The sequence below is a fragment of the Lampris incognitus genome, chromosome 3 (genome assembly GCF_029633865.1).
Source record: "Lampris incognitus isolate fLamInc1 chromosome 3, fLamInc1.hap2, whole genome shotgun sequence".
Classification (NCBI taxonomy): domain Eukaryota; kingdom Metazoa; phylum Chordata; class Actinopteri; order Lampriformes; family Lampridae; genus Lampris; species Lampris incognitus.
The window spans coordinates 22,997,904-23,119,799 of NC_079213.1; the positions used below are offsets into that span (position 1 = coordinate 22,997,904).

Consider the following 121,896-nt stretch of genomic DNA (forward strand, 5'->3'; position numbering starts at 1 on the left):
ACTAAATTGTCCCTAGGAGTGAACGTGTCGGCCCTGTGATGGACTGACAGCCTGTCCAGGATGTCTCCTCGCCTGCCGCCCAATGACTGCTGGGATAGGCTCCAGCATCCCGCGACCCTAGTTAGGATAAGTGGCTTGGATAATGGATGGATGGATGGCTGGATGTAAATTGGGTATGTTAACATGGAGCTACCATGCTGTGCCGTAAACAAATATCACCAACCTGGTTGTGTGGTAGTAAAGTTGCTAGAACCTTGAATTTTCTTGAATCTTGAGAAAATGTAAGATTTACAAGACAAAAAGTGTATATGTGTATGTTTGCATTGGTGTACATGTGTGTACGCGCGTATTTGTTTGTGTGTGCATATGCATGAGAAAAAAATTAACGGATAGCAGAATAAGAGAACATGGATGTCTGTGTGTGCACACTTGTGTGTGCGTGTGTGCATGTGTGTAAGTATACACCCCCATGTTTGCGTGTGTGGGAGGCTGCATGGTCATGCTCCTCCTCCAAATGTATGTGTAATTGATCATTCTAACGTTGTACTGCTGCATGAATACATGTGAGTCTGTATGTTCAGAGATCTTCCTTCACCTTATCCAGGTTGTTGTAGAAGTCCACATTCCCAGCACACAGGTAGCGTCCTAGCAACGTAGCATGGGTGGTAAACACAGTGGCCATGGGAATCTTCCGGGACCGGGACAGGATGAGTCCTGCCCCCGCCTGCCACTCGTGGAAGTGGCTGATGACGTTGGGTTTGTCTCCGAGCTGGTCTGTTAGCTGAGAATGACAAACCAGAGAGGCAGTTTGAGAAGCTACGGCTGCCCTGTGATCACATCAGCTCATGCCATGCTCTATTGATGAGGTGTCGAATGTTACCCTGTGTGTGTTTTATCCAAACAGAAGTCTGTTTTACACAAACGAGCATCACGTTTGAGTTCTACTTACTTTGATCTCATTTATTTTTCAAGGCCGAAAATCTTAAACATGTAATTCTTGATTACGTTTTGTAATGAGTAGCTGTACATTGAGATTAATAAATGAGTGATAGAGTGTTTATAAGCTCTTATAACACACTTATTAACATTAGCTGACAAATACTGACAACTGCCTTATAGCTACTAATAATTTCTAATGATAGCATTATAAGCCTGACGCTTAAGTTAAGGCACAAAGTCCTACATGGTTAAAGTTTGGCCAAATAGGGCATCCTGGTGGCGTGGCGGTCTATTCCATTGCCTACCGACACGGGGTTTGAATCCCCGCGTTACCTCTGGCTTGGTCGGGTGTCCCTACAGAAGCAACTAGCTGTGTCTGTGGGTGGGAAGCCAGATGTGGGTATGTGCCCTGGTCACTGCACTAGCACCTCCTCTGTTCGGTCGGGGCGCCTGTTCAGGCGGAAGGGGGAACTGGGGGGAATAGCGTGATCTTCCCACGCGCTAAGTCCTCCTTGTGAAACTCCTCACTGTCAAGTGAAAAGAAGTGGCTGGTGACTCCACATGTATTGGAGGAGGCATGTGGTAGTCTGCAGCCCTCCCCGGATCTGCAGGGGGAGTCGCACAGTGATCGGGACAGCTTGGAAGAGTGGGATAATTGGCCGGATACAACTCAGGAGGAAAAAAAAATCCAAAAAAAAATTTGGGCCAAATACTTAGGTCTCTAGTCTGGCAATTGCTATTAGGAAGAGGTTAAATTTAGACTAAAAAAAAAAAGCAAGAAGACTCTAGATTAGCGAAATTATTATTAATATTTTTAAGCTGTCAGATAATGTTAACAAGTGTGTTATTAGTTCCCTATTACCCATTTATTAGTCACTATTTACAACTACCCACTGTACCACATTACCTAATCGTTCAAAAAGGTGGCACGGAAAAATATCCAGCCTATCATCATACCCGTTACCATTACTGAATAACTGAGAGTGAATCCTTTTTATGAACTGAAATGGGAGTGAACTGAACGTTCTACACTGAATAGTAAACAACAAGAAGACCTCTTTGAAGAACCAGGCGACCAGGGAGCCCAGGAGGAGCGAGTCATTGGCCTCTCGGTCGTCGAATGGCAGCCCGATACTGGAGGTGTCCCACAGGTCTCCCTTCCAGCGGTCCAGGTTCCAGGCCGCCGAGCTGATGTCGAACAAGATCACGTAGGGGCTGCCTTCAATCAGCCAGCGGCCGAAATGGACCTAACGCACAAAACAAACACAGACCGACACAACCTGCTGAGTACAGAAAAATAATCCGTATCTGTATCTCTTATTTGTGGTCAGTAATCTGCCCGCTCTAATTTCACTATGGTGTAATATGTAGTGGCTCCGTGGTGAGCAGTGTTTCATCACAGTAAGAGGGTGATGGGTTCAATCCCAACCCTTCTGTGAGGAGGTGGCATGTTCTTCTCCTCTTTGCACAGTGAAAATACGTCCATGTCAAGTAAATCCAAGGTCCTAAATACAAGGGATTCACCAATACTGATTCTCCATTTTAGCCTGGTATTGGCATGATATCCGATATCCATTACTGAAGATTTTACCCAAGACTCAAATCCGACAGCAGAAGTCACGAGTGATACGTCATAAATAAAAGCAAAATGGCTTGATTTACTGCATTTGTAGCACATGGAGGACTGCATCTCTTTAATGTTGGGGGAATAAAATTAATTCTATCTTAGGTATTTTTCCCATTGACCCCAAATGACCATAGTGACCCCAAAAATAACAGATTGGATTGGTACTTGGTGTGGGCCAATATTTGAAGATTGGTAGTCAGAATCGGTATCAGCAGTGAAATAGTGATATTGGTGCAACCCTGCTAAATACTGTAGGTGAAAATGTGTTTGTGATGGCCGGGCATCCTATCTGTCTACCTTGCACCCCATGCTTGGTTGGAAAAGCACCAATTCCTCAGACTTTTCCAATCCCCCATCTTAAATTAGAATAACATGGTAAAGAGAATGAATGAATGAGTAGATGAATGAATGAGTAGATGAATGACATTCAAAAAATGCAGTTAGGGTCCGTGGTGGTGTAGCGGTCTAAGCATCAGCTTTGTGTCGATGCAGTTGCCCACTGGGGACTGGGGTTCGCACCCCGGTCTCGTCAGATCCGACTATGGCCGGACTCGATGAAGCAGCAATAATTGGCAACGCTGTCTTCGGGAGGGGGGCGGAGTCGGCTTGTGTTCGTCACGTGAATGCGTCTCTGTGTGTGTCAGAAAAAACAGTGGTTCGGCCTGGAGTCGCCTTTTCACGAAAGTGGGGAGGCGGTCTCCTTCGAGACTGCCGGCCGGAGAGATCCAGTTGGTGAACGCATGAAGTACGAGGGTGGGTGTTTGAATTAAAATAGGGATCGATTGGCCACTAAATTGGGAGAAAAAAGGGAAAAATCAGAAATAAATTTTATTAAAAAAATGCAGTTGAATCAGTGACCGTTGATGTCTTTGCAAACATTATAGGCATTTAATTGATGATCAAGGGAAATGTAAAGGAGGTGTTCAATCAATCAATATCAAACATTATTGATACAGCTCATTTCATATATATATTAGAATGCAATGCGTTGCACTTAACATTATGTGATTGTGCACAGATGGATAGAAGACAATGATAAAAGGGGAAACCAAACAGATAGAACAAAAACATAGGGTAAAGGGGTTGGGCTTAAGAGAAAATAAAAATGACAGATTCAAAAGTAAATAAATTAATTGAAATTTTAAAAAAAACGAGACCTCAATAAAATGGAATTCAGAGAATATGAAAGAATGAGGAAATACGATGACATGACAGAATCTGTAATGAGTCAACATAATGGAGGGGTAGTGTCTTGCTCAAAGGCACTTCGACAGAACACACACTGGCTGCTGCCGGACTCAAACTTGTGATCTTTCCATTACAGAGGGGTCACTAACCAAAGTACCCTACTACACACAACCCATCTGTGGTATATTTCTACTATCTTGTGGCTGTGCTGGACAGCTTTTCTGTCTTTCTGTTACTTTCACTGGATTCATCAGCATTTGCAGTGCATGAGCATCATCTAACGACCAACATGTGTGTCGTACACAAAAGACTCGACTGCCTCCCGTCTATCATGTACTTATTGTTTGTTATATTTGAATTAATTATTCAATTATTTTGTCATTTTACTATTTGAAATTTGATCTCAATTTTACTGTGTGAGAATTTGTGCTTGGTTGTCTGACATTGCTGATGGTATCCACAAACACAAACACACACACCTACAGATTTAACCGACTCTATCACACAGACAGAAAGAATCACACACACATAACGTTACACACACACGCACTCAGACTTAACCAAAACTATCACACAGATAGAAGGAATGACAGACACACAACAGTATACATACACACACACACACACACACACACACCTGACAGCCATTGTTAATCAGTGCGTCCATGGCCTTCCTGACAGCAGGGTTCGGGGGTTCGCATCCCTCCACCTGGGTCTTGAAGTTGTGTTCGAAGTATGGGCCCATCATGTAGTAGTTCTCCCCCCATTCATCCACCGTTATCTTCGCTTTGGTCTGGATCACGGTGTAGATACCTCCCACTGCAGGAAACAAACTGTAGCATCAGCATGATACATAATGTGTTAATACTGTAAAGTTGAGTCAAACTGTTTGGGCATATGAGGAAAAACTGTAAGAAGGTAAACTAAAAGGTATTGGGTTTGTTGTGTTGTTTAAATAATAATGATGCTGCTTAGTCATACAAGTAGCAAAACATCTTTTTCAATGCCTCTCTACCATTGAACTTGTGTGTCCTGTATTGTATGTCTCTTCTGTATGTATTTTATACACCCAGCGCTTGTATGTATTTGTATTACTATATTTTGTATTGACGACCAGTTTTTTGTTTTGCTCAAATGGAATATCAAATCAACTCATAACGGTGAGATGACGTCATTGACCAAAACACGTGTATACGTTGCTGATAGCTTCAAATTTGGCTCCAAGCAGTTAAATATTTATGTGGTGGGTGGACTGTATGACGTCTAAACCACCACACACACACACACACACACACACACACACACACACACACACACACACACACACACACACACACACACACACACACACACAGAGTGTGTTATATAATACCCGAATGCAAGCGAAAACACCCAAGAAGCTGTATAACCTCTGGACTGTTTTTAGAGGAACAACGTGACTACTGACAACACCAGACACCCATTTACCAATACACATTTACCAATATGCATTCACTATACTACAAGGATGATCATTTTTCTGTTAAAATACATTCGTGGTTAAACTCTATCCTGGCAGAATATGGAGTGTGGAGTGTGATTGTCTGTCATGCCTGTTTGTGCAACAAAGGATTGTTGAATTACGGATGTTTCAGCAAATTAAGCCTTCAGAGACCTTCTCCGGAGTATTATGGAGGAGATGCACTGACAGATAGGCAGTCTGTTGTTTCAAAAGGAGATATTCACCAATTTGAGCATTAGCAAACACATTGTATGACAAAATGGTGTTCAGAACAATAGATATATGTATTTGTGTGTTCTTCCATGTTTTTCAGATGTAAGATAAGAGAGTTACGACCTCAATTGACCGCATTTGTAATGACCGAATTCATCATTTTTTGGAGCCACAAGGCAGCGAACATGTCTTTGGAGGTATTCACATCCACATTACATACAGGAAGGCCTATCAGGACAACTATGTGGACTAGATGCAACACACATTTTTTAAGAAACAGGATAGGTTTGGCAACCAGTTAGTGCCGTATCCTTTGTTTATGTCCAATAAAGCGACGTTGAACGTTACCTTTTAATTGTTATTCGTGTTGAAAATTAAAATAAAAAATAAAACTTCGATTTGCAGAGTTGCCTATTTGTCGAATGTTGAGCATATCCGGCGCTTTTCCACGAAAGCCGTAAGTGCACAGGAAGTGACGTATTATACGTAGTCGTCGACTAGCGTTTATCTCATGTATGTTTGCGCAATTCAAATTGAAATCGATTACTTCGATTTTGCTGGTTATACACAAATGAAACAAATATAACAAGTCATAGCGTTAAAAGCCATGATCCACGACTGTTTTCTTACGTCATTCAAGCGACATTGAACTGAATTTTGGGAACTGCAGTCAGTTAAAATGGCGTGCCGCTTGGTGTAATCGAGGAACATTATAGTATTCTACCACTACATGTCATAAGTCATTTAACTAAATGCCTTTGAATTGCGTTGGGGAGAAAGGCCCACCGTCCAACCCTCAGCTGCATTTTGCTCAACTTATTAACACTTTCAAGGTTTATAAATTATAAAGTTTCATCCTGTTTTGCAGACAGATGCCATTTGAGAAGACAATGCAGTAAGAGATCTGCTGTCCAGATTCAGGACTTATCTGTTGCTTAATATTTAACTCTTCAGATGGCAACATACCATGTCTTCACTCACACTGCACTTCAATATTTGCACTTTTAGGGGCAAAGATTTACCGGTCTGTACAACAATGACTGATACAGTTTGAAAACCCATGTTTTACTCGTGAGTAAAGTATTTTTCAGCTTGCAGTATTTGGGTAAATCGTTAAATGTGACCGAGTCTTTTTCTATAACAGAGCAATATATGAAATGCACATACTGTTATTATGCATACAGGGTCACCTCTGCTTCAAAAGTTACTAGATCATGAAATTTGAGAAGTTAGCTGGTTGTTTCATGTCATTGTAACTATCATCTTTGGGTGTGCAATTTGTATGATTTCAAAGTATACTTTTTAAGTTAAAGGCCTCTTGCAGCTAAGCATCTCTGGCTGCACCAGTGCCCCTTTCAACACATGTCTTCCACCAGGGAACCAGACAGCTAGCCAATAGGTGACTCTCAAGCATGAATTGAGGTGACTGCATTTCTATAGCACTTTCCTTGTCCAAGGACACAAAGCGCTGTACATGAAATGGCTGTATCAAATTACAATACGAATGGGCCCCAGCGGGAATCAAACCCCTAACTTTTTTTGGCAGTATCATTGCCATGCTCAAGGTATATGCTGCCACGAGTATACTTGAGATTATTGGTAGGAGTAATAATAGAAATGTAAGCATTTGTTGAGTCCAACCTTTGTTGGTGACCTCCCAGGCCACCTCAAAAAGCAGCAGGTCCTCCACTGGCAGGTCTTCCTCATCCCACTGCGGCAGCACCCCACTCAGTGACGTCATGGACAAGGAACGGGACAGAGGCATCTTGAGATGTTTAACTGGTCCACCACCTGTAACCTGGATATCTGAAAAGGTCTAATAAACCTTCAAACATGCACCTGAGGGTGTATGTGTGTGGTGCTTTGAGGTCCTGGAGGCTGTGACTAGGAGCACAGTGGGGGGGAGAAACTGCCTTTTATCTTAACACAACTTTGACAGATCCTCCCGGAGTTCAATCGGCCCCAGTCAGATGAGATAAAAGGGTATAAGGGGAAGGACTGTGATCGTGTCCACCCAAAAGACCTTCCAACCCCGCCTACCAACTGTCAATAAACCTGTCACCAGGCCAGCAAAAGAGAAAGTTTCAAAATGGAAGGTTTGCATCATTTGTCAGAATCAGGCTGAAGTCCAAAGATGTCAAGGTGAAAGTTCTGGTAGAGCCACTCGTGTGCACGAGCAGACAACACATTGGTAAACACAACTATGAGGAAATTATTGCGAAATATTAATGAATGACCGAAGAGACCCTGTATATTGACTAGAACAAGAGGAAATCGGGGCTGGCCCAAGGTGGAGGCAAACTATGCCAAAACATTAAAACCACTGACAGTTGACGTGAATAACATTGATTATCTCATTACAACCTACAGAAGAGCTACTGTAGCTCAAATTGCTGAAAAAGTTAATGCTGGTTATGATAGACAGTTGTCAGAACACACAGTGCATCACAGCTTGCTGTGTACAGAGCTGTGTAGCTGCAAACCAATCAGAGTGCCCATGATGACCCCTGTCCACCACCGAAAGTGCATACAATGGGAATGTGAGCCTCAGAACTGGACCATGGAGCAGTGGAAGAAGGTGGCCTGGTCTGGTGAATCACGTTTTCTTTTACTTCATGTGGACAAACAGGTGTGTGTGCATTGTTTACCTGGGGAAGAGATGGCACCAGGATGCACTATGGGAAAAAGCAAGCTGGTGGAGACAGTGCGATGCTCTGGGCAATGTTCTGCTGGGAAACCTTGGGTCCTGGCATTCCTGTGGGTGTTACTTTGACATGTACCACCTACCTAAACATCATTGCAGACCAAGTACACCCCTCCATGGCAACAGTATTCCCTGATGGCAGTGGCCTCTTTCAGCAGGATAATGAGCCCTGCCACACTGCAAAAATGTTCAGGAATGGTTTGAGGAACATGACAAAGAGTTCAAGGTGTTGCCTTGGCCCCCAAATTCCCCAGATCTCAATCTGATCAAACATTTGTGGAATGTGCTGGAAAAACAAGTCTGATCCATGGAGGTACCACCTTGCAACTTACAGGGTTTAAAGGATCTGCTGCTAATATGTTGGTGCCAGATACCAGAGGACACCTTCTGAGGTCTTGTGGAGTCCATGCCTCGATGCTCAGAGCTGGTTTGGTGGCATGAGGAGGACCTATACAATATTAGGCAGGTGGTTTTAATGTTTTGGCTAATGGGTGTAGGTGGCCATGTCCAGTCATGTGCATAACAAAGAGGTGACGGGACTCCAATGGGTGGGGTTGGAAGGGAAAAATCAAATTCATTGGGCTCCTAAAAGGCTTTGGCTGGCCCATGATTGCTGTTGTCAAGAGAGTTGTGGTTATTTAAACTAGGAATATGAATATGAGATGTGGTTGAAACAATTTTTTCATTTTATTGCATTATAGACAAAAATGTCCTTTTTGCTTTCAGAGACAGAATATCACAATGAGCCTCCCTCCTTGTCAATATTCTATGTAACCACCATTCCTGAGAAAATGATTGCATGCTGTTGTCCATATTGTGGCCTATTTATAGTCAAAGAAAATTTATGAGCCCCCCTGATGCACTTCTGCCGAGTCCATTTACCAACAACTGACACGGAAATGTGCTGACGACAAAATAGCTCGTGGTCCGAGTCCTGGCCAAGTCACTTTCAACTCGAACATAACGTGGAGCAAAAGAATGGGTTTGTTGAATCTGCAGAATATCGATCTGCAGACAAAACCATTTTCTTTCAAATAATCTCCCTTTATTTCGAAAATTGTGTAATCCGGATGATTATTTCAAAACATTCCTTTCTTTCTGTCTTTCTGTCTTTCTTTTTGTCAGCCTCTATCTTTCTGTCAGTATCTCTAGAAAAACTTGCTTATTTTCTCATTGCCAGATCCAGATTGGCCCATCTGACCTCATTAAATTTTAAAATGCATATATAGAGCGGATCAATAGCTCGTTCAGGAAATGTGCTTTGATTGAATGAGGCACTTAAACAAGTTTGAACAAAGGATGTAGTCGATGGCAAGTCATTTACAGGCCACAGGTGGACAACCACTAAGCCTTTATCGGCTCCTTGGGGTCCATATAGGGCCTTCACTACATCTATAATGCATATTTATAACGGGCTGCATATTTTTGCATCACATCACACTGAACTCTATGTTATTTCTGTGCTTTTTATATGTGCACTGTTGTTGTGCACTGCTGTTGTCTGCACCTTGTTTTTATCTTTTAAATTGTCCTCGCTTGCACAGTGAATTGTGGTCTTCTTGTTTATATATTGAATTTTGTATATTGCATATTTTTACTGTCCCACATAAAACTGTCCAATGATTCACGGTTTTAACACCAAACCAATATTGATTCCTGGATGTTTTACTTACAATAAAGAGTTCTGAGTCAGGGTCTGATGATTGTGACATTTTTTTTGGCGGGGGGGGGGGGGCGGTCATGAAATTCCCCCTATACACTGAGGTGATTCAGTTGTTCAACACAGTTTTTTAAATGGATGGATGTTTTTCAGCACTAATAGTGAGTAAGAACCGTCAGCATTTCCGAGAACAGCAAATGAATAATGCATTTCAGGAGCCCAAGTCCTGCACGGCGCTGCAATTTGCCTCCTGAGAGGCAAACGGTGCTCATTGGCTGTCATCCCCTCTCAGAGGACCACACAGGTCACCCTGTGGGAATATAAAAAGCCGGGGTAAACACATTAAGGCCTACACTTCCAGATCTCTTTTGTGAGCAGATGTCCATAAATAGCTTAGTTTAGACACATAGTTGACTATTATTTGGATTAGAAGAAAAAAATTTCCAAAAAAAAAAGAAAAAAGAAAATGAGGATTTTGGCACTTGTCCTGGTCTGTGCGCTTTGTCGTCAGGATGGGACGTTTGGAGGATCTCTGCACGACTTCGGATCCTCACAGTGGACACATACGACAGGTACGTCCTCAAAAGTTAGTTATAGCTGGTCATTTGGAAATAGCTGACTGAATCCACAAATTAATTGATGTGAAATAGGCTATTCCTCAATTTAGGAAGCGCTCCATCTGGGGAAGATGCTGCAGGCTTTTACATTACAGCCTAGATGAGATACCATAAACATTTGATTTGAGTCTTTGCAGTTTAATTGAATTTGAGTGGGTGGCATGGTGATGCAGTGGTTAGCGTGGTCGCCTCACAGCAAGAAGATCCTGGGTTTGAGCCCCTGGGTAGTCCAGCCTTGGGGGTCATCCCGGGTGGTCCTCTGTGTGGAGTTTGCATGTTCTCCATGTGTCTGCATGGGTTTCCTCCGGGTGCTCCGGTTTCCTCCCACAGTCCAAAGACATGTAGGTCGGGTGAATTGGCCGTACTAAATTGTCCCTAGGTATGAATGGGTGTGTGTGTGTGTGTGTGTGTGTGTGTGTGTGTGTGTGTGTGTGTGTGTGTGTGTGTGTGTGTGTGTGTGTGTGTGTGTGTGTGTGTGTGTGTGTGTGTGTGTGTGTATGTCGGCCCTGTGTGATGGCCTGGCGGCCTGTCCAGGGTGCCTCCCTGCCTGCTGCCCAATAACTGCTGGGATAGGCTCCAGTGACCCTGAGAGCAGGATAAGCGGTTCGGATAATGGATGGAATAGATGAATTTGAGTGATTCAAATAAAACTTGTTAATTCAAAAATTTCAGTTTCCCAAAACAAACGTACTTAGCCTGAAAAGGTATATTTTGCATTTAACTGGTCTCTATCAAAGGGATCTGCAGGGTTTGGTTAAAGACTGGCTAATCTGCCTCTGCAAAAGCCTGATATTTAGCAAACATTGAACAAAGTAACACTACAGGAAAGTAGGCTCCATAGCTTTTAGGTTATCAATCAATCAATCAATCAATCAATCAATCAATCAATCAATCAATCAATCAATCAATCAATCAATCAACCAACCAACATAGGCCAATCATTTTTACTTCAGTGTTATCAAATAACAGAAGAATGAATGAATGAATGAATGAATGAATGAATGAATGAATGAATGAATGAATTATTTCGGTCATATATTTGTGTTCATATGTGACAGACAGGGCAAAAAAAGAAAAATATCATCATACTTATTTACATCAGTCAATTTCACACAACAAAACTCAATCAATCAATGACCAAAAAAGGACTAGGCTGAAGCCAACGGCTTATTGTTGCCTATCCTATACAGTCCCTAAGTTAACCTAGAATATCAGAATTACAAAAGGAAGAAAAAGAGAAAAATGTATACTAAGTTGTAATCCTTAATTATTGTACATTTTAAAGATTTTCTGAAACTCAACAGCGAGCTACACAATGTCAACTCATCATTAAGACCGTACCATAGCTTGACTCCCAAAACGGAAACACATCTGTATTTTACATTGGTTCCCACTTCACATGTTTAAAAAAATACACAACCCTCTTAAGTTACACTTTCCTTCTCTTAATTTAAACAGTTGTTGGATACAAGCAGGAAGGCTTTTACTTCTAGCTCAAATAAGTATTTTCAGTGTTTGTAAGTACACAGTATCTAAGAACTTTAAGGTGCAGGACCGTATAAATAATGGATCAGGCTACATGTAGGATTTATTGTCCTACAATAGACAACATGCTATAGCAGGTGATACATCTCCGACACATGAGGATGGTTTCCAGGTATGAGATGTAACCTCCCTCTCTCCTTCCAGGTCAAGGAGCTGCACGATTTCTCCAGCTCCTCGAAGCCAAGAGAGGCGACGTAACCCATCTTTTGACAGAGGACTCCAACTTGTGTCTGTCTTTGAGAGAAGACCAAGACCACCAGCAGCTCTTGTGCAACGACCAGCGGAGTAAATTCAACTTCAACACGTTTGGGCTGCGCTTTGGAAAGCGTTACAGTACTTATCCCCCCAAAGGGGCCAGAACAAGAAGGTTACGGCCCTTTTTTCTGTATCCACGAGAACTCGAGGTGTCCTAAACCAGAGGTCCAATCATTTCCATGTAGCTTCTGGTGAGGACATTTGACATTTCTCAGATATGTTGTTGTATAGACTCTGTCAGTGTTCAAGTCCATTTTGTAACAAGTCCCTTCCATGTGTCTCAAATCTCAATTTCATTTTAAGTTTTTGTCCTGAATAAAAATTTTATACTTATCTGATTACTGCTGTGGATGGTATTTATGAACTTGGCTAAAATTGATTATAGCCTGCCTTGATGAAACTATTTGAAAATGAAACTGCAATAACGGCATTGCATTTCATTTCATTATTGTCCGTCATAAGTTTCCATACTCTTAAAGTAAAGCTTGGTTCAGTCTTAATGATTAAATCAATGCATTTCAAACACATGTACAGGCGGATGGCAAATTGCGGGAAAAACCTGAATGCTTCACCCCCCCCCCCCTACAGTGAGGGGGTCCGGGGACTCTGTTATGCTGTGGGGGGCATCTTCCTGGCATGGTTTGGGTCCACTTGTCCCCTTAGAGGGAAGGGTCACTGCAAATCAATACAAAGTTATTCTGAGTGATCACCTTTATCCTGTGATGAGACATCTCTATCCTGATGGGGGCAGTCTCATCCAGGACGACAATGCCCCCATCCACAGGGCACGAGGGGTCACTGAATGGTTTGATGAGGATGAAAATGATGTAAATCATATGCTATGGCCTTCACAGTCTCTAGATCTCAACCTAGTTGAACACCTATGGGAGATTTTGGACCGATGTGTTTGACAGCGCTCTCCACCACCATCATCAAAATACCAAATGAGGGAATATCTGTTGGAAGAATGGCGCCCATCCCTCCAGTAGAGTTCAGAGACTTGTAGAATCTACGATAAGGAGCACTGAAGCTGTCCTGGAGGCCCAAAACCTTACTAAGACACTTTATGTTGGGTTCTCCCTTGAATTGAAGTCAGTGGCTGAACTAGGTTGCAGTAACTTGGTCTGGCCACAAGGTGACGGTGCAGAGTCATTCCCAACACAAAAGCATCGCTCATCAGGTTCATATTTATTAAGTTGCTCCAACACAATTTACATCACGTGTGACAATCACAGTCAATGTTTACAGATTTTCCTTTTATTTGAACAACAATCCAGTTTGAACATTTCAATTCTTCAGTCGTATCTCCATCTCCCACTGAGAGGAAATTCACACGGATCAGTCGAATCATGCAGAGTTAGCTCTCTCTACAGGTTAATTCCCTTCCACAAGCTTCCATCGCTAGACAAAGGAAAGAGGCACGTTTTTCCTCTCATTTTAGGATCTTTGCGTGATTTCTCACAGGGAGTGAAATGAATGACACATGTTTTTGTCAGGTATGATCTTTGCCTATTTTTTTCTTTCTGTTTTTTTTCTTTTTATCTTCAAGCACATTGAGTCTACGCCTGTCAAATGAAATGTGCTATATAAATAAACTTGACTTGACGAGTGCAAAACAAATAACTGGAGAACCCATCTACGGTATGACAACTTCTATTGGTTACTTTTGGTCATGGCCCAAAATGGCTGCAACACAGGACTCTGTGGGAGGTAACACAATTCACCCTGGGTCTTTTTACACCGCTTTTTCATAACACGAACAGTAAAACACCAACCACAGCCTGGTAGCTGCAAGGGCACAGGGGAGTGTTTTGTTTTAGGGTGACAGAGTGTGTCAGTGAAAGGGAAGAGAGGAGTGAGAAAAGGAGGAGTGTGGGTGTATGTGTGTGTGTGTGTGTGTGTGTGTGTGTGTGTGTGTGTGTGTGTGTGTGTGTCTACACGCGCATATAGTGCCTGTATGTAGGCATGGCTGGTGCTAGTGTGTCCCTATTATCCTATTGGGCAGAGGTCTGTAGGGAAGTATGGGGGGGTCCCGGGTCCCCTCAGAGGTCCTTAAGGTCCTTCTGGATGCCCCAAAGTGTGTCGCCGCTCTTCTTCAGCTGGGCCACCTCATCACTGGTCAGGGTCATGTTGACCACGCTGGCCACCCCGCCGCTGTTCAGCACGCACGGCAGAGACAGGAAGACCTCCTCACTGATGCCGTACATGCCCTGCCGTACACACACATGTACACATAGTTAAAAAGAAGCGTCCACAAACCACACACATGTATAATTTGAACTAGTCGGCGGTGTGAAGTAGGCATAGTCCATGAAGAATAAAGGGTATGCAGTCAATATACAAGGTGTTTCACTGATTAAGTCTTTCCTCTTTGGTTGAAGGGGTGTGTATGTGTGTGTGTGTGTGTGTGTGTCTAGTAGTACGGTGTGCAAGTATCTGTGTGTGTGCATGAATCAGAAGCAGAAATACTTTAGTCATCCCCGAGGGGAAATTGGGTAAGTGCATAAGTGAAAGTGAATTATGAAATCGCATGTGTCTGCAAAAGTGTAAGTTTGTGTGTGAGCGCATGTCTCTGCGTTTGTATATACGAGTATCTGTTGGCGTGTGTGAGCTCCTCTGACCTTGACCATGGTGGAGACGGGATGGATGCGGCTCATGTTTTTGATGACGCTCTCTGTCATGTCGGCGACACTCAGGCCGATGGCCCAGTTGGTGTAGCCCTTCAGCTTGATCACCTCGTAGGCGCTGAAACACAACAAAACACACAACTCCCGTCAAGATCAACATGAAGTATGACAGCTCAGTGACATCATGCAGCGGTGAGTGATGAAGCGTGGGTTGACTGTAACTTCCTGTCGATGTCCTCCAGAAGGCCGGTGATAAGTAATACCCAACATTCTCATGTAACTTAAACATATTTACAAACTGGTTCTCCTTTCTACGATGTGCGTAGAGTAAATGTACAACATGAAGAGATTATTGAATTAAAGGATGGGTGAACCCATACTCTACAATAAAATAGTGGCGAAACTAAGTCCTGGTAGGTTTCAGGACATCACTGGGTCCGGTGTAGCCAAACAGCCTCTTCCTTTCTGCCACATGGACCTTTGCTGTTGTATTTATAGCAAAGTTTAGATTCGCTGGTTAAGTACGTGTTAATGTAGCTGGGACATTTCGAGTTATTCAACATAACGAATGGGACGGTGTCTTTGGGTTGACATTCAAATGGATGACGAGTGAGGGGGGGGTCTCGTAGAAGATGCTAATGCTACGGCAGGGAACCGTCAGGCAGATCCAGATTCTATACTGCGACGATATTTTCGTGTTGATTCGATGCACATTGTGATGTTTCAAACGTCATGACGTCACACATGATGCAATTTGAAGACACATCCTAGGCTACACTGGGACGCATCACCAGTGATGTTTCCTGAGGTCCTCGGGTGTTTTGGGTCTTTCAACATCATACAGCCTCACTCAGGCGACCCAGCCAGGGTTGATCAGGCCCTGGCTTGTGTCTCAGCAACGCTGGCCCACAGATCACCTGGAGGCCCTTTCTGCAGCCTCCATGGTAGGCTTGATGGCTTTCCTTTTTGCAGCCCCCTCTACACCCCACTTCAATGGGCTCACAGCGCGCCTTCTAGCCTCTCCTCCGTCACTGATCCACCAGCTCCTGGTACTTGGACCTCTTCTGCTCATTTGCCTCCTTATCCGGTCCTCCCAGCGAACTGTCAGCTCTATAAGGAGCACCTGCTTTGAAGAGGCTGATAGCACTATGTCTGGCCTCAACGAAGTTTTCGTAATGTGGTCCGGGAACCTGAGCTGCAACCCCCACCCCCAAGTCGACTCGCAGCTCCCAGTCTGACACATAGGCGAGGAGACCAGCTGCTGATCTGGGCTGTGAATGAGGCTGCTCACCAGCCCTGACAAAGCCAGTATTCCTCTGTCCGCAGGCCTGCTTGTTGCTGGCCACAGCTTTGGAGATGGCCTCTGCGACTGTCTTCAGCACCTGCTCATGTCGCCAGCGGTCTTGGCCCTCCCCCAGGGCTGATGGGCAGCTGCTGAATCAGTGTTACCATGGTACAACAAAGTTATCCAAATAAAAAAAAGATCCAACGCAATGCATTTATTTTGAGCTCCGCATGCAGCGAGAACACCTCCCTGAGTGAAGAAAGAAATCATTGCATCAAACTGCACATCACAGCATCTGCTTCGACTTTGTGATTCGGGTGAAATGCTGTGACGTTAAACCGATCACAGATCAGCGTCATATGAGCGTTAGCTGATAGATTTGCTGTCCATACGCTATGCATCCATTAACTGATGGCTTGGTCATTGCCGGCTGGTAACATGCAGAAAACGGGCTAGCAGCACCACCCACTTTAGGAGCTACATTCCTCCGCGGGACCACTTCCAGGGAAAACTTATGAAATCCCTAGATAAACAAACCGTGTCATATTTTTAGTCCTCTGGTTATTTCTCAACCCCGTTGACCCACTAATGCAGTGGAAACGACAAGCATTTTAATTCATGTCCGTTTAGATATTGAGGAAAAAGCCAAGATTCAAAACACATGTTTCAGAAATGAGACCGCCTGTCTGTTTCTGCATGCTAGCATCAAAGCGGGGCTGTGGAAAAATGCGACCGGTCTGTTCAATTTTTGATGCGGTCACTTAATAGAATAATCTATATCACTTAACAGAACAATCTATAAGATCTTATTCTTATTAATAAGGTCTTATTGATTACATTTTAAAGCGCTGTAGGATCTCGCCCCCAGTTCCATTTCTGAGCTTCTCATTCCACTTCGCAACCCCTCCGACCCTCAAACCTCGGTCTTTTATCCATCCCCCACCCCAACTGCAAAACAAAAGGTGACCCCCGCCTTTGTAGTTTTAGCCCCGAGCCTCTGGAATCGCCTCCCCCAATCCTTTACGTTTGCTGCATCTTTGGAATGTTTTAAGCGGCGGCTTCTAAAATCCCATCTTTTCAGGCAAGCCTTTTTATCAAGATCCCCACCCCTCCCTTATGTTGTTTCGTTTTTAGCTGGGTCTGTTACTCCCTGGGCCATGTTCTATATTAATTCAATTTATTTTATGTATTTATTCGTATTTTTCTGGATTGAGTGTAAAGCACTTTGTAACTGTGTTTTTAAAAGTGCTATATAAGTAAAACTTTACTGACTTAAAGTTACAGTTGGTAACTTTTTTTGTGTTTTATTTGGTAAAATAATACCCTTTCAGCTATCAGTAATATAAGTGGTCTGAGAATAAATCGGGATCTCAGCGTTATCCCCTGCCTCTGTATTCAGGGATCTGAGAATGCTACCGCTCCCGTAAGCTTTGACCAATCAGGGCCTCCCTCTGGCCTCTCCGCCCTGATAGGTTGAGGGTCTGTCCCTACTTCTTGTCAATCATGTTGCTGTCTGAGTTTCCTGAGCGTTCATGAGAAATCCATAACAACGGCGGACAACGAAGCTCAGGCAGCGCTGGAATCGACTCCTAGTAAAATTCCAACTCCTCCATTGCCAACAACTTCATATTAAAGCAAAAAAATAAAAGAAAAAAAATACTGGAGCTCCTTTCTGTTTTTTTCTGTTACCACCGCCGGTAAAAATGAACTCACATTAAACGAGCCTGAGTTTTGTTTGGGGGAGGGGCTACCTGAGGAAGGGAGGGGCTGGAGAAGGAGCAGGAGGGGGGGGGTGTTGGTGTTTGTGTTCAAAATCTCTCGAAATCTCATCCATCCGAATCTCATCTCTCTTGTTCTTTTCACCAAAGTTACCAACTGCAGCTTTAAAAATGGGCCGGGAGTTGGCGCTCTCGCATGTGGACAAAATGAAATTGCATTTGTCCTTCCGCTTTTCAAATCTGCTTCAGTCTGACGGTGAACTGGCTAGAGGTCACGAGGACTGAAACCAAAAACTCAATGTACAACATGATCCAGAAAGAGCTGATGTGGGTGCCGGGTCTTTGTTCCAACCAAGCAGTTACACACCCGAGTCTACAAATCAAGGTCCTTAGCAAAGACTATTGGGCAGACTCAGGTGTGTAAGCTGAGTCTACTTGGTTGGTGTGTAACCTAAGTCTTAGCTTGGTTGGAACAAAGACCTGCACCCACACCGGCCCTTACTGGATCATGTTGCCCACCCCTTAAGTAAACAGTGCTGGGTAATCTTACCAGGCATAAAATATAGTACCAGGGAATAGTAACTGAACAAACAGACATCCACAAATGGTTTTACGAGGTTTAGAGTAGGTACTTTAAATTTTTTATTCATATTGTAGAGTTCACCGCTATAAAGGATCGCACAAAATTTACAACCGAATGACGTCTTTATTCTCGGCTGTTATCGGCCACGCCATTAACTTGACAACTCACCGGTCGTCTCTCCCCACTCACGCAAAACAATAAGTAACCAGTGAGCTAACCCCCCCCCCGCTCCACCAATCACAGGCCCACACACTAACCGACAAAACGTGCATTTCTGTGATTGGCTGAGAGCAGGGGGACGACAGACTGACTCCACCAATCAGCACTCCCAACCATACAGGGTCACTACAACATATATGTGTGGTTTGATGATGTTAGTTCATGGTATCTTTTGACTATGTTGTGTAAGGATTCAGTCATGTTTTATTTATCTCCCATTTAACCCAAAAGACACTAGGCAAAGGTTATGTATAAAAGGTGATATACTGTAAATGTGGTATATAAATAGGTGCGTGTTACAATTACACATTCATAGCTTCCTTATGAGAAGCCCTACCTTGGTTGGCTCTTCAATAACTTCAATTATCAGTAGTAGCATTGTTTTACCAGTAGTTTTAAATGCCACGTAAAGTTCATCACCGTCTCTAGCCCATGCACACACACACACACAAATAAAGACACACAGCATACCTGTCGACCACAGCCTTGTGTGTGGCCTTCCACTGTTCCTTGTCGATGTCAGTTCCAATGTCGGGGTTCAACTTCTGCAGGTTGACTCCTGCTACGTTTGCACCGCTCCACACAGGCACTAAAATACACACACACAGACATAATTTTAACCTTGTTAAACCCTCTTATTGCTAGACAAACCAGCCGAATTCATTTGTGAGTACTGTTTAAAAAAAAAGAAGTTTACATATAAACTAAAATTATATAGATATATAAACACTGCAGATTAGTATTGAATAATGCAAATATGTAAATACTGTAGAAAAGCATCTGTAACTCACGGCAATCATTTTGAAATCCTCATTGTGTCATAGCATTTGATGTCCTGTTATATGATATGTTACATAAGCTGCTGGCAGCCGAGGCTTTTAAACGGGTTAATACCACAGCATCATACTGGGACAGATGGATGCATTCCCATGTACATGTTGTCATAACACCACACAAAGTCATCTTAGCTAACTTTGTTAATATGATCGGGAAATGCGATAAGCATTGCATTCGTTGCAATAATATAGTATATAATTATCTTATAATTATTTTTATGTTAATAATAGCAAGTGCTTTGTGGGATTAGATATCTAATTTTAGAGTTGAACTGTTCATTTTTCTGCCTACCACTATAGTACCTCAATACATTTACATTTAAGGGCACATAGATCAGGATTTTTTTCTTTTTTCTTTTCTGGGTTCCTTTCAAATGAGTCCAATAGTAAAATAATCTTAGTTCCCTGTATTAGCAAGAACGCATGATGCAACAGATGCAGAAAAGATACTCTGTGCAGGAGAGAGAAGACCCCAAAACAGACAAACAAACGTGTGTTGAGGAGTTGAAGTTAAGTGATTATTTCCTTCTTTTCTTTCATTTACCCTTTCTACTCTTCTTTTTTTAATCCACCCTCTCTCTTTCTTTCTTACTTCACTCACGCACTCCATCCACCACAGACATTTTACTACTCCTTGCCCCACACACAGACACACCACCACCACCACCTCTCCCGTCCCTCCGTCTACCCACCGCTGGTGTCCCCGTGCTCTCCCAGCACCCATCCATTGAAGGCGGAGGCGTGGATGCCCAGGCGCTCGGCCATCAGGTAGCGGAAGCGGGCCGAGTCCAGGTTGGTGCCACTGCCGATGACGCGGTGTTTGGGCAGGCCACTCAGCTTCCAGGTCACGTAGGTCAGCACGTCGACTGCGGGGCGCGCCACAAAACAGCAGGTTAATGCGCTGCATACACCCCGACTATACAACTATAGGGCGAAAATCCACATCGCCATATTTCTGTTATTTCTGCGATACATATTGTGAAGTTAATGAATAAAAAAGGAATTACATCTTTTCAGCCGTAAAAACACTGCTTTTAACGTCCACAGATGCACTAGTATATTCTGCTTCAGGACTACTCATGAGAAATGTGACATGACTGATGGGCCCACTTTGCCTTGCATTGCATGCATTACAAAGTGACTATTGCACATGCAGCCATTAGAGTGGTGTGTGTTTGTGTGTGTCTGTGTGTGTGTGTCTGTGTGTGTGTGTGTACCAGGGTTGGAGACCACGATCAGGGTGCAGTTGGGGCTGTACTTCATGATCTGGGGGATGATCATCTTGAAGACGTTGACGTTCCTCTGCACCAGGTTGAGGCGGCTCTCGCCCTCCTGCTGCCGCACGCCGGCCGTCACCACCACCAGACGGGAGTTAGCCGTCACCGCGTAGTCTGAGGGGAGCAGAAAAAAAAGAAAGAAATATGGAGAAAACCAAGGATGAGAGAATGGAGTCAAGGTGGGGTAGAGGTTTCAAATAAAGTCAAAATGACTCCATTGTACACGTGTGTCCATTTCACCCTCATGTTTTGTTCGCTGATCACATGACCCATACGGGCCACTTTTGGATTTTATAGCAACACCGTTGTAAAATGTATCTAAAATTACCCAATAAATCTTATCTTCGCCTCGATTATTAATTATATTTACAATACTTATGGTCAGCAGCAGGGGTGCACCATATGTTGGTCATCTCATCAATATCGCCCAATAATTGCTTAAATGTGTGTCAGTGGAATCAGGAGTCCCTACAGACATAATTGTCTGTGGGTGGGGAGCCAAATGTGGGTGTGTGTCCTGGTTACTGCACTAGCGCCTCCTCTGGTCAGCCTTGGTGACTGTTCGGAAGGGAGGGGGAACTGGGAGGAGGAATAGCGTGATCCTCCCACGCGCTATGTCCCCCTGGTGAAACTCCTCACTGTCAGGTGAAAAGAAGCGGCTGGCGACTCCACATGTATTGGAGGGGGCATGTGGTAGTCTGCAGCCCTCCCCGGATCGGCAGAGGGGGGTGGAGCAGCGACTGGGATGGCTCAGAAGAGTGGGGTAATTGGCCGGATACAATTGGGGAGAAAAAGGGGGAAATTAAAAAAAATAATTCTGCATTTAAGTTGAAGTCATTTGTGCACATCATCTCCTTCGGTGAATGCAGGCAATTTTCTGGTAAAGGCAGCAGCTTCTGTTCACACCAGTCATGCCGTAGTGCTATTGTGAGGGAAACTCATATATGTATGTTGCTTACTTTTAATCTTTGACCCCAGATCAGCTATACTATGGTTACACTGTATGAACAGATGTCTGGGGGCTCATATGTAGTAGGGCAAGGAGGGGGTCTGAAGGTGCCTCTTCTAATGCCGAATGGTATGGGCCTGACAACAGAGGGAGGTGTGAAAGCCATTTGAGTGTCACGGGAAGCGGTCCTGGAGGGCCCTGGCAGGAGGTGAGGACAAAGGAGATGACCTCTTGGAACAATAAACAAGCTCTGTTACCCAGCAGGAGGTTCACCAAGATAAGTTGTCTCCTCCAAGACAGGACGATGGAGACACGTATGCACCTACCCCCCTCTCCATGACAGAAGAGACTCTGGGTACACATCATCGTGGTCAAAGCAATGGGTGTTGTTCTACTGTATGGTATAAAGATGGTGGGCTCTGAGATCGGGGCACGCACAAGCATCTGAGCTTGTGTGTCTGTTCATTGAACATATATCAAAATCGTGTGACAATACTGTAAGAGATTTTTGTCTCGCTCCTCATTTAATATCAGAGTGGAGTTAAATAATTGCCACGACAGCTACTTTAACACACTGAGACATATTCACACATCACCGCCAATACCACCAAAGTCAGTATAGTGGGGCGGCAAGGCTCAGGAGGTAGAGCAGGCCGTCCAGTAATCGTAAGGTCGCTGGTTCGATCCCTGGCTCCTCCAGAGAGTGTGTCACAGTGTCCTTGAGCAAGACACTGAACCCCTAACTGCTCCGGATGAGCAGGTTGGTACCTTGCATGGCAGCATCCATGAATGTGTGTGTGAATGGATGAATGTGAGGCTTACACTGTAAAGCCCTTTGAGTGGTTGGTAGACTAGAAAAAGTGCTATATAAATGAAATCCATTCACCACCAAATCCTATGTTGCCATATCCCAGAAATTACTGTTAAGTCTTCTGACAGTTTTGGGGGTATTTGAAAATGGCGGGTGAAGAGGCTTTGTTCAGTGAGATGCCGACTTAACTCTTCATCTGCTTTAATGTTATGGAGCGTCTTTGTCTCTTGCCATTTTTGGCAAACGTTAACTAACGACTCATGGCAAAATCCTCATTTTTCAATAGCGCTTTGTATCGATGGACAATAGTCTCCACACTACGTGTTTTGAATGCTTTGATTAGCACGGAATAATTTCATCTCCACCTGAGAATTTAACGATGGTCCTTACAGATCAACAAATGAGCATCTTATGTCAGAGCCCATACATGCATAACGCCTTTGTTCACACATGTGCTGTTATGGGACTTTAGCAGTAATGTTATGAGGTCTTGAGCTGTCAAATTGCTGTTGCTACACCCAAACCTGTGAGCCGTCAGGTTATGTGACCCTGCCTTTAAAATGCTCTATTTCGGCCACCACCCCCCAGATGCTAATCCTAATCTTAACCACACCAAACCCACATCTAACATCAGCTGCCTCCAACCCAATACCTAAACTTAACCATCTTGAACTTTATGCCTAAACTTAACCTCATCTAAACTGCCCTTTCCTGGCTGAAAGAGAAGAATGAATACCTTTGTCGGCGACGATCTTAGAGGTCTTGAGGAAAAGGCTCCCGTGCTGCAGGTCCATCATCTCTCCTTTAAGACGGTCCTCCATCACGTCCACCAGAGCCAGCTCATCAGCCAGATCCTACAGTAAATGGAGGAGGAGGAGGAAGGTGAAGTGTAAAGGAAAGGAGTTGGAGATGAAGGAGGGGAAGAAAATGAGAATTGACAAAAGAGGGATGACAATAATGAAGGGGAAAAGAATCAGAGAGATGGTAATATATTTATATTTAGAGAGACTGATATACGTATTTTTAGTGCTAATAAATATCATCATCACATGGATTTCCTTCTCACAATCCCACTTCCTCGTGTTTTTCTCGGCTTTTCCTCCTCTTCTCATGTTGTTCCTCCAATCCACATTTACGGTATATTTCAAGTTAAAATGAAGTTTTGACAGTAAAGAAAAGAAAAAGACTTTGTTGCTCTTACCCGCAGCAGGATGCTGACGGCACAGGCCATGCCCACCTGGCCCACCCCAACCACCGTCACCTTGTTCCTGGGGGGCTCAGCGGGTCCGCTGGCCATGGGGGTGATGAGCTTCTGCTGCACTGACGACATGATCAGAGCTGGGGGGAGAGAAAGAGGGGGAGAGAGAGAGAGAGAGAGAGAGAGAGAGAGAGAGAGAGAGAGAGAGAGAGAGAGAGAGAGAGAGAGAGAGAGAGAGAGAGAGAGAGAGCTTTAGACTAAACAGAAATCGGCAGGTGTGTATTATCTGTTCTAGCAATAAGTGGGATGAAAGCACAGTGAGCTGAGGTGGAAATGTTTTTTCCAGTGATCCTTCTGTTATGTCTCACCTTCACAACCAAATAATTTCCCTTTCTTTCTTTCAATGATCATAAACCAGAGTTGTGCAAGCTACACCAAATTATACTTTTAATATAATCTACTATAGACCTCTATGGTGTTGTCATCATTTCGATTACATCTGGATCCATTTATTTTTCCATCTATGGCGTAAATGAAAAAGGCTTTTACTTTGTTTGCCAGTTATCCTGCTTTTGAAATATATTGAGTAATGGAAGTAGAAATGCCCCATGAGATTATTACATATTCTGCCATGCTGGCGAATTTCTTCACTAACAAGGCACGGCTGTTGCGTTACCGAGTACCGTAGACCTCAGGGGAAATCCAGCTCATGCTAAGCTAACAATCGCTAATGACTTCTTATTGCACTTTCAAAATAAAAGAGCAATCCTAACAGGCAAAAACAGCCAAATATTAACTCTGGATACAGATAAATACAAAAAAATGTCCCCCCTTTTCTCCCCAATTGTATCTGGCCACTGACCCCACTTGAGCCGTACTCCACTGTACGAGCGGCTCACCCTGTCTGCTGATCCTCTGTCGACAAGTCAAGTCAATTTTACAAGTATGAATCCAGAATTACTTATTTGCCCACGAAGGTTACATCACACTTTAAACTCCAGTATTAACATCTAGCGTCACCACACATACACACCCGCACCCGCACCCACACACACAAACATGTTAACACAATAAACACTGGGTTGTTTCACCAGTGTATCAGATAAGAAGTGCGGCTAAATGACTTAGTGTCATTGCGTTATTACTGCCGTTATATTCGGTTATACTGCAGACAATAAGGAAGTCATTGCTTTGGGCTACACAGTCAAAACACGCGCTTCATGAAAGGAAAACACCCACACACTTGTTAACGACCTTCAGCTTACAAGACAACCATCCCACTGAGCGCTTCTGAAACTGCAAAATGCTAGACTATAAAAATGATTTATGCAGCCTTTCACCACACCAAATGTTAAACGCTAGGGGCTGTGGGGAAGGAAGGGTTGAGTCAGTGTGAATGTGACGATCTCGACATTGCAGCATTTCCTCTGAACTGCAATATGGAAATAAAACGAGCATGAACGGGATTGGTTTAATGATTTCTCCATCACTGTAGATGTAGAAATTTTGGTTTCTTATATTCAGATTCTACATCTGAACATCAGTTGTTTGAATGTTTTGCTCGGGCAAGCACACTCGTGTTGTACACTTTTATAGCACATGGAGCTTAAAATAAATGCATTTTGTTGGGTTTTATTTTTTCTTCTTTGGATTATTGCAGTTTTTTACATTTTACTATGGATAAGAGGGGATGGAGACTTAAAAATTTGTAATATCGAATCAGAATAATTACATCTGAAGAATCTCAATATTGATCACTACAACAATATTTAGAATATCACGATATTCAAAAAATATGGCGATATGTATCGAATCGGCATTGAAATATTGTTGAAACATCGAATCCAGAGGCACCTGCCAAGTCCCAGCTAACTTTTGTTCTACTTTATTTGTATTTGCAAAAAGTAAACTTGAGAATACTATACTTAAACTTTACTTTGTTTAATACTTGTTTGAGTACACTTTTAGAATTTGTCTATGTTAGCTAAATTTATACATTTCAGTATACAGCTATAGTATATACCTGTATACTGAATATAACAGTATATAACAGTATACAGGTATATTTATAGTTAACTTTAAGGGCACATAAATATCTATATACTTCTTTCAATTAAAATGTGGATCAATTTACTTTCAAAGAGTAAAATAATAGTGTAATCGTAAGTACTTTTTTAGTCCCCACTAAATAAGTGTACATTTTATACTTAAGTATACTTTGAAAAATATGCTTAAAATAGGACCTAAATAGCGTGTAACACGTCACCAAAGTTTACCTTAAGCTTCTTTCACAGGATTATTCAACTACTCACGCATAATAAACCTGCACGATGCAGATAAGCTCAAAATAAAACCTACAGATGGACATCCTAGTTCATATGCAGCTCAATCAATCCACCTTCAAAACAAAACAACGTCACACAAGTCCAGCTGCGAAGGGACAATGGACAAACCCAATGCAAAGGGTGAGCCTGAATCTAAACACTTACAGGAACAGGCGCGAATTGGAAGCAGAAACCTCGACATCCTGCAAGTCTTCCAGCACGTTGGGATGAAAAACACCCAGAAATAATGACAGAGCCGACTAGCTGCAAGACCTCATTGTGCTTTTTTAAATATTAAAGTCTTATCGGGGCTGTTTATGTTTTGCTTGGCGAAATTATCATTCATGCCCCTCTGTACATATTAGTCCCCGCCGCCCATGTGCGGACACGGTGAAGGCCCGGCACATGTTAACGATGAGCGTCCCGCTAATCTGTGGCGTTCTGGTACAAACATGACGTGTCCGCGCAGGGGTATCATCTCATGTATCGTCGTCATATCAATACAGTTTGTATCGATGGCGGTGACGGCGGGCCCGCAGAGATATCACCGCACAATCAGACAGGATCCACAAGAACGGGGACAGGGCCGCAGACTTATCGGGGGGAAAACGACAACATGGTACGTAATGAGAGATTTGATGCTGCGGGCGGCCATTACAAGTACCATCCTCAGAGGTGGGAACAGCCTTTTTTTACTTATCATAAATATTTCATTAATCATGTTCTTCCCCTCAGATGCACCAAAGGCAAATTAAACATGCGTACGGTCATTAATCTAAAACAAAAATACTGAATTAGACAATGCTGTGTAATAGTCATAGTAGATGTAATAGGGATGAATGGTAAATGTGGAGTAATAGTAATAATACTGTACATCACAGTTTGAGGTGTTGAAAGGGTGTTTAAAACTAATGTAGGATTTTTAGAGGGATCTTATGTTAACTTGTTTATTTATCGATGTCTGGATGGATGATTGGATGCTGTGGGTGTCAGCGCTGTTCAAAAAAGAAGGCCTATATAAATTAACATGTATGCCTAAACAGTCGACTCAGAGAGGAAATATGTTGGACTGACCAGTTAAACACAATGCCACAAGTCACAATGACCAAGCATAAAAAGTTGGAGGCAGAACATTGGGCCCTATCTAGAGAGGGCCTGTCTATGTTTTGGTTTTTTTGTGTGTGGATATTTTGCATTTTGTTTCCGCAGGGGCTTCCTCAATATTATGTTTATGCATGTAAAATCTGACTGTGTTTTAAATAAAATGCATTGTGTTGCATCATAGAGATGATTTATTTAAAGCTCAGAGTACAATTGAGCGTACTGGACATGATGATTCACTTTAAGGAAGTACCACCCTTACACACCCAGCGATGATTTTTCTAATAAGGTTGGCCCGGCTTTCATGAATGTGCTCTGATGAAGGCTTTTATGCCAAAACGTGCAAGACAACAAATCAATCATGGCAAACTAAGGCCATGTGTTTACTCTAATCTGGTATGTTTGCGGGGTGCAGCTAGCTCTATTGCTATGCTGCATTTGACTGCAGCAGAGCATCCGACTGAATGGTAAACAAAGTGAGCGCGCCGCTCTCAAATCCACAAACGTTAAAGTGCTCATCCTTAATTTCTTCAGTTTCGGTGGATTTGGTGACATGTGGTGGGCACAACAGTTGGCTGTCATACTGCAAATCCCAGAGTTCCACTTGAAACTAAGGGGCTTCTTGTACACATAGATAGCATGGCGTGCATGTGCATATCACAATTTTTGGTGGTTGCAGATTTTTTGGTGTAACACCTGCACGGTTTGCACGACTGTGGACTACAGCAGTAGGAGTGCAATGAGAAGATTACACAGTGGTGGCGTACAAGTTCTGTAAAAAGAAGACAGGAAGTTCCTTCTTCTTTTACTTTTGTGGCAGACTTGACTCATTTCTTGCGTGGGTGTAATTGCATTTGAGCTCTTGGTGAGAAGGTTGGACTCCCACCGGCACCAGTGAGAAACAGCGTAGAGAGGAGCAATTCCAGAACACTGGCACATTGAGTGGGTGTTGCTACAAAAATGCCAGCAGGAAAAGCCACCAAACGTAGCATTTATAGTAACATAAAAATTACGGATCACATCTTTAAATTGCCTGCCGGCTTATGTAACAGAAGAATTATCTTGCACCCTGGTGACTCAGCGTCTGAAACTTAACCAGACAAGTGCACAGTTACGTTTCAGATGAGGCAAAAAAGTCCAAGGCAGATTTTGTGCACAGCCCAAAATACAACCACGACAAAAAACTAGTCAGACTATTTTAATAAAGTGAGGAATAGTGGCGAGTTTAAAGGGAGAATTGCAAAGACAGAAAGAAAAAGAAGATTGCAAGAAAGAAAGCGAGACATAAAGGCTTAGAGTAGCTCTTAGTTCTCATTTGAAGAGCTAAAGTGACAGCTCATGCTATCTATCGTCTGTGCTATTACATAATGAAATGTGCTATCAGAAAATATAAAAACCAACATTGTTTAACAACCATAGTTTATCAGCAGTAGCAGATGCAGTCCTTGTTTCAAAAACTTTACGATAAGACCGGCCTGGGATAATTCCTGATGTCCTCATTTACAGATGTGAAGCAAGTGCTTACGAAAAACACCATCACTGCCCCGCCCTCTCCTTCTCTAACACACACACACACACTCACGCGTCTCTAATCTACACCACTATCCACTCAGGAAGCTGTACTTTTTCAGATACTTCTCCATATGCTTCTCTCTCTCTCGCTCTCACTCTCTTTGTCTGTCTCTCACTCTCACTGTCTATCTGTCGCTCTCTCTCTGTCTGTCTATCTGTCTCTCTCTGTCTATCCGTCTGTCTCTCTCACTGTCTGTCTCTGTCTGTCTTTTTGTCGCTCTGTCTGTCTAGCTGTCTTGCTCTCTCATGCTGTCTATCTGTCTCTCTCTGTCTATCTGTCGCTCTCTTTCTATCTGTCTGTCCATCTCTCTCTCTTTTCTCATGTGAATTGGATCTGGGATAGAAAATGAAATATTTATTGGACAGGTTAATGTGAAGGAGTGACTTCATTCATATTGTTGAAAAGATGTCATGTTAAAGTCTGTTTCTTGTTAAATGAAGACTTGTTTTAAAATTAAAATTCTCTCTCTCTCTCTCTCTTTGAATCGATCTTGGTTCTATGATGGAAGCTGAACTCTGCATGATCATGTAAAGGAGTGACTATCCTGGATGATGTCATTGTTCATTGTCTATCTGTCTCTGTCCGTTTTCTCGTTAAATAAATAATTTGTTTACTCGTTAAATAAAGAGCTGTTGTAAATTCAAATTCTCTGTCTGTCTGTATCTCACTCTCTATGCTTATCTCTGTTTGTCTGTCTATCTGTCTGTCTGTCTCTCACTCTCTCTCTCTATCTGTCTGTCTGTCTTGCTCTCACTCTTTCTCTCTCTGTCTATGTCTGTCTAGCTGTCTATCTGTCTCTCTCTCACTCTCTGTCCGTCTGTCTCTTTCTATTTAAGGACATAATACAGCCAAAAAGGGAACTCAGTTTTCTGTCAACAGGTCTAAATTCCCTCGTTTTCAGTGACACAGGCCAATAATTAGCCTACTCACAAAAACCCAGTGTAAATGAAACACGGGCCACGTGAGAAATAGGAGGTTCATATGATATGACATTTTCAGGCTATGAAACACTCACATCAGTACATCAGCATAATCACAAATCTTAAGACGATCATACAAACAGAAAAAACACGCCTATATATCTGCCACGACGACTTAGTGTTGGAAGTGGATTCAGTTTTCAGCTGGCAAGTTGTAGTCTTACCAATCTGCTGATAACAGTTCACGGTCAAGGACGACCGGAGGCTCGCGACAGGATAAGGAGGGGGGGCAGAAAATGGGACAGGCTGGGTACTATATAACCCAGACAACTGTATTGGTAATCCAGAGAAACCCGGGGCTAATGAGCAGAGGGCCACCTTTGCATTTGACATTGTTAATTTCAGTGAGGCTGGAAACTGGCCTTATATAACAGGTTACTCTCTCTCTCTCCCTCTCTCGCATCTAATACAGATCTATAAGCTTCAACAGGCACATTGAGCATCACAGCAGTATCATGTGGGGGTACAGCAGGGCCTCAATGGGTTTCAGGAGAGAGAGAGAGAGACTGCAGGGTGTTAGGCAACCGACAGCCACATGTTGAGAGAGGTTGAGAGAGGTTGAGAGAGGTTGAGAGAGAGAGAGAGAGAGAGAGAGAGAGAGAGAGAGAGAGAGAGAGAGAGAGAGAGAGAGAGAGAGAGAGAGAGAGAGAGACCTTCCATCGTCCTTGATTGACCTCGGACACGTTTTAGGGGGGTTTCGTTGTGTAGTGTGTGAGAAACAAACCGAGACCGCACGCATTTGAACGAGACGAGGCATCTCCGATTAAAACAGCGTGTCGCGCTGTAAAAGCGTCGCTTGCGGCTGATTGCGCGCGGTTAGACGGGGAAGTGCGGACGAGTTCAACTCCGGGCCAAAGTTTCAGCTCCGCCGGGCGGAATTTCCTCCACTTTGCGAGGTGGTGTGACGCCGAAATAGCAGACGACGCACAACGACCAAGAAAAAACGAAAAGAAAACGAAAACGAGACAACAAAAAAAACCCGAGTAAACTCCAATCTATAGCTACTATGCAAACGTAAAATCACTTTAACCCCCCACCCCGTCTGACCCGGACTCTGGTCTAAGACATACGGTGGTACAGGAGAGCTGTGGCTATAACGGCGCTAACGGTGCGTCGGTGGAAACCAACACTGAAAATCCCCCTTTTGTTCTTTTATTGCGAGAACTCAACACCGTTAAAGGTATCGACGAATGCTGCGACCCCCGCCACTAAATCCACAGCACCTCTCCCCTCCCAAAATTAAAACCATTAAAAGAAAAAACAGCGGTCATAATTAGAAATTGAAAGTGGTTCATTCCATCCGCGCGCATCCATTGCTGCTGCAGCGGCTGGCACGCATCACTTTAAGGACCCCTAAAGGGGAACAAGGAGACGCATTGACTGGGGGTTAGGGGGGGTTTGGGGGGTCGGTACAGTAGGGTTATACGTACATTTCTGCAGATATTTCTCGAAGTGAGGATCTCCGTTTGGTTCCGAGGAGGAGGGGAGGAGGAGGCAAGCGGACCGATGGCGTCGTCGAGGCTGGTGGAGAGAGAGAGAAAGAGAGAGAGAGGAAGAGATGGAGAGCGGAGCTGAAAGGGTTGCTTCCGAATAGGAGGGGGAAGGAGGCGACCCGTCGCCTATGTACTAGACCACGCCGCGCTCACATGTGAGGGGGGGGGGTGTAGTGTAATGCACGTTGCCACATATCCTTATCTGTCTCAAGGAATGCAGAAATGTGGAATAACGAACCGAAAGGTAGAAAGTTGTTAAAACGATCAGGTTCAGCGCGCAGTGTCTGCTTCTGCGTATCTTTTCTTTTACTTTTTTGACTCACCTTTGGCCAAATAAGCTTCTTTTTTTACAGTTAAATCACTCACAGCGCCACATTACGTAACCTGCAAACTAGTACACCTTCTTGAGTAGTCTGCTCCAAAGTAGAGCGAAGAGACACAGATACACCCAGACAATTGGGTGTATCCGGATATGGATGGACTTTAACCCGAAAATCAATCATTCGTCATGTTTCGGGGTGGGTGTGACTGCTCTTGCATGCAAATCCACCCACCTATAACACCAGCTAAACTTCGGTGCACTTTGGGCAATCTGCTGCAAAACATGTTTTGGCTGACATGACATGATAAGAGCTAATGATCTTAGATGAACATCGTTATTGTGTCAGGCAATATGGGCCTGCAAGCTTTCAGTCAACACCTGAGGTCAATGTAGTTACAACACAGTATGTGTGTTTGCTCACCTTATTGTTGCACACACCAAAAAAAATCTAAATCAGAAATCAAAATGTATTGGAAACGTCAACCGCTAGAATAGCTCTGCACTGTTTTCATGTTATAGTGAAGACATGTTGTGGTATTTGTTCGTAGCATGTTGCTGGGATCATGCGAGAAGATGATTTTCAGATTCTCGGGCCTGAGTAGGTCAGGTTGCTGCATAACAAACACTACACCCCATCCACTGCCAGCCTGCCACTCACCCATTAGCGCCACGACTTGAATTTGGAGGCCCCACGGGGTAAGTGAGACTGAGAGAAAGGTGCATGAAGAGGGTTCCTCGAGCTCTGTAATTTGGTTCAACGGTCACTGGGTTAGGAAGACAAAAGACAAGAGAGACAATAGAGACGGCTTAATAGAATCTCCCTCGCCATCTGCCTGACTACACTGTGCAGATATAAACCAGGATTAAAGATGAACCAGGACGGGTGATTTGATAAAATTATAGTCATAGGCGTTTCTCTGCAGGAGGTAACCTGTAATTTTAGACATGGTTGAATACTGTGTTCTCAAAGATATGCCACTTTGCTTTCATTTACTCTTTTCCCCAAACTGTGTTTGTAGTATTGTAAATATTTGTGAGAGAATATGCAGGAATAAATAAACAAACACTTTTTCCCCCATTAGCACTCTTTTCCAGCCCTACGGATGGATTGGTTCTCCAGATTGCTGCATGACTTAGACAACAGGGCAGAGACCCAATGGCGGTCCATGGATGTGTGTGCATGCACATCCCTCCGCTGATGCTGCATGCACGTGTCACACAAGGCGATGATGCAGGCTGGTACCCGATAGGAAGCGTAGAAGTCACGCCTCCTCCTTCATCCAATCAGATCGGAGGATGCTGATCCCCCGCAAGGTGCCTAGTCAGCTGCCAGCAAGGGCGTTGTGTGGGGGAGCGCAGTGGGGTAGATGGAGAGAGCTTGTGAGGCCATTGTGTGAGCTGTGGACAGGCAGCTGATGGAGCGATTGGGTAAGGCTGTTAGAAGGTGGGGCTATTAGGTGGTTACATAACACAAATCACCCCCCGGGTACTGAACAGACCCTGCTCCATATCCCTCTGTCCGGGTCTGAGTCTGTCTGACCCTCCCTCCCTCTCTCCCTCTCTCTAGTTCTCTCTCTCTCTCTCTCTCTCTCTCTCTCTCTCTCTCTCTCTCTCTCTCTCTCTCTCTCTCTCTCTCTCTCTCTCTCTCTCTCTCTCTCTCTCTCTCTCTCTCTCTCTCTCTCTCTCTCTCTTTCTCTCTCTCTCTCTCCATGCACAGGCATTAGTGTGTCAGAAGGGTTAATAATCCCTCAGCATATTTCCCCCAACACACACAGCTGATGTTGTTTTTGTTCATCCATTGCAAAAAAAGAGAAGACTGCTTGTCCTTGAGTTTGTCCATTTGACCTCTATTTTGAACAAACCTCAAATAAAATGGCATCAGGTGTGTTAGCGTCACATGTCACAGATTCGGGGGCGGGTGTTTTGCTCGCAACAACAAGAGTCCTGATGTTGAGGTGACTTGGACATTTAATTACCCATTAACATGTTATTGTTGGATCACATCATCTCTCTGTTGGAGGTTTACTGATTGCAGGGGAATCTATAAAACAAGGGGTGATTTGTTTCCACAGAAAAATATGTTATTATAGTTTAATATGCCGCATTGGGATATCTCGTTGAAATATACAGAGAAGAAAATATACGCGACCCTGAGTTCCACATCAAATAGGCTTTTGGTGTTACAGGATTACTCTTTAAGGCCTCAAAAAGAAAAGAGAGATGAGGGAAATTGAAGAAAAAGGATCAAATGTTGAGGTTTTAATTCCCGCTGCCAAGGTATTGCGTTAACTTCTCTTGAGACTGTTTCGCAGCATTTTGTCCTGTGTGCACGGTATGTGAGAAAGCAAGGTTAGCTGCACGCCGATGCAAGGCCCCGGTCACATATGGGGTACCTTGATTTACTCAGCTTCACGTTTCCCAGAGAGGAAACCTCGGGACTGTTCAAGCTGTTTCTCTGGTGTTTACATACCAGCACAATCTGTCAGTGACCTTGAGTGTACTACAAGTCAGGAAGGCACTTGGACAAACTTTTCTCATTTCTGGAAGAAAAAATTAAAATCAAAATAGTCATATCCTATTGCACTGTGTGACATAGGACCACCATTTTGACTACTACAGAAAGCAAATCTAAAAACATAGGTTTGTTTTTAGATATGATGGGGTCAGGATGTGCTTTATGCACGGTGTTTAATCTATATAGCCATTATCATAAACCTAACCTCGTTCTGCTTGCACGCAGTCAATGAAATGGTCAAATTCAACTTTTCAGTTTTGCCGTGACCACTTTTTAGTGAGAATATCTTGTTAGTTTCATTAATCTGAGCAACTACGACTGCTTTTGACTGAATGAGTGCAAAAAGGACCTGTCTATATCAGGATAATCTCATTGTCTTGTGATGGCATCACGATATTTGACGTTATAACAGCTAAAATAGGCATAATTTGCACAACCTGGGTACAAGTCTACCAGTTTACACCAAGGTAAAGTTAGTTTTAATTTGATTATTGGATACTGGATAGCGGACTTTCAAGGGAATTTATGGGACCGTTCTTCAAAGTGCAGTTTCAACAAAACGTTTTTTTCAAAAATGTAATTAACGTAGAAAGATTGACCCTTCTAGTGTACACTTTCTAACACACTTGGTTTTGTATGAGTAGGACCTATATGCAGGAAGCTATTGCATTTTTTGGTAATATATAAATTTATGAAAAAATCAACAAAACATTTTTTTCAAACACGTAATTGTCGTAGATTGACCCTCGTGTCTTGATGCATGCTCAATAATCCAGGTAAGCAAATCCAAGAAAGGTAAATCAGCTCATCGGAACACAACGTTTAGTGGGAGAAATGTCATCTAAGTGACCTCTTCACACTCAACCAACTGTAGGTATCCCCACCCTTATAATCAACAGAGTGGCATAACGACCAAAAACAAGTAGACTGAAAACAGCAGACTGACCCTCCTTTTGTGCATTTTCTAACACACTTGGTTTTGTACAAGTAGGCCCTATTTACAGGTAGCAATTGATTTTTTTGGTAATATAAATATTTATTAAAAATCAACAAAATCAGGATAATCTCATTTTCTTGTGATGGCATCACGATATTTATATTTTTTTCAAAAATGTAAGTGCTGTGGACTGACCCTCCTGTTTTGCACTTTCTAACACACTTGGTCTTGTATGAGTATGGCCTATATACAGGAAGTTGTTGCATTTTTTGTAATATAAAAATCTACGAAAAAAACAAAAAAAAAATTTCAAAAATGTAACTGCCGTGGACTGACCCACCTGTCGTGCATTTTCTAACACACCTGGTTTTCTATGAGTTGGACATTTATATGGGAAGTTATATAATTTTTTGTAATATAAAACTACTTTGAAGACAGTTCTTTAAATTCCCTCGACTGTCCAATAGCCAATATCCACCTTACAACTAACTTTACTCGGGTCCAGTTTCCTCCAGGGAGTTTTACCACTCGTGATTTTAAATCAAAACTCGGTTTTACGCCATCCTGCGTTGTTCTGGTTGTCCTCTGGTCTGAAATCTGTTTAACTAGATAAGAGAAAAATCGCTTTAAAATAGAGACGAGGTAGAGAGACTCAACCAGAGGATTTTGTTAAGTCTCGCTCACCCCGCGCCGTGGCCCGCCCACCCCGCGCCGGCAGCCAATCGGCTCGTCAGGGCCGGGCTTAGTCATCATGGCTGGGCTTAAGTTTGGTGGCCTCCCACGTGCCCGTTGTCAGTTCGTGTTGTAACCTCCCCGCACCCGCGGTAGCGGCTACTCTCCTCCCACGGTCCTTTTCTCTACGAACTCATCCCAGCCCTTGGTTCATGTTTTTCCCTTGCAAAGTTTCCCCGTGGAAGTATCCTGCCGTGTTCCCGTTTGGATTACCCGCGAGCCTTTTTCCCCTTGGACTTTCCGTTTTTTTCTTGTCGCTCATTGCCTTCCGATGTTTAACTATTTGTACGCGTAAGGAATAAAGTACGCCAGTTTTCGGCTAACCCCATCTCTGTCTGGTGTCGTGCGCTTGGTGTCTTCCACAAACCCTAACAGATTTGAGTTTAAACGGTAACCCTAGATTCACGAAACTCTCGCGGGATTTTTAACCTAACCTTACTTAAACTAACGCTTGTGAAGCGTTACTGTGCTGAATCAAGTGCGCATGTGCGAGTGCGAGAGTTTCGTAAATGTAGGGCAGGGGTTCCCAAACTTTTCCATGCCAAGGCCCCCCAAATAGCATTAGCTTCTGGCCGGGGACCCCCTTTTTGCAAGATGTCTTTAAAAACCAATTGACAATACTAGGGCAAATGTTAAAAAAAGAGAAAAAACTCCTGAATATATTTCCTTACTTTTGTTAATGCAATAATAATAACATTTATACTTCAAATTTTAATCCTTCCGATTATATTGAATATATGTCTTTTCCATTATAAGCATTTTTTGTTATAAAATATATTTGATCATGTAGCGCTATCTATCCTTTTTAACTGTCAAGGACAACGCTCCTGAGTTCTCTATACAACTCGGTATCCAATAAACTATTGAAGTATGTTAACTTCGCTTTTTATGTGTTTAAAGTATGTTCTAAAGGCTCTAAATGTCTTACAGTGTCATCTGGTAACTCCAACTAAAAAAGGTTGACTACCCCTTTAAGGCAATCTAACATGGTCTAGACACCTCAATGTGTCACCGAGTAACTTATATTAAAATGGTGGACTAGCCCTTTAAGGTTGTCTCAACATGTCACTTACCATAGCCTAGACACCACAGGAATAAACACACATGAATAATCCACACTCACACAGGTACATAGAATTGTATACACTACCGTTCAAAAGTTTGGGATCACCCAAACAATTTCGTGTTTTCCATGAAAAGTCACACTTATTCACCACCATATGTTGTGAAATGAATAGAAAATAGAGTCAAGACATTGACAAGGTTAGAAATAATGATTTGTATTTGAAATAAGATTTTTTTTACATCAAACTTTGCTTTCGTCAAAGAATCCTCCATTTGCAGCAATTACAGCATTGCAGACCTTTGGCATTCTAGCTGTTAATTTGTTGAGGTAATCTGGAGAAATTGCACCCCACGCTTCCAGAAGCAGCTCCCACAAGTTGGATTGGTTGGATGGGCACTTCTTTGAGCAGATTGAGTTTCTGGAGCATCACATTTGTGGGGTCAATTAAACGCTCAAAATGGCCAGAAAAAGAGAACTTTCATCTGAAACTCGACAGTCTATTCTTGTTCTTAGAAATGAAGGCTATTCCATGCGAGAAATTGCTAAGAAATTGAAGATTTCCTACACCGGTGTGTACTACTCCCTTCAGAGGACAGCACAAACAGGCTCTAACAGGTACTATTTAATGAAGATGCCAGTTGGGGACCTGTGAGGCGTCTGTTTCTCAAACTAGAGACTCTAATGTACTTATCTTCTTGCTCAGTTGTGCAACGCGGCCTCCCACTTCTTTTTCTACTCTAGTTAGAGCCTGTTTGTGCTGTCCTCTGAAGGGAGTAGTACACACTCATATGGGACTGACGAGTAGTCAGTTTGTCTCCCAAATCCACACAAACAGTTCCCGGGATGGGTCTCGGTCAGACAACCGCACACATCACTGTTCACTAAACTTCAATTACATTTCTCTCACCGCAAAATAGCATATAACAACTCGACATCAAACTGCTCCGTTTTGCTCACACAAGGGACGAGAGACCTCTTTCTCTCCGTCCAGTCTGCTCGTGCTGACGTTTCCCGCTGCCCTCTCAACCAATCACATTCAAGGTAAGGTATTCTCTCCACAGCCAACCAATCACAACAATGGTAAGTTTCGACACGAAAGTAAATGCATTTCACATTGGTAAACAACTGTTTTGCAGAACAATATCAACAATATAATATATTCATATTCAAAAGGTATACAAAATAACAAACATAGGCCAAACTCGTATCTAATAGTGCAATGTCATATATCTAAGGCCTATAATTTAACCACAGGGTTACAATCATAATATACATAATAATTCAATTTATTTTTCAAAAAAAAATTCTTTTCGCATTTTCCCTTCAATTTGCTGAGGCCCCCTTGGCGGCCCTGGCGGCCCCCTACGGGGCCGCGGCCCCCACTTTGAAAACCACTGATCTAGGGTAACCATCTAGATGTAACGGGGGCAGTCCTATGCTGTTCTATGCTGGTCAGACTGCTGCATGCCCGTCACTTCCATCATCAGCTCTGCGTTGTGTTCTATTTTCGGTGGGGTCCCAGGTGTTATGGGGGGCCCTCAGTCTCTCATCATCATCATCATCATCATAATCAAGGAAGGAGGGGGGACACACAGGACTCTATTTGGCTCACCTTGCCATTATTTTGGTTTCAAACCCTTCGACAACCGTCCAGTCCTCCAGCAGGAGCGGTGTTTCTTACGGACGTGGGGGTCGAAGTTCAACCCCTGCCCGGACTCCACTCGTGTGCGTTAGAAGTAGAAACCGTCCACGGGACTCCGATGTAAGAAAGGATAAACAAGTATTTTATCCCACAGCTTGCAGTATCTTCTTACAGGGATACTCAAGGTTACGTTCTCCTCAACCCGCAAAACTGTCCTACGGTAAGAAACACGTGTGGCTCGGCTCGATCGCTGCTTGGGACTCCTCCCACAAAACAAAAATGGCCTCTCCCGCGTTCCGTCTTCCGTGTACCCATAAGACCTCTCTCTTAAAACGACAGTACACGTATATGACGGTCGTTGTAAAACACATAAAAGTAAATAATGACATAAAATAAAATGTAGTAAACACAAATAACAGCACACAGACAGGATTTGGTGATATTTCATACTCAAACAAAATAAAATAAAAACATTAATTTTAACCTGGTTACATTCACCCCTCCTGAAATTCACCAACATCCTGACAGCAGGATAAAAAGAGAAAGAGGAAAGGAAAAGCCCATCACTGACTACTGGCACAAGTGAAAAGAAGGACCTAGTCCTCCAGTCAACTTAGGAGCTACCTCGGTTACGAGGTCCAGAAAATAATGAGGTTGATCAAGTCTCAGAATTCCCTTAGATCAATGTGACACCTGATACGCCACACCATGCACTTGGCCCAAAACAACCCTGTCTGATAGACACCTAATAACTCACATTAAACTAGTTTGAATGACTCCAACCTCCATCAAAGTTCAAACCCTCACACTCCGTAGAAATGGCATCTGAGCCATAGATTCTATTAACCTGTTCACTGACCTCACCACCCTCCCTGTGCGTGTCCTAACCCGACCATCGCTCTCTACTTGTGTGCGTGAGACAGTGCGAGCTGCAACATCTGTATCGAGTGAGGGTGGTGCCCCTGTGTGCGAATCAGTGTGAGATATAACACCTACATCGAGTGAGTGTGATGCCTCTATGTGTGGTGCATGTGTGTTGTGTGGTGCGTGTGTTTTGGGTGGAGACTGAGCAGTGGCCCCCACAGGACTGACTACCAGACTAGACGGAATGAACTCTTCCGCTTCTGCCCACTCAGATCTAGGTGAGTCTCCAAGTGATGAGACTGCTAGCCCCACTGCATCCCCTGAGACCGTCAGGCCATCTGCACTGTCCTCCTCATTGGACCCTGCGCAGTCAAGCAACTGACTGGTTGTACTGGACTCCTCACCCTGATCTAACTCAGGGAGGGGCAAGAAGTTGACCTCCAACAAACGGTTCCTGTGCACCACCCTGGTGTGCCCCTCTGCATCCTGAATCTTGTAGACGTGGATATTGGGGTTGACACCGACAACCGTGTACACTCCGTTCTCCCATTTGTCAGCCAACTTTCTCTTCCCTCGCTCACTCTGGTTCGCAACCAAAACACGATCCCCGACAGACAGGACAGTGCCCTTGGCATGTCTGTTGTACTGTCGCGCCTGATGCTGCTGCTCAGCCGTGGAGTGCTTCTGAGCGATCTCCATTGCACTCCTTAGACAGGAAAGCAGAGACTGAGCATAAGAGTCATAATCAACAACGTGAGGGTCATGCAAAACCTGCCTGAACATAACATCCACCGGCAGTCTTGGGACACGCCCATACATCAGGAAGAAAGGCGCGTAACCCGTGGTCTCGTGAACAGTGGCATTGTACGCGAGCGTGAGAGAATGGATCTGCTGAGGCCACTGTTGCTTCTGCTGAAGCGGAAGGGAACGGAGCATATTCCCCATCGTGCGATTAAACCGCTCTGTCCCGCCATTACCCATAGGATGGTAGGCCGTCGTGTGGGACTTCGCTACACCCGCCAACCTGAGAAGCTCTGCAATCAGGTTGCTCTCAAAGTTTGTGCCCTGGTCAGAATGTATTCTCTCCGGAAACCCGTAAACACAGAATACATGATCCCAGAGTTTCTTGGCGACCTGCTTCGCTGTCTGATTGGCGCAGGGGAATGCGTGAGCAAGCTTAGTGAAGTGGTCAGTAACCACTAGGACATCGACCGACCGCTGCTTACTGTCCTCAGCGGACCAGAAATCCATACACACAAGCTGCATCGGTGCGGAGGTTTTAATGCTCTCCAGGGGCGCGCAAGCAGCTGGCTCTGGGGTCTTCCCAAACACACATCTCCGACAGCATCTGACATATGCTCTGATATCCCTCTCCATGTCAGGCCAATAAAAACGCTGCCTTGCAAGAGAGAGAGTACGGTCCTGGCCCTGATGACCAGCGTGATCGTGGATGCCAGACAGTGCCTTGTCTTTCAGACTCAGAGGTAAAACATACTGAGACCTCCTCTGCTTGGACACTGGGTCCTTTGTCACCCTGTACAAGACACCATCATTGACTTCCAACTTCTCCCACTGTTTCAGCAGCCTGAGGACCTTCTGGTCAGCACCATGCCTCTCACGCCTCGATGGCCGCTTCCGAACAGCGACAAAGGGCAACACCTTGGAGATGCAGGGGTCCTGCTCCTGACTCAACCTGAGCTCCTCGGTGGATAACATTGGCAGTGTAACCTGACCACCCGACAGATGCTGAACGTGCTGGACCAAACTGAGTGCTGTGAATACTGATGCATCAGGCCAGTCACATTTGGCTTGACAAAAAGCCCTGACCTCAGCTGCATCACAAGCAAACCCAGATCGCGCACTACTCAGTGTTTGGGACTGGCAACTGAGTCTGAAAACATCCTGCACAGAGTCCCCCTCAACCCCGTCGGCTTCCTGAACAAGGGCCGGGTAGGGCTCCCTAAGTAGCCTCTGACTGACGGGCTTGGAAAAAGGGTCGCGACTCAATGCATCCGCCACCACGTTTTTCTTCCCTGGCAGGTGTTTGAGATCGAAGGTGTAAGACGCCAACTTAGACACCCAGCGGATCTCACACGCGTCAAGCTTCGGCTTCGTTAGGAGATAAGTCAGCGGATTATTATCTGTCCAAACGGTGAAGCTTTGACCCTTCAGCCAGTGGCTGAACTTTTCACAAACACTCCACTTCAGCGCCATGAACTCCAGTCTATGAGCTGGATACTTCCGCTGTGAGGCACTGAGGGACTTGCTTGCAAAACCAACAGGTCTGGCCTTGGACTCTCCTCGGGGCACTTGAGACAGCACCGCGCCGAGTCCGTCCAAAGACGCATCGACCGACAAAATGAAAGGCACCTCAAAGTCTGGATGGGCAAGCACCACACACTCCAGTAACATCGTCTTCAACAGATCAAATGCTTCCCCACATTCCACCGTCCAGTCTGCGGAGGTAAGCTTACGGAAGCTGCCATGGGGCTTCTTATCCTTAGCCGACCTCCCCCTCCTTTTTTGTCCAGCTGTAAGGGCGAACAGGGGCTTAGCCACGGAGGAGCAGTTCGGGAGGAAATGCTGGTAGTAAAATACCATACCAAGGAAAGATTTGATCCTACGAACAGAAGGCGTGCACCCATCACCTTCCATGAGATCCTGCACTGTCATGTTGGAGATGACCTCTACTTTGGAGGGATCGACAGACACACCTCCACCATCAACCACGTGGCCCAAAAACCGCACCCGCTTCTGCAGCAGATGACACTTCTTCGGAGCCAGTTTCAAGTTGTTCTCCCTCAACCTCTGAAACACAGTGCGGAGCCTCGACAGAGCCTCAACCTCTGACGGCGCGAAGACAAGAAGATCATCAAGATAGCACAAAAGCTTCGTGAAGTTCAGATCCCCAAAGATCCCAATCATCATTCTCATGAAGGCTGCAGGGCTATTACAAAGGCCCTGTGGCATGCGATTGTATTCATGCAACCCAAGGGGAGTCGTGAAAGCAGTGTACTTCTTGTCATCTTCATGCATTGGGATGTTGAAGAAGCCAGAGGTGAGGTCCATCGTACTAAAGAGGCAGTTACCACCCAGCGCGGCAAGACAGTCCGACTGGTGTGGCAAGGGATGAGCGTCTTTCAAGGTCCGAGCATTCAGCCATCTGAAATCAGTGCAGATCCGAAGCCCGCCATCCTTCTTCCATACCATAACCAGCGGTGAAGCGTATGCGCTCGAGGACTTCCGGATAATCCCTTTCTCCTCCATATCAGTGAGAACCTGTCTCAACTTCTGATAGTGGGCTGGGGGAACCCTCCTGTAGGGCAAGCGAAAGGGGCGCTCATCCACCAGATGGATGCGATGTGTGTATCCTGTGACCTCGCCACAGTCCAGAGAGTCCCTGGAGAAGATGTCATGGTACTCGGTGAGCAGCTGAGTGAGCTGGGACTTGCATGCCTCACTAACCTGACAGGAGCTGAGGTCAATGTCACTGAGTCCGAGCTCTGACAAACTCCTAGCCGGCTGGACAGGGGGACAGGCACTATCTGTGGCGTTGGACTCATGCCTCCCTGCAACTGATTGCAGTCCCTGGAAAACATTAAAGTCCTCAATCGCCAAGCATGGAAACACATCAGCCAACTTGCAGTTCCTTTTCAGTGTGATGGCTTTGTCAGATGGATTGACAACAGTCATGGGTACCCACCTATCACCCCAGAGCGGTGTGACAAGTCGACCTACGAGGACACTGCGTGGCATGGCCTTGGAGTCTGTCGGCTCCACAACAACAGTGCTTCCAGCTGACATAGGCACCTTAGCAGGAAGTCTGCCCCAGACTAAGTGCTCGTGCCTCGGTAAGAGTGTCACGGCCTGGGTGAGCTTAACAGTACCTATCTTCTCAGGAACTGCACCACCCCTCCAGCGCTCTACATTCGTGAACATGGACAAGAACTGTTCAACGTCAGGACTAGACGGATGTTCCTGTCTGGACGCGATGTCCCAGTACTCAGTACCACTCTTGAGTACATGGGCCACATGTTTAATGACGTTTGTGCCGACTATCAGATCATCATGCTGACCGGGCACGACCAGAGTGGGTATGACAAAGGAAACACCATAAAGCTGCATGTTGAGGTCATAAAAACCATCAGGCCTAGTCTCCAGACCACCGCAGCCAATCAAGACAATGTTCTCTTCAGGCTGCTGCTTCTCAGGTAAAACACCCCCAGAGCGGAGCTTCTCTACTGCATTTTCACTGATACTGCATGACATAGAGCCAGTATCCAACATGCCATTAAGCTGCACACTCTGGTTGATAAGAACAGGAGCATAGAACAAGTCACTGAAAGCCTGAATCCTCTGTGTCGCCTGAATGACCATACGCGAACCCTGAGGTGCTTTGGCACACTTGTCTTCATACAAGTGAGCCAGGTCGGAGACATCAGTGAGGGATACATCTACATTACCCACACCATCCCTCTCTAGGTGTGGGTTTAGTAGTTTAACGGACGAGACTGACGACCAGCTCTTCCACCAGGCTGAGAACGGAGCTGGTTGGGCGGCTGAGGGTGAGGACAGTCCCTCTTCCAATGACCAGGAGACAAACAGTTTATACATCGGTTCTCCCGGCTGCAGTGGGAAAATGTGGAGTGATCCGGAGACTTACAAACCCTGCACAACCTCTGCGGTGCGTCTGACACCTGCCCTGCGGCGCTAGCTGGCGGTTGAGTCTGCGTCGGTGTCCGGACTGCAGCGCTAACTGGAACCTGAGTCTGCATTTTGACCAAACGGTCTAGCAAGCTCACCAAACTCCTCATATAATCATCACCGCCAGAGACAGGTGCAGGAGACGGTGTAGGAGACCTTGCACAAAATGGTATAGGAGATGACGCATGAGCCGGGACGGGAGATAGCACCACCGGCACGGTCGTGTTCAAGTCGGGAGCCATGTCGACTACAGGGACATGAACCTGTGAATGGAACCTACGCTCTACCGCGCCTGCTTCACGTTGTCCACCTGCAGCAACACGGGACTTCCTCTGCAGCATGTGCTCATCAAGCCTCTCCTGGATCTCGCTAGCAGACCATTTCCCTGCGGACTTGAACTTAAAAACATTGGCAAGAGACTGATCTGGACAGTGTTTGATAAACATCATGCTTACCTCGTGGCTTGGCTCTTCAATACTACGGCCCTGCCACTTCAAGCATTCGTCAGCCACCTCCACTGTCTTATTAAGCCTAATCCAATACTCCATAGCGTCCTCACCTGGCTTGGGCAGCGTACTGTAAAAGTCCGCCAGGGGCATGCTCGAGTATGTGAAGTCACTAAAGTGTTGCTTCAGTACATCAAAAATAATGTGGGGGTTCGCTATGTGGTCGACAGATGTGTTGCGCAGCTTTATCCTCACCACGTCCCCTGCTTTCCCCATAAGCTTAGCTAGAATCTCATGTGACTGCTCACTAACTGGAATGGCTCGCTTCCTCAAATACAAAGTCATAAGGCTCTCCCACTCATGAACTGTAAACTTATCAGAGCTATCGCCCCTGAAAATAGGAGGCTCCCTAGCGTCTGTCTGCATTACTACTCTAACACTAGGAGCTGTCTCCGAACACGGTTCAGCAGACCTAGCACTGTCTGTGTGTGTGTTTCTAAGCATTTGTGTTTCCTGCAGCTTAGCAGTGATTGACTCTCCTATCTTCTCTGCTAACCGAGTAATGAGCATGGCTAACTCACCCACTGGCTGCTCGCTGTTACCCAGCACAGCCCCTTCGCTGATAACTGGCCTGGCCCATTCTACGTAGCGTGTGGAGGTGAACTGAGGAGTGCCAAATGTGGTCGGGTCTCTAGGTCCTGGTGCTCTGGTGTCTGGTTCCCCGCCCTCTAAGAGCTGCCCGAAACTCCTACCTACACCTAGCCGTAAACCCCCACCCACATCTAACTGGTACCCCCTCTCCATAGCACACTGGCGATCCAAAAGATCCTGATCAGCAATGTTACCCCCACCTACGTACGAACCACCCTCTGCCATGTTCCTACCTCTAACACTCAGATAAAATAAAAAATAAAATAAAAAAGTGAAAAGCTCAATTCATTTAAATAATTGAATCTAGAAATCACTAAGAGATTGAAACAATCACACACAATCAACAAATTCACCAATAGATTAATCACATATGCACATATCCAGTAGTTTAGATCAATAGATTATTCACACGAGTCCTTCAATCACATCAACATTAACCTTTTTTTCCTTTTTTTTTCGTGTGTTTTTCTTCCTTCAGTATATACAAATGTCCTGTTCACAAGCCCAGTCCATGGTAACCACAGCTATGACTGTTCAGTGTCCACACAGCTCAACTCCAGTCCACTGTAACATGAGTGTACAGTCTATAGAAATACCTGAGGACGTCTGGGGCTTGATGACGACAGCAGCCTCCCGCGGCGAGCAACTGATGTCACTCTCAGAATCCAGGAGGGTCACGGCACCAATGTAACGGGGGCAGTCCTATGCTGTTCTATGCTGGTCAGACTGCTGCATGCCCGTCACTTCCATCATCAGCTCTGCGTTGTGTTCTATTTTCGGTGGGGTCCCAGGTGTTATGGGGGGCCCTCAGTCTCTCATCATCATCATCATCATCATCATCATAATCAAGGAAGGAGGGGGGACACACAGGACTCTATTTGGCTCACCTTGCCATTATTTTGGTTTCAAACCCTTCGACAACCGTCCAGTCCTCCAGCAGGAGCGGTGTTTCTTACGGACGTGGGGGTCGAAGTTCAACCCCTGCCCGGACTCCACTCGTGTGCGTTAGAAGTAGAAACCGTCCACGGGACTCCGATGTAAGAAAGGATAAACAAGTATTTTATCCCACAGCTTGCAGTATCTTCTTACAGGGATACTCAAGGTTACGTTCTCCTCAACCCGCAAAACTGTCCTACGGTAAGAAACACGTGTGGCTCGGCTCGATCGCTGCTTGAGACTCCTCCCACAAAACAAAAATGGCCTCTCCCGCGTTCCGTCTTCCGTGTACCCATAAGACCTCTCTCTTAAAACGACAGTACACGTATATGACGGTCGTTGTAAAACACATAAAAGTAAATAATGACATAAAATAAAATGTAGTAAACACAAATAACAGCACACAGACAGGATTTGGTGATATTTCATACTCAAACAAAATAAAATAAAAACATTAATTTTAACCTGGTTACATAGACACCCGCCATATAAACAAATGTTCCTTCTTTTAAAAAGCCACGTCTAAACGAGACAACGAATCTCCGCTTGCTCTTTGGATGTTGAACTGTTGTGGCAACCATTTCCCATTAAATTGGGTAAAGAAAAAAAAATACACATGAGCGTTGTGTGGATCATGTAAAACTTGTGTGCACCTGACAAAATACTGTGCCATCCATTGATGTCGTTTATTTGATCGAAAGTATCAATTATGAGTATTTCTACTGACTAGGCTAATGTGGTGTATTGCTGAAGGCGATGATTCGGTCCCTGTGCCGCCGCCCCTTGTGTTTCTGATGTTCTCCATTTCAAAGAAAAAAGTATTTGAATAGGATTTGACAAGTAGACTTCTTGCCCCGTGTCTAATAGACAGTAAAACGAGCTTGGAAATAGCAAAAACATCCAACTTAACTTACAAAAAGTCTCCACTTCCTATTTATTCAAAAACCAGCTTATGCAGAACGTACTGCAGTCAAACTCTTAGTAATGGCTGCTCTCGCTTCCGGTCTTCATGAGTTTTCACTGTGCCTTAGTTTTACTGCTGGTTGATGATTACTTGGTCCAAGTTGGTCAGTTTTTCATGTGAAGTGTCACGTAAGCATTTAATGTCAACTTTGACCTCTCATTGACCTCCCCGGCAGACTTGTGCCGGCGAAGTCGCGGAAGGGATACCAGAGACTGTATTTTTAGTCAAATATTTTACCCCCCCCCCAAAAAAGCACTTTAAAGAAAGGGTGAGACGCGCGCAAGGTTGCTGAGTAAAACAGCGGGCGCGGGGCAGAGTTATTATTGTAAATAAGGAAGTGTGATGTCCTTCGTGTGAACTGCTAAAGTTTATACAAGCCAGTTCTGCAAGGGCGACCCTGTGACCTCCCCCACGCCTGCGCCAAAATCCCCCGGCCGAGTAGCGCACATGAAGAAGCTGGATATATATATGTACAGTGTTCCTGTATCGGTTGTATTCTTGTCTATAAAAAAAACAAAAAACAAAACAAGAAGTAGCTGGAAAGCGGGAACCAAAAATGGCCGTCGCCAGGTCCTTGTGTCGGGACTTAAACCGCCAACGTTTTTAACACGAGACGTAGTTGATGCTATGCTGTACGTGTATGTGACGTTTACTGTGGCAGCAATAAACACAGTTTGATTCAAAGTCGTGGTCCGAGTTTTGCTGGACACAACACACTGTAGCCCTGAATTTAGTTTTAGTTTTAAATGTAAGCCTATGTGAAGCTCGACAAAACAAAAACAGACAAAAAATGTGACGTGTGTGAACGTGCGATAGTCTTGGTAACATAACAGCCTATCAAAATAAACGCAAGTGTATATGTGTGGGGGTGGGGTGGGGGGGTGATGATCAGCGCGGAGTGACGTCATTGATCAGCGATTCAAGTTACAGCACAGCAGGCAGAGACAAGCGGAGGAGAAACGCCTCAGCTTGCTGTTGGGGGGGGGGGGGGGAGGGGAGGGGAGGGGCGGAACAACTCAGTGGTTTTGGGTTTTTTCCAAAAGAGGCGGAAGGGTAAGATATTAGCCCATGTTGTAACTTTTCAATAACGGCGGAAATTGCCTGTTGATTTATGATGTGAGTCGGATTCGGCACCTACAATCATGATGAAGAGAAGCGCCAACAATCATCGGGTGCCGTCGTTTAGCTAGCGGGCCACACTCGCCTGATCCCACAGCATACTTTCATTGTCCTTTAGCAGGGTTTTTCTAGCAAATGAATCAAATTTCCATAAAATGAACTAAAACTCTTAACGACTTATCCATTTTACTACTGGCACAGACAAAAGTTAACCATCGTATTGATTTAAATCTAAATGAATTTAAACTAAATAAACAATGACCTTGGCACCCCCCCCTGCCGCCCTGTAAGTTATGCCATTATGTTTGGGGGTATTGTTTTTATACTGCTACAGTTAGATCATGTGATGTAATTACGTGTGTTAAATCGACACCAATTAAAAGTATGTTGCTCTTTCAACGGTGAAAAATTAATTAAAAAATCAAGGTTAATAATGGGTTGACTGTACTGTAGTCAAATGAAACACATAACATTTCAGTGGAATGCAGTACTCGGCAGACGGAGATGGTGAACAAACAGTGCAGCACTACACTGCATGAACTCTATCTGAAAAGTGTGTTTGTGTGGGGAGGGGGAAATGTAATATTCCAACAAACTAATTTTTATTGGAATATTGAATTATCGTTTGTTGGCCTTGGCAACAAACCACATTATGGAGGCACTGCCTGCGTATCTCCCATTCTCAGGTGCTTGGACTTGGCGAAAACCCAGCTGAGGAGTTAGCGACTCAATTGCGGTATAAAACAGGTTTTTCAAACGTTTTGAATCGCTGCAACCTCGAGAGGTCCTTGATCATACAGCAGTAACTGTGCACATAAATTATTAAGCTGCCAGGCCCAGTGGTATCAGAATCAGAATCAGAATACTTTATTCATCCCCGAGGGGAAATTGGGTCCTATTATAGACACCCACACTCCAGTAAAGAAAAAAAACAACTAAGAACTAAGAACTTGATTTATGGACTTGGGTGTGTAGCTGCTTGGTTGGAACGAAGAAAGACTACTATCTGGTCTGCTCATGGTTGTGTATAATGTTTTTAAGCGCTTTGAGTGGCTGTTGCAGCTAGAAAAGCGCTATAAAAATGCAACTTGATTGATTGATTGATTGAACTAACAAGATAACAAGAATCAATTATGTGAGATTAGCAGAGGACAGATACACGCACACACAGACAGAAAAAAATAAAAGTGTTTTTCCTGCCATTAAAAAAGGCATTAAAAAAGCTTTTAAAATGCAGCGCTCAAGCTGAATAATCTACCTAATAAAAACGTTTTTGCCTGTCAGTCTGTGGATGTGCAGCCTCCTAGGCAGACCCTTGCACGAATGCGACCAAGTCTAATATGAACTTGCACTTTCCAAAAAGAAAATGTTTGCTATGTGACCCTTTTGATCGCTGTCTAATAGCTGTGCCTTCACTAATGTTCCAGAAAACCACAGTCAGGTCAGTTCTGGCTTCAGATCAGATGATAAATATATATATATATATAGAGAGAGAGAGAGAGTGAGAGTGAGTGAGTTAACACTGAACAAGGACGTCATCAAACAGTCACTCCTTTACATGAACATGCACAAAAGGAGTTCAGCTTCCATCATGGAAGCCAAGATCGATTCAGAGAGAGCATTTTAAAACAACTCTTCATTTAACAATTTAACAAGAAACAGACTTTAACATGACTAACAAGAAACAGAACAAGAAACAGACTTTAACTTTAACATGTCCATCCACAGGCCATAAGAACTCTCAACATACATGACCTTTCACATACTTGAGACAGCTAGGTTTTTTTTTAAATTGTTTATTTTGACTTAAAAAGAAGAGGGAAAATGCACTTATCTTTTGTCTTTTATCTAGGTCTATGTCTTCACACAATGATAGACGGAGTACCCCTCTTCATTTCACGGCATGTTTTACCTTGTATTTCCGCACATGTGACAAATAAAGTACTTGAGCTTGAACATCTTTTCAACAATAAGAACCAAGTCACTCCTTCACATTAACCTGCCCAATAAAGACTTCATTTTCCATCAAAGAACCGATTCACATATCAACTGAGGGACAGATAGATAGAGAGCGAGCGAGAGGGGCGGAGAGAGAGAGAGAGAATTTAATAATATTAATAAAAACGTTTTGCTTTTCAGTCTGTGGATGTGCAGCCTCCTAGGCGGACCCTCGCATGAATACATACACCACACACTATTTATCATTATGACTGCCTTTTTGTTCTGTTTTGTTGTTATTTATTACTATTGTTGTTGCAGTTTTGAGGAGCCGAAACACAAGAGTTTTACTCTCTTGTACTTGTATAATGAGACGTAACAAATAAAGAATTTTGAATCTTGAAAATTTGTTCATCCTATACGGTAGATTTCACATACATGAATGCAGAATAACAAATGTCACCCCCAATTTTTCTGGATTTTTAGGTGACTTTAAAGAGTATGTTAAGACTCTGGAACTTATAAATGATAAAAAAGCAGTAATACTGTGAACATGTATGATGAATTGTTTAAAGAGGAATAATTTGATAGTTTATGATATGAGTTCTTTTTCAGTTTTATGATCATGTAGTTCATTACCCCAATGTTAATTTTTGCATCTTCTGTATTTATCTTTTATTTTGTCCTTTTGTGAATTTCTTACCCGTTCTTATAATCTTGTTGAGCACATGTCTGTAATGTTTGTATATTTGAATGTTTGTCAATAAAAAAAAACCCCAAAAATTATCATGCACAAAAAGAGTTCAACTTCCATCATAGAACCAAGATTGATTCAAACAGAGAGAATTTTAATTTTAAAGCAAGTCTTCATTTGACAAGAAACAGACTTTAGCATGACATCTTTTTAACAATATGAACAAAGTCATAACCTGTCCAATAAGGACTTCATTTTCCATCAAAGAACCGATTCACATATCAACTGAGGGACAGATAGATAGAGAGCGAGCGAGAGGGGGGGGGGAGAGAATTTAATAATATTAAATTATTGTTTGTTGGCCTTGGCAACAAACCACCCCTTATTTTGCCTACCAGGAGAAGGGACATTATGGAGGCACTGCCTGCGTATCTCCCATTCTCAGGTGCTTGGACTTGAAGAAAAACCAGCTGAGGAGTTAGCATCCATCCATTCATTCATTGATTATCCAAACCACTTATCCTTAGTCAGGGTCACAAGGATGCTGGAGCCTATCCCTTGGGTGTACTGAGAAAGTATTTGATTGCGTATACAACAGGTTTTTCAAAGGTTTTGAATTACTGCAACCACGAGAGGTCCTTGATCATACAGTCACAACTGTGCACAAAAATTATTAAACTGCCAGGCCCAGTAGTATGTGAGATTAGCAGAGGACAGATACACACACACGGGCAGGAAAAAAAGTGTTTTTCCTGCCATTAAAAAAAAAGGCATTAAAAAAAATCTTTTAATATGCAGCGCTCAAGCTGAAAAATCTACCTAATAAAAACGTTTTGCCTTTCAGTTTGTGGATGTGCAGCCTCCTAGGCGGACCCTCGCATGAATACATACACCACACACTATTTATCATTATGACTGCCTTTTTGTTCTGTTTTGTTGATATTTATTACTATTGTTGTTGCAGTGTTGAGGAGCCGAAACACAAGAGTTTTACTCTCTTGTACTTGTATAATGAGACATAACAAATAAAGAATTTTGAATCTTGAATCTTGAAAATTTGTTCATCCTATACGGTAAATTTCGCATACATGAATGCAGAATAACAAATGTCACCCCCAATTTTTCTGGATTTTTAGGTGACTTTAAAGAGTATGTTAAGACTCTGGAACTTATAAATGATAAAAAAAAAAGCAATAATACTGTGAAAATGTATGATGAATTGTTTAAAGAGGAATAATTTGATAGTTTATGATATGAGTTCTATTTCAGTTTTATGATCATGTAGTTCATTACCCCAATGTTAATTTTTGTGTCTTCTGTATTCATCTTTTATTTTGTCCTTTTGTGAAGTTCTTACCCGTTCTTATAATCTTGTTGAGTACATGTCTGTAATGTTTGTATATTTGAATGTTAGTCAATAAAAAAACCCAAAAAAATTATCATGCACAAAAAGAGTTCCATCATAGAACCAAGATTGATTCAAAAAGAGAGAATTTTAATTTTAAAGCAAGTCTTCATTTGACAAGAAACAGACTTTAACATGACATCTTTTTAACAATATGAACAAAGTCATAACCTGTCCAATAAGGACTTCATTTGCCATCAAAGAAACATATCAATATACACTACCGTTCAAAAGTTTGGGATCACCCAAACAATTTCGTGTTTTCCATGAAAAGTCACACTTATTCACCACCATATGTTGTGAAATGAATAGAAAATAGAGTCAAGACATTGACAAGGTTAGAAATAATGATTTGTATTTGAAATAAGACTTTTTTTACATCAAACTTTGCTTTCGTCAAAGAATCCTCCATTTGCAGCAATTACAGCATTGCAGACCTTTGGCATTCTAGCTGTTAATTTGTTGAGGTAATCTGGAGAAATTGCACCCCACGCTTCCAGAAGCAGCTCCCACAAGTTGGATTGGTTGGATGGGCACTTCTTTGAGCAGATTGAGTTTCTGGAGCATCACATTTGTGGGGTCAATTAAACGCTCAAAATGGCCAGAAAAAGAGAACTTTCATCTGAAACTCGACAGTCTATTCTTGTTCTTAGAAATGAAGGCTATTCCATGCGAGAAATTGCTAAGAAATTGAAGATTTCCTACACCGGTGTGTACTACTCCCTTCAGAGGACAGCACAAACAGGCTCTAACAGGTACTATTTAATGAAGATGCCAGTTGGGGACCTGTGAGGCGTCTGTTTCTCAAACTAGAGACTCTAATGTACTTATCTTCTTGCTCAGTTGTGCAACGCGGCCTCCCACTTCTTTTTCTACTCTGGTTAGAGCCTGTTTGTGCTGTCCTCTGAAGGGAGTAGTACACACCGGTGTAGGAAATCTTCAATTTCTTAGCAATTTCTCGCATGGAATAGCCTTCATTTCTAAGAACAAGAATAGACTGTCGAGTTTCAGATGAAAGTTCTCTTTTTCTGGCCATTTTGAGCGTTTAATTGACCCCACAAATGTGATGCTCCAGAAACTCAATCTGCTCAAAGAAGTGCCCATCCAACCAATCCAACTTGTGGGAGCTGCTTCTGGAAGCGTGGGGTGCAATTTCTCCAGATTACCTCAACAAATTAACAGCTAGAATGCCAAAGGTCTACAATGCTGTAATTGCTGCAAATGGAGGATTCTTTGACGAAAGCAAAGTTTGATGTAAAAAAAATCTTATTTCAAATACAAATCATTATTTCTAACCTTGTCAATGTCTTGACTCTATTTTCTATTCATTTCACAACATATGGTGGTGAATAAGTGTGACTTTTCATGGAAAACACGAAATTGTTTGGGTGATCCCAAACTTTTGAACGGTAGTGTATAAATTGAGAGAGAGAGAGCGAGAGAGTGTGTAGCGTTGGTTGAGTGAGGTAGAGAGTGAAGAGAGGGAGCGGCGATAGCGAGAACAAACAATTTTTGAAGGCTTTTAATCACCACAACCATGAGAGGTTCTTCATCATACAGTCATAACTGTGCACGAAAAATAGTAGGCTGATAGGTCCAGTAGTATGCGAGATTAGCCATGGATAGACACACACTCGCACGTGCGACCTAACCTACCACCCGGTGGAGATAAATAATCTGAAAAGTAAATAACAGTTTTTAAGGTACACATTTAAATTTTCGGTGATCACGACCTGTATTTTGAATGTAAATAAGGCGCCAGACTGCATGAAAAAGCATCAAAATAGAACTTGTTTATCAAAACAGAATTTCCAGGAGAAGACCCCCCCCCGGATCCCCCAACACAGGTCCAGGCTAAGCCCCGAATGTCCTCTAATCCTAGGAACGCCCCTGGTGAGAACAACCAAATCTTTAAATCAAATATAGCTGCACAAAGGTGTGCGTTGTCCCTTTTTTTTCTTGGCCACATAACATGACAGGCCATATGTCCACTTGTGTCATGCACACAAATGCCTCATGCAGATAACTAACTACTAAATTGGCTTTGCACAGATGCAGCTGGGGCTATAAGGCGGCTCATAAAAGCCCTTGCCCTCATAAAGTAAGACATGCCGGTGGTCCTTGTTCAAAGAGGACACGTTTTGTTCATTTTCATGTTTAAGAGGTGAAAAAGAATTGGTATAGAAGCTTCTTTTTTTTTTGACTGACTGGCTTTGCCTTACATGCTACATGGAAAGTGTTGTCTCCAAAGCATTTTTGACACGCTATGCAAAAAATAAATAAATAAATCTATACTCGCATGACTTAGGACACTTTCACAAATCAATAGGCATTTATACTGCTGTTAATATTGTCTATTTATATTTGTATGCCTCCCAAGCCATATTTACATATATACTATACTCTATTACTGTGTTTTTCATGTAATTCTGTATATAACATTTGTTATTTATAGTATTCCCTACCAGTGTTTATTATTACTGATTACCCTCCCTTGTGCTGTTGCTCTTGTTGTGTGTTGTGAATTGCGCAATGCTGATCCATTGTGAGCCAAACCGAGACAAGTTCCTTGAATGCGGGAACACATACTTGGCCAATGGATCTGATTCCTATTCTGATCCAAAAAAATGTTTCTAAACGTGTGTGTGTGACAGGTTAACATGCACACACCCCCCCTCGGCACGACCCGACTAGGTCCTGCACAGCTAACCTAAGACAGTGAAGGTATTCTCAGGGAACATAAGGGGCCTCTGTCAAAAGGACCCCTCCTACTTCAAATTCCACAGGCCCAGCCGAGTTTGGCCCACCCCCCTCATCCATCCCGGCCCCCCTCCCCACTTCTCTGTCATGTGACCAACGAGCAAACAGGAACGCTGGCTACTATTTCACTGACCTCCAACAACACAGCACAAGGGCAGCAAGACAATGGGCCGGGGTGAAACGCATGCGCAGTGCTGTCTCTGTCGCCCCCATTCACTGCCTGTCTGGAATGGTGGGGGCTCTCTGTGAGTAATTCCTATCATGTTTCAGGACACACTGAACCAGAGCAACAAGTACCACCAACTGCAAACCACACCGGCACACAGGGCTCGCGCTCTTAGTCCCGGTATAAACTCCAATGCAGCCAAAAGCGGTGTAAGTTGATGAATGCTGGTGTTGTGGTGACCATTATTTCAGACAAGACAAGATGGTCAAATGGAGACGTGTCTGTCTGAGACAAAACATGGATGATAACTGAAAAGCGCTGCATCGAGGATCAGATTCACCACATGTGAATAAAGTTAAACTTAAATCCCACTATGATGTATGCATCAGTGATATTTTGAACAATTTCTAATATGAGACGTTTGTGGTACGTCATTGATGTGTCTATTTCCTGTTTTCACCGTGAAAGAAAGCGATAGGTTAGCAGTCTTTCTTCCGTATCTTTGGTTTAGGTTGTGGGCCAGACTCTCTGGCAGTCTGACTGGAGATCTAAACTTAACATTTTTTTGTTGGTGCATGAACTAAGATAGGTTTTGTGTATGTGTCAAACTCTCCTTGCTGGCAGGCACTTTGCACATCTAGACATGAGCATACTGCAAAGCACCTCGACTTGCTTTTTCTAGCTAAGGTTGAGTTTGGTAACTTTGGCTGAATAGGGTTTTGTCTCGAGGCAGGCAAGCTTAATTTGCTGTGGTTCAACTTTTTGTGAGTAATTGGTAGCTAACTCCGCATATTGGTCGCTGAATACTACCAGCTAAAACCTATAATTTGGAAGCAGGCTCTGAAAAGTCAATACGTTAATATATAAGATTTAAGACGTGCACTAGAATGTTTTCTTTTTGTGTCAGACTTGTAATCATGATCATAATCGTGATCATGTTACCTCACAAAATGGGTAAATAATTAGGATTAATATTTCCGTCATGGTTGCGAGGCCTCGACCGCATGCAAAAGTGACACGATTCTTGTTTGACTCCCAGACATGCACCTTTTTTTTATTTATTTTTATGCATGCAGTTTTTCGGTCAGGAGTGTGTGAATATGCAACCTTGCTTTGTCTATTGTAGCGGAAAATGGCAGAGCGTTATGGAAACATGGCTTGCGTCGGCTTGTGGGAAGGTTTAGCAGCCTGACCGGCCCCATTGGATCCCACAGCTGTTTCCACCTCCACTGAGATGCATTAGAGACAGAGGCCCTGAAATAGACATCACATCTCATTCCATTATCAGAACCCTCTGGCATTCGGTCACAAGGACAATGCCCCCATACAGGACCAACAGGCTATCAGGGCCTCTCTCAAAGTAGCTGTCAACTAGTTTGAGTGTTTTGCCAGACAGTGCATTGAATAATGCACAGCACAGCTAAGCCTATCTGAACATTGTGAAGGCAAATGAGCAACGACAACCAATTGCGGACGAATCACTGGACAAGTAACTCATTGAGACCGCAAGTAAATGTGTGTGTGATATCATGAACGCAGAAATGACTCACAAAATTAAACACAAAGAGGATTTCTGCAAAGATGCTTCTCAGCAATGGTGTACCTACAGTAATGGTGTACCTATGTCGAGGGCAACGTTTTTATCTTGCTACATGCTTTATGCAGCAGGAGGGAACAACGATGACATTTTGATCCGTTATGGCTTGTAATACATGCAGTCTAGCAATATCACAAAAAGGACCACGCAAATGGACTCCATTCCCCATGACACCTCTCAACCCCCTACTGTCAGTAGACCCGGGCCGCATACTGAAATGCATCTTTTTATTTTTTCTCAAAGAGCAGATGGCACCATTTATCTATTTTTTGCCCAGGGTGCAAACTACCCACTTTCATGACTAACCAAATGGATAATAATGGTAGCAGCAGTAATTGTATCACTAAAAGGATGTCTAATAGACATCTAGTTGTGTGTTCACTGTGACGCATGCCAGGCTCAGGGCCATTAGATGATGTACAGTTCTACACACAGGTCTTCTCACCTCCCTGCTTCCAGGTATCCCATCTGACACATTACCAATCCACGCACATACAGCCCTGAATCAATTCTCATTGAGATGGATGCACACAGCAGGATTTCAGACCAGTCTCAATAGAAGCAACACATCGCTTGTAAGCAGTATTTCCAAGTAAGGTATGGTAAGGCGAGCGCAATATTACCTAATTCTTAAACTTAAATGAATGCTGCATATGATAGAATAATACTAATAATTAAAAAAAAAAACCGAGCGCGCAACCGCGTTTGTCAAAGGTCAGAGCTCCCTCTAGCGTTGAAAAACAGGAACAAGTCAGGACAAGCTTTGGCTAGTTGAAAAACAAAACGGATAATAAGAGAAACAGATGGTTTATTCTTGGAAAAACCCAAACGCTGCCCCAGTGTGCGGGATTTCCAATGACGGCGCGCCTCCAAAATATAGTCGACTCGCAAATTCTGTGTGTGTGTAATTTATCTTACATGTATGCTTTTAGTGATCAAGACAAAAGAAACGAGCAACGCCTGTAGATTTAGAAGAACTAACCGGGTCCAGTGATGCTAGTGATGCGGTAGTTGCTATGCTAAGCCAACTTGGGCTCCCCACAGACGACCCAGGGTCATAGTTGAAACAAGGCTTAGTGTTATAGCGGATCTAAAATTTCAAAATCTTCCGATATTAGTGACAGTGAGGCCAAGGCAGGATTACTACTGTTTATTTATTTTGCCGTAGTTGTGTTAGGGGTTATAATGTGAGAGGAAAGTTTGAAGAAACTTGGTACCAGGAGTACGTACCTATGTGTACTTCCATCTGTGGGGCGAATTTGTGGAAAAGTTTGGATGTAGAACTCAAGCACCAAGTACAAACGTTCAGTCCAAAAAGATGTAAACTCTTTTCTTTTTTTTAAAGCGGTATAGGGACGAGGGAGGGCTGTGATAACTGTTTTACTGACACTGGGCGATATTTGGGTTGTACATAGAATTGGGATAATTGTTTCTAAATTGTAGATAACGATTACGAATCAATTAAGTAGTGCAGAAGGGGTTGGGATAAATAAGTATACTTCCTCCTACTTCTTTCTGAATATGTAGTATTTCATTTGTGTTATAAGAATGTTATCCCACGAGTTTCGCAAATCTAGGGTTACCATGTAGACACCACCCCAGGAGAGGAAAGGGCCGGATATGCCCGACCAGATTTTGGTTGGTACAGCCTTTACACCAGACTAGGACAAGACTAAACCAATGAAATTGGAGATTGGCTTTATCCCAATTATAAAACAGTGCATCATTAGGATTTTTAAAAATACAGCACATAATGCTCAGAAAGCCCCTAAGGGACAAATTACCAATTTGTACCTCCGTTACAAAATAATGCATTTCAGGCAAAAATCAAGACCTCCACGAGCAGTTTTTTTTCCCAGGGAATAATTCTTTTATTAGAATTTCCACATCACTAATGACAACCAGAGTGTGTTTCTACATAAGAATAGTTTCTGCCTTCTCTGTAAGCCAAGGGGGGACAGCTCATCCGCTTCTCTCTTCGCACATTGATTTCTTTTTTCTTAATATACATTAGTAGCAACTCTGCACCTGGAAGAGGGTGACAGGAGCTGGAGGAACATAAATATAGAAAACAGCTGTGTGTAGCACTGCAGAAGTCAGGAGGATAATGCATTGAATGGAGACTTGCTGCTCGGTGAGGGGATCCTGGAGGGAGCAGTATAGGGATGTGAATTGGGTGGAGGAATTTTTTTTCTTTTTTTTACTCTGTGAGGCCGAGCTTCTTTCTGAGGGACTCGGGCATCTCGGGGGGAGGGGGGCGGGGCAGGCGGAAGTAGACCTTGACGGAGTCGTAGATGAACCACTGCAGGGCGGTAAGGGTACCGATCATGATGATACGAGCAACCAGGCCCTTCCATACACCTAAGAAAGAGGGAGAATGTTTCTGATCTTTGCTGAAATCATGGCTTTTGAATGAACTCAAGTGCACAACTGAACTAAAAATCAGTGTAGCTCAAAAGCTTAAAATGTTGTATGGTGCCAATTTCCCAGATATCAGTTATAAAATGTTTAACGCAAAAACCACCTGTCTCTCATCTGAAGGAAATAAACTTAAGTTTTCAGATATATTTGGGAGTTTTTCAGATATATTTTGGGAGTTAAAGTCTGAAAGAATGTAAATTCTAACCAACATCTATCAATCAAGTCTTAAAAGGTTAGTCACCAGATAGATAAGTTACTTTGTTAGCACTTAAAATGAACATTTTCTTGACATAGCACCAACATTCATCTTGTTCCTTCAAAGTGCTTGTTTACCACAACCCAAGCAATAAAAGAACTGAATTGCAGTGTTTGTAATAAACGTATGTTGTGCACATTCTATAAGAAAGTAGACATTTTGTGTACTCTTGAACCTTAAAGGTAAGTCAATTGATTTATTTGTCCGTCCCCCAGCCTAGCAGCAGTGGGAGGTCCCTGCCTGTGGAGGGAAGGGATGCCACTGCAGCACGTGGGGCTGGGAGACAGGTAGACTGCTCTCACACGCCAATGACTCAAGCACCTCCAACTGTACAGCCAGAAAGCTGCTGAGGGCTCTGCAGCCAGGACCGCTGCTCAGAGACAGCAGTCTCGGCGCAGGAGCGCCCTCCAGAGGTGGATCTAAGGAACGTGTCGGATAAGGAAGCAGACTGCTACTATCCAACTGTGTCACAGTATCCATCCATCCATCCATTATCTGAACCACTTATCCTGCTCTCAGAGTATGTAGGTTTTAATCTAAACAGTTATTACAACTGACAATACTGATAAGCACAACTAGTACAGTGTTTGGTTTAGGTGAAAAACCTGCAAACACATTAGTCTTGCCTGCAAAAGTTATTCACAAAAACATTCCCCAAAAGCCATTTAGAATACCATCAGCCAAATAATATCTTCTACAACTAAATACTGACGTAAGCGAGATGTATGCGTCTGTCCATACGAGAAATTGAACATTTAAAAACTTCCAACATCAGCTTGCAAAAGAGCTCAATTCTGTACGAATGAGGAGTCACTTCACATATTTTTCTGATTCATGACGAAACCAATTTCATTACCTTTAGGCCCCAATTTCTTGAGCACCTGCACTGCAGTGCTACCCTTCTCCTTGTTCAGCACAGACACCACAGAGTCAGCAGGGTGGGACACAATGGCACAGAACACACCAGCTACACAGACGGGAAGGTGGAAAGAAAGCACACACACAAAAACCCATGAAGTTGTCTGCATATTGCAAACTGTCAAACAACTTAGCTACTTGTCAAAGTAATTCAAGCCACCACTATTATTACGACCATTATTATTAATATAATTATCATTATTATAATCATCGTCAACAGGATTGTATAATTCAGCTCTTGGGTGTGGATCTCAAGTGTTTTTACTTACCGATGTAACCGGCCACAAAGGTGACCACTAGCTGCTCAGCCTTGCTGCAGTCACTGCGGGGCTTGGGAACCACGTGTTTGTACAGCAACTCCACAGTACGCTCAAAGCAGGCGAACTTCATCATGGTGTAGGGGATCTGCCTCATCCACAGGGGCACCACACCCTTGTAGAACCTGGTGGTGGAACAAGAGAGGGTGTGAAGGTGAGGAGGGGGCGAGATTATGAAAAAGCCGGTAATGAATACAAATACCATCCATCTCTACTTAGCACTATCCATAATAAAATTCTCAGTCTCTCTGACTCGGCATTTATGACTAGCTCGTAATTTTAGTGATACAAGATTTAAATTCAGAGCACGAAGGGGAGCATGACAGTGCCCACCTCTCCATCAACTAACTACAAACCCCAATGCCAATGAAGTTTGGATGTTGTGTAAAACGTGAATAAGAACAGAATACAATGATTTGCAAATCCTTTTTGACCTATATTCGATCGAATACACTACAAAGACAAGATATTTAATGTTCAAACTGATAAACTTTATTGTTTTTTGCAAATATTCACTCATTTTGAATTTGATGCCTGCAACACATTCCAAAGAAGCTGGGACAGGGGCAACAAAAGACTGGGAAAGCTGAGGAATGCTCAAAAAACACCTGTTTGGAACATTCTACAGGTGAACAGGTTAATTGGAAACAGGCGAGTGTCATGATTGGGTATAAGAGGAGCATCCCCGAAAGGCTCAGTCATTCACAAGCAAGAATGGGGCGAGGTTCACCACTTTGTGAACAACTGTGTGAGCAAATAGTCCAACAGTTTAAGAACAACGTTTCTCAATGTACAATTGCAAGGAATTTAGGGATTTCATCATCTACAGTCCACAATATCATCAAAAGATTCAGAGAATCTGAAGAAATCTCTGCATGGAAGCAGCAAGGCCGAAGACCAACATTGAATGCCCGTGACCTTCGATCCCTCAGGCGGCACTGCATTAAAAAAACCGACATCCTTCTGTAAAGGATATTACGTGGGCTCAGGAACACTTCGGAAAACCATAGTCAGTTAACACAGTTCGTCGCTACATCTACAAGTGCAAGTTAAAACTCTACCATGCAAAGCTAAAGCCATATATCAACAACACCCAGAAACGCTGCCGGCTTCTCTGGGCCCGAGCTCATCTGAGATGGACTGACGCAAAGTGGAAAAGTGTGCTGTGGTCTTGACGAGTCCACATTTCAAATTGTTTTTGGAAATCATGGACGTCGTGTCCTCCGGGCTAAAGAGGAAAAGGACCATCCAGATTGTTATCAGTGCAAAGTTCAAAAGCCAGCATCTGTGATGGTATGGGGGTGTGTCAGTGCCCATGGCATGGGTAGCTTGCACATCTGTGAAGGCACTATTAATGCTGAAAGGTACATACAGGTTTTGGAGCAACATATGCTGCCATCCAAGCGACGTCTTTTTCAGGGACGTCCCTGCTTATTTCAGCAAGACAATGCCAAGCCACATTCTGCACATGTTACAACAGCGTGGCTTCATAGTAAAAGAGTGCGGGTTCTAGACTGGCCTGCCTGCAGTTCAGACCTGTCCCCCATTGAAAATGTGAGGCGCATTATGAAGCGCAAAATACGACAACGGAGACCCCGGATTGTTGAGCAACTGAAGTCATACATCAAGCAAGAATGGGAAAGAATTCCACCTACAAAGCTTCAACAATTAGTGTCCTCAGTTCCCAAACGCTTATTGAGTGTTGTTAAAAGGAAAGGTGATGTAACACAGTGGTAAACATGCCCCTGTCCCAGCTTTTTTGGAACGTGTTGCAGGCATCAAATTCAAAATGAGTGAATATTTGCAAAAAAAAAAAAATTTGTTTTTTATCAGTTTGAACATTAAATAGCTTGTCTTTGTAGTGTATTCAATTGAATATAGGTCGAAAAAGATTTGCAAATCATTGTATTCTGTTTTTATTTACGTTTTACACAACGTCCCAACTTCATTGGAATTGGGGTTTGTACTACCACCTTTGTTGACAGCAGCTGAGCTGGACATCAAGAAATGGAGAGTCCTGAGATGCAACAGGAACCGAACAGGGTCACGACACATTTTCCTTTTCATTTTTTAACAAGCTACATCAAAGATTTTTTGAACATGTTGTTGACAATGTAAATTATGATGGACACAGGGAAAGATCCAACAGGCTATATCACTGCCGTTATTGCTCAGAGTATTGGATATCACAACATATGAATACAGGGACAGGAAAATTGGAAAACATTTCTAGACATTCAATCCTAACACTAGAAGACCTAGCAATTACATTTTCCCTGTTATCTCCAGGGCCATGTAGGAATCCACATATGCAGCATTTTGCTGACCCGGTGAAATGTCCGTCCCCCAGCCTAGCAGCAGCGGGAGCTCCACACCCATGGAAGAGAGGGATGCCACTGCAGCATGTGGGGCTGAGGGACAGGTAGACTGCTCTCACACGCCAATGACTCAAGCACCTCCAACTGTACAGCCAGAAAGCTGCTGAGGGCTCTGCAGCCAGGACTGCTGCTCTCAAGAAACAGCATTCCCAGTGCAGGAGCACCCTCCAGAGGTGGATCTAAGGAACGTGTCTTTCAGTGAATAGTGATGGGACAGCATTAAAAAAAAATAATAATCTGATGTTACACAGCTATGACAAAAACTAACACCTTCTTAGATGATCCCTATATTACAAACATATTACAAAAATACATTTGTTTTTATTAGCATTTTATCAAAGGGAAAACAAAGTGCAAAAAGTTTTAATAGTTTTCTAGAATAAAATCTTTAACATCTCTTAAAATCAAAACACTTCTTCTCTTTACAAATGAACAATTTCAATTGTGTTTTGTTTTTTCTTCTTCAAGTCAGCAGTGCCAAACGATTTGCCAATGAAAAGCAGTTTCATGTAGTTTTTCATTCCAGAAAAACAACCCTAGATGATTATCACATACTCAACTGGAAGGAGGAGGGTTACAATCAGCTAGTGTAATGTTGGTGGGAGCAATTTATTTAAGAGATATTTTCTTTTCACCCTCTGGTTTGGGTGCAGAAGGATCCTGAAGAAAGTGGGTGCCAAGTTTGTTGTGCATCAAAACCTTAGTTGAAATTTAAGGACACAAGCCAAAAATTTCAGCTATGGCAAGACTTCACCAACCTGTCACCCTGCCATCTCCACACCTCTCATACCTGCAGCTGCTCAGTGTCAGCCAAATGCAGTTAAGTTGTAAAAAGGGAAAACACTCACGCCCAGAGCCCTTCCTCAGCATACATCTTGGGGGCACACTCTCTGAGGGTGTTGGCATAGCCAGGCTGGGTCTGAATGCGCACTTTGCAAGCCTCCATGGGAGCCAGAGCTATATCAGCAAAGAATTCTGCACTGGCTGAGGCAGCCAGGTACAATGATGTCCTCCAGAGGTAGGTGTTCTCCTGTTAGAAGGTATCACACCAAGAGAGTTTATTTAGCAATGGTAAACCTCCAAAGCTAGAAAATTCCCATCATGGTAAAATAAAATTTCAACTGGCTAATTTAGCCAAACATCTACCCAAATGCAGTAGAGCCAAAGCTTGGATTCTTTATTTCCAATATAAGTCATCAAATTAACTTTTCTTTCTAGCACAGCAACTTAAACTGGGACTGAAAAAGGGACTTTAAACCCAAATCCAGCTCATTTTTAACTTGACTGCAAAAGGAGCTATAGAAAAAAGTGCTGTTAAGCTTAGGTAGAATCCTGCAAAAGCCACTCAGTAACTTCTCTCCTTTTGCATTTTCATCTTCGTCTCATATGTGTGGACTGTTCCAGAAAGGCATAACTAGTCAGTTAACAAAAACAACAGGGATCATCAGCAAGCATGCTTGTACTCCTTTTTCTATACAGAGATGTACCCCAAACCCCTAATGGACTCACTTCTCCCATCAAGTCACTGTAGACGATCTTGAACACCTCATAGAAGCCAAACTTGCACAACCCTTGCATGGAGTACCCGATGAAGGTGGGTGCCCAGCCTTTGGCCAGGCCTCTGACACCATCTTCTCGCACTGTGACTGAAAAGCCATTACCAATGCTCTTATACTTTCCTGGGTCCACCTGAAGGGGGAGAAAGGACATCAATTAGGCATCATGTTAGAAGCATTTTCAACGAGGGCAAGTGGGTTAGGGGTGTATGTAATCTTGGGATAAACTAGTTTTTTTTTGTAGCTGTGGCACTGATGGCCCTGACTACGTGGTAGCAGTTTACTTGTGAACTAAATGGTTCACTCATTCATCGCAAGCAGGATTAAAATTGCCTTTTTCGATTGAGTGTCCCAGTGTAACTGCAAAATGCTTTTTCTTTTTTTTAATATGAATTGCCCCAGTGCAACAGCAAATTGAAGCACAAATGATAATTTCCTGGGGTCCTAAGATTTGATCTTATAACAAACTTGGTCATTAAAGTGTATAGAGAATTTTATTTAAAGCCATCCAACTAAATCCTTTGACAGAGGTCACATGACCATAGCTTTTCCAGTTGAGACTAATACCAAATCTCTCATGTTACACGAGATGGAGGTTTTCCAAAAGAAATGATTAGGTTTGTTGTTCAGGGCTGCTACTGGAGAGCTCAGCTACTGTACAAACCTGCAGGCGGCACTTGACAAGGTCGAGGGGCACCACCGCTGTGTGTGTGATACCGCAACTCAGGATACCCCCAAAACCACACAGGGCATAGTACTTTGAGGAACCGAACTCACAGCTCACATCGTCTGCGGCAGAAGGGGACACAGCATACATGCAACATGCACGGTCACATGCAACACAGGACAAAATACCACCACCAAACTAGAGCCTCCTAATGGAAAAGCCTCGTCACTTTGTGTCACTTTTCACTGTGAGGGTTAGCCCTCCTGACATTACATGGGGACCTTTTCTGTTGCTAGCAACAAAAAGTCATTGGAAATTCTGAATGACTGAAGTGACAGAACTCTACCATTTGGATGTCTCTTTCATTAACATGCAAATGTTTATAAGGAAAACACACTAAGGGTTGATGAATCACTGAAAACATGATTTCTGTATGAAATTTAAATAGTTTCAGATTGCACATGGGAAAATAAATATGAAACGGTATGATTTATTGATAAAGATTTTCACTACATCCCCCCCGCCCCAGATTTAAGCTTTTACAGTTTCATTTTTTTCTTCACATCTTATCACACTAACACCAGCTATGTCTTATCAAATACACTTGGACTTTCTACATTGTTACCTCTAAATGAAGTAGATTAATCTGGAGTTATACAGTCTACTATAAGGTAGTGTGTTAAGTAACAGTCAATGGCAGAATAGGAATACCAGCATAAATGTCCTACATTACTTGTGTATAGGGCAACTATTTATTCAGGCAATCCAGAAGATCGACTTGGATGTCTTAAATAGCTAAGTTAACATTCAGGACATATTGCCCCTCCGTCTTCTCTGACCTTCACCTCTTCCTGGTCTCTGCTGTGGGTTGAGTTGGACGGGCGGGGGTGATAGATAAAACTAAAGCAGGCAGAATCATTAGCCACACACGGGAACACTGGTGCAGGATCACACTTACCATGCCAAGATGAGCATTCCATATAATCATCATCAAAATCATGGTGATCAGTGGACAATGACAAAAACGACGACAACTTCGTCCATGACTAGGCTGTTGCTACATTTCTCCCATGCAAATTAATGTCTTAAAAAAATACAACACACACGGTTAGGGGTGGATGAGCGTAGAGTCGTTTTAAAAGTGGTACTTAGCCACAAAAACAGACCTGCATTCTGCATTTAACCAGATCGAGGGGCACAACGGCTGTGTGTGTGGTGCCACAGCTCAGAATCCCACCAAAACCACACAGGACGAAATACTTCTGAGAGCCGAACTCACAACTGTCCCCCTCTAAAGAAACACAGGTAGCACTTATTACACTTAAAAGCCCAAAAAAGGGATTGATTTGGATTGTTTTTCCAAATGGCCAACCACAGACAGGAACAAATTTAAAGTTAATATTGTAACTGACAATGGTCACTAGAGTGCACCACTATTGCCTAATACTACAAATTGTAACAAGTTAGTTTCTAGAGCATTAGATGATATATTACCTGTTATAAGCCTTATGCAACAGGTACTGGTGCTACTTCCACTGCAGCAATGGCCCCATTTATCTTGCAACAGGGCCAAGCTAAGTCCAAACACCTCACCAGTTTCACAAATGCCTGAATCCAGTTCTTGATTACAACATATCTTATTGCTACATTAATGTCACAATAGAGCATATCCTTTAAAATTACTTCATCAGGAAAGCAAAAGTATAGGTTTGACTTTAAAGGATTTGATTTCAAACATCAATATATCTTTACATGGTCAATAAAAATTGTCTGAGGTGTTCTAAACTGGACAAATTACTTTTTACTCGGCACAATTGAGTCTGAACTCTGCACAGTAAGGGGTCAAGCCATTTCTAATCAGATCTGCAAATAACTCGACGTTTGTCTGTCCCTTCCTTAAAGTAACACATTCGACCATTCTAAGACAACAGCCAGCAGTAAGTAATGTACCCAAAACAAGTCCCTGCAATAAAAAAGGAAGCTTCTGGTTTGCCCTTCGTTGTCCTCCACCGGTAGCTTGTCACAAGCAAGGCCTAGCAGCTAACTGGATCACCATTTACACCATCAAAAATGATCCATATTGTCTTGAAGTAAGAGAACCATGTCACAATCTTAAATCACATATAACCCATTGATTCTGTTAAAAAATTAAGCCCAGTGAATACTAAATTATGCAACTACACCAGCTAGCCGACTGAGCTAACGCTGTTAGCCTCTCGAGGTCCTGACTAGCCATCCTGCGGATCTTGGGGAAGAAATGGCGAGACTTACCGGCTGTGGAGGCAGCAGCCAGCCTGCGGTGACTCTGTCCATTTAGAGTCTGTTTGGGCTCTTCGACTTTCTGAAGGCTGAACAGCGGAGCGCTGAAAGGGTTGGCCCGGGCCAGCTGCGTGAGAGCGGTCGGGTACATGACGTTCTGCCTGGCCGAGCTGGGGCTGCGGATGTGTACAGCTAACGTTAACTAGCTTGTAATACGACTCTCAACCAATAAATGCGCACGCACACACACGCACCCCGACACCTGAACTAAGGGAACGCAGTCACATGCTAGCTAGTCAAGATTTAAATGGGTATGGAAGAAAAAAATTAAAAACCTAGCCAACGTATGAACGCTATGTGCCCATAACCAGAACATCTGATACATAAATACAAAATTAATACTGCTTAAGAGATGAAGGCTTTTCTAAAAAGACGATGCAGACAGATAAGAAAAAAAGGAGATCTGCGCTTGCCTGCTAAACTATGGCTAACCAAAAGGCGCTTTGCCAAAGCTAACGCTAGCTACGTTAGCTTAGCTTGCTAACTTGACCGTTCCAAGGTGGAATGGGTACACGGGCAGAACAAATAACAGTTCGTCACACATACACACTGACAAATAGCTGTGGCTTTGCGGCACATATGTGTCCACCCTGAGTCACAGAAGAAAAAGCTATATTTGATATTTCGTTAAATAACTCCACTCACTCTGCGAATGTCTCAAGATGGCGCCTCCTCTGTGCGGCAGCCGGCGGCTCGTAGAGGCCGAATGACCTCGCGGCAAATCAATTTGTCCTTCCCTGACGTCACCGGGAAACGGGGGCGGCTACGTTCGCTTGGCGGCTCCGTCAGAGACGACGCGCAGCCTGTCAATCAGAATCGGTCGGCCAATCGTTGAATTGGCCTGCGGTAATTAAATGCATCGGTTCACAGTATAATCGCTATGCTCTCTTTGAAAAGATAAATTTAAGTTTGCTCATAACACAATCCTTACAATGGAGGATGCAGAATGTAGTTTTTCTTTTAGACTTAAGTTGACTAAAGTCTTTGGGGTGTGGGGGGAGGTTCATACAGATCAAGAGCGTGTGAGAGGGACGCTTCTAAGTGGATTACCTGTTGGAAGTGGCTTCTATTCCTGTCCTTGGTCCGATAACAAGACGGAGCAAAGCCCTCCTTCACTTGTCGCCAATTCACCTTGTCCAACGTCAATGTCAGCTGGCCTACAGGGTGTGCAGTTGCCTTATCGATTGAAAGTGAATTTCTGCAAGACAAGGACAACTCGCCGGTCTTGCAGAAATGCAGTTTTTAATCGCTTCCTTGAGTGCGACGACTCACAACAAGAAAGATTAAAAGCACACGTCGCGCTAACACGCAATATTACAGCGCTATCTTCAGATTTCTGTCTGAATACAACTTTCTCTGTTTTAAACGTTGTTTTCAATTCAGCAATAAAGTGCAACTAGAATGGTTGGATCTAATACAGGTCAGGTTTACAGGTTAGATAGCTGCGAAATTAAAACTGAGTATTTTTATCTCTTTCGCTCCCTCTCTCTCTCTCTCTCTCTCTCTCTCACACACACACACACACACACACACACACACACACACACACACACACACACACATCTGCACCTGCACGCACGCACACACACACACACACACACATCTGCACGCACATACACACAATCAGACACAAATGTGCCACTGTTAAGTACGTGTGTACACACACACACACACACACACACACACACACACACACACACACACACACACACACACACACAGAGTAAGATACTATAACAAACATACAAATATTCATTTTGAGGTGTGGCAATATTAAAAAGTCAAATTGGAGTGCAGTCATAATCTCTCTTTTTCATAGTGACATAAGTAATACAGTAATACAAGTCTGTAAAAACACCCAGTTTACATCTGGTCCATCATGACTAGGGCAATAAACCAAGTTAAACACTTCTTTTTACTTTGCTCGGCAGAGAACAAGCATCTCAACTGTTTGTAGTTAGCAGACTACTTCACGCCTGGTAGCTCAGATCCTTACTTCACAGAAACGTATAAGCATTTTTTTTTCACAGCTGGAAAACTTAGTTTATCCAAAGTCCCCTACAAATTTAGCTGTACTTGGACAAAAAAAGACCTGCATAGGTTGTCACGTTCAACTCGAATTTGAGAACAGATTGCTCACCGTGGTGGAAATACACCTGCAGTTTACGTTTTTTACTTCTTTTTTTTTTGGATCAACAATTTAAACAGGGATTAATGGCTTGCATTAACAAAGGACGGTTACTCAATCAAAACCTCAAGAGGTTCACTGAAGGTCACCACACCCGAAAAGCTGCCGAGTGCAGTGATGCCAGCCGTCCTGGCAGATGAAGGCCTGTAAGCTGACAAGCTCGGAGATGACTGTGTGGGTGACTGCAGCCATGCATCCATCACTCTAGTTTAGGTTATACTATTGTAAAGCTAGGGCGGTATGGTGGCGCAGTGGTTAGCATGGTCACCTCACAGCAAGAAGGTCCTGAGTTCGAGCCCCAGGGTAGTTCAATCTTGGGGTCGCCCCGGGTCATCTTCTGTGTGGAGTTTGCACGTTCTCCGTGTCTGCATGGGTTTCCTCCGGGTGTTCTGGTTTCCTCCCACAGTCCAAAGACATGTAGGTCAGGTGAATCGGCCATACTAAATTGTCCCCAAGAGTGAATGTGTCCCCCCTGTGATGGCCTCGTGGCCTATCCAGGGTGTCTCCCCGCCTGCCGCCCAATGACTGCTGGGATAGGTTCCAGCTTCCCGCAACCCTATAAGTGGTTTGAATACTAGATAAATGGACGGATGGTTAATCAATCACTGAAAAGATACCTTTTTTTTAGGTTCAAAATGTGCAACGTGTAATATTCCAGCTTTCCTGAAGCACAATGGCAAGAAAATATCGGTAGGGGTTGCTGAGGGGTAGTGATCGAAACCAAACCATTTATGGCCCCAAAACTCCACACAGATGTCTGCATTCAAAAACACAGCAGTGGGACTTCCGGTAAGATGGCGACTTGAATAGCAGCACAACTTTCTGCCTCTCGCAAGTTGGCTAAAATAAATCCTCTAAAACACTAAACTCGACGCAAAAAAAGGAGAAATGAGAAGAGGAGGTAATTCGAATAAAGGTAGCCGTACAATCCAAAAGGGTAACGCACCAGATACACAGGGAGCGAAGAAACAGTCGGAGCAAGGTAATAGCAAACACGAGGTAGAAGAAGCTACAATGGCGGCGGCCACAGCTGAGACATTGCGTGCCGGATTAGCAGCTATCGCTAAAGAGATACAAGAATTCAAACAAGAGCTACGAGGTGACTTTGCCAGACTCAAAGATGAGGTGAAAAGGGAAGTGAAGGAAGAGATTGCTTGCTTCCGAGAAGAAATGACACAGAAGTTTGCAGAGAGCAACGGCGAAATACAGGCGCAGAAAGCGCACATGATTGAGGCCCAGAAGCGCATAGCCGAGCTAGAGGAATGGCAGGCGGACTCGACAGAACTGCTGATGGACATGTCGACCCAAACGCGCCAGATGCAAGAAAAAATAATGGACCTGGAAGGGAGGTCAAGGAGGAACAATATTCGAATCTTTGGTGTGCCAGAGGAGACGGAGGGAGGCTCCATTACCCGGTACGTGGAACAACTCTTGAATACTCAACTTGACTTAGAAGAAGGGACCAATCTCCAGATACAAAGAGCTCACAGAGCCCTCGCTCAAAAACCCCCTCCGACAGCTCCCCCCAGGTCAATAGTGGTGAACTTTCAACAGTTTGATATAAAAGAAATGATTCTCAAGAAAGCATGGAAAAAGAATAAGATAGAGATAGGGGACAAACGTATTTACTTTGATCACGATTACGCAGCTGAAGTGGTCCGGAAAAGAAAATCATATTTGGGCATTAAGAAAGTGCTCAAGGGTAAAGGAATTCGTTTCCAGACACCCCTCGCCAAAATAAGGATCCACTGGAACAACGGAACGAAGACATACGACAATGCCAGGGAAGCTGCGATGGACATGAAGACGAGAGGCTGCGACATCGAGATACCAGACGATTACACGGCAACCAAGGCCACAGAGCAGGTGGAGGCGACTGGGACGCGAGCAGGGTGGCAACGAGTCCAAGGCGCGAAAGGAAGACGTGAAGCTGCACAACGAGCGAAAGAGAAGCTCCAGGCCTATCGGAGAATCCAGGCCTATCGGAGAAAGTAGGATTGGTATCGTTCTGACTGAGTTGAGCTCCATTACAAAAGGCTTTTTCATCACATGCCACGGAGAGAGGTAGGCTATACGGTTGCCAAACGTTGGACATGCCTACTAGACAAGGCTGTAGGCCTATCCCATGTGATGGGCAAAATGTCAAGTCTAGAGTGGGGCCCTTTCTGAAAAGGATTTCTCCTTCACCTACCAACGGGGACTCGGGGTGGTTAGGCCCCTTTAGTTGGAAGTTATTTTTGTTGTTGATTAATGTGTTTTATATTTGTAGTTTTTTTGTCTGGAGCTCTGTGGGAATATATGGAAAAAGAGTATCAAGATGTCTAGATGGTTCACACTACTAAAATAATGTCGCTGAATGTTAATGGTCTAAATATGTTAAAGAAGAGGGAAAAGGTTATGATTAAGCCAAAAAAGGAGGATGTACAAATCATATTCCTCCAAGAGACCCATTTAACACAGGTAGAGCATGGGAAACTTAAGAAATATGGGTACAGACATTCATATTATAGCTCCTACAAGGAAGGGCGCAGGAGAGGTGTTGCAATTTTAATATCAAACAAAACTCAATTCGATTATGATAGGGAGATTGGAGACAAGGAGGGGAGATATATTATAGTGAAGGGGAGGTTAGAGAACAAACCAGTGACATTGGTAAATATATACGCCCCTCCTGAAAGTGATAAAAGATTTTTTAAATCTCTGTTTGATGAGATAGCAAACGAGTCAGAGGGGGTCTTAATTTGTGGGGGAGATTTGAACGTCGTTTTGAATCACAAAATGGATACGACCAGTATCAAAAGGACTAAAACACAGGTTACTCGATTTGTAAATATATCACTGGAAGAGATGGGGATGGATGATGTGTGGAGACAATTACACCCTCAGGAAAAAGACTATACACATTACTCAGCTGTACATAAAGTTCATTCAAGGATAGACTATTTCCTTATGAGCAAAGACGATATTTACAGAGTAAAGGAGTGTGGGATTGGAGGGGCGGATATCTCAGATCACAATCCAGTATATTTAGAAATCAATTTGAATTGTAGAAAGCGAAATACGGTTTGGAGGTTTAATGTGGGTCTACTGAATAGTGAGCAGAGTAAGATTATGTTAAAGGCAGATATTCGGACATATCTAGAAGAAAACAGCAATGGGGAAGTAGACCCAACGATATTTTGGGATGCCATGAAGGCGGTCATCAGGGGAAAGTTAATAGCGCATTCAGCATTGATCAAAAAGGCAAGATCAATTATATCCAGAAAGAATACAGACAGGTTAAGAGAAATGGAGAGGGAATACCAGACTGCGGGAAACCCCGTGGTGTTGGAGCAAATCAAATTGGCTAAGTCAGACATTAATAAAGAACTGTTAGATGAAGTTGAGAAAAAAAGCTTGTTTCTCAAACAAAGATATTATGAAACAGGCCCGCGCGCAACTAAACTGTTGGCAAAACGTATTCGCAAACAGCAAGCAGTTGGCCATATACATAAGATCAGAGACCCCCATTCAAATGAGTTAACGAATATACCAGAAAGCATAGAGGACATATTTTTGGGATATTATAAAGAGTTATATTCACAACCCACATCTGCATCCGAAGCGGAAATTAATACCTTTTTGAATTCATTAGATTTACCCTCAATTGGACGGCTCCAAAATGACAAATTAACAGCTGACATCAGGATGGAAGAGGTGATAGATGCAATAAATTCTTTGAAAAACAATAGAAGCCCGGGCAGCGATGGATACCCTGCAGAATGGTACAAAGTGTTTAGGGAAGAACTGGCACTAATACTTCTGAGATCCTTCAATTGGACACTTCACAATAATAAGATACCACCATCATGGTCAGAGGCAATAATCACAGTCATTCCAAAACCGGGAAAGGATAAAGAATATTGTGGGAGCTACAGACCTATTTCATTATTAAATGTAGATTATAAAATATATACGACAATTATCTCCAAAAGGTTAAACTCATTCATAGGTGATTTGATAGATGAAGATCAAACAGGATTCATGAGAGAAAGACAAACGCATGATAATATCAGAAGGACATTGCATATTGTTGATCAAGCGAGTAAGAGAAGACAAGCTACACTATTAGTAAGTTTAGATGCAGAAAAAGCATTCGATCGGGTGTCTTGGAATTTTTTGTATGCAGTATTGGAACGACTAGGGTTCAGCAATAAGTCAATACAGTGTATTAAAACATTATATCAACAACCTAATGCTCGGATTAAAATAAACGGGAGTTTAACGAACAAGTTCATTTTGCAGAGGTCAACAAGACAAGGATGCTGTTTGTCTCCGACACTGTTCGCGTTATTCATTGAGCCTTTAGCGGAGGCCATTCGCCAAAATGAAGGAATTAATGGAGTGACAGTGAATGGCACTGTCCACAAGGTGGGGCTATTTGCTGATGATGTCATAGCCTATCTTGAGCAACCACATACATCACTCCCTCAACTAATGAAGCTACTAGAACTATATGGTCATTTATCTGGATATAAAATTAACATCTCAAAAACACAGGTGCTAGTTCTCAATTATACTCCAACCACAGAATTCAAGGGAAAATTTGACTTTAATTGGAATCTAAACAAAATCAAATATTTGGGAATTTACATTACCAAGGAATTGTCTAAATTACATAAAGCAAATTACGGCAAGATCAACGATGTGATGCAAAAGGATATTGATAGATGGTCCACTCTGCCACTTGACTTCAGCTCAAGAATTGAGACAGTTAGAATGAATATTCTACCAAGGCTTCTTTACCTATTCCAATCGTTGCCTGTAGAGGTGACTCAAGCTCAATTTGATAGGTGGGATAGGACAATATCTAGATTTATTTGGGGAGGGAAGAAGCCCAGGGTAAGGTATGAAACTCTCCAACTCTCAAAGGAAAAGGGAGGTATGGGTTTACCAAATCTAAAAGAATATTTTAAAGCTGCCCAGCTGAGATATGCTGTTGACTGGTGTAGGCAAGATTACATGGCCAAGTGGAAAGTCATGGAAAGGGAATATGGTGGGTACCCTATCCAGAATATTTTAGGAGATAAAGAAGTATACAAGAAAACAAAAACCCACATGGATTAAATCACATTATTTACACTGGAGTTATGGTTTAAATTGATTAAAATCAACAAATTACAAGATGAGATACAGTTATTGAGATGGGTAGCATATGATAGAGACTTTACTCCAGCGAGGCATGACACAGTTTTTAAACTGTGGGTTAACTGGGGAATCACAGCATGGTGCACTCTAGAGGAAAAAGGGGAGATGGAGAGTTTTCAGGGTATGAAAGACAAGTTTGATTTGGAAAAGCATGACTTCTTTAGATATTTACAATTAAGGGATTATTACAATAAACGTATCAGGAGAGGACCCTCCATGGGGGTGAACAGTGTGATTCAAATTATAATCAACGCATATAAAGGGAGAAAATCTAGGACTATATCTGTACTATATCAAGCTCTCACAACTAATAAACACTCAACTACATATATAAAAGAAAAATGGGAATTAGAATTTGGCACAGAAATTACAGAGGAGGACTGGCAGAATATGTGGAAAGTTCATCAATCCTCCACTAGTTCGCGGATATGGAGGGAATTCTCCTGGAAAAATCTGATACGTTTTTTTATTACACCAAAAATCAAAAATAGATACTCCAGCACCAAACAGTCATGCTGGAGGAAATGTGGAACAGAGGATGTAGACCACTCGCATATATTTTGGAAATGTAATAAGCTAGCGATGTTTTGGGAGATGGTTCATGATGTAATACAAAAGGTACTTGGATATGACTTCCCTAAGAGCTATATGACCCTCTATTTCTGTAATTTTAAAAACGACGATATAGGGTCAAGTGATAGATGTTTGGTTAAGATACTGCTGATTGCGGCTAAGAAGGCAATCACAAGAAAATGGTGCCAGGTGGACGCCCCCACACAAGGACAATGGATGGAAATAGTGGAAGACATTCATACAATGGAAAAACTGACTCATCGATTGAGACTTACAGTACCTCGGATGGAAGACCAGTGGAAGAAATGGACATGGTTTAAGGAGCAAACACGCGACAACATAATTCATGACAACACTTAAGACTGGAAAGTTAGACCCACAGGAAGCTCATGTAGTTCATTTTTTGTGTGTTTTTTTGTTTGTTTGTTTTGAGTTGCCCTGTTGGGCTTGTGTGCAAGTAAATGTAGATAATTCAATGTTTACTTCTGAATACGGATGCCATGTTTGCATTGACCTAAAAACTTCAATAAAAACTAAAGTGATAAAAAAAAAAAAAAAAAAAACAGCAGTGAAGTCATCCAAGTGTTTGTTGTTTAAGGCCTCACCCCTAAAAAGACTTGGCACAGACACCTGGGTAGCGTAGCAGTCTATTCCGTTGCCTACCAACATGGGATTGCCAGGTCGAATCCCCGTGTTACCTCCAGCTTGGTTGGGCGCCCCTACAGACACAATTGGCCATGTCTGCGGGTGGGAAGTTGGATGTGGGTATGTGTCCTGGTCGCTGCACTAGCGCCTCCTCTGGTCGGTCAGGGCGCCCCCGGATCAGCAGAGGGGGTGGAGCAGCGAATGGGACGGGTCAAAAACAGCAGGGTAATTGGCCAGATACATATTGGGGAGAAAAGGGGGGGGGGACTTGGCACACTCCTCAATGAACAATCCGGTAATCGACATCTAGTGAGTCTTCCAATATGGCAGGTAGTGGGAAAATGTTGTCTCCACTACCTCTGTATTTGATTTCTTCAAAATGCCACATCGCCAAATGATAAAGACAACAGGGCTCAAGTAAAATTACACATAGCACATTTAAAATGGGATCAATGGCAGAATTTTTACATTAGGCCACAAGTCTTAAACATCCTAGCTTTCTTTGGGTTTGCCATGTTGTTCATGTGGAAGTTGAAGCTAGAAACATTAATTTTCAATGGCTACAAGATTTTTCTGCATTTATACAGCAAAAAGATTCAGGAAGAAAGGGCATCTGATGTAAAATTTTGCCAAATCATTGACAAGACCGCCATCGGTGCTGTGCCCTCACAGGGTAGCGATGGAAACTATCGAATCCGCTGTGGCGACCCCTGGGAAAACGGGAACAAGCCAAAAGAAGAAGATACAGCAAAAGGACTGAGGAAAAAGGATGTTCTTCTGAGGTCAATGGGGATGAATTGAAAGTAAGCTTTAAAAACTTGTCTTGAAAGTGAAAAAAGTTGCAATTGCAAAAGGTAAAGGTCTAAATAAGACTGATACCAACTTCTGTGAGAAGCTGCCTTCCCAAGAAATGAAATGCTCTTCCAGTCACAACAACAATACATTAAGTTTATTGAGTGGATATTTCATTGTTTCTTGTGAGAATACATAAATGAATAGAGTACAATGGGACGTTTCGTTCTTTCAAAGTAAGGGAATAAGAAAATACTGGGAAGGGAATAAAGACAATTTATAAACATTTGGGTTATAATAAGCCTCCATGTCTAATGAACAAAGATGGTCCAAAAACAAAAAAAAAACACCCACAAAAATACAGTTTTAAAATCATTAGCAAGACTTTCTTGCTAAGAACAGAGACAGACACTAAGGCAAAGTGTGAAAGAAAACATTTCTCAACCATGCGTACACTCCCAACACCCACACCATGCAAAGATTACTTTAAAATACCACGGCATGTATAAGTCCAGATGATTTTCTTAATAGCGGTTGTGTTGATTTGTGTTTCTGATTGTAGTTTAATGGTTGGCTTTCTCTCAACGTCACACTCTATGAAGGGAAAAGGGGGGGGGGGTCAAAGGTCCGCACTGTCCTTTCCCAGTGTGTTATTGAGATCCTGTGGAAGTGCCATACAGACAGCTACATTGGTACTCTTGACATCATTCGCTTTGAGCAGACTTTAAAATTCAAAATAAAATATAAAAAATAACAATGCAAAAACAAAACAAGGGGAGAAGAAATGTGAGAACGAAGGCCTACGATGTAGATCCTAATTTCACAGCGCCCATCGACAGAATGGCTAAAATGCAGATTCACACACAGAGGGAAGAAAATAAAAAAGGCTGGTTAACCCTTTTATTTAAAATAGGTTTTTTTCCTCTTTTGCTTTACTTGCTGGTGACCTCTGACCCACTGTCACCAACAGACTGGTCCATATCTGAGCCCATGAATGGATTGACGGCATTGGTCTCCATGGCTTGGTAGATGAAAAACAGGAATGAGGCCACCACGGCCAGCAGGATTAGCTTTAGCCACAGCGGCAAGCTACTGCGGGTTGCCTTGCTCTGGCCCATAGGGGGCGCTGCAGATACTAGCCTGGGAGATGAGGGAGTGGATGGGGGCATGTTGGAGACTCTGTGGACAGCACGGCTCTCTGTGTAAGATGAGGTGGTGGTGGTGGTGTTGATGCTTTTGGGGGAGCGTAGGAAGTTCTCATCGTTCCAGAATTCACTCGACTTGAAGGGGCGACCGGCAGCGCCTCGAATGGGCCTTCGGCAGGTGACACTGAAAGGAAAACAGACCACAATGTCAATGATGGGAGGCACTTTTGTTCTCCACTTTAAAAGTGCCTGCTTTTAGCTTGGCAGACTAAGCAGCAGCGTATAACCTACTCAAAAGGTACAATCCTTTATTTGAATGCAAAGGTTGCCCCACTACCAAAATACAAAACACAGGAATGGAACCTGGGATCATTCCCACTTTGATTGACAGGCCTCTGAATACAGAAATAATAATCAACTACATCCGAGTTGTTGAACCCGGCTGGCGACTCCACATGTATTAGAGGAGGCATGTGGCAGTCTGCAGCACTCCCCGGATCAGCAGAGGGGGTGGAGCAGTGACCGGGACGGCTCGGAAGAGTAGGGTGATTGACCAGAAACAATTGGGGAGGGGAAAAAGGGGGGGGTGAATCCCCCCCCAAAAAAACATATGCATTTTATGGCATGCAGAAAGGGAAAACTCCAATTGAAAAATGAAGAAGACAGGCGTGAATTCACGCGATCTGTCAGGAGGACTAGAAGACGTGGTCAGAAGAGCTAATACCAAACGCGAAGATTTGCGGAGAACATTTCACCTTCACAAATAAGTATTGTGATTGAACATACATAATAAGTAAGTATGTTCTACATTTCTTAATCCAGAACATGCTCCAGATTTCTTAAACCAAATAAAAAAAGTTCCTTCATAAAAAATGGGTTTCCTCCGGGTGCTCCAGTTTCCTCCCACAGTCCAAAGACATGCAGATCAGGTGAATCGGCCATACTAAAGTGTCCCTAGGTGTGAATGTGTGTGTCGGCCCTGTGATGGCCTGGTAGCCTGTCCAGGGTGTCTCCCCTGCCGCCCAATGACTGCTGGGCTAGGCTCCAGCATCCCACGACCGTCAGAGCAGGATAAGCAGTTTGGATAATGGATGGATGGAAAAAAGCTTCTTAAATAATTTTTTCCCTGAAACTCAAATTTCTTCTCAGCATTCAGTTTCCCTGTACTTAATTTTTGGGGTCTGAGTTTGGTTCCTTACAAAGAGTTTCTTATTAAAGACCATGGTTATCCCAATAGAAATTATTTTGTTTGGCATAAGATATTCCAAGGACAATTGGTGATATTTTTCTGCCCTTTGTGTAAACTTACACACGTGGCCTAAAAGGGCCGGTTAAACTACGAGGGCTTACCTTTGATTTGATGAAGCAAAACTTGTTTTCCTTCGGTAACGGATGGTAAAAGCAGTCTTGGACATGTCCACCAACAAAGTAATCATGCTTCTAAAGACTTGTATGCCTTCATTGATTCTTTTGTAAATATACTTGGTGTGTCTATGAGGTATTCAGTCATCCCTCCAGCCGATGTTTGGCAAATTCGTGATATCGCTTGTCCTAGTTACCCAAAATCGACAAAATCATGTCAAAATTGGGCTGAATTTGTGTAGTCTGATCCCAGCATGACGTAGTAGCTCAAACAACGATCTGCCGATGAGTGTTTAAGAGCCAGTGGCTGCACGCGGACAATTTCATGCAGGCAAAGTAATGTTTAAAAATGATATAATCTTCTTTTTCCAGGTTCATCAATGATGATAAACAACCTGGTCTATAGTTTTTGAACATTTAGAGTCATCAATGTTTTATTAGACTCAGTAGTAGTAGCATTTCCTTGATACGGATGGTCTGAAATTTACATTTATAATTTTCACATGCTATTTCGTCATTAAATTCACTGAGATTGTTTTAGGTGAGAAAACTGTAGATTTCCAATACTGGCAGTTTTAACAAAACTGATGGCGAATCAAAAATTTGCTCTCAGAGTTGAAAAGCTCCACAAACTGGCGACCAGCCAGGCAGTCACGCTCACAAACCCCACTGGGAGCTGGCTGGAGCCCTCTCAAGAGACCGGTCTCGTAGACAAGAGGCTTTTATTTCCCTGTTGATGGGTGGCTTTGTTTAAATATCATAACACAAATGTCCATCATAAAATTAACAGAAGCTGATTCTGTTAATTTTATTATGGACATTTGTGTTATATTTAAACAGAACCATCCATCAACGGGGAAATAAAAGCCTCTTGTCTTGCCGAGACAGAAGAACAAGGCATCTGCCTTGTTCTTCTGTGGGGTGACTGGTCTGAAATTTACAAGGTTTCCTTGATCAATCTCTCAATGTTTCTTATGGCGAACCCTTCAGTGTTCTTTATCGATGTGTTTTTAAGAATAGGATTTCAGATCGTCATATTAAAATTAGGTTTTTGGACATGGAAAAATGAACGTGGGGTGTCAAATTCACTCTGTCAAAGTCCATCAAATGAAGTATGTGCCGATAAAACCCTCTGACTCCTATCAAACTTTGATTTGAAGTGTCATTACTGTGTTAAGGGGTGCATGTATTATTCGGCAGAACTGATTGTTGCTGCCGAATAATACATCCCCTATTATTCCCGCTTAGGTCATTATTAAATGTATGAAAGTCACACTGCCGAGCCAAAACGGCCCAAAATATGTGGTGGGGGAACCATTTGATTCATAGGTCTCCAGAAATAAAGTTACACTTGTGGATGCATTATTCGGCAGAGGTGTATCCCATGAGGTATATGCAATTCTCGGCAGACAGGCACCACTTGCCAAGCAGCGGAGGGGTGGGGGAGATTTGAATTGAGGGCAGGGATAATTTGCATATGTCATAGATTCTGTAGCTTTTTTTTTTTAATGAGGGAGAAGAAGTAGATGTGATTTTAAGGACTTTAACAAGACAATCCTATTTTGCAGGGGGAAAAAAACCCCATTATATCAAACAGAGCATTTTATATGTCTTAAAACATGACTGGAAGGGGACTTAATTTTCTTTTTTTGGATTCCCCCCCCTTTTCCTCCCCAATTGTATCCGTCTAATTACCCTACTCTTCCAAGCCGTCCCGATCTCTGCCCCACCCCCTCTGCCGACCCGTGGAGGGCCGCAGACTACCACATTCCTCCTCCGATACATGTGGAGTTGCCAGCTGCTTTTTTTCACCTAACAGCGAGGCGTTTCACCAAGGGGACTATCGTGTGGGAGGATCACGCTATTCCCCCCAGTTCCCCCTCCCCCCCGAACAGGCGCCACGATCAACCAGAGGAGGCGCTAGTGCAGTGACCAGGACAAATACATGCATCCGGCTTGCCACCCGCAGACGCAGCCAATTAAATTGTGTCTGTAGGGACGCTCGACCAAGCCCCGGAGGTTTCACAGGGATTTGAACCGGCAATCCCCGTGTTGGTAGGCAACGGAATAGACCACTACACTACCCGGACACCCAGGGACTTTGTTTTCGGATGCTATAAAAGGTTTGTTTACATCAATAATGTTGGTGAACCTTGGAGCAAAACGAGCCCATATTTTCAATTAAAATAAGTTGAGAGAATGGCCAGACTCGACGAAGCAGCAATAATTGGCAACGCCGTCTTCGGGAGGGGGGCGGAGTCAGCTTGTGCTCGTCACAGGAATGCGTCTCTGGGTGTGTCAGAAAAAACAGTGGTTTGGCCTGGATTCGCCTTGTCACGAAAGTGGGGAGGCAGTTCCTTCAAGACTGCCGGCCGGAGAGATGCAGTTGGCAAACGCATGCAGTACGAGGGTGGGAGTTTGAACTAAAATAGGGATCGATTGGCCACTAAATTGTGAGAAAAAAGGGAAAAATTAGAAATAAATTTTAAAAAAATAAAATAAAAAAAGGTTGAGATAGATACAATCCCTCCCCCCAATCTATACTCAAGCTCCTCAGTTATTTATACAAAAATACTTCAATTTTATATGGTAAGATTAATCACAGATCGAGCTTTTAAACAGTGGTTACATTAACCTGTTGTCATATCTAACATGCAAGTGTGCTGCTCTTCTCTTTCTACTGACTGACCGTGTGGGTGATGTGTGTGTGCCATATGTCTTGATGCATGCTCAACAATCCAGGCAAGGAAATGCAAGCAAGCTGAATCAGTTTCTCTGGATACAAAGATTAGTGGGAGAAGAATTTCATTACTCATCTCATATCGAAAGATGTCTGATGAAACGCTTCTCCCACTTAACTTTGTGTCCCGGTGAACTGATTTACCTTTCTGGGATGTGTGTGCCATAGACACATTAAAATATTCATCTATACGCACAACTTTGTTGCAGAATTTTTTGTTGTAGTTTCAGCTTTACACGGGCCAGGAGACAGAATCACCAACACAAGAAAACGCAGGATAAAACCAGGGAGTCGTGGTACTGGGACATGGCAGGAGAATATTTGATGGGACACAGCAGGATTATACCCCAATTACATTGTAAAGTATGTAATACTTCATCCATGTCCATTTGTGTTGTGTGATCACATTTATGACAATACTTATGTGGAATCTGTCACTGTATGATGCGCATAATTTTCAAAATCTGTGAGGATTTCAAAAGTATTCTAGTTTACAGGAATTTCATGATGAATCCTGTGTGTCACTTTACCCGATTCCTGTCGGAGAGTTGAAGTCATTGGGAAACATCTCCTTTAGGACATCTCTCTCCTCTGCTTTGTGGGTTGGCTCACTGGCAGTTATCTTCTCCACCTACAAACACACACAACATGCGAGTCATGAGACAACCACTGATGTACAAGGGGGGGGGGGGGGAATCTAACCAACAAACCAAAGCATAACTAAAAAAAGCATTACTCTTGAGAACAACCCACACCTGAATCATGACACTTCTGATCCAAAATATCACATTATCTTCAACTTGTATTTCCCAACACCAACTGCAAGTGCACCTGAATACCACCAGAGGGCTCTACACCCAATATTGGACACCAACCACAGTGCTCTCAACTGTGATTACTTCAAACAAATACAACCTTGGCTTCTTCAAAACCACGTTGTGAATGAAACACGTGTACACACGGCACAACACCTTAAACCACAGTTTGTGACAGAGGCGTTCCACAGCAGTGCAGCTACCTCTCTGAGCTCTGGCTCCTTGGACACAACGATGTTTCTCGACAGGGATGGGAGTGAAGGCAGCAGTGATTTTTTGCTGCCTCCTCTTGCTCTGCAGGCACCTGCTCCTGGTCAATGTGCACAATTGAGAGTGTGTTTGAGCCCAGAGGGTTACAGAGCCAAAAGGGCAGCTGTCACGCAACTGTTCCCTGACATGAACAGCTGCACACTTTGCACATGCACACGCACACCCCCATTCATCATCTTTGACCATTTGTTCAAATCGGCACAATGGGTGAACTTTTTTCCCTCTAAACACTGTGAGGCTCAGTTACACCACCTCACCATTCATAAATAAAGTACTAATGTCAACTCAGCTAAACATGTGATGAGGGAACACACACACGCATGCACGCACAGGCCATAAACTCCAGCCCTAGTCCGGTCCAGGCCTGACAGTGTGCAATTTTGCAATTTTTCAGCCCGAGACCGATATCAATTTTAGCTCTCTCCGATGCGTGTTCTCCGATACACACACACACACGGCACGATCAACTGTCACATCATGTCATGCATGTGTACATGCATTGTATAATATCAATATAAAAATATTTCATACAGTGGCCTATGTGTGCTCTGCACATATATGGGAAGTTAAATGAGCCCGAGTCTGACCTGAGCCCAGTCTATATATATATTTAAAAAAAAAAATTGCCCTGCCTGAGTAGACTCCACCTGTCGGCACCCGTCGGGCTTGCAGAAACTCGCACGCACACGCACACACAGCAGAACCAACCCTGGGAGTAGATTCAAACACCGTAGAATGAAAACGCCAGGACTCCTGCTCCTTGATGGGCGATGACGCAGGACTTAAGGTGATCGGGTTGCATCTGGTCAGGTGAACGCCATGAGCTGCAGGCTGAGATGCCTCGGAGGCCAGCTGTGTGGTCAGTTTCTCAGGCAGACTCTTAAGAAATATAAACAGTCACCTTTGGAATACGCTACCTTAACAGAGCATGAACGCACAACAGTGCCCAGTGTCATATGACTGAAAGCACAATGAACTCATTTGTAAGCGACGTTTTCTTCCCTCCAGGGCTCACCAGGGTGACGCTCGGTCCAACTGAAACTTCAACATTTCACTCCGATTCCCTAGATGGTCATGAAGAGTAGATTAAATAAAGGACATAAAGTGTCATAAGATGTGAAGCACAACTTACTGACTTCCGCTGCAACTTAGTTACATCACATCCTGATTACACACGTAACTTCAACATTGTAAAATAGGTTTAAGCAAATCAAACCCTGAACGTAGTCCCACATGACGTTAACACCTGCCGTTATGGTCATTTTTTAATGTGCTAAAGGCGTTTCCATTGCAATTTATTGCATTTCTCTATTATATAAAAATGTATTCACCTCCAGCATATAAACCTTTATGGAAATTTTGGGGATTTTATTCAATATTTGCCATTTCCATCAAGCCTTTTTTTTAAAAATTCAAACAACATAAGTTGTACAAAAGCACTTGGATGGAAACATGATTTGCACCAACCAGAACATAACAGAGACTGGGGGCTCTGCTATGTTCCATCGGGGGCTGTTGGTAGCTCTCTGGTCTGGTGAGGGACCTTCTTCAATGGTCATCCTCACATGAGGAACGGGTTTTGGCTTGAGGGCCGCACACTTTTCCTTCACCACACAAGAAGAAACTTCAACCGGAAGTCCCTGTGACTGTTACGGAAATAGGCAAAACAAACTTGATAGTCTGCCCTGAATGGCAGAGAGTATGATCCAGGAAAATCAATAGCCAGGTGGATGCACTAGACCCTCCATCACAATCAATCAATCAATAAATAAATAAAAACACTACTCTTGTGAAAGTACAACCCCCAATTATCCTCGACAGCACCGCTGTGAAAACACCACTGGAAAATTCTTGTCAGCTACAATTCAACCAAATGTTCACCCAGGCTGAGATTTAAAGAGGGTTAAAGGGAAACAACCATGATTTTTCAACTTGGCTCTACATGGATGTTGTAAGGGTAACACTCAATTAGTACCCATCATACTGAACAGTCGTCTGTGTGGTTTTCAAAGAGAGACGGACAACAAAATCCACAATTTTGGTGGCGTCGCTTGCGGACCATCTGTGAATGTGAAAACCTACCTCCTGGTTTGCTGATATTAGCACACAGTGCAGCCTAACATTATATGGCCTTATGTAGCATTGTTACTTGCATTTTCTTGACTCACTGGCGAGGAATATGGGGAGTTGGCCCATCCTGAAAAATAAGATTACCAAGCAGGCAAGACAACTACCGTATTTCCCTAACTACAAGTCGTACCAGAGTACAGGTCACACTCAGCAAAAAAAAAAAAAGAAAAAAAAAAGAAAAAAAAAGAAGAAAAAAAAAGCATTGTACCTAGAGAGCAAAAAAAACAAAAACAAATAAACAAATCTCACACACACACACACACCTTCGGTGTATAAGTCGCATTTATATGGCGGTACACTAGTGATGCACGGGGTCAGGGTTTTTTTAATACCCGCATCCACCCGACCCGTTAGGAGTAGGGTTGGGCATCGAGAGACGGTTCCAGGTTAGAACCGGTTCCAAAATTTCGATTCCAATGGAATCATTGAGAAGTTTTATCGGTTCCTAAACAAATTTCACTCACGCTAGTTTCAGTACCAGAATCTGGTTATCCGGCTGCGCCTATAGTCATACCAGTCGAATGCACACATCTTCCCGTCTCCTCATCTACACACTGATGATCTTTCTGGACTGGATGATGCTGTGCAAAGTGATATTTTTTGTCCTTGTTTGGTGTGAAGAGCAATAAGAGTAATGAGCACACGAGTCTAGATAGAGCCGTGTGTCATCATGGACGCAGCAAGCGCTCAAGAGTGGCTTCATTTTGTTGGAAAAAATAACGGGTCAGCACAGTGCAACCAACGCCTGTGCCAAACTTATTTCGTGCTAGGGAGGATGCCTAACTAACATGACAAAACACTTTCGCCAGCAAATCTGCGTGTTTGACGTGTTGCGCCGGTCTCCCTCACATGCCTCGTCCTCCTCAGCCAACACCTCGTCACAATCAGCCAAGTGAAAATTAAACGTTTGTCTTATTCTTAACAGCAACACAGCAAACTAGCTATAGTTGAATTGCTAAAACGGTCAAATTTGTGCAAATACTGTGATGTATTTTTTCCTAGACCAACGTTCAAGATGTTCCTTCAACACCCACGTGGACAACAGCTCCCAAAACTGTAAATTAATGAATTGGTTTTTAGACTGTTGCCATGTTGTCATTTTGGCAGTTTCAGTGTTACAGAACAGTGAAGGAAAAAAAATAATGAACAGATTATTATTTAATCACATCATTTAATAACAGCAACCAAATTAAGCTATGAAATTAATTTACAGGCTCCATATGAACTTAACTGTGAACATGACTTGTGTAAAGGTTTTTTAAAATGGGTTTTTTTTCTTTGAAATAAGCATGTGACCCATTTTGACCCTGCCCCTCAAAAAAAGAAATTGGAATTGAGAATCATGAAAAACCGGAATTGATAAGCAGAATCAGAATTGCTAAAACCCAAACAACACCCAACCCTGATTATGAGAGCCAGTCCACACCTCCCGAACCGCAAACCTCCAAATTTAGCCTGGGCGACAGCAAAGTGAGCAGTGTCGCACCATTTCATTTTTGGGCCGTTTGCCTAGCATAATACACAGATTGCAAGGCATAGAGTATTGCTCCTTATTAGTCTAATAGACTCAGGGTCTAGGCTACTAAATAAACAGACGAATTATTCCAAACGGTATTCTTTATTATTGGATAGCAGCAAAAACAAGTAACCCTTCATTAAATACATAAACTCTCTCTCTTTAGCTTTCTCGCTGACGCATGCGCACACACGCACACACGCACACACACACACACACCTCTTCTTCCTGACAAAAGTTTTCTTACTGTAAACAAAATCTACAGATACCACTTAGTGAAAAAACTCATAGGTGGAAGCCTCAACGCTAAAACACATGCATTGACCAAAACCACGATTGCAAATTGATGATAAAGCTGCAAAAGAGAGATGATAAAGCTGCGAGAGAGTTGATAAAGCTGCGAGAGAGAGAGATGATAAAGCTGTGAGAGAGACGATAAAGCTGCAAGAGAGAGATGATAAAGCTGCAAGAGAAAGAGATGATAAAGCTGCGAGAAAGAGAGACGGAGAGAGAGAAAGATGATAAAGCTGCGAGATGATAAAAGTGGGGGGGGGGGTGGACCAGTGATGCACAGTGACAACTTATACATTGCACGCAATGTATAAGTCATTGATAGCTTACTCTGAGCGCTGCTTTTTGACCTGCCTGCACGAATCCGTGATATTTTCTAGTAAGCTTAACCGAACCCGCCCCACTCATGCATCACTATGGACTAGTGACCTTATTTGAAATGCAGTGTAATCATCCCACAAAATTACGTTGTATAAATCGCTTTTGAATGTAAGTCGTAGGACCAGCCAGATAAGTAAAAAAAAAAAAAACCCAGTGACTTAATAGTCCGGGAAGTACAGTACATGGTTTACTTCTCAATTCAGTTCTACATGGCTAATATAAAACTTTTACTTTTTTTTTTTTTTTTTAGTGTGGCATGGTGGCGCAGTGGTTAGCACAGTCACCTCACAGCAAGAAGGTCCTGGGTTCGAGCCCCAGGGTAGTCCAACCTTGGGGTCGTCCCGGGTCATCTTCTGTGTGGAGTTTGCATGTTCTCCCTGTGTCTGCGTGGGTGTCCTCCGGGTGCTCTGGTTTCCTCCCACAGTCCAAAGACATGTAGGTCAGGTGAATTGGCTGTACTAAATTGTACCTAGGGGTGAATGTGTGCGTGTGTCGGCGCTGTGATGGACTGGTGGCCTGTCAAGGGTGTCTCCCCGCCTGCCAAACCAATGACTGCTGGGATAGGCTCCAACATCCCCCTGACCCTGAGTAGGATAAGCGGTTTGGATAATGGATGGATGGCTAATAGTTCAGTGTCACATAGAGATTTCATCACTGATGACCATGCTCAAATGATAGCAAGGAAAGAAAAGGCAGAGGTTACATTATAAAGCAGATTGTGATGTGTTGTCAAAATCACAAGAACATCTTTTCTTTGAGAATAGTCATAAAAAAGTGGATGCATTTTCTATCAAGCAATAAGAGTTTCAGCCACATGGCTGATGGGCCCCTTTATCTTACATGGCATCCTTTGGAATGTAACTTGCACAGGTATCCACTGTGCTGTTGATTCTCAAATGATATACTATATTGATGAGTCCTAAAATGAATGCAAGTTGAATTCTTGAGATTCAACTTGAAGAGTAGGGAGACAGGACATCCATTCCTTTACACCTAGGTGCTAAACAAGGTAGAAAGGTGCAACCATTTAACCCAAAACTTTTTTTTTCTTTTAGGTAAACAGTGCTGGATAAAGTGAAAATGCAAACACCGATGTGTGTTTTGGTTTTGAATTTTAATCAGTCAGCCACATTACAGTTTCACGACGGGAGGGGAGGTTCTGCTCCATTCTACTGGATGACCTAAATCTAGGCTTTATGTCCAGGACAGAAGCCTCTTCATCAACTATCCTCATCCACCTGTATGAACACATATTTAACACTGATCGTCTTCTCTCAGGACATCAATTTAAAGCTCTTTATCAATTTTAATGCACTGCTTTAGCAAGAATGCTTACTTCTTTACTACAATTATCCTTCTATGCATTTTTAACCCTTAAATATGCTTAAACATAACTTATTTAAGCATGTTTAAGCTTCGAATACCTGCCTAATGGCCACATTCGCTTTCACCTCCTCATAGCCAAGACAGTCAAATTCCTTCAGTTCTAAACTTGACTTGTTGAAGCTAAATCTAAAGATACACATAAAAAAAACAACATAGAACACCATTCATAAAATAAATTAAATTCGCACAATTGGAACCCTCCCCCCATCACCATCAACCCCCGAAGGAAACGCAAACTCCTCCCCCAAAGGTGGACTGAACATCTTGTCCTAAAGCAAGCATGACATAGTGGTTGGCAAACCCACAGGCTTTCCAGATGCCTTTCATTTTTGAAAAGCATCACCTTGACAGGTTATGTTCCCCACCCCAACAGCAGGGGGAGCAACTCCCACTTGCATTGCAATACTATATCCATTCTGATACTCGATTAATCCTTAGGAAAGACTTGTTCTTTAGGGATAGCAAATAGGTCTTTAATACCAATTTCCCAAAAACTACCATGTTTATTTGATGGTTAGATGGTGAACTTTCACATGGTACAACAATAGGCCCCCTTACTATGGCAGATATGAGTTTACAAATGCAACATCTATTGCACAGAGAGGAAAATGGATTGCAGACGAGAGAGAGAGAGAGAGAGAGAGAGAGAGAGAGAGAGAGAGAGAGAGAGAGAGAGAGAGAGAGAGAGAGAGAGAGAGAGAGAGAGAGAGAGAGAGAGAAAGAACTGGGTACGCCCTATACGTCCAATAAAAAACAGGACCCACTTCCTTCCCATGCATTGGGGAAAATGTGTTAATTGAGCACAGCTGCCGTGGGTCTCACACTACCTGTTTCACTGAACTCTGAAGCTGCAGTCCAATATGTGTACAGAAAAATCCCAAATTTTCCATATCCACGTAGAAGCAAAACTGAAACTGAAGTTGCTTTACGATAATAAAAATCCTCAATGGCCCTTTTTTTTGAGGACATGTTTTATTGCAGTATCTGAAATAATAAATTGGCCTGTAAGAGTTTTCAACATATCACCAATGCAACAAATGAAGAGTTTGAGAAGTCTCTTCTGACCCAGAGACAATAATCTGGCAATGACTTTATTGTAAGGGACAATTTTGGCTCATGACCTCTGTTACAACTTTGATGGACTCTTTCCAAACTATATCTATTTATCAAGCAACCAACAAAGACTAACTTTATCAGCAGAAAACTCATCAGACACGGCAATTACCGAACAAATAAATATTCCTCAAAAACTTTATAAACTTGTTAAAAATTTGGCCAAGTTTCTGTCTTAGTTCCCCCTCATTGAGGTGGAAACTACTTTACCACGAGTGTTCATAAATCAAACCTTCTAAGAACTGAATCACAGCTTGAAAGAGTTTTTCCTTATGATGAAAGAAAAGTACTAGAATATATATGTAGTAGAAATACTAGGAAGTACTACAGTCTTACCTTGTTGTGTTGGCTGCTGCGTGTTCGAGTGGTGACGGGAGTCTTCCCTCGGCTTCTGACTGGCCTCTCCACCACCGGGATTGACTCAGAAACCGGCTCTGGGACTGGCTTGAGCTCAGGTTCAGGATCTGGATCAGGCACTGGCTCTAGCTGCTGTACTGGCGTCTCTTCTGCCAATACAATGTGCATTCACATCATCTCACTTGGTTACTTTGTTAAAGTCATTGTACCAGGCAGTCAATTTAAGTGATTACTGTGAATGAATATGGGCCACATTTGCCTGAGTCAATCATGGCTTTAAAACCCAACTCAAAATGTTCTATGAAAAGGAAAGTGCAAGAGTGCAAGTAACCAACATCCAGAAAAATGTCATGGAAGAGTTTATGCTGCGCCAAGTTAGCCGATCACATGGCTACCAAATTAAGTTACCAGACTCAGTGGTAGTAATTCACGATACGCATACAATTACTGACACACAAGCAGTCATCCAAAACACATCTAACTTATCACATGCTACATTCACTCTCAAACAGCCTGTACAGTAATGGGAATGAAGGACTGATATTGAAAAGAAAAATTAATGTAATATTGGATTTTTGGGATCTCTATTGCTATATTAAAGAATAATAAAAAGGCTGTTACATAATTTCAACAGGTATACACAGCTTTTAACTTTCAAAGCTCCATTTGCAAAGAATTTATAACTCTAGCAATGATTAGAGAGGGGAAATAAAATATGCTCTCCAAGAAGTCGTTAAACAGATTCTGAAACAGTACACTGTACAGCCCTAATTTTCTATTGCAGACCAGTGAGCAGTCACTGGTGCATCAGGCGATAGTACAGTTCAATCCTCATTGTGTGACCATACTTATAAATACACCCTTGAAGAAGATACAATACTTGATCCTTACTTGGTCCAGGGCGATATGATAATTGGCTGTACATTATAGTTTTGTGCTACAAAATACTGTTTGGCTTGGCTGACCCTGTTCATCAACTGGAAGGGAAAGAAAAAAAAATCCATGCAATTCTTTTGAATCAAATGTTTTCTATCCAATTTCTCAAAATTCTCCATGAAATTAAAGAATCAAAATAGACTTTGCCGTTTACCTTCCTCCTTGTCACTGTAGCGGTCTGAGTCAGGGTTGCCGTTGTGGTTGACATCCGTCTCTGTGAGGACTACCCGGGGTTCAGGAGCCTGGGGGGGTCCCTGGTCAAGCAGCTTCTGCAGCTTCTTCTCATACAGCTTCCGGGTGGAGGCTGTCGGTGGGTGTTGGGAAGGTAACGATGGAGTTAGAGTTGTTAAGAACTGAGATCCATGTGAGACAGTTTTTTTTCTCTGCTTTTATATGTTGTTTGCATTTGCAACCAGTTCTGAAATTGCCTTTATGAGCGCAATAAAAGATGACCAACAAAATTAGCCTGGCCTGTTTCAGAGTCTACGGGCAAAAAACCAATCCATGACACCACCGAGCTTAGACTTTGCAATATCAGGTAAGAGGCATGCGAGTAGGGCTGGGCAATAATTCAGTATTACTCTTTCAATGGCGTTGTATTAGGATGAAACTTGCACACTGTCACATTGTGATACATAATTTAGTTGGCTAAATTCAATGATATTGAAAATCTGATAATTCTGAAAGTATTATTGTTCAATGTGATGAACCTTGGCTGGATTCTTAAACATGGTATTTCTGCAGACATAAGCAGATATGATATTCAACGTGATTATCGTGGTAATATTTTCTCTATCATCCAGCACAACAAGAGTATATGTGATCAACCAATGTACAATATCAGTACAGAGCAACTCAAGTTAAGCAGGCCAAACCTGTACAAATAGTCATGTCAAAACCACATGCACATGTTATCACCTGTGTGGACTGTGTAGCGCCTCCATGATAAATCCCAAAAAGAGTGTGAACTACATTCATGCACCTTTGGGGTAGGAGTCTACGCGTTGAGAAACACAACCACGATTTTCAACATATTCTCTCTAACACTCCATTAGCAGCCATAATACTCAGCAGTCTTCCTTCTCTCTGGAACACCCAACTACCAACACAGCTGTGTGGAAAGGTGTCCACGAATGTAGAAAGTAAAACCTTTACTTCTTGGTTTACTACTACCTTTTGGTGGATTACATCATAAGAAAACGCAAACAACAACACTACATAACATCAGTTTTAGCAAATGCCACCAAGCACCATATAATAACAATGATTCATGGATTTTCTGTTACCAACGTCATCAGTGGACACTTTACAGCACAATTTCAGTGGCTTTTCAGAGACACACACAAAAGACAACTCAGCATTATGCCTGTTAATGGAGTGTTATCTCTACAACACACATGCATATGTATACATACACACACACACACACACACATATATATAAATATCCTAATTGCCACCCTTTAATCCAGTAATTGCTTTGTTGTTATTGTTGTACCATTTTACAGTATGGACTCACCAACGATAGGCCCTGTGTCAACTCCATACTTGAGCAGTTCATCCTTCAAGCCCTCAGCGGTCAGCTCAGTCACGTCAAGGTCCTCTGGTTGAGCCTTGTCTGTTTTCCTGGTGGCTTTCTGGGGACAAAGGACAGCTTAGTCTGAAGTGCAATATTAGACCACACAAATGTAACACAACAGTGCTGTGACATCTATATACCCAAGCAGTTGTAAATTACGGACACAAGCATTATTCCTGACGCAGTTCATTTTATAAGTGGCACCTAACGGCTTATTTTCATATTTTCTACATTAGAAAAAAAAAGAAGTGTGCTGCCTCTCCTGAGTGATCGTATTGATAGCAGAGACGTAGTTTGATCGAGTCTTGAAAAAATATTTTCCTCCCTCTGTTCCGAGGGCATCCTGATGAATAACAATGACCATCACAAATGCATTCTTTAATAAGATAATCTTGTGGTCATCCGGGTAGCATGGCGGGCTATTCTGTTGCCTACCGACACAGGGATCGTCGGTTCGAATCCCTGCGTTACCTCCGGCTTGGTCGGGTGTCCCTACAGACACAATTGGCCGTGTCTGCGGGTGGGAAACCAGATGTGGGTATGTATCCTGGTCACTGCACCAGCGCCTCCTCCGGTCAGTTGGGGCGCCTGTTCGGCGGGAGGGGAACTGGGGGGAATAGCATGATTCTCCCACACGCCACATCTTCCTGGTGAAACTCCTCACTGTCAGGTGGAAAGAAATGGCTGGTGACTCCACATGCATTGGAGGAGGCCATGTGGTAGTCTGCAGCCCTCCCCGTATCAGCAGAGGGGGTGGAGCAGCAACCAGGACGGCTCAGATGAGTGGGGTAATTGGCTGGATACAGTTGGGAAGAAAAGCGGGTAAGGGATAATCTTATCACATTACAATGCTGTTAAAAGCACTGGAACAACACAGACACAAAAGAAATTAACTTGATGATCGTTTGACCCATGCTCTGAAATCCAAACCGCCCATTTACTGCCCCACCACACCTTCTTCTGACTCCGTCCCCCCCCCCCCAAATGCATGCATGCACACATATCTTTGACTTTATCAGTCACAGCCATCTCATTAATTTTCTAAAGGGGAGCTATGTTTACACAACTGTCAGCAGCTTCAGTAACCTGTTTGCCGCATCTCTCTTCATAGAAAAGCCGATGGCTGCGGGCTTCCTTGTGCAGAGACGGTATCACAGATTTAACTCATAGTAATGGTGCAAAGGTTTGGGAGAGGAAAGGGATGGGGCACATTCTGTGCTTTCAGTATAACATTCCAAACGTGCTTCGTCTCACGCATGACCTCCGGACAGATATGTGGATGCACGTGTGAGGTATGCATTCATGCACACAAAGTTGTGGAAGGCTGCATTTATAGTTTCCTTTCCCTTAAAGAGGAATGTGTTTGGTTGTCCCTCCAAAGACAGAGAGGACCTGCATGAAAAACAAACAAACCCAGCCCGGCATCTGCCACTTTATTGCCAGGTGCCGCGGGGCAACCATCAGCAAAGATAGTAAACAGCCCACAGCTCGCACCCCTCACCGAGTAGCCTTCAGGAAATTGCACTCCGTTTGAAGCAAACTCCACCTAAAGTCAAGCAAAGTGTCTACTAGAAACAAGATGGTGTGGCTCAAAGATGTTCTTCTTCTAAAGCCATAAAATGTGTTGTCATGAGGCAGCATGCTGGGAGCGTAAATGCCGCAAAAGGCGAGTCCCGTCGCATGGCCGAAAACATATTTTTCAAGTAGGTGTGTCAAAGTGGGGGGGGGGGGGTTACTGTGGCTGGCTGTCTATATTTATGCAAGGCAGATGATTGCCACAACTTTTCAAATGGCAAGACCATTATTGGCAAATGGTGTTCAGCTTCATCTCAAATGTGAAGTGCTGCCACAGACTCCACACAGCATGTGACGAGCTGGGGGGGGGGGGGGGCGAGAGAGCGACCCAGTCACACAGACAAAGAAGCAGACTTGACTTAGTAAGTACAGAACAGTGTGGGCCCACAACGGAGATTTTTCTGGACCCGGGCCAAGCGGTTTCATAATTGCAGCATTCCGAAACTGCGAGAAGGCGGGAGAAGGGGAAGAAAAAAGTAAGGGGGAGGAAAAAAAATCTTCGCTTACTATTTGTAAAACCACACCCATGGCCCTCAGCGGACATATCTGGACCCTGATATCATAGTCGGCCCTGCGCCCACTGAACTTAAACATGTGTGGCGGTGGAGTTGAGTAATTACACACCTGGTGATGTCAAAACAAAATTAATTGGAGTGCGATGACTAGATGTCTGAGTTTTTCCGAAGTGCTCTTAAACTTTGCTGTGTAAACTTTTTCTGGCTTAAATGTATCACAAGCCGTTGCTGGCTGATGTCATTTTAACTAAGCGGGGCCAGTTTTGTGTGTGTGTTTTTTTAATGGGGCTTGACAAAATGCCTCGATGAGTATGGCACATATGTGGTTAACCATGCTTCACTCCACTGGTAGTTTACACACTAGTGTTTTCACTTTTTGTGCCATGCCCGACCACTAACTTCTAAACACTTTGCACTAAACTCTACTTTACCTTCCAAACACCATCCGCACAATCTAAACAAGAGGAACCGAGCATCCAAACCTTTACGATGAAAACAAAGGCAGCGTTGTGAACCCTGAAAAAAAGATTTTCGCGAGCTCCACTGAAAATATGGCTGATCACAATTCGGAGTATGACCGGAATGCAAGTTCACATTGAATGGCTACCTCAAAAACCCTTCTCAGAAGCCTATAATCACACAGACGTCTCTGGGTATTGGGTTTCACAAGACAAACAGTCTTTACTCTGCAGCACCTCACAATACAGAGGCCAAACAAATTACACGTGTGAGTTGTGTACCCTCCTCTCCTCTTACACACACCAACATGCCCATCTGTGTGATGGCAGTCTGAGCACGCATTCCTCTTTCTGAGAAAGTATTTCCTCAATAAAAAGACCAAAACCAGTGGGATAACAATCCCGCCCGCACCAGAACTTTGGCTCAGCGATCCCCTTAAAAACATTCCCATGTGACATCTCACATTAGAGTAAACCAGCAGGTTAGGGCTTGGAAACGAAAACTACACGTTTTGTTTTGTTTACAAAAAAGCAGCTCACATCCAGAACCAACCTCAAAAGGTATTAGTATACACCTTCAAGGCCGACTCTCGCCTCAAACATCACGGATTTCACTTTTCCTGATGGAGCACTACAACCAATAGTAAAGCTGCTGTACCACAACAAATGTTTTGATTTACATTTCAGGATCCCCCCCCACACACACACAGACCATCCTCCTGTCAACTTTTATTTATTGGGTTGTTCTTTGCATTTAAGATTTATCACCTCAAACCCGTCTACGCCTCCCAGTTCACTGAAACGTACAATTTAACAGAAAGCATCTGTGCTGCTGAACACTAAAGCAAGCAATTCCAGACCGATGACCTTGACTACATGTGTAAAAATTGAGTGAATTCACAAATATGATGTTTTGTCCTCAAAATGGAAGAAAGACACCTTGCCCATGTTTGTGCTCAGGTTTAAAAAGTGTAGATGTCATCTGTATGGCTGTTATAAACCACTAACAGCGGTGCATTGAGCATCCTGTCAACCCACCATTACCTGGGCATAGGTTTAACTTTGAAATAACAGTGCTATCGAGCGAAATTTCCGTTCCATTGGGTCTGTAAAGTCAAATCACTCACTTCTTCTGAAGTCTTTCAAAACATGGGATTTGGTTGTGTGTCGACAGTCACTTCAGTTTTGTTCACACCCTTCTACCACATTTTGGTGCAGACGACCCAAATAAAAATCAGTGCCAGTCTGTGACTTTCTATTCTACTTTATTAGACCAAGTTTGGTTAAAAAAAAAATCAAGGCTGATGGAAATCCAAGACAGGAACAAGTAGAATCTACCTTTTACCAGCCCAACAAATCAAAAAAGGACCCAAATCGTCATATACATAAACCACATGGTTACTGAGATTAGAGCATTCATGCACACACATCAGTTAATAATAATGTCAACACTGAGGTGAACAACCAGTCGTGATTTAAAAAATAAAGAAAGTTATTCGATCAAGATCGTTAATGCCATTCACGATCACTTCAAACTGTTGATCACAGCGCTAAATAGTCTCAATAGTAGGTGGGAGGAGTTCGTTCAAACTTCAAGTCAAGCTTCGTGTGTGGAGCACGTTTCATACGAGCGAGAAGACGATTGGCTCTACATGAAACAAAAACAAAAAAAAGTTGCAGTTTCGTTAAGCAAATCTTACCCATATATGCAGGCGCTCGTCTGAGGAAGAGCTCCTCTATATAAAGAACATCGGGCATCATCTCCACAGAGTTTTTACGTCCTCCAAACAAACAGAAATAAATGCACGCACTGGATCAGCCTCGCGCCGCTGTCCTTCAGGGCAAACCAGGGGAAGTATGGGCGCAAATCAAGCGCATCAAAAGACCGCAAAGCGACCCGTTCACACCAACGTAACGTGATTTGATCTCGTTATTTTAAACGGCGATAAACGGAGTCGCTAAAACTTAACCAAACGCCCAAATTCAGATTTCGCCGACTCCGTCGTCGACAGCAGGGTGCGGTTTCTTACAAAAGAATAAAATACTTGTTGTGCCGGACGAAGCAGTGCTGAATTTAAGCGGGAAAGATCCCCCCCCTCCTCGTTTTTTATCTTCCAGTACTACTCGGCGGTTTGAGTAAAATGGAAGATGGAAATAACACAATTGAGTTTGACGGCGAGGAGTTTACACTAGAAATAATCCAATTAGGTCGATTTATCGTCATGGGACTACAAAAAAAAACCAAAACAAAAAAGTGTATGATTGGAAACGCAGCCGGCGTTCAAACCCACTCGCCGCACAATAAACGTTATAATAACACAACGGCCGTCACGGCAGGCTTCCGTTAATCTGCGCTTGCGGTTAAAGAAATACATTTTAAATAAAACCGCCTCTTCGAATTGAAACTCACCCTTCCGGAGGAGCGGCTCCTGTTGGAAACGACGGGCGGCGTTAACTCCTCATCGCTGGAAAAGGCGTCCAGACTGGCGGTCGCGTTTTTCTTATTCTGCACGGTCAAGTTCTTCAGATACAACTGGACGTACACGTCCTTGGTCGGGTTGCCGCCCGGAAGCTCCACGTTGTTGGCCACAAGCTCGTTCTTCAGCTTGTCTTTGGTGAGCACAGACGGGTCGTCCAGGTACTCGGCCATGTCTGCTTGGCTGGAAGGACAAGATTCTCCGCCGTCTCTATGGATCACAACAGAATCTTATCTGTGGCGAGGAGGAGGAGGTGGGGGCGGGTTAACTCAGGCCTGTCGATGTGTGGAGGGGAGGGGGGAAAGAGGGGGAAATGCATTACCTTCTCGAAATGTATACTACACAGCTAACCAGCGCCTCTTATCGGACTCGGTTCACAAGACAAAATAGTACGGTAGGCAGAATCGCGTAAAAGCAAAATTTCACCCTGCAGTCACTTGTCCATAACTCGGTTAGAATCTGTTCCTCTTTCCGAGCGAAAAATGTGAAAGTGAAAGAGGATTTGCAGGGGCTGCGCAGCGAACTAAGGTAAAAGAAACGACAGCCACCATCAGCTCAGGGCCAGCGTTGATGAGAGAGGAAGCATGGGCTGCACCGGTTTATGAAGACGGACTCCATTGGACGGATGCTGCAAGAAGGGGCTCCCCTATTGGTTGAGTATCTACGTAACGTCCCTGCCCCTGTTTGTCAAATTCTATAGCCTGTATGGAATTTACGTCCCAGTTTCTCTAAAAGTGTTTTTGTATGAGTAGACGCTCTCAATTCAATGCAATGAATAGGTGATCGAGATGTGAAAGACCTCATAGACTCACATGGCTCACGGAGCCTTTTGAAGAGGAATAAAATCTTACATTTTGCTTCGCACGTTTGCATAACTTCACTCGGTGATAAATTAAGATACAGAGGAACTGCAAGCGTTTTTTTCCCCGGGGGCACGTCGCTTTCACTATGCTCGCTTTGGTTGTGAAACTGTTGATAATCCAAAAAAATAACAAAACAATCAAGCATGTTGCTCCTCTTGGTTTCTTTACGTGGCACGGAGAGCTATGTTGTTTGGAGGATTTTATTCCAACCATCTGAGGACTCAATGGTGAAGTCAACTGGTGTAATGTTGGGCTGGAATGAAAACCCGCATACACAGTTCTCTCAAGCACATGTTAAAACACAAATGTAATCATCAAGGTCCACTTTAATTGAATACATGTTCTACAGGGGATTTAAAATTTGGCAGTACCCCCCATTTGAGGTGAACAACGGGTCCAGGGACAGAAGATCAGGCCCAGACAGCGTGTCCCCCTCCTGCTTGAAGGTTTGTGCTGACCAGCTGGCCCCCATCTTAACACAGATCTTGAACAGATCACTGGAGCTGTGTGAAGTCCCTTCCTGCTTCAAAAGCGCCACTGCCATCCTGGTCCCAGAGAAACCTTATATCTCAGCATTAAATTACTACAGGCCCGTCGCCGTGATGTCTGTGGTCATGAAATCCTTTGAGAGACTGGTGTTGGCCAACCTGAAGGACACCACAGGCCCCCCTACTGGACCCCCTGCAGTTTGCCTACTGGGCAAACAGGCCAATGGATGATGCAGTCATCATGGGATTGCACTACATCTTGCAACACCTCAACTCCCCAGGGACATACGCAAGTCAAGTCAAGTCAATTTTATTTGCAAGTTTCCTTGCAGGTGAGGCTAGGGAAAATCACATCCAGCACCCAGACAATCACTGGCACCCCTCAGGGATGTGTGCTCTCCCATCTACTTTTCACCCTCTACACAAATGGTTGCATCTCAGGAGACCCGTCTGTTAAACTCCTGAAATTTGCAGACGACACAACCATCTTTGGCCTAATCCGGGACGGTGACTAGTCTGCATACAGATGGGACGTTGAACAGCTGGCCCTCTGGTGTGGTCACAACAACCTGGAGCTGAACACGCTCAAAACTGTGGAAATGACAGTGGACTTCAGGAAGAGCCCCCCAACACCCCCCCCCCCCCATCATACTCAACAGCACTGTGTCTGTTATGGAAACATTCAAGTTTCTGGGATCCACAATCTCCCAGAACCTAAGATGGATGTCTAACATAGACACAATCATCAAAAAGGCCCAGCAGAGGATGTACTTTCGCCATTAGCTCAGGAAGTTCACCCTGTTTCAGGAGCAGCTGATTAATTTCAACTCTGTAATAATCCAGCCTGTTCTCTGCATTTCCATGACTGTCTGATTTGGATCTGCCACCAAACAGGACAGGAGCAGAATACAACAGACAGCCAGGACTGCAGAGAGAATCATTGGTACCAACCTGCCCTCCATTCAGGACTTACACATCTCCAGAGTCAGGAAACATGAGGCATCATCACTGCTGACCCATCATACCCTGCTCACAATCTGTTACAACTCCTCCCCTCTGGTAGGCACTACAGAGCACTCTATGCCAAAACAACCAAACAAAAGAAAAGTTTCTTTCCACAGGCTGTCACTCTGGTGAACACTTAACATTCTCATAATAAATCTCATCATCATCATCATTATCATAGTCATCGGCAGTCTCTTAAAGCAAGTATGGCTGTCCTCTCCCTGGAGGATGCCTGTGCGTGACTTTTACATGGGGAGACTGGTGCACAGGCAGCCACCACACGGTCCTTCACAGATCTGGGTCAGGATCCAGTGGCATGGAGCCCAGGATGACAGGGGACTGATTTCTGCTGCAGCCTTCATCCGCCTTCCCAGCCGTTGTGATGCTTCCCTAAAGTCAGCCATCATCCTCCGCCTGTTCCACCGTTGAGGTCTTGGTCTGACTGCTCTTTGTCAGGGACCTCCCCTTTGACCTTACCATCATGGGTGACCCTACCAGGAGCATAACTCCAGACGATATTGCTCTCAGGATCTCAGGACCACCCAAGCTTCTCCGCCACGACAAGGTGACAATCCACAGAGAATAATAAATCTAAGTACACTGTATATACTGTATATTGTAAGTATACATGCATATTCTGTCATGTCCACCTTCCTCATGTAAATAAGTAACCTGCTAACATATTTGTTCCAGCATCCTTGTACTCTGCACCATTGCCTTCCCGTTCCCCCTTTCAATAGATATTCCTTGTAAATATATTCCTGAAGATTGTTGTGCTGTTAATTCTATGCAAGTACATCGAGAGCCACTTAACTGGAGTCAAATTCCATGTATGCGCAAACATATACGACCAAATAAAGATGATTGTGGTTTGAGCCATAGAGTTTAACCCCCCCCCCCAAAAAACACAAACACAACACACACACGTTAAAACACTAAAAGCCAAATTCATTCATTTTCATAACTTTATTAAACCAAGAAGTTTGCAGTGAGTTTATGATTTTAGGCAAAGCCTCACAACACTCACCTGAATGTTAATTGAATCACATTGGCTGAAGCTGTTCAGTATACGCATAGTCATCTGCAGGATATTAAAGTACTCAATAGCCAACCTATAACTTAACTAAAATAAAAAAACTCACTGCTGCCGCCCCATTAACACACAACTCACATGAACGCAACACTAAACACTGATGCATTTAAAAAAAACTACTACAATCACTGTCTTTATGTATGCTCATGGTTTTTTTTTTGTGCATTACATATAAATAAAACAGTAATGCGTTCATTTGTTTCATTACTGGACTCCCAACAAATAAAAAACCAAAATGGGGTGGAAAATCTAACCGTTCCCTCCCTTTGCGTTTGTTACAAAACGAGATTTTTATTGAGATCAACAATGCTCAAGTGATACCTTCAAAAAAAGAAACCATTCTGAACTAAGTTCACTATCTTCCTCTTTGTAACCGAGTATTCACATAAAATAAAACAAATAAAAAGATTCTCTGGTCCATTCTGGACCTTAATTTGAAACCTAAACAGAGCTAATTGTCATCAGGATAGCGTTGTATGTGTGTGCATTAATATAACTGACAAATGGGCTGGATCAGATAAAAAGCACATGGCGATGTGACATGGCAATCCACAGGCCTACTACTTTACTCTAGAGGTAATACTGTCTGTATGACTGCTTTAATCTAGCTGTGTGTCTGCTGCCCATTCCCAGTCCATGACTGCTTCAGTGCTTCTGTGTGTTCGTATGAGCCCCTTCTACCTATATGAAAGCTTCAGTGTGTACACGCGCTTGTTTGTCTGTGCGTGTGCGGCAAGCACGTTACATATTGGACCTGTAATCTGTGTGTGGAACATGTACTCTCTGTGAGTGCTTCTGTGTGTGTGTGTGTGTGTGTGTGTGTGTGTGTGTGTGTGTGTATAACCTAAACTGTGTGACTGCTTCATAACCTGCATGGGAGACGTGTGTGTGCGTGTTTTGCACTGGTCGACTACAGAGACACCCATCATCACATCCACATCGTTTCTCGATGAAGCTGTGCCATGAGCAATTTTTCTTTCTGCTGGGGAGGGATGTAGTTGTTGGATGGTATGAGGACTCCGAAAAAGAAAAAAAGATTAAAAAAAATCTTGTCTCCTCACGCTCTTCCTCTCCAGGCATGTCATGAAGATTCTCCTCATGCTTTGACTTCAGGGGCTGGGTTGTACAGCACCTCAGAATTCTCTGAACCCAGGTCCTCTGATTAAAAGAAAACAAACAATCATAAAAAGTCGGTACAGCACAGTGATTAACTGTACATTATTACTGAAGCTTACCTCCACGAGTGAGTAAACTGACCCGAGCTAACAAAGAACTCCATATGAACCCTGGTTAATAAGAGGCTTTGTTACTATAGTACCGAGTGCATGCATACATTCCAGTTGTAGCTGAAATTGGCAGAAGAAAGTACCCTCCACTAACTGTACCTTAAACGTGTTGGGGGCAAAAATATTAACAGTATGATTGTCAATAATAATAAAAAAAAAAACAATCCAACCCCAATAATCGATATTTGATACACTGAAGAGCCGGTGCTGATTCACATTGACATGATCAATATTACTGTTTCGTGTAGTTTAGTTAATTTTAAGATTATTCGTTGTGGGAAATCATATCTTTAAAGCCAGACTTCACCTTTTTTTTTTAATCAAATATTTAATTATGTCTTTATGCATGTTCAATAATCCAGGTGAGAATATCACAGAAAGTTGAATCAGTTCATCTGGACACAACGTTTATTGAGAGAAATGTTTCATCACTCATCTAAGTGACCTCTTCAGTCTCAACTGACTGCAGGTATCCCCACCTTTATAAACAACACAGTGGCAAAACAACGATCAGTTACATGTGTTCCTGTTGATGAAGCAGTGGAGGTAGTCCATATGAAATTACAAAATGACCCCACCCGTAGCAATATGACGACTCTTAACACTGACCAAGTGTCTGCTCCTGAAGCTGTCTCTTCAGTCCACATACTTCACATACAGGGGGCAGTACTATAGGCAGAGGCATGGGTGTGCTATGGGTTCCCCAGTCTCACCTGTAGTGGCCAACTTGTATATGGAGGAAGCATATATGGTGTCCCTGGATAGGACATCAGAGGGCTCTGATGTCCTATCCAGGGACACCAACTCGCCACTGATTCAGATTTGTGGACAACAACTGGTTTAAAATTAAATCTCAGGACGTAACACATTTCATCGACCATATTAACTCTGTGGACAACCACATCAAGTTCACCAGGGAAGATGTGATAAATGACAGGTTAGCCTTCTTAGACTGTGAGATTGCAGTTGGTGATGGGGACATTTGATTGTTGATGTTTACTGTAAACCAAAACATACTGATCAGTACTTAATAATAACAACAACTTTATTCATATAGCACTTTTCTAAAACATTGTTACAAAGTGCTTTACAAAGAATAAAATTTGGGGGTGTCGGGGTGGCGTGGCGGTCTATTCCACGGCCTACCAACACTGGGATCGCTGGATAGAATCCCCGTGTCACCCCGGCTTGGTCGGGGATAAAACATCCCTTACAGAAACAATTGGCCGTGTCTGTGGGTGGGAAGCTGGATGTGGGTATGCATCCTGGTTGCTGCACTAGCGCCTCCTCTGGTCGGTCGGGGCACCTGTTCGGGGGGGGGGGGGTACCGTGATCCTCCCATGTGCTACGTCCCCCTGCCAAACTCCTCACTGTCAGGTGAAAAGAAGCGACTTGTGACGCCACATGAATTGGAGGAGGCATGTGGCGGTAGCCTGCAGCCCTCCCCAGATCGGCAGGGGGGCGTGGAGCAGAGACCAGGATGGCTAGGAAGAGTGGAGTAATTGGCCAAGTACATCTGGGAGTAAAAAGGGAATAAATAATCCCAAAAAAGGAAATAAAACCAGACAAGGCAAAAATAAAAGTAAGATCAAATAAGGAATAGAAAAAATGAAAACTATAAATAAACAAAAAAAAAATCAAGCATTTGTAAAAGCTTTCATAAAAAATAAAAGTTTTCAGATGAGATTTAAAAGAAGCTACACTTGGTTTGTCTTAGTTCAATAGGAAGAGAGGTCCATAGTGTGAGGGCTCTAAGAGTAAAAGCCCGATCACCCTTTGTAAAAAATGGAGACCTAAGAATAACCAGCAGGGCTCCATCTGCGGTTCTTAATGGTTGAGAGGGTGTATACCAGGTCAATAAATCTGAAATGTATGTAAGAGCAAGACCATTTAAAGCCTTAAAAGTGAGCAATAAAATGTTAAAATCAATTCGAAATATAACAAGGAGCCAGTGTAGGAGGCAAGCACAGGGGTGATATGGTCATGCCTCTTTGTGCCGGTAATGAGTCGAACAGCAGCATTTTGTACCAACTGCAGACGGTGGAGGGAGCCCTTCCTGATACCAGAAAAAGTGTATTACAATAGTCAAGCCGAGAATAGATAAAAGCATGTACAACTTTTTCCAGATCGGCAATTGATAAAAATTACCTAATTTTGGAGATTAGCTTGAGCTGGAGAAAGCATGACTGAACAACATGTTTGATTATCAAAACTGAGGTTAGCATCGAATATTACCCCAAAATTCCTAGCAGCCTGCTTAAGACTACCCGACAGACCCCCAAGATTAGTAACGAAAGGACTGATGGAACTTTCGGGACCGAACAGAATGACCTCAGACTAATCATTATTAAATTTGAGAAGATTTTTGGACATCAAGGATTTAATATCAGAGGGGCAAGTTGTGAGATTTGCACTAAGATGTGGGTTTTAGTGGCATGTATAACTGAGTTTTGTCAGAATAAAATGGTAAAGCACATTGTGATTTTAAATGACCAGGCCAAGAGGCAGAATGTATATAGAAAAGAGAAGGGGGCCAAGAACTGAGCCTTGAGGGACACCACAACTCAACTGAGCCATTGAGGATGTAGAGTTACCCAGAACAACAGAAAAAGTTCTGTTGGTGAGGTAAGAGTGTAATAAGCTAAGAGCCGAACCCTTGATGCCAACCCAAATCTCTAAGCAATGTAAGAGGATGTTGTGATCGACTGTATTAAAGGCAGCACGTAAGTCTAAAAGAACTAAAATCGAGCAGTCACCTTTGTCTGCAGTCAGCAGTAGGTCATTAGTGACCTTAACTAGAGCTGTCTCGGTACTATGAAGTGCTCTAAAACCAGACTGGCAACTGTTAAAAACACTATTAGTTAGTAGGTTTGACTCTCATCATCCACTGGAGCACAAACTAGGAGTCTTCGGGACGCTGTACCACCGAACTGACAATGTCCCCACCGACACAGCGGTCGGGGAAGGGGAAAAATCCCACATTAAACAGGCCCTGTGTAAGTGTGGTTATCCTAACTGGGCATTTGTCAAAGCCAGGAAGATGCCCAAACAGTGCACCAGCTGATCAAAGAGAGGAGAAGGACAACAGCTGCCTAAGCACAAACCAGTGGTGAGTTCATATGTTTCCAATTGAGACGTGTATTTTCCACACACCGCATCTCAGTTGCATTCAAACCCCAGTTGCATCCAAACCCCAAAACACGCTGCGCCAGAAATTGGTCCATCCCAAGGATTGTGTCCCTTGGCACAAACAGAGCTATGAAGTTTAGTTCATGTTAGTTGTAGCAAAAAAATCAATTCAATGCATTTACAATATATGGAAAAGACAAGGGAGCATTCTATTAATGGCATCTTGCCAATTATATCTCTTAAAAATCAAGAATACTTCAGATGCTTTAATATTTGAATCCATTTTTAAACAGGTCAATTACGTAAGCAATATCTGAAGTGGACCACGTGTCTGAATTCTAACAGGAAGTCTTTTAAATGTATATCCCAGTGATCTCAAAGCACTCCAGTGACTTTTGGAGAGCTTTGACCATCTTGCAGCCAAATGTCACAACAGTAATTTGCTTTGGTGTTGGACAAAACGTCTTCATTCATAGTGTAGACTGTTAAGTACCGGGAGGGTTGCCATGACTTGTAGATCGGGGGAAACTAAACAGACACTAGCCAAGAGGATGGCACATCACAGAAGAGCTAACGCATCTGGCCAGGACTTCGCAGTCTACACCAATCTACAGACCACTGGGCCACTCTTCCATGGATGAGGATGTGCACATCCTTGATAGGGAGGAATGCTGGTTTGAACGGGGAGTCAAAGAGGCCATCTATGTGAAGAGGGAACGACCATGCCTGAACCAAGTGTGTGTGTGTGTGTGGGGGGGGTGCCTAAGTGTACATCTGTCACCATCTTACAATGCTGTGACTGCAATCATTCCCTGATCCTCTATGAATAGTACACATGGCCATTGTAACTCTAGTAATGCTCATGGCAATTTGCAGATGAAACCAACCGTTGTTTTTGGTCGTTATGCCATTGTATTGTTTATAAGGGTGAGGATACCTGCAGTCAGTTGAGACTGAAGAGGTCACTTAGATGAGTGATAAAATGTTTCTCTCTCAATAAACATTGTGTCCAGATGAACTGATTTAACTTTCTGTAAATACCTAATTACATCCTGGTATTTTCAGTAAACAGAGAAAAGGCTTTATAGACATTACTGCTGTTTTTATATACAGCAGCAGCTGACTCATAAGGTTAATCGGCAGTCCTAATTTCAGAACTCCACATTTCTTACCAGACTGTAACCGTCAATATGATTCATACAAACAGTCATTTTACCAAATCCCTATTAGCTATGCTGCATTCCTCCGTTGATCATTATTCTCCTTATCAAACATGAGACGTGACATGGCAAAAGATTTTAAACCACAGAAAATGAGTTGTCCTATGTACATCAAGAATGAACGTAAAGAACATTCTTACAATTATCAAAACATTTCGCCATAACGTCACAATTTTTTACAATTTCCAAACTTGTCAAGGCCTGGAATTTATCCAATCTTTCTTCTCCATACATTTCCAGACTCTTGTCAGGACCCCTATGATCAGCAGGTACTACGCAATCAAACACAGAATTCAAACATGCGGTGTCAGTGTTACCGGGAAGGACACACTTCCAGAGGCCATATGTTTTCCCCACAGCAGTCTGCCACAGTCGGAGTGTACCATCCTCGGAGCCGCTGCCATAGAGCTCTCCGTCTGGGCTGAAGCGCACACAGTGGACCGGCCCAAAGTGGCCTTTGTAGGATTCTGCAAGCAGGGGAAGAAAACAGCAGTGTTGCAGGCGAGATTGAAAGGTAGAACTTGAGAACTATAAATATACAAGTGTCTCTGAAATCTACTACTATAACGAACTTCTCACTACAACCAATTTTTGTTCAGTAAAATGAATGACTTGCAGGTTTTTGCTATGCACTTTTCAATCTAAAACAATAAATTTTTTTCAGGTCTGAGTTTCTTGACAGATTTAAGATTTCTGTCAGCATTCAAAATAATTCATGGGGATTTGTCATCGACTTTTTTCCGTATCACTCTGCAGACAGTGTATTCAGCACAGCAACAAATATCGTACAAACCACAGAAAATGGTTTGTGTGGGTATTGAGATTGAATAACGATATTTCTTTACACTTCTTTTAAACTTTTTGAGCAATTTTCAAACCATTTCAGACTTCAATGTAACCCACTTCACAAAGACAACAATCCACTGCTGCAATTAAGTTGTAGCCACCAAAACAACACGTGTCTTTTCGGACATATTACCAGCTTTGTGCCGTTTTAAACAAGAAAACGCTTGGCTGGTACTGATATTTGACAACTACCTGATTCATTGCAGTTTACCTGGTTAAATTAGCCCACCCCTCATCCCTTTCCGTGTCTTAAGTCCATTCCAGAAGTGCATTCATGAAGAATACAGCAGTCTGACACTGAACTTGACACACCCCAGGTTTTGACATCTGTGGTGCCTCCTTGAAGTAGATTTGTCACTAGTTTGGCACGTTAAGACAAGTCTCATAGCTCTAGCACTCCAGAAGGATTTTAATGAATAATGCAATTGATTAAACAAAGTGGCATTAAGAATACAGACATGGTTGGATCCACAAGGGCAAATGGGTGTGCAATTAAAAAAAAAAATCCTTGTTGACCTCAGCAACATTCCTACCAAATGCTGGACATTAACATGTCAAACCTGTTCCTCACCAATAGGATTGAAGAGAAACTGACAACGCCAAATAAAAGTTGCATTCCATAAATACTCCAATTTAAGGAAATCATATATTTTCCAAAACTGGAATCAAGTTTCTCAAAGTGGGGGGGCTGGGGCGTCCAGGTAGCATAGCGGTCTATTTTGTTGCCTACCAACATGGGGATCAACAGTTTGAATCCCCGTGTTACCTCCAGCTTGGTCGGGCATCCCTACAGACACAATTGGCCATGTCTGCGGGTGGGAAGCAGGATGTGGGTATGTGTCCTGGTCGCTGCACTAGCGCCTCCTCTGGTTGGTCGGGGGGTGCCTGTTCGGGGAGGTGGGGGAACTGGGGGGAATAGCGTGATTCTCCCACACGCTACATCCCCCCAGCGAAACTCCTCACTGTCAGGTGGAAAGAAATGGCTGGTGACTCCACATGTATCGGAGGAGGCATGTGGTAGTCTGCAGCCCTCCCTGGATCGGCAGAGTGGGTGGAGCAGCGACTAAACAGCTCGGAAGAGCGGTGTAATTGGTCGGGTACAACTGGGGAGAAAAACGGGGGGAAAAAAGAAAGTGGGAGGGCTGATGTAGAATAGGTTCAGCAGCTTAGATAATAATGAATGTTATGGAATGCATACCCGATCAACACTGGTGTCCAGTGTCTACAGTTAACACTGGACAACAGTCAAAAGATGTCTGCCTACCCACTAGACATTTTTTTTACTTATAACCAGTCATTGTTAGATATCCTATTGTGTTTAAAAGTAAACATTTTTTTTTTTAAATCAAAGCAGGCCGCTTGAAAAGAAAACTGTGAAATTAGGATGACAAACATTTGCTGTTGGGCAACAAACTTGGTTTCCTGCCCTGCCCATCACCACCGGTGTAGCAAAAACCACTCTGAACACAATAAATGCCTCGAGAAGGCCCTTTTTATTGACATGTGTCCCCATCCTGCAAACTCACCCAACTCCTCTTTGGTGCTATAGTCATATTTGTAGAGTTTAAAGTCATCCCCACCAGCCACAAAGAAGTCCTTTTCGGGATGTAGGGACGCCGAGTTGACAGATGTTGGGGCCTCAACAGTCTTAATCAGATCCAGGCTAGAAGACCAAAGCATAACACGCAAGGGACTCAACAATATTTTAGAGACACACAGACGTTGGATGTTGCTTAGAGACATTGGTTATGTCTATCTATTGTCTGGGTGATGTTTCATGTTCACTTTCCTTTCTACTGATTGAATGTAATGCTGTCAATAGGACAACTCATGATTATTTTAGTTCATCCATTATCCAAACTGCTTATCCTAATTAGGGCCGAGGGATGCTGGAGACTATCCCAGCAGTCATTGGGTGACAGGCGGGGAGACACCCTGGACATGCCGCAAGTCTATCATATTCACACGTCGGGACAATTTAGTACAGCCGATTCACCTGACCTACATGTCTTTGGACTGTGGGAGGAAACCGGAGCACCTGGAGGAAACCCACGCAGACACAGGGAGAACATACAAACTCCATACAGAGGACTACCTAGGATGACCCCCAAGGTTGGACAACTCTGGGGTTCGAGCCCAGGACCTTCTTGCTATGAGGTGACCGTGCTAACCACTGCGCCACCTGATTACTTTAGTTTTGTACCAAAATCAGGGGTGCTCAAAAGAGGGGGAATGTGGGAGTACTTTCTTGGGGTCTCGAAGCAATAAGAGGCCCTTCAGAGAGGACTCTTGACAGCATACTAAATAAGAAACATCTCCGGTTTGGAGCGGAAGAATCACATCTTGTCAGGTGCCACAGAATTCCTGGCAGCACCCATGTCTGTGTGATGAGACTGACATGTACCTGAGGGCATTGTAGAAAGCAATGGTCCTGCCATAAGTGATGACCAGAATCTCTCCTTCGGCCATGTATTCCATGCTGCTCACCGACGTGTCAAACGACAGTGTCTTCACAACCTCTGTGGTATTTCTGTCCCACAGCCTGGATGGATATGTGGGCACACACACACACACACACACACACACACACACACACACACACACACACACACACACACACACACACACACACACACACACACACACAAAATGAATGCATGCACACTTGTCATGCCTGAGATTTGTCTTACTTATCCATCATTCCTCCCTAGTTTTCTCAACATTGCTACCATGCATTTTCTCAGGGGCAACAGCGCCCCCTAGCAGGGGCTAAGTCAACCCTGAGGATATCTCCCAAGTTCTGCATAGATTTAGGGAGTCAAAATTGGCCGCCACTGACCTTATGGTTTTGTCCTCGGCAGCAGAGAGGATCTGACTGTCGTCGTTACACCAAAGGGCTTTCTTTATGGCCCCGGTGTGGCCTGTGATCTCCTGTGGCGCTGAAAGACACAGGAGGGAAGATGACCATAAGAGAAAAATAACGATAACTGTATCATGCTTTTCCAGCTTAACTTTCCACATGGTTAGATTACCTCAGATAAAAAAATTGGGAATTTTTGTATGTAAATCGCACAGTAAAGAAATGGAGTAAATTTGTAGGAGTAGAATCTTAAACATAATGCAAATGACAATTAAAACATTAGAAATGTTATCATAATGAACGTAAAAAATGAAAAATGTGAATTTGCAGCATGTCTTACAGCACACATTTTACAGTGTAGGCTAAACGTGATCTTTGTTTAAAGACTAACCTTTTTGTATAGGCAACAGAGAACCATAAATCAACTTGATATCACTGTATTGGTTAAAAAAAAAAATCATCTTCCACTAGAATTTTTTTAATTCGATTTCTCAATGGCCGTTATCTATGGAGATCATGCTGATCAGGCTATTTCATGTTTATGGGGTATGAAGGGAGGGTTTCTTGTATAACTGATTAATATTTTGTCTTGTGTATTTCATGTCTCTGGTGCGCAAAGACAAATTCCTCACATCTGTAAAGTTGATGTGATGATAAAGTATATACTTAAATTAAGACAACTGGGAATTCCACTTCCAGTGTGGGAAGATGGAGGCACGAATTCACGTTTGCAGCGGCTTCACCCAGTACCGGTGTGGGAAGATGACAGCATGAATTCACGTTTGCGGTGGCCTCATCCAGTACCATCCATGCAGTGTCTTTGTCCACACCTGCATTTAAGTTTTGTCGTCATTTGATGGCTGGGAGAGCTGGCGCTGGATCGGCTGGGAGAGCTTGGTCTGCTATGTCCTGTGGGCCCAGGGACCACGGCCCTGCCTGGAGCTGTGACCGAGGAGGTAACACCGAGGGCGGTCTGACAGGACGTGGAAGTGGGGCAGGCTAAGCTAACTGCTAGCCAATGCAGACCGGCAGTTCCGATAACACCGAGGGCGGTCTGGCGGCAGCCTCGCCTGGTGTTGACTGTGGTGTTTTTGGTGTCGTCGTGTGGAATGTGGGGAGGCGTATTGAGGGTGTCTGGCTGGGAGAGCTGGCGTTGAATCGGCTGGGGGAGCCTGGACTGCTGCATCCAGTGGGCCCAAGGACCACGGCCCCTGCTTGGAGCTGCGCCCAAGGAGGAAGCACTGAGGGCGGTCTGACAGGATGTAGAAGCGGGGCAGGCTAAGCTAACCGCTAGCCCATGCAGACCGGCAGTTCTGCATGGGCTAGTGTTAATGTGTTAGTTAGTATGTGTTCTTAAAAGTTCTTGTAGTTTTTGGATATGGGTTTTTGTCTTTGTGTTGCACTGCTGTGGGCTGGGGGAAACGATGTTTTCACTTTGACAAATAAAGTGTTCCTGATTCCTGATTTAAAAAAAAATCCCTCACCTGCTTCTGGAGTGCTGAGATCATAGATACGCAAAACCTTGTCATTTCCCCCGGTAAGCAGACAGTTGCTATCCTTTGGGAGAGATGGAGGGAAACAGAGAAAAATGAAGAGAAGCACACACAGCTGACGACACTCACACACACACTTCCACATTTTTGTTTTGTTTTTATCATCTATTATCTCAAGTACATCCCCCTGAATAAGCTGCAGTAGCAGCATACCTACTGCTGAACATGTTGGCCTGTACTCCTCTGAATCTTCTTAGTCAAAAAGAAAGACAAGCCAGTTAGTCGGTACACTCACCACCAACAGTGATATACATGTTACTTGATATGACAAAAGAAATTAATTACATCCACGGCCTTATTTCACGGTAACTCAGACACACAATAACCAGACAGGTGCAGCTGTGTTTCTGTAATCCACATCCATCCATCCCACCTACCTGAGTGAAGTTGACTGACTTTACGATGTGCTTGTGTGCCAGTGTCAAGACCTCGCTTCCACTCACAGCGTCCCATACCTTTCTGTAAAGCAGAGCAGTTGTGATTTGATCATAACAAACAACTGATCCATCCACAGTGACCTTTTATTAAAAAAAGAAAAAAGGGCAGCATAGTAGCCCAGTGGTTCACACTGTTGCCTCACAGCAAGAAGGTCCTGGGTTCAAACTCCAAGCCATCCCAGGTCCTTTCTTTTTCGTTTTTTTTTTCTCTCCCAAATAGTACATGGCCAACTACCCCACCCTTCCGAGCCATCCTGGTCACTGCTCCACCTCCTCTGCCGATCCGGGGAGGGCTGCAGACTACCACATGCCTCCTCTGATACATGCGGAGTCGCCAGGCGCTTCTTTTCACCTGACAGTGAGGAGTTTCACCAGGGGGACACGTGGGAGGCTCACGTTATTCCTGCCCCCAAACAGGCGCCCCGACCGACCTGAGGAGGCGCTAGTGCACCGACCAAGACACTTGCCCACATCCTGCTTCCCACCCACAGACACGGCCAATTGTGTCTGTAGGGACATCCAACCAACTCGGTAACATGGTGATTCGAACCGGCGATCCCCGTGTTGGTAGGAAATGGAATAGACCGCTATGCTACCCGGTTGCCCCGTCCCAGGTCCTATCTGTGTGGAGTTTGCATGTTCTCCCCGTAGGGATGCCCCCCGAAACCCGGTTCTAAACGGGTACTGGTTCTAAATTAGTAAAAACCGGAGCATTTTTAAGATCCGACGTTTTCGGTTCTACTATCGGTAGTCGGTAGGTACTCGAGAAATCATGGAGTGAGATTTATATTGTGGCAATTGTGTTTTTCGAGGAATTTAAACATCGCGAACATAATCTTGTTCGCCGTTTTCTCCATCTCTCTGTCTCTCTCTTACTGCGCGAGGGGCGGGGCTGTGCTGTGCTCCACACACACTCGCTCACACACGCACAGACAGCTCTGCTCAAGGGCTCATCATGGCGGAGAGAACTAAACGTTCAAAAGTTTGGGTATATTTTTCAAAAGTCGATGACAACAACGCTCGTTGCCACAAGTGCAACAAATCATTTGCCAGTAAGGGTGGCAATACAAGCGATCTGTCGAAACATCTTTTGTCAAAACATGGTATTAATCTGCGGAAATGCGGAGTTTTCGACTGCTTTGCTCACAGTGTTCCATCCACGTCCACTGCAGGTAAGCCGTATGAGCCATAGATACGGAGTTAGCTAGGCTAATAACGAATTATTACGAATAGGCCAACAAATAAAATATAATTGCTTAGCTAATTGTTTAGCTACAAATATATAAGCCATAGATACGGAGTTAGCTAGGCTAATAGCCGGGGACACTATAAGTCAGGAGAGATCACGACTCCTGCCGGAGAAGGCAGATATGTTGATTTTTCTGCAGAAGAACTGTTAGGATAATGTTCTAGGTTCTTGTTTGTTTGAACTTCCGTTAGCCTTTTGCTGTAAAAAAATATTTTTAATATATATATTTTTTTTCTTTATCTTTATCTACTTTTTATCTTATTTGTTGTTGTTGAATGTTGATTATAAAGTCTATAATTCAGACGCATTTAAAACATTGCTGCTGCTGTTGCTGCTGAATAAATAATATTTGTTTATATCTATATAAAGTTATATAATAGAATAATAAAGCAATGTCGATTCTGTTCTTAATTAAGTGTCTTTTTTTCTTGCATAATAATCAAAAAGAACCGATAAGAGTATCGATAAAGTACTGAACCGATAAGCAGTACCGATAAGAGTAGTAGTATCGATAAAATCCTAACGATACCCATCCCTATCTCCCCGTGTCTGTGTGGGTTTCCTCTGGGTGTTCCGGTTTCCTCCCACCATCAAAAAGACATGCATGTTAGGGTTAATACTCCTGTCTGTGCCCCTGAGCAAGGCAACGGAAAGAAGAAGTGGAGATGGTCCCCAGGCACTGCAGCTGCCCACTGCTCAATGACAAAATGAGGTGGCTTTCTTTCTTCAGCGACCTTATGCCTTCAGAGCTTATGATTCCTGCCTTACAAACAAAATCATCACTGTCGCGGCTGCTCTGGAGAGCAGACATAATCTTTCTGGATCTCTGATTAATGGCAAAAATTCTCCATGACTAAGCTCTATTACATGAGTGTTGTTCTAAAATCTGGAGGTGCTTTGCAGTACAGGAAGTCCCCGGATTACAAACGAGCTTCGTTTTTGAGTCTGTTCGAATTTGTATGCAAGTCTCAACAGTTAAGTACAGGTCACATCTAGCGTCAATTAGTCAAATGTTTGTCTTAGTATATATTTCACCTAAAACATAAATATAATAATGCAGTAAAATTAATAAATCTAACTACAATACAGCATTTATAACTGAGAGAGTGAGATAGATAAAATAGGTATAAAAAACATTAAAGAAACATTTCTTACATTTCAAATTCCCCACCGATGGAGGCCGGTCGTTTCACACCAGAAACAAGAACCCGCTGGGGGCTCGCCTCCCCGGGCAAATGAAAAAATGATGAGCATTTCGCCTCTCTCTGAACGCTTTACTATTTCCACTTTCCTTTCAATCGTGACCGTTTTCCTTTTCTTCGATGCATCACCATCCCTTGCATCCGATTTATATGCCTTGAAGCCATGATTACGAGGGTAAACGCACAAACAATTTAAGTGAAAACACAATGCACACAACAATGTATAGCAACCCGGGGGACCAGGGTAGGCGGTTGCTGCGACTGTCGGCGGCTCTGTGCTGGGCAAATGTAATGGCTGATGGGACTGTTAGTGGTACAGTTAAAAGTGTGTTTTTATGATGTGGTGTTCACATTGTGGTTATTTTTGTGTTGTGTTGTTTGGGTGTTCAACTCAGACTAAGTCGAATACCTTTTATTGACTGACTGACTGCAGGACCGTGACTCAGACTGATGTCGCCACTTGTAACATGGGGGGGGGGGGTTGTTATGTTGTCAGGTCCATTCTGGCCAGTGTGAATAAAAGAGCACTCCCGGGGTTGTGCGGTGTATGGGGCACGGGGTGGGAGTTGCGATTAAAAAGAGATCTCTGCCTCTTGACTCATTCTTCCATGCCGGCTCGCCACAAATGTTTACGCGATCCGACTTGCAGTGCCTTGCAAAGTATTCAACCCCTTGTGCTCTGAAAGCTCCAAGTTTACACAAATGACAAATTATTCCTAAAACAAACTCAGGTTAAACACAACTGGACATAATTAGTGTGCACCTGTAAGTTATGCAAGTAACAACAGTCTTGTTTATGGGTATAAAAAGCACTGTGTAAAGTTCATTAGCCGGGCGTGAACGCCATCAGAAAATGAAGACAAAGGAGCACAATACTGAAGTAAGAGACAAAGTGATTAAAATGCAGAAGGCGGGAAAGGGATATAAAACAATATCCAAGTGTTTGGATGTCCCACAGAACACTGTTGGATCCATTGTCAGAAAGTGGAAGCTGTATCACACCACCCCGATGCTTAGTAGGACAGGCCGTCCCTCAAAGCTAAGTGACCGAGCAAGACGTGGGCTGGTGAGGAAAGCCCCAGATGATCTTGCAGTCACTTTGAAGGACCTCCAGAGGTCAGTGGCTGAAACTGGAGTAAATGTGCATGAGTCAACCATATCACGGGCTTTCCATAAATCTGGCCTGTATGGGAGGGTGGCATAAAAGAAGCCGTTGCTCAAAACTATGCATATAAAAGCAAGCTTGGAGTTTGCTACCAAGCATGAGAGAGACCCTGTTAGGATGTGGGTAAAGGTTTTGTGGTCAGACGAGACGGAAGTTGAGCTTTTTGTCCAAAACTCAAAGCATTATGTGTGGTGCAAACCTAACACTGCTCATGCCCTAAAAAACACCCTCCCTACAGTGAAGCATGGCAGCAGCAGCATAATGCTATGGGGTTGCTTTTTGTCTGCAGGCACTGGGAACCTTGTTCAAACTGAGGGAAGAATGGATGGCGCTCAATACAGGGAAATATTGGGAGAAAACCTGGTGCAGTCCGTCATAAAACTGAAGCTTGGGAGAAGGTTCACCTTCCAGCAGGACAATGATCCTACGCACAAAGCTAAAGCAACAATGGCATGGCTCAGCAACAAAAACATGAACGTTTTGGGGTGGCCAACTCAAAGTCCGGACCTCAACCCCATTGAAAATCTGTGGCACAGACTGACAATCGCAGTCCAGAGGCACCATCCCACCAACCTGCAAGAATGTGCAAAGCTTGTACATACTTACCCCAAGAGAATCATGGCTGTTATTGCAGCAAAATGTTATGCTACAAAGTACTGATATGTGGGGGTTGAATGCTTATGCAAGTACTATATTTTAGTTTTTAATTTATTTACAAAAAGTCTGTGAAACACAACTTATTTTGGCTTTGGGAACATGCTGTTAGAGCTTATGGGTTCACAGAAATAATACTGTTCAGGACCAGATGTCTGAGTATCTTTTATAATCCAGAAATTAGTGATGACTGTCAAGGGGGTTGAATACTTTTGCAAGGCACTGTAAAATGGCGACGACAGCGTGGCGTTGTTCTCCCTCGAGCCGACGAACCGCCTAAAGCAGGCAGTGTTTTGAGCGTCACGCAAAGTAGCCCATCCATTTGTTTATTTGTATAAACCATTGTGCGTAACCCAATTTCTTAAACTAATAGGCTTTACAGTGGTCAGTTCTTAAGTAAGGTCGTTCATAAGTCAGGCGTTCGTAACCCGGGGACTCCCTGTACTTTAACTTTTATCCGAGTACCTCCATTTCAAGGATGCTTTCACTTTGACTCTTTTTCAAAGCAAATTTCTTTTTATGCTGCTGTATTGAGATACTGCTATGGAGGAAAACCTGTTTTGTGTATGAGTACACACAACCAGATTACAGAAATTATGTAATCTATATTTTTAATTAACACGAGCTAAAATGTAATTAAACAAATGTCTGCAAAGCTGGACCAGTAATCCTGTCTTATAAAGCTTAAGCACATCCAATATGAAATATTTTCCATTGTGAAAATGGCATTGCTCTTGTACTTTTACTTTTGGTATTCAATTACCAAATCATGTGCTTTTACTTTTGGTATTCAATTACCAAATCATGTGCTTTTACTTTTGGTATTCAATTACCAAAATATTTCATATTAAACATAGCTATGCACAACTTTCAATTGAGGGCTTTCACCAAAGTGGTATTCAAACAATAGATTGTTGATTTTACTTAGAAATAATTTGTAACATAGTTAAGAAATGTTAAATATAAAATATACATCGCCACCACTCAAACCCACTTCTATATACGGTCCAGGTAGTTGAACATGTAGCTACACTACATATCTGTATATAGAAAGGCTGCTCCAACAATATTTAGCAAAAAGCACCCATTCTTCCGATATGTTTTGTTATCCTTGATGTTAATAACAGGAGGGGAGGGCTCAAGACAGAATAGGAGGAGCCGTTTGGTCGTCCAGAACAAAATATTTTGCGCTCGGTCAATAACAACAAACCCGAAGGGTAATAAATGAATACTCGATTAAACTGATTCAATGAAATCTGGATCAATATATTCTTAATATTTAAATGTTAGCTAGACTAAATGACTTACTAAGAAGAACATGAGGACATTTTCCAAAGTAACGAGTTCCTCTGGTAAACTTGACATATCATATTTCTCAGACTATAAATTGCCGTTTTTTTTACTCATCTGGTTGGTCCTGTGACTTATATTCCAAACCGACTTATACAATCCATCACAGGGACACGTCATTAAAATAAATGAATAAATAAATAAAACAGAGCATCCAGAGCCAGGCTGAAGGGCCACTAGTCCAGGATGTCTCCCCACCTGCCGCCCAATGACTGCCAGGATAGGCTCAAGCATCCCGCGACCCCAGTTCGGATAAGCGGTTTGGATAATGGATGGATGGATCAACAATGTAATTCTGTGGGACGAATATGCTGTGTTTCAACTAAGGACACTTGATAGCACCGTTTAATCTTGTGACTCAACTGAAAATACTGTACCATAGCGATGTGCAGGTCGGGTGGGTTCAGGTAAGTTTACTAGAAAATATGAGCTCAGGCGGGCAGGTCAAAAAAAGTGACAAAGCAATGCACTGACTAAGTCCTAAATAACTTACAACAGAGCTATTGTGCGCAGTAGGCTAGGCTCTGCATTACTAGGCCACCTTCTCTTCCTCCGTCACTCTCGCTCTCTCTCTCTTTCTCCCGCTCTCAAACACACACACACACACACACACACACACACACACACACACACACACACACACACACACACACAACTTTATCATCAATTTGCGATCGTGGTTTTGGTCAATGCATGTGTTTTAGAGTGTTGAGGCTTCAGTTTTGAGCTTTTTCTTTTTCCTCCTAAGTGGTATCTGTAGCTTTTGTTTACACTGCCAAAACTCTTATTTTGGTCAGAAAGAAGAGGCTTGTGTATGTGTGTAGGTGAGAGAGAAAGAGAGAGACAGAGCTCATGTCTTTAATGAAGGGTTACTTGTTTTGCTGCTATCCAACAATAAAAGAAGACCATTTGGAACAATTTGTCTGTTTTTATTTAGTAGCCTAGACCCTGAAGCTGTTAAGCTAAGGTACAGTGGTCTATGCCTTGCCATCAGTGTATTCTGCTGGGCAAACAGCCCAAAAACGAAATAGTGCAACACTGCTCAGTTTGCTAGACTGGGCTAAATTTGAAGGTTTGCGGGTTGGGTTTGAGTGGTTAATTAATGCATGTTTTAGTGGGTCAGGCGGTGCGGTTTGGCTATTAGAACAGGTTGGGTGGGTGCGGGTATTAAAAAACTCTGACCCGTGCATTGTTATTGTACCATCATATAAATGAGACTTGTACACCGAAGCAACTTGTATGTTTTTTTTCCTTGCAACAACATGTTTTTTTCATGAGTGCGACTTGTAGTCCCGTGCAACTTGTAGTCCGGTAAATATGGTAAGTATCGTCTCCTAAGCTGCAAGTCCTTTAAGATAATGTAAACCTTTTCAAGTGACACACACTGTTCACTACAACTGCTTGTTGTAAGATATTGCTGGAATAAAAGGAAAATTGGTGAAAGACAACTGTTTTTTTTCCCTAAGATTGATGACATCAAGAAGAAAGCCACTTTATTTTGTCGGTGTACAGTTATTCGGTTACAATGCAATTTGTTCTCTGCATTTAAACCATCCTATTGTATAGGAACAGGTGGCTGCTGCAGCGCACGGGGACCAACTCCAATTCTTTTTCCTATTGCCTTGGTCAGGGGTACAGGCAGGAGTATTAACCCTAACATGGACGTCTTTTTGATGGCGGGAGGACACCGGAGCACCCGAACGAAACCCACGCAGACACGGGCAGAACATGCAAACTCCACACAGAAAGGACCTGGGACGGCCTGGGGTTCGAACCCAGGACCTTCTTGCTGTGAAGCAACAGTGCTAACCACTGGGCCACCGTGCCGCCATTCAAGCTGTTGAATCATATATGAAGGTCTAAATTTCAGAGGACCTAAACAATTTAGAGAAGATCTTGATGTTTGGCAAAGTGTGTCCATATCTCGATGAACAACACAAATTAAACCACCCGAATTATGTGACACTGTTCCATTTGTAATTCATTATCCATCCATTATCCGAACCACTTATCCTGCTCTCAGGGTCACGGGGATGCAGGAGCCTATCCCAGCAGTCATTGGGCGGCAGGCGGGCAGATACCCTGGACAGGCCACCAGGCCATCACAGGTAATTCATTATTATTATTTGTTCTTTCCCATTAAACAAGAGGAAGCAAGGATTATGACTAAATGACCAATACGGATGGATATTAAATGATAGTGATGCCTCTTATGTGGGGCACAAGTTTGAATTTTGTCTTTCAGACTTGCAGAGTCCACTCATCTACTCACGCAGTGAAATCCGCCGCAGCAGTGGCTGCCTTGGTGGCATCTGTATTCAGAGTAGCACCCCAGACAGCGCCTTTGTGACCCAGGAACGTGCCAATCCAGTCCCCTGTGTCCCCCTGGCGTAACATGGGCTTGCCATCTAAGAGAGGCAAAAGAGTTCATCATAGTATCACCGCACACTGTGGCAGATTCAATCAAGTGTGGTAACTGATGACAGCTGTGAAAGGTCCAGCTGCCATCCTCATGAGCTGTGATCAACAGGTGTCTCCCAACAAGGGACTACAATGTCAATCAATACAAATACACAGATTCACACAAGTATGAAAGCAACAACGTCAATATTAAGAGCCACGGCTAGCTATACACTCGAAAGTCTGGCCCAGGTGAACTCATGATACAACTCACCTTTACAGGCACTGATGAGGAAATATCCATAAGGGGTGATCCCACTGAAGGCCAGGTCCACTACAGGTCTGGTGTGGCCTGAACAGGTGAGTGGTGTTTGTCTCATAGCCATGATCTAACAGCCGAGCGGAGGTCAATTCGTGTCAACCGTTTTAACGACAATTGAGCACTGAACGAGACAGCCGCAGCGCTAACGGGGAGCTAACCTGGCGCTTGTCTTTTACCAGTTAACAAGCAAACCGAGGAAACCAGACAGAGTTTTGTAAGGCGACTAACGTTGACGGGCGATTACGTGATGATGGCAAGTTTGGAGGAATGAGAGTCAAGATTGTAGGCTAGCTAAAACAAAGAGTATCCCTCCCAGCATAGGAAGACCGTGCTAATAGCTACAACATTGCAACTAACTAGCAGCGTGCAGTCGGCGGCGCTACCAGCGATATAAACACGGACGTTTCACTTCCGGTATAGGGATTACTTCCGCCTTCAGCGGGTCTGTTTTTTTCTCTCTCCAAACTTTATTTAAATCCAGTTAAGGAGATAATTACAAGGAGAACGTAAACATCTAAAAAAAACAAATAAATTATAAATAAAAAAAATCATACAGCAGGGGACAATGGAAAAAAAACGGGAAAAAATGAATACGTATATTCTCTAGCGCCACCAACCCAGTACATCCTTAGTGCCGGTCCCAAGCCCGGACAAATGCGGAGGGTTGCGTCAGGAAGGGCATCTGGCGTAAAATCTTTGCCAAATCAAATATGCGGATCATAAATAAGACTTACATACCGGATCGGTCGAGGCCCGGGTTACCAACGACCGCCACCGGTACTGTTAACCAGCAGGGTGTCGGTGGAAACTATGCTACTGTTGGGCGAAGGA

General features: G+C 43.3%; 6 protein-coding genes and 2 non-coding genes across 12 annotated transcripts in view; 1 reads left to right on the forward strand and 7 right to left on the reverse strand.

Annotated features, from left to right (window-relative positions):
- gys2 (glycogen synthase 2) overlaps positions 1-5,906 on the reverse strand; it is a 40,502-nt gene extending 34,596 nt beyond the window's left edge. The window contains exons 1-4 of the mRNA XM_056275744.1: positions 5,817-5,906; positions 4,392-4,573; positions 1,995-2,186; positions 596-781 (exon numbers count right to left, since the gene is read on the reverse strand). Of these exons, the coding sequence (XP_056131719.1) occupies positions 596-781; positions 1,995-2,186; positions 4,392-4,502 (489 nt within the window). The 5' untranslated portion in view covers positions 4,503-4,573; positions 5,817-5,906. The remainder of the gene's footprint in view (positions 1-595; positions 782-1,994; positions 2,187-4,391; positions 4,574-5,816) is intronic.
- A 4,392-nt stretch (positions 5,907-10,298) lies between these two features.
- Positions 10,299-12,515, forward strand: kiss2 (kisspeptin 2). Its single transcript, XM_056276687.1, has 2 exons — positions 10,299-10,404; positions 12,139-12,515. Exons 1-2 carry the CDS (start codon positions 10,299-10,301, stop codon positions 12,405-12,407), a joined length of 375 nt encoding a protein of 124 aa, XP_056132662.1. The 3' UTR covers positions 12,408-12,515.
- A 902-nt stretch (positions 12,516-13,417) lies between these two features.
- On the reverse strand, positions 13,418-31,327 carry ldhba (lactate dehydrogenase Ba). The gene is made up of 8 exons (XM_056277971.1): positions 31,161-31,327; positions 23,756-23,892; positions 23,291-23,408; positions 20,735-20,908; positions 20,210-20,383; positions 19,153-19,270; positions 14,871-14,994; positions 13,418-14,459 (listed from the first exon to the last, which is right to left on the reverse strand). Exons 2-8 carry the CDS (start codon positions 23,882-23,884, stop codon positions 14,292-14,294), a joined length of 1,005 nt encoding a protein of 334 aa, XP_056133946.1. The 5' UTR covers positions 23,885-23,892; positions 31,161-31,327; the 3' UTR covers positions 13,418-14,291.
- A 27,208-nt stretch (positions 31,328-58,535) lies between these two features.
- On the reverse strand, positions 58,536-68,228 carry slc25a3a (solute carrier family 25 member 3a). Of its 2 annotated transcripts, none has more exons than XM_056276377.1 (8): positions 68,159-68,228; positions 67,466-67,629; positions 65,192-65,316; positions 64,481-64,660; positions 63,820-64,001; positions 60,546-60,718; positions 60,215-60,325; positions 58,536-59,042 (listed from the first exon to the last, which is right to left on the reverse strand). In XM_056276377.1, exons 2-8 carry the CDS (start codon positions 67,602-67,604, stop codon positions 58,882-58,884), a joined length of 1,071 nt encoding a protein of 356 aa, XP_056132352.1. In that variant the 5' UTR covers positions 67,605-67,629; positions 68,159-68,228; the 3' UTR covers positions 58,536-58,881. The 2 variants fall into 2 exon arrangements, with proteins under 2 accessions (XP_056132352.1, XP_056132353.1); XM_056276378.1 differs by lacking the exon at positions 65,192-65,316 and adding an exon at positions 66,361-66,485.
- Positions 59,558-59,791, reverse strand: LOC130110951 (small nucleolar RNA SNORA53). The gene has a single exon (XR_008810135.1). It is a non-coding gene; the product is annotated as a small nucleolar RNA SNORA53 (small nucleolar RNA).
- Positions 62,928-63,164, reverse strand: LOC130110952 (small nucleolar RNA SNORA53). Its single transcript, XR_008810136.1, has one exon. It is a non-coding gene; the product is annotated as a small nucleolar RNA SNORA53 (small nucleolar RNA).
- Positions 68,229-77,039: 8,811 nt separating the features above from the next.
- tmpoa (thymopoietin a) lies at positions 77,040-98,502 on the reverse strand. Of its 4 annotated transcripts, XR_008810053.1 has the most exons (8): positions 98,370-98,497; positions 97,877-98,218; positions 92,859-92,976; positions 91,495-91,644; positions 90,384-90,553; positions 83,863-84,109; positions 82,676-82,776; positions 78,088-78,227 (listed from the first exon to the last, which is right to left on the reverse strand). XR_008810053.1 is itself a non-coding variant. In XM_056277844.1 (7 exons), the coding sequence occupies exons 2-7, from the start codon at positions 98,114-98,116 to the stop codon at positions 77,831-77,833; spliced, it is 1,176 nt and encodes a 391-aa protein (XP_056133819.1). In that variant the 5' UTR covers positions 98,117-98,153; positions 98,266-98,502; the 3' UTR covers positions 77,040-77,830. The 4 variants fall into 4 exon arrangements, 3 of the variants coding, with proteins under 3 accessions (XP_056133819.1, XP_056133818.1, XP_056133817.1); XM_056277844.1 differs by lacking the exon at positions 83,863-84,109 and having other exon boundaries at positions 77,040-78,227; positions 97,877-98,153; positions 98,266-98,502; XM_056277843.1 differs by lacking the exon at positions 83,863-84,109 and having other exon boundaries at positions 77,040-78,227; positions 97,877-98,177; positions 98,266-98,502.
- Positions 98,503-101,256: 2,754 nt separating this feature from the next.
- Positions 101,257-121,434, reverse strand: strap (serine/threonine kinase receptor associated protein). The gene is made up of 9 exons (XM_056277845.1): positions 121,018-121,434; positions 120,616-120,751; positions 112,664-112,745; positions 112,218-112,290; positions 110,713-110,812; positions 110,278-110,415; positions 109,400-109,536; positions 107,345-107,494; positions 101,257-102,550 (listed from the first exon to the last, which is right to left on the reverse strand). Exons 1-9 carry the CDS (start codon positions 121,127-121,129, stop codon positions 102,489-102,491), a joined length of 990 nt encoding a protein of 329 aa, XP_056133820.1. The 5' UTR covers positions 121,130-121,434; the 3' UTR covers positions 101,257-102,488.
- Positions 121,435-121,896: the final 462 nt, after the last annotated feature.

Coding starts and splice junctions, on each gene's coding strand:
- kiss2 (XM_056276687.1), top strand. CDS start 10,299: ATGAGGATTTTGGCACTTGTCCTGGTCTGTGCGCTTTGTCGTCAGGAT. Junction 10,405..12,138: donor ACAGTGGACACATACGACAG/GTACGTCCTCAA, acceptor CTCTCCTTCCAG/GTCAAGGAGCTGCACGATTT.
- ldhba (XM_056277971.1), bottom strand. CDS start 23,884: ATGTCGTCAGTGCAGCAGAAGCTCATCACCCCCATGGCCAGCGGACCC. Junction 20,384..20,734: donor GATCGTGGTCTCCAACCCTG/GTACACACACAC, acceptor CGCGCCCCGCAG/TCGACGTGCTGACCTACGTG. Junction 14,995..19,152: donor CACAAGGCTGTGGTCGACAG/GTATGCTGTGTG, acceptor GTTGTGTTTCAG/CGCCTACGAGGTGATCAAGC.
- slc25a3a (XM_056276377.1), bottom strand. CDS start 67,604: ATGTACCCGACCGCTCTCACGCAGCTGGCCCGGGCCAACCCTTTCAGC. Junction 65,317..67,465: donor GGCTGCTGCCTCCACAGCCG/GTAAGTCTCGCC, acceptor CTTCTGCCGCAG/ACGATGTGAGCTGTGAGTTC. Junction 64,661..65,191: donor TTGTCAAGTGCCGCCTGCAG/GTTTGTACAGTA, acceptor CTCCCCCTTCAG/GTGGACCCAGGAAAGTATAA.
- tmpoa (XM_056277844.1), bottom strand. CDS start 98,116: ATGGCCGAGTACCTGGACGACCCGTCTGTGCTCACCAAAGACAAGCTG. Junction 91,645..92,858: donor TGACACAGGGCCTATCGTTG/GTGAGTCCATAC, acceptor ACCCACCGACAG/CCTCCACCCGGAAGCTGTAT. Junction 90,554..91,494: donor CTACAGTGACAAGGAGGAAG/GTAAACGGCAAA, acceptor TTGTATTGGCAG/AAGAGACGCCAGTACAGCAG.
- strap (XM_056277845.1), bottom strand. CDS start 121,129: ATGGCTATGAGACAAACACCACTCACCTGTTCAGGCCACACCAGACCT. Junction 110,416..110,712: donor GCCGAGGACAAAACCATAAG/GTCAGTGGCGGC, acceptor ATATCCATCCAG/GCTGTGGGACAGAAATACCA. Junction 102,551..107,344: donor CTGGAAGTGTGTCCTTCCCG/GTAACACTGACA, acceptor TCTTTTAATCAG/AGGACCTGGGTTCAGAGAAT.